Below are 124,913 nucleotides of genomic sequence, written 5' to 3' on the forward strand. Positions count from 1 at the left end.
TTTCCCAAAAGCTAAAACATACTAGGGATATTTAAAATAAAACCATGCCGATGATAATCCGCCTTCTGATTGTCTTTGTCTACATCATGTGACCCCTAAGGTGAATATGAGAGATTGGTGGTTGCATCAGTTGCAACAGGTCATTGAACAGCACCACAGGAAATTCTGCAACATGATCACTTGGGGGATTTTCTTTGTTTATTAACTTGATAAGATCAGTTTCCTGAGGAGTCACATGTCGCTTGCTCAGTTATTTTAGGGGTCAGGGGCTGAAATGTTTGGGAACCTCTGTTTTCATGTACAGTTACATTTATTGGGATTGTGTCAACCACAACAAACTGAACACGATGGAGTAGTGTGATTTTAATAGTAAAAGTTGGGTATTTATTTAGTAAAGCTTAATCTTGGTTTTAGAGAACCAAGTGTCAGTCCAATCAGTGTGTTGGTGGAGAACATGGCTCACAACACAGTGGAAAGATGAACTGTGTTTGTGCCAGTGTGTTGGAATTCATTCAGTGGGAATCCTGGTGTGTTTGGAAACGCCAATACACATGCACATGCAGGGACACACTTTATCTCCCATCTGATCCAGGTTTCCACTGAAGTACTATATCCAACACAGCACAGTGAGGAATAGTGCTTGTACATATGTAGCCTGGATTACAGACCTACTTTAAGATTGATATCAGACCATTACAGAACACTAGAAGAGTCTCAATTGAATCTCCCAAAGAAAATATTTCCACTGTGATGATTTAACGATGGAGACTGAAGAAAGTGTTTCGTGTGCAGCTCCTGGAGGTTCAACAGTCAACACCGTCCTGTCCTACTGAAAGCAATTCCTGTTCCAGCCCTCAAGATGGCAGTATTGTCATGTTGAAAACTGTTTCACAGCAAATGGACATTCACACTTGATCTATTCGATGTGAAAACATTGCTCTTTAAAGGTTTGGTGGGTTCTAACTGTGACATGGTCACTGTGGGCAGTGAGTACTTAGCACTGTAAACCTGAAGACAGTCCCTGTGTGTCACATGTCTGCCTGTAGAGAACAGAGTGAAAAAGGATTTGATCGATTTCAAAGTTGTTATTGTTCTTTGTGGACTCTTACTGAACTGAGTTGTCTTCCACCGTCGAAGCTGTTGCTGCAGGGTTAAAAACCAATACCCCCCTCACTTCCGTTTCATAGTCTTACAATTCTAACAATCGATCCTCACATAGCAACATCATATCTTAATCTTAAACCTGTATACTGATATTATACAGAAATCTATATCTGCAATCTATATTTGCTAAATAGGTTGCTTTACTTCTGAACCAATGTGTTGTGAAAGGTTCGACATCTGTTTTTCCAGGAGGTTTGAAGGAGGTTGTTGCTGAACCCTCGTCTTGTGGTTTAAACATACAAACCAGCAGCTGGTGGCAGCATTGTCTTAACGTCTGCAGGAGAAGCAGGGAGGTGCCCTGTTTAAAGCCTGTGGCCAATAAGAGCTACAATTCAATATGTTGCTTACAATAAATGCAGACTGTTATGTGCCTATGTGCATGTTCATTCATTTTCATTTCTCTTTCATTCATTTGGATTTTAATTGCATTTGCCCTGATATCATGGCTTCTTTTCCCCCTTCTGAACATTTGTGACGGTGCTACACACCGAAAATCAGCTCTTTTATGTACCCCTGCTTTTTTCGAACAACTGGTGCAATGAATGCGCCTTTGTTTGAGTTTATTAGGACCCTTCAAGTCACATTAACTCAAGCTTACATCATTTGGAAAATCCGAGTCACTCTTCAGTAGCAGCAGTAGCAGTTTTGAAGGGAAAATGTGCCTCATGCTTCCTCTGAGAGGTTTTCATCAGTGGTTCTTTCACTGGATATTACTCTCACAGTTTATGAATCTTAGAGGGGATTTCAACAGAATGCTTTACTGTATAAACACACTTTATCCAAGTTTAGGTTTCTCCAAACAGTGCATGCTGGAAGTACATATCCAAGCCCACATGGAGGCTTTAAAAGTGAGTGTAGTCTATAATAATCAGTTCTGCAGACACTACAATACAAAAGTGCACCAGGATCAGACGTATTGTTTAAACAACCTCTCCCTTTTTCGATAGCATGCACTTTAGATAGAGTACTGCTAAGCTGCAGTAAGCGCCGTGAGCCCCGCCCAGGTTGCTCCATCCTGGTCTTCAAGCTCTCAGAATTACAAGTAGGGTGTGGTCCCTCAAACCAGCCCTACATGTTGAACACCCACCTTTCAGGCACTGTGCATTGCCCGGTCAGAGCCACATGCATTCTTAATGAAACAGCACTGGTAAAACACAATAGTCATAGTCGATGACTGTATTTTTAATGCTGGGAACGGACTGATTGTGACTGGTCTGGATTGCACACGGTGAACAAACTCACAGCCGTGCAAATGCCTGAAAAATCACACCTGTCTCACGCCTGGCAGGCCCTGAAAGCCCCTCAAACGTACTTGGCCTCGTTCCGCTCTCTACCTCTCAACTGTTCCTACGCCTCGCTGCAGCTCAGCAGCCCGGCTTGAAAACTTTCACAGTGAGATCCGATGCCATACAGCGTCTGAGACCTTTAGCGAGGACATTCGGCATTCCTCTCAGCTTGTGTGTCAAACCTAACACTGGTTGAGAATAGAGTCCGCCAGCCGAGTGAAGAATGTCTCCCCCCTGGTGGACTTTCTGACCCTGAGATGGAAACATTCCTGCTGATACGGACGTCGAAATCCGGTTTAACTGCTGCGGACATGATTAATACTTAACTAAACATTTCTCTGATATGAGAACGCATTGTGATTTCGTAAAATACCACAGTGAGATACAGCAGGCCTACATTCAAGTCAGCTCTCTGATAAGACTTTTTGCTCTTGCCGAGAGTATTTCCCAAGATGTTGAATTACCTCTTTAATTAAACTGCTGTTTTCTGTGTAACTGAACCTGTGCCTGTTTGCATGAAGTCGCTAACAACATATTGTGGTTGTGACACAGCTAGGGATTCAGTTACGGAACGATAAAGTGTTGCACACACTGTGGGAAGGTTAGCGTTTCCTCCGCAGTTTGACAATATCAAGACAGACAGCATCAAAGTATCTAAACAATGATGGCCTTCATCTTTCTCCCAATGAACTTGGCATTAATTCAACTAAACTGAAGTCTTGTGACATCGAGTGAGTAACGTCTTCGCCTCTGCCATGATCTCACTCTGCGTTAGCCTTGGGCTAGCCTTGGATGGCAGACAGCCACGACGAGGAGAAAAAACAGAAATGACTGTCGGCAACTTGGCGTCTGATCGTGTTCCTTTGTTCAGCCACGCGCAGTCTGCCTTTTTCATGCTGTGGTTTCTTGTCCGTCTTTGTCTTATCCAGCTGTCATCATAAGCCCAAATTTGTAGTCGTAATTTTTTTTTAATGACAGCTGTTTACAAATTGAAGCTAATCCTCTCGCCGCTCCCATTTCCAGCTCTGCAGCCTGGGTGGTGGTTCAGTAATCGTTCATGAAACAGTTCAATAAAAGTAAGACAATGTCGTTGTGTTGCGTCTGAAACACCAGCTCCTAGTTTAGCTGCAGTTTGTACTGCACCGCTCGACATACTTGGCTCTAGAGCAAATAGATTGAGAGGATTAAAAGTGGAATGACTCCTCCACTGTAGCTTGGTTCAAGTCCAGAGACTGTCTTAACTCAGGCCATCATTACAGTTCAGATAGTGATGTAACTAACACTTCTGCTTTAGGTAAATTGTGTTTATTGTCTATGTTGGTTTATAAGATGAGGCATTCAAGGTCACTGATATCTGTTGGACCCCAGATGACCTGACCTTAACTTAGTAAAAGAAACTGAAAGGAGAAACTTTCAACTTAGCTGATAGTCTGTATTTAAAGATGGACGACGTGACTACTTCCCAAAAGTGAAGCCAAAGCGTCTTGATTGCCACCTGGCTGCTGTTTAGGTCATAAACCCTTCTTCCTCCATGTTAGTAAATGCGACATGGACCAAACATTGCCCACAGTCTAGTAAATTTTCTGAATGTTTCTGTCATTTTAGGTAGTTTTTATGATGCTGATGTATATCCAAGTGTATATTTCCTCTAAAAGATTGGTTTTAATTTGTTATTTGATGATATAAAAATGGGGTGAAATATCATGATACACAGCTGAGACAGACTTGTGATTGGTCGAGCTTGTCTGTCGGGGAGACCTCCCTATCGCAGCTCCATACCCCGATCAGTACTGCGCAGACTCACGTTCCAAATGAACAAGATGGCAGCCTTCATATCCCAGATATTTTGGCTTCATTTCTGCATAGTGGTAGGAAGTGGAGAGGTGTCGTCCATCTTAATACACAGTCTATTGCCTTGTCTGCACCACTGTGGATATTTTTTTAAAGGATATTTTCCTCCCACTATAAAAAAAAATCTCCTTGCACACAACCTTTGCTTTACAAAATAAATAAACAACATAAAAGGGACTAGATAGAGATTTGATTCAGTGGATTAATTTGATTCTTGTTGTTTGTTATCCACCAGTAAACTGAGAAAATGGAAAGAACATAGAGCAAGTTATTGTTTTCATTTTTGTTGTTGTTCCTGGCACATCTTCATTGCACAAAACGGTGCGCATGCTCAAAGTAAACTGTGATGTCATTGTTTCCCAAACCTACAAATTTGCATGCACAACACAAATACATATTTTGCATACAGCGATGAGAAGATTTTATCATCTACCCCTCCACGAGTCAGCAAACAAGCATGTTTCTCAAAATGTCAAACTATTTCTTGACTATTTACACTGTCTCTAGCCATGTATGCAGTTAATCACTGAACCCAAAACTATCAAAATTAAACAATGGGGTCTTTTCAAATTTCTTCTAACCTGTTTAGCATTAGGGCAACATCAGATACTCAGGTCTATATCCTTAAATGCATGAGATATGACCTATATCTCACATTCTGTCATTTAACCAAAGATTTGGACTTGTACTGTATCTTCTACAGATCACACCCAGAGAGAGACAGACAGCAGTGCATATAATAAACATGGGAAACAACTTAAAAGCAATGTACTGAATATATGACAAATATCTAAAATGTCAGAGATGAAGCATCTTCAGAGTTTATCAGGGTTGCCATTAGTTTGCTCTGTAGCAGTTTTTCCCTCAACAGGCCTAGTGGGTTTAACACTGATCTGGGTAAAATGGTCAGATCTTGATGCAACATGTCTTCACGACCTCTGCTTTGGATTTTCACATCTAATTACAAGCATAACTCTAAGGGCTTTGTCATCAACTGTCATTATAACAGTGTGCAAGAGAAATGGGTCCAAATATGGCTGAGTGAGGCTCCTCAGAGGGGGGCTGGATTTTGCAATCGGATCCTCTCTGTAATCTCTCCCTTCTCCAAAACCAACATTACACCATCGTTCAGGAATCGCAAATTCTTCATAGGATAATGAATTTCCGACGCTGACCTTTACCGAGCACAGCGGCTCAAGTGCTGCTCTCACTCCCTCTCTGCTTGTATCTCTCTAACACACACCACATGAACATAACAATTCCCTGCCTCTTTCACACAAAACACGTATGAAGTCATGGTGCAGCGGCCGAGGAGCCCCACCCTTCACAGCGCTTTATCATAGCAGCTCATTGGTCATAAACAGAGGCCAAAGTGCGGTCCCAAATGACACCTGTTTCCACAGTGACTCTCTTTGTTTGGTTAGTCAGTGTTTGCGTTCCCACTCAGTGTTTCTGTCGTGAGCCATGTGTGTGCTTGTTACTAGGTGACAGGCTTCATGTAAAAGCCTCCGGGGCAAAGATTAGTCAGTCGCCAGGGTGTGTCTTGTTTAAGAAACCTCTTTGGGTCATTCACTTTTATTTGCTCACATAACTTGCACTTTTCTGAAAGTTTTTCCTGCGCTGCTTTGAGTTATGAGAGCATCGAGATTAAAGCTCGCTCTTCTCTGGATACTAATGCTTTCCACACTGGGAGCTGGGAACCATTGTTCACCCTTTCCTGACAACATCTCCTGTTACATAACGTAGATTTCCGCAAACCCTCACATCCCACCTCCCAGAACGTAATGCAGTTGCCAGGACGACTGCACAAACAGTCCGGTGTTATGGAAAAAGATGTAGACTCTCTGCAAAGTCAGAAAACGACACGAATTTCATGTTCACCAGCAGATTTATTTTTTCAGTCACACACACACAAGCGCACACAGTACGTCATGTAGTTCTTCTTCTCAACTTCAGATGTTTCATGCTTAAACTTTGACACAGGCTTCTCTTTCATCATTTCTCAGTTTTTTTCCGGTACAGTTTCATTTTGTGTTTCAACTTTAATTAGTCAGTGAGTGTGTGTGTGTGTGTGTGTGTGTGTTTCGGAGAACAGCTTGTTCTGCCAGATGGACCTTCTAGCTGGAACTGCGCATAGTGGTGGTTGTGACTGTGGTCTTGGAGCCCCCTGTTAAAAAGAAAAGAAAAGATCATGATGTCTGTTGTTACACTATTTACACTTTGGTTATGTGATATCGTGTTAAACCGGACATCTCTTACCTGTTCCAATGGGTCTGTCATGAGGGAGACGGAAGGAAACAGTAAAGACAAAGAGTTAGATGAGAGGCCATGTGCATATCTTCTTAATAATTGGTATCAGCATGAGTCTGTACGTTTGTATCGCTCTGTCTACCTGGACTCTTCGGTTTCCAGCAGGCTCCTGTAGGTGGCGATCTCCTGCTCCAGCCTGGTCTTGATGTCCAGCAGCATCTTGTATTCCTGACCCTGCTGCTCGATGCTGCTGCGCACGTTGCCAAGCTCTGCCTCAAGCATGTTGATTGTGTTCTGGTAGCCGGAGAGCATGTTGCTGTAACGATTCTCTGTCTCTGCTAGCGTGTTCTCCAGCGCCCCTTTCTGTTGGAGAGGTAAAGGAAAAACTTAGTTCAGCTTTTGCACGTGAATTGCAACAGGCATATTTCACTGTTGTGAATCATTTGTGAAAGTTGTGACAATTTCAAGCTAAAGTATGTAACCACTAGCCCCACCCTGGATTATATATATCAGACAGACACAAAGGCATGTCTGCGTTCCTTTTTGGAGGAATAATTAGCGGAATTGTATGTAGAAGGTTTTTAATAATGTGTCTTCTCTTCACTACTGCTCCACTGTTGCACAAGAGCAGTGTGTTGCTCCTGCAGGTAGTATTAAAGGATTAATTCTAGCTGGGCACACACATGGGAGTGGGAGTACAACGTTTTGGGGCGATCCACTCCAGCATTCCTGCAGTTTACTTCAAGCTCTTTGATGCTTTTCAGAAATTGAGCAGATGTCTATAATATGTTTTCCCCAGCGGGAGCCCCTCCTTCCTCTCAAATACAGCTCCCATCATTCTTATCTCTCTCCCTCTCCCACCCTGCTTTCTATCTTTCAGTAAAGTCCCCCTCCTTCAACCTCCCTTCTGCTCCTGGCCCTCTAACACTGGCTGTTTCTCAGTTCCCCCTCAGCAAGAAAGGGATCAGGGAATTTTGCGCATATAAGGCAAGATCAGTGAGACGAGAACAGATGGTTTGGGTTTGAGAGGGGGGGTGGTTTCACCATGCTGAGCTGAGACTGCAGCTCGATCTCCAGGCCCTGCAGTGTGCGCCGCAGGTCATTGATCTCTGTCTTGGACGTCTGGATTGATTCTGTGCTCATGGCCACCTCCTTGGTCAGGGTTGAAGACTGAAAAGAGAAATAAAGTAACGTTTAGAAGTCTTGGTGATTGCTTTCACAGAGGATTATGTTTAATTACAGGTTAGACTGCGGAGGGAGTGAACCCAGTCATTTGCAACGTGTGGGAAATGGTGCCTTTGTTTATGGGAAAACCTTCTCACCTTCTCATTAAACCAAGACTCCTGGTCGCGACGGTGTTTGTCGGTGATGGCTTCGTACTGGGAACGGATCTCATCCATGGCTTTGTTGAGGTCCTGCTGGGGTGCGGCATCGACCTCCACGTTGATGGTTCCGCTAAGCTGAGAGCGCATTGCTGCCAGCTCCTAAACAGCCAATGGGAGCAGAGAGAAGTCAGGGTTAAGATCTTTTGGCAGAGTTTAAGAAATCTACAGGTGTGTTGAAGCAGATTCACGTTATGATAGCAAGCATTATTTATCATAGCAGGAGGAAGTGCGTCAGTCACCTCTGCGTGATTCTTCTTGAGATAGGCTAGCTCATCCTGCAGGCTCTCGATCTGCATCTCTAAGTCGGCCTTCGTCAGGGTGGTCTGGTCAAGCAGGCGGCGTAGGTTGCCGATGTCAGCCTCGACGGACTGGCGCATCATCAGCTCATGCTCGAATCTAATAAGTTTGAAAAGAAAAGAGAGGGGTGATGAGCAACAACTACAACTTCTTCTCCAAGATGAGGATAGGTCCACAGAAGTATCCAGACTCATGCTTACTTGGTCCTGAAGTCATCAGCAGCCAGTTTGGAGTTGTCAATCTGGAGCAGGAGGTTGGCGTTGCCGATGGTGGCACCAGCGATCTTATTGAAAAGCAGCAACAGGGGGGGAGGGTGTAAATTCAAATGTATCAATTACGTACTGTATAGTAGTTCATCGACTGGTTTTAATTTTGATATGTTTGCCAATAGGCTCCACCAGAAGCTGACTCTTTGTAGGGAGAAAGCTGCATCTGACTCATCACAGTAGCTGTGCAACATGTTTCACAGCACTTGACAACCTTTTTTGTTCATGTTTAGCTTTGAGAAATAATTTCATTCTAAATTGTCAGTCAAAAAACCTCATCACACACATCAAACACTCTAACATAGTTACAGAAAAATAAATGCACTTCATTGATCCCATACATCAGGGAAATTGTCAGGACATAGTTATGACGTGACGTGACGATTTGTTACTTTTTTACCCTCTTCAAATCTTCTCTTGATAATCATTAACTGCACTGCAAACATTTGACTTGTGGTGTTAAAGCTGTCGAGGTTGGTACACACTCTACCTTGTCCTTCAGGTCATTGATGATGGCCCAGTAGTTGCTGTAGTCCCTCTCTGCTGCAGGCCCCTTCTGCTCGTAGTATTCTCTGATCTGGATCTCCAGCTTGTTGTTGGCTGCCTCCAGAGAGCGGACCTTATCCAGGTAGGTGGCCAGACGGTCGTTCAGGTTCTGCATGGTGGCCTTCTCGTTCGGTTGCACGTTGCTGTCCAGGGCGTTGGACAGGTCAAAGTTGTAGCCACCTCCATACCCGGAGGAGAGGTTGCGCCCCTGGGAAGAAGAGATGCGAGAGGATCTTGTGTTGAATCCTGACACACTGTGAGCCTTGTGGGGAAGAGAACTTGATACATAGCTGCGGCTCTGTCTCATCGTGGCAGGGCCGGTGATGATGCTGTGGCTCTGATACATGATGGCTGACTGTCTGCTGGTCACGAGAGGATACGACGAGAGAGGACTGTTGTAAAGCTGTAGACTGCAGCAGGACTTAGGGTTTGATGGAGGGAGGGAGGCTCTTGATATAGTGCTGGACCGGGGCGGGTCAGTGTGGGAGGAGGGAGGCAGAGTGGGAAGGGGGGAGTTTTCCTTTACACTTCAACCACAGGCTGAGCAGAACCTCTGTTTGTTTTCCTTCAAGGACCAGGGTTCGGTTTCTTTCCATTCCTGTGAGGAAACTGTTACGCAACTAGTGTGCGTGTGTGTGTTTTTGTGTTCTGTTGATCTGTGGGGATCTCTCTGTGGGAGTGTGTATTTGTGTACTGTTTGTGTGCATCCGTCTGCATGTATAAATTTGACTGGTTTATAATTACCTGCAAGTCTGGTCTTGATCACACTAGTCACTGAGTATCCTTATGCAAACAAAAGGTGCAGTTATTGTTTTAGAGTCCCGCCATGAGTCAATAATGACATCAAGTAATATTCCTTCATCCTTATCAGAGACATTTTTAATCTGCAGTCAACCAGATCAAATCAGCAGGTAAGTTATAAAGTAATTAAGTGTCTGACAGCGGTAAGGGAAAATGTATAGCCTTGAACCACAAACCAGTTTTTGTTTTCCATATCTTCAGTCAAACCCATTTAGGGGAATTCTTCATCCCCCCCCATTGTTCAACATATCACATACAACATCCCCCCTCAGTCTTATATCCTGTGTGTGTGTGTGTGTGTGTGTGTGTGTGTGTGTGTGTGTGTGTGTGTGTGTGTGTGTGTGTGTGTGTGTGTGTGTGTGTGTGTGTGTGTGTGTGTGTGTGTGTGTGTGTGTGTGTGTGTGTGTGTGTGTGTGTGTGTGTGTCATCCTTATCTCAGAGTTGGACTCTGGCCAATCTCTGTGCTCTTGTAATGTAACATCTGGAGTCAGCGGAGGGGCGGTTGGGTGTGGGGTGTCACACGGGATCACCTCTCTGTCAAAGGGAGCAGTGCAATGAGTCATGCTTCATGTATACTCGTTGTTTGAGCAGGGTTTGGTCCCTCTGTATGGAATTGTATTCAATTATCAAACTAATCTTATCACAGACACGTGGACAAATTAGAGGAATTTTTCTAGAATCCACAAAACCATTGAAAACCAAAAGCCCATACATTTTTTTCAAACCTTTTCATGCAAACCAGAAACGCATTCTTCACTGTAAAGTACCTTTCATAACAATAATAATCAAAAATCATTCTGGATAGAAACATGTAACTTTTAGATCTTGAAGTGGAATTCTGGTATTTTTTTCAACCTGGGACCTATAAATGTGTGTGTGTGAAGGAATGGTACTATTAGAATCATTGGCTACAGTGTAATCTTATGGGGCACAGAGTCTAAAAGTGAGCTGATTTGACTACCAAAACCAGGAGCGCTTGAAATGGAGCCATCCAACCTTCCTATAAACAGACAAGCTAGCATGACTATGAACATCTATCCTGTGGACACCTTTAACTGTCTTCATCATGATATTCACCCTGCAGGTCGTAGTTTCATCTTTAGCGTAAAGACACATGAGTAGCATAAATCATCTTTTCTAACAAGTAAATATAGATTTTTCCTCAAATGTTGAACTATTCATTTGAGGTCAACAACTCAAAAAAGTATGTATAAACATACAAACCTCTCTGTTATTCTCGACTGTTTTAGCCATCCAAACACAATTTGCTCCAACAAAATTCATCTTTGAAAAGGGAAGTAACTTTTATTACAGCTCTATAAATAACCGTTGAAGCCTTTTGTGGTTTGAGAGTTGAAACAGATCAACAGATCAATTGTTAAATATAGTCTGAGCGGGCCTTTCACATTATGAAAACAGTGAAATCCTCTACACTTAGACCCTTACTGAGAACATGAAAAACTCCCACTCATCAGAGTGGAAATATACTCCGAACCCTAGAAGGTGCTATGAGGTCCCATGGGTACAGAAAAGGGAAAAAGTTTTGTGTGAGTTTTCTGTTTGTCGTCCGCAAGATAAATTTGTACTCTGCTCCTGGAATGACAAAATGCTATGTGGATGAAGCAATTACAGTTTGAGCTTTCTTGCATTGCAGCTGAATCAGTCAGTCTTGGCAAAGAGACAGACAGGGGGGGGCAAATACCTTGCTGGTTGGGTTGTCTGCTGAGGCATAGCTTTGTGTAAAGTAGGTCGGAGACAAGCGACTGCTTCACAACATGTCAAGGCAAAAAGCCAATGACTTCATAGCTTGAGACCATAGATGGGAGTTTTCACTAAAACCAAACCTGTGACGCATTCACATGGTCGACTGAAAACTCAAAATTCTCCTGAACATCGCTGCAGGAAACTCCTCTCAAAGTTTTCATCTGTGTTATCTGAAGTATCAGTACCACCTATTTCTTTTATATATGTTGTAGTTACTATGGCAAATGAGTATGACATGTAAGACTGTTTTTATAGCTTCCCAAGTGAGCCTCTGACCCAGATTGCATTTTAGTATCTGACTGAGCATGACTGAGAAAAAAGTATTTACTCAATACAAACAGGACCTGCAAGACATTCCTTATCTTAAAATACACAACACACATTGTGACTAAATCATTCATTCTACACTTAAATCCATTAAATCTTCGAAGGCTTTCATGTTAACTTTATCTCAAACTTAAAGTGGCCCCACTAGTCCTTTGTGAGAGATTGTTTTATGCATTATGAGTAGTAAACTGCATGACTCAGACGAAATACTACTCCACCCTTTCCCTCTTCAAATCAGACTGCTTATTGTGAAGTATAAATAAAGATAAGGTCCAAAACAGACTTCAACCTTTAGTAAAGGAGGATTTTTTTTCCTGGGTAAGAGATGCAGCAATCTGTGCAGATAACCTATTTGCAGGTAATGCTAACAGCTATTGCACTGCACATTTGTCTTTCACAGGGCAGCTTGTTAATTCTTGTGCAATAGGCATCATGTCGTGCTGAACTGTTGTATAGTGCACTGTGGTACAATTTCAAATTTCAAAGGGAAGAGAAATTAAAGTGGCAAAGGTAACTTTGAAGAAGGTCAAATAAATGCTTCAGGGTCATAAATCTGGCCCTAAATCACCTTTGATTAATGAATCACAATGAGCGGTAATAGGAAGATTGCCTCCTGCAACAACACTCGTTTCCTGCTTTTCAGATTCTATTCAGTGCAAAAACAAAGACTCAAGGCTCACGGAGGCATGAGAGGAAGTCCACTCTTCTGTTTCTAAACAATCACCTCTACGTTACCATAGACTCACAACACCATCAAAATAATCCACTGTTTTTTGGCAGCATAGCAACATCGAGGATGGTAGACATATGTGTCACTCCTGCTTAAATTCCATCTATTGTTGTAACTTCTGGATGATCTGGATTCCTGCACCTGACTGCAGATACTGCACATAACCTGGCCCGTGCACATCAGTCTCGTGGTGTGGTGGGAATGAGAGGAAGCCAACGTTCTCATGTCTTTCACAATAGGTCAGTTCCGTTTTTGAAAAGATAGCACATATGACATGTCATGTCATATACCGATGTCACACTGGTGCACCTTTGTTCTTTGTTGCAGCAGCTTAAAGTGTGTCACTGCTGCTGACACATGTGGAGCTCATGTACTCAACTTAAAGGCTACAGTTCAATCTCTTTTTCAATACTGTGTTTCTCACTGTACATATTCCTTAAAAGACATAGCTACGCAATGTTTTTATAACCTTAGTTAGTGTTGACCTTGTTTTTTTTACATGTACAAGTTTATATTATTATATTATGATATTTATTATATTGTATTTATATATTTATACAAATTTCCATTGCATATCAAGTCGTGAAATATTATCTTGGAACTAAGTTTATTATGAAATAAATGATACCATTATCAAATGTGTCCCATGATTTTTCATCTTGTAAGTGAAAGTGTTCTATTGTCTAATATTTGAGTTTATGGTTGTACTTAAAGTTAATGACATTTCAGTCTCAGCTTTAGCTCGCTACTATTTAACAAATGTAAGCAAAGTGATGAGCTCATGTTAGCATGATGAGGTTAGCATGTAGCTATATATAGTACCACTGTGCCTTTAATATATTGATAAAATCAAAAGATAAAAGTAAAGAAATTTCATTCTATGTAATATTTTAACAAATTTTTGCTTCATCTGTTTTAAGGGGAAAAAATGATTGTTGTATTTGTGCAGTCACCACATTCTGCAGAGACTGGGTCAACAGACTGACCTTTGTGACCTTGTGACAGTCAGTGCTGCGGCTACATGTATGCACATTACATACCAGCAGCCTAATATCATCAAATATAATAAGCAGGAAAAACATTTTTTATTTAAGACTATGCACAACAATAGGCTGGGTTATTGGTTAGATCGCTTCAACAAGGTAAGCTCAAGACCTTTTCATATTTTATGACACGAAATATCAGTAAATAGCCCACTCATGATTTTTTTTTAAGGTTTGACATGTTTTTAAAAAGTCGGTTGCTTCTACAGAAGACGTAAGTGCGCCAAATCCAGTTAAAAGCTTAAAAGTGGTAAAGTCGTCCAACAGCTATGTAGTTTGTTCATAGCCTAACATTAACTTTATACTTCACTGGTGATTCATGTCACATAAATCATAAAGGTTAAGAAACTGTAGGATAATGTAATTACAAGGTAAGGCAAGCAAAGTCAATTTGTATAGCACATTTCAACAAGGCTATTCGAATCACTTTACATAAAATGTAAAAGGCATCATGACAAAACAAAAAAGAAGCATTTGAAAATAAATTAAAAGGGTTAAATAGAGAATAAAAGATAAATAAATAAAATAAGAGATAAAAGAGACAGATAAAATAACAGTGCAGTGTAAGAAATGAGTAACTATTTGATTTAACAAAAGGCAGTGGCTTTAGCATTGATTTCAAAGAACTAAGAGTTGCAGCGGATCTGCAGTTCTCAGAACTCATTCCAAAAATGAGGAGAATAGAAACTGAACGCTGATTCTCCATGTTTAGTATTGGAGGGACATCATTTGCAGGTACGTTTAGGTATGTGCTAAAACACTAAAATCTTCTTAAACCATATAGCCTGTGCAACGTCTTGAAATAGTTAGCTAACGATAATCTTTGCAAGCTAAAGGTCTTTTAGCATTTGACTTTCTGGCACACAGACAAACCAGGCCAAATCCCACTGGCTCAGTCCTGTCCATAAAATATGACGTTTTTCTAATCATATCAGGGTTGAATAACAACAAGTGATACAATACATATGATAAACATTGTTACCTCTGCCAACAAGGTTATGCTCTTGTTTGTTTGTTAGTTGGTTGGTTGGTTTGTTTGTTTGTTTGTTTGTCAGCAGGATTACAGTAAACTACTGACAAAGGGATTTTCAGGAAACGTGGTGGAAGGATAGGCCATGGGACAGTGAAGAACCCATTTCAATTTCAGGACAAAATCAGGACTTACTAGACGATGATGAAAAAAATGGCCATATACTGATATCTACAACTGTGCAATTTGGTGCAGCTTGCTTGAATTTAAGGGGAATGTTGAGCTATGGCAGTGTGTGTTGTACTGAATGCTGTTCTAGTTTGATTAATGTCTGTGTTCTGTTTGGTTTTTGACTCAAATTCATTCTCAATGCCCAGCCAATTCCTAAGGTATGAGTATTTTGAAAACATATGGAACTCTGCATGTGCTGCTATCTTTCCCTTGTATCTCTAAATGAATGCAGGGTCAAACGCAGGATATCCAAATGGCCAGCGGCAGCCAAACAGAACCGGGCTCGTTCTGTGAATCAGCTCCCAACTTATATGATTTTAATGAACAGCTGTATCCACCCTGGTTAAAGGGTTTTCAGGTCTTACCTCCTCAATAACCACCTCCACAACAACACTTTGAGAACACCTCTTCAGAAAGCCTTGTGCTGCTCTGTATACAGACAGATACATGCAAAAGTGCATACGCAGCAGTGATAGCACCTCTGTGACGGGTGAGTAACAATGATTCACAGATGTTGAGCCTCCTCCAGAATGTACCACGCCCCTCCACAGGCTATATGAAATCCTGCTCAACTACCTGCAATAATATCCCAGCATGCAACAAGTCCGACAAATGACCTGGACTGAACCACTGACTGGGCATCTCCAGTAAGATATGCTGAGAGGTGGGATTACCCCTGTGACCTGTGTGTGTGTGTGTGTGTGTGTGTGTGTGTGTGTGTGTGTGTGTGTGTGTGTGTGTGTGTGTGTGTGTGTGTGTGTGTGTGTGTGTGTGTGTGTGTGTGTGTGTGTGTGTGTGTGTGTGTGTATTTGTACTAATTTTTGTTACTTAATCAGGACTTTTTCCAACATAAACACTGACCTTGTCAGAACCAGTGGACCTCAAATGCCTGGTCCTAATGAGGCAAAACATAATTTCTGAGCTCCTGGTTCAGGTTAGTTGAAGATTCAAGATGTGAATTGTGGGTTAGGGCTAGGCATTAATTGTTAATGGTTAGTGTCAAGATAAGATTTTGGTTAGACTGTCCACAAGTTAAACATTCACCTGTATGTTGTGGTGAATAATCAGCTGCACTTTTAAACTCTCCTAAATGTCTCTTGTGTCACTAGACCTACCTTCACTCATTCCACCAGCACAATCAATCAGGTCATATTAGAACATTGTTAGGTTTGTCTGGAAGTGCTTTATTCCTGGTGGTCTTCTGTGTTCTTCATTCATCTCTTCAGAATCACAGTGATATAAAACACGTGTGTGCTAAAAAAAAGGGTGGTGTCACATTTATGGAATTTCACATGACACAAATAAAATTAACATCTCTTTGGTAGACAAGTAACTGCTTTCAGTAGCTCTCTGCAGTTGTTCCCTTTAATTAGAAAGTTCATCTGAAGCAAACTAAAGTTGGACAAAGATATGGAGAAAACAAACTTTGTGCTCTAACCCTACTTACACTACGGGAAGAGATATTTTAATATACAGTCGACTGTGAATGATAAAAGTGTCATGTTGTCAAGAGGGAAAGTTATACGGTCTTCAGGGACTATTTGTCTCCAAATACAACCGATTATCCCACGGCCACACCCGTCCTGTTCTGAGCCGTGGAGGTGAGTTTTTCTGATGAAGTGCACCATCTAGTGATCATCCATCAACCTGCTCACCATGTAAACTGAGCGAGCTTCACTTCTGTGCCGGAGCTGCAAGTGAACCACCATGCCACACCCAAGAAAGCTGTGAAAGTTGTCGAGCTGCAGTAAAGTTGGAGAATTCAAAATGAGCGTTCTGATTTCTTTATAAATAGCGTTGGGTTAGGAGTGTGTGTGTGTGTGTGTGTGTGTGTGTGTGTGTGTGTGTGTGTGTGTGTGTGTGTGTGTGTGTGTGCGTGTGCGTGTGTGCTCTTGTACAGCTATCTTTGTAAGCCTACAACCTACGGAGGGAGGACATTTTGGGAAAGTGAGGACATTTTGAGAAAGTGAGGACATTTTAGGAAAGTGAGGACATTTTGGGAAAGTGAGGACATTTTGGCCGGTCCTCACTTTGTGACCCCCCCTTTAATAGACTGTTTAGGGGTCAAGACTTGGTTTTATGGTTAGAATTAGGTTTAGGTTAGGGTTAGGGTTAGGCATTTAGTGCTGATTTTATATGCTGAGAGGTGGGATTACCCCTGTGACCTGTGTGTGTGTGTGTGTGTGTGTGTGTGTGTGTGTGTGTGTGTGTGTGTGTGTGTGTGTGTGTGTGTGTGTGTGTGTGTGTGTGTGTGTGTGTGTGCCACGTTGGTTTTGGTGTTTGCCCATTCTACGTGGAAGCAGTTTCTGCATGACAAGTTAAACATTCACCTGTATATTGTGGTGAATAATCAGCTGCACTTTTAAACTCATCTGAAGCAGACCCTAACCCTAACTAAAGTTGGACAAAGATATGGACAAAACAAACTTTGTGCTCTAACCCTACTTACACTACGGGAAGAGATATTTTAATATACAGTCGACAAAAAAAGGCTGCGAATGATAAAAATGTCATGTTGCAAAGTTAATAAGAGGGAAAGTTATACGGTCTTCAGGGACTATTTGTCTCCAAATGCAACCGATTATCCCACGGCCACACCCGTCCTGTTCTGAGCCGTGGAGGTGAGTTTTTCTGATGAAGTGCACCATCTAGTGATCATTCATCAACCTGCTCACCATGTAAACTGAGCGAGCTTCACTTCTGTGCCGGAGCTGCAAGTGAACCACCATGCCACACCCAAGAAAGCTGTGAAAGTTGTCGAATTAAAAAAATGAGCTTTCTGATTTCTTTCTAAATCTATCGGGCTGCCACAGTTGATGACAAAAGAAAGCGAGGGGCAAAAGAGAAATATGAGATCCAAACAATGACATTATCTGTCTTATGAATACTGAAAAAATGTAATAGGATGATTTTGTTTGTCTGGGAGGTTTCAAAGTGTTTAAATAGAGCTGAGTATTGCAACACAAGGGTAGAAACACATTCTTACTCTTCAGTGAGACAAAGGGTATGTGGCTTTTGAGTGCACACAACTACACGGGTATGCACACATGCAGGCACACGGCAATGAATGTGACTTGGGAATTAAATGTGTCTGTGGATGACTGAAGGTATCGGCATTCACTGAGCAGAAAGAAAGAGACAAAGCAGTTCTTGTTCTTGGTAATAGATGATGCGTGTCCACTTTGATCTCTCTCTCTCTCTCTCTCTCTCTCTCTCTCTCTCTCTCTCTCTCTCTCTCTCTCTCTCTCTGTCTCTCTTTCCTCTGTTCTGTCCTGCACATTGAAGGAAAGTGGGCGTTGAGGTTTGAAGGGAGTGAGTCTGTGCTTGGTCTGGATTGGTCCGTGCTGTGACATTTTTTTACACAGCTTAGCTTACCTAATAAACCTCCAAACCCACTGACAAAATACCTTGCACAGATTGATTTATTAACATGAGTAATCGAAAATTACATCTCGGTCGGACTACATGATTTAAAAATGCTAATAAAAGAAGACTCTTGGAGGGGGTGGGATGGGCTAGAGTGGTGCTTCCTCGGACTACTCTCACTGCTCTGTTCTGGAGGAATGTCTATTTCCTGCAGATATTTATCCATCATAACTTAAATTCATAACTCCCACTGTTTGGAAAAATCTCCCAGAGGGTGTGATCTAATGTTGTGTGATCTTCTAATTGTTTCCCATTATTTGCCTTCAGTTTTCTAAAAGTTTCTATAGAAATATAGTTTATTATTATTATTGTTGTTCCTTAAAACTAAGGATGTTAGTTTTTCCTCATGCATCAACATATTTTCACCAAGTACAAAAACTCATACTACATGGTACGACTGGACAGCCCATGCTACTCATACAGTGCTGACAATTCAATGTCTTTTTATGGTTCATCAGTATCGTATAAAGTATTTTGTATTACACAAAAATGTTGCTAATTAACTTTTAATCAGTTAATTTTAAAAATGTAATTTTCATTCATTTAGATCAAAGTATAAAAGCTGATTTTGATATTTATATTGGGATTAAGGTACATGCACTTTATGAATGAGTGTGAATGGGTTATGTGCTTTATAAATACAGACCAAGTGCCATAAGTGTAATAGTTGTTTATCAATGCACAAACATGCAGAGAAATTATTGCAGTTCAGTGTAAAACACAAACAAAAAAACCATTGAAAGCAATGTAGTTGTAAAAACTTTCATACGTACAAATGTCTCTTCACACTGAGTAAAACACCCTCAGGCTCTTGTGCTCCAAAACTTTTATTGCACATTTGAGTTTCTGTGATTTAATCACATTCAATTCACCAAGTTGCCAAACTTAAAGGTCAACTAACCTCTGTGACCAATAAAACACACAAAATACAGTCATTTTCCCAAACTATCCAGATTACTGCGTAAAAAGTTTAACTACTCAAGCATGGTTACATAAAGGTGTGTTCCTACACTTTCCATCCCTCACCACATGCAAACACAGCAGCGTTGCTTGTCTTGGAGAAAGATTTTGCAGTAGCACCAAGGAAGCAGGCAGAGCAGCATTCTTGTCTCGAGCGTTTGAGAGAACAAAAGAGATTTTCTACTCTGAGATGGAAAAAAGGGTTGAAAGGATTAAGGTAAAAATCAATGAAGGAGTTTTACAAGCTGATCATGCTGATCAGGTTACTGCGTTACTGCCCACAAGACTTCGAGGCTTGAAACTCAACCAATGTTATCATAAAACCAGCTTCAGCCTTGGAAACGCTATATCTTCTAAAAGAGTTTAAATTTAGAAACTTAAAAGTTGAAGCAAAGGTGAATTCTAAGGAAGATAAATTTGCCTTAGTTCACGATTTATCTTGTCTGAAAATTATTCTTCAGGCTGATTTAACATCAGATGTCTGTAGTTTCCCCCACTTGCAAAGTCTCTCCTCGAAAAGTTTGGTCATTGTTGAAATATCTTCCTCGCTTCCTGGTGTCGTATCACTTGAACTATTGGCTACACTGCCGCCCAACGATTTCTGGTGGCACTGCTCCGTTTCATCTGTTCGTAGATGTGCACAAATTTGGATGAAATGAACACGGAATTCAGATCGAAGGCTCTGTCTGTTTCTGTCCACTTAGCTAATGTCTAAATGAGCCCTCACCAGGCACAACGGTTTTATGTGTGAGCATCTCACTTGTTTCAGGCTTATTTTTACCTCTTTGAAAAATAATTTAAAATACAATGTCCTGTTCTTTTGACAGATAAATTAGCTTAGGTTAGGGTTTGTTTGTTGGTAAGCAAGATAATGCAAAAACTACTGGACAGATTACCACAAAACAGGTCAGGGAAGAACCCATTACATTTTCATGCAAATCCGGATCAGGGGGCGGATTCAGGATTTTCTTTTTTCACTTACTTTAACAGTGTTTTATATGTTTTTATTGATTTCTTCGACAATGATTAATGGATCTTGATGGAAAAAAAACAGACAGATATTTAAGATTGTGTGAAATTTGAAATGTAGATCTAGTGAAATTAAATATGGTTTCATGAGGACTGTTGAGCCTTGGCAGAGGTATGGAATCTACTGTGTGGCATTCTACTTAGTTAAGTAATATGTTGCCCATTTTCTAGATTTTCTTTGGAGCCGAGTTACAGTGTATTTAGGTCTTAGTATTAGAAGATAATGACAGTACGACTTGTTCACAGCACACAGTTTAAAACATGTCATCACAGGAACCACATGTTGAACTAATCACATTAATCCCTGCTGTTGAACAAACTGTCATCTCTCTCACTGGGACACTTACACAGAGTGCATCCCTAACGTGTGTCTGCCCTTCTAATGTTTTACCTTCTATGACAAGTTAAATGTCAGCTATCTACCTGAAGCGGTGCGGCACCTTCTTGTCCCCCAACTCAAGTTGTTTTTAACCAGACAGTTCAATATTTAAGGAATCTCCGACTGCCACTCATGGACCTCAAGCAGACGTCCTCTCACATAAATCATTTCACAGCTTGTTGTCTGTCGCAGGAATCGGATTGTGTCTTGTGTCTCAAGTATGATTATTCCACATCATCCCATGTTTAAAAAAAAACCAACAGACTGACATTCTTCAGGTGCAATCAAACCATCAGTCATCAGACCTCGCCCTGCTTATCAGTGTGACTGCTGACTGAAGTGTGTGTGAGGTGATGAGAGGAAGGCAGCCCTGCTCTTGTTGTTCAAAGAGATTACTGAAAGAACGAAAAAACAGGGTTATCATTTTCTGCTGCCATGAGAAAGCTGTACAATAATTATAACCCAACCAAACTAGCTGGAAACATCTGAATATTAAAAGTTGGTAGAGATTTTTTAATCATTTCGCAATATGTCTTCATGCTACACTTTTGTTTCACCACTGGAACAAGTTTAGATTAGCAGGGTTTTATCAGATTGTTCTTATTCCACCAGTTTTTAGAGGAGAAATAATGTGAAGAAAACCACATTTCCAGTTACCTTTAACAAATGTTGCAGCCCTGGAGTCAGGTTACAGTTTGTTGTTTGTTTTGTGCTTTTGAGAAAAGGAAATAACAAATCAAAACTTGAATGTACTGCAAGAGAAAACATGTCGAAAGACTAAAATTACCTCATCAACCCGCTGCTCGTAAACGCCAGCCCACGTTCAAAACAGTTACAGCAGCTAAGTGTAATGCTGTACACACCAGCTCAGGCAGTTATGTGTTAATTACCTTCATTTCTTGGGAAGGACGTTATGTTTTGTTTGTAAGCAAAATTACGCAAACACTATGAGGTACTTACTGCAAGACTATATGCAGTACAGCTGAGGGAAAAACGTTAGGTTCAGATACGGGATTTAATCTTTCTGTTTATTTCACATAGTGAGATCTTTAAACATTTGCACCAGTTGCTCAGAGAATAATTCATGGATCTTTATGAAAACAATCAGGCATGTTTAGGGGACAGATTGTACGTAAAATTCTTGACTGTTGGGTCTTGGTGTGGGTATGCTCTCTACTGAGTGTCATTCTAGTTAACCAGTGCTTTCACATATATATATATATCATATTTCTTCTAAAACCTGCAGTTTGTGTTGATATGGGATGAGGGTCATGTGAACTAAAACATAATTGACAGGTTGTGATTGTGAAATAGGTCAGGTAACGTGCCTGAGAGTAGAATTACTAACAGAACTAATCTTTTAACATGACTTTAAATAACCATAGTCTGGTTCACAAAATGCATTTTTGTTAGTTGCAATTTTAGGAAGAAGTTATCTAAGATGGCTACGTGTCTGCAGCCCTGTTTGTGGTTCTGAAGGCTGCACAAATGGAGGTGCAGCACAGTGTTTTGGGCTGAATGCTAACGTGAGCGGATAACACATCTTTGGTCTTAAGCAAATCAAGGGATGATCAGAGTTATTACAATTCACCCTGAGGGAGACACAAATGTCTGTTCCACATGGCAATCCATCCAATGGCTGCTGAGTTAAGAAAAATAGTACAATTTAAACAAATCAAAATAAATTATTAGAAGAAATATCAAGCAAGCCTAAACTGAGATTAGTAGTAATCTGTCACCCCTAACCTGAGAAGAGCTGGTTTGGTGGACAGGTTTGTTCCATGCGTGACTTGGACGAGGATGATAATGAGATATTCTGTTACTTGAACTTTGTTTCAAACTTTTTTCTCTGTTTGATAGGACTAAAATAACCCAGGCTAACTTAGAAATGCCTTGCCTTCAACCTTTAGCCCCGAGTTACACCGAAGTGAAATTGTCACTGGTATGTGCCATTTTTCTCACTGCTGTGAGCAAATTAATGAATGTTATGCAAAATAGCTAAACAGGTTCTTCTGAAGGAAGGAATCGTTTTAAACCATTCAGTGTGTGATTGTGTCTCTAAACCTGCTTCAAAACAGCAGAACCAGGCAGGCTCCAATTACCAACTGCTTCAGGTTATAGACTCTAGGAAAGGTTGATTGTGTAGTATTCAAAGAATGCTCTTTATTGAGAAACCATACAATGTGGAATCACGAGTCCAACCTGAAAAGAGGCGGATGAACCCCTACCTACGTCACCACACCCGTGTTGATGGAGAGATTGTAAAGAGGAGTATGGGGTAACCTGTCAACCGCATTCTTGCCTTTCAACTATCCATCATGGCCCTTCCCACTCTTCTGTGTGTGACGCTATATAAACAAGGAGACCAAGGTGATGCTTTCAACAGCAGATCAACTCCAGATCCAAACCCTCCAAAATGGCTTTCAGATCGACATCCTACGGCCAGAAGACCATGAGCGTCTACGGTGGAGCCGGTGGACAGGGCACCCGCATCTCCTCATCCAGCATGAACTACGGGTCTCCCGCCAGAGGCTTCGACCTCACCGACGGCCTGGACCTCCACGTTAGTGCCAACGAGAAGGCCACCATGCAGAACCTAAACGACCGTCTTTCCTCCTACCTGGAGAAGGTGCGCACCCTGGAGAAGGAGAACAATCACCTGGACAAGCAGATCAAAGACTGGTACCAGAGCAGAACCATCGTCTCCCATGACCACACCAGATTCTTTGTCATCATCGAAGATTTGAAGGACAAGGTAAGAGAACGGGGACGTGGGTGTTGTCTTTTCTCTCTTCTCATCTTTAGAATGTTAACATTCACTGTTAGTGGGTGGGTAGGTGGTAAATCGTTTGGTATGTCTGTCATAGTTTTAAAGTAGGTCAGGTTATCATCAGTATGCAATGTGTGATAATCCCCCCCCCCGAGTAGGCTACACTAATCTATGACAACTTTTTAAGAACCCAAGATTTAAGGGATTTCCTCCAATAATAACAAAATTCAACCAACCATCTACACTCTCAAATACCAGTGCTGGTCTCAAAACTCCCATATCAGTCAGGTTGTTGTGTACAGTGAGATGATATGAAACGGAAGCTAGACTCTATCTTTCCTTACACGGTTCATTGTTTTTATCTTCTTCCTCAGATTCGTGTCGCCTCCAGGCTCAATGCCAAGACAATCCTGGACATCGACAATGCAAAACTGGCTGCTGATGATTTCAAAATGAAGTGAGTGTCCTCTATTTCTGTCAATACCCCCTGCCCCTCTCTCCACTGACACATAAGTGAAACCTGACATTGCGCATCAGAGTGGTAACTAATGTCTAACTGATGAATTCTAACTTTTACGAGCCACCGAACCTCTCTGACCTGTCTGTCCGTCCTCCCTGTGTGTCGCCCTCCTCAGGTATGAGAACGAGCTGGCCATGAGGATGGCTGTGGAGGCTGACATTGCTGGACTGAAGCGGGTGCTGGATGACATGAACATGGCCAGGATGGATCTGGAGAGTCAGTACGAGTCGCTGAAGGTCGAGCTCATCATGCTCAAGAGGAACCACGAAGAGGTGAGATGAGGGAACAGCCAGTAGTGGTGCGCTGATTTCAAACTGTTCAGGTTTTTCAAGCGTGGCTTTACACACAGTTTACATTTGTCATCACGTAATGTATCCCATGGGCCAACACCCACCCTGTGTAAGCACATGACTTGAAAGTATGTTACTACACTGGTGATTGATTAAATGGCAAACACCATCCAACTTTTCAGCTGCAGAGAGATAAATACACCAGCTATTCACTGTAATCCTGGTTTCAACTGGTCACAATTCACTCACATGACCTCTGCCTTACCTCTAATAACACTGATAAGACTGAGGAAACACCATGGTAGGTTAGGCTTAAATAAACACGTCTGCCGCCTTTAGTCTTTTCCCAAAGCTGCCCCTGCTTCTCTCTGCACACTTCCTTGTATTTTTCTCTCCACCCATTAGCTCATTGCTTCTGTTTTTCCAACAAACAGAACAGAAACACATAACACACACGCGCACACACACACACACACACACACACACACACACACACACACACACACACACACACACACACACACACACACACACACACACACACACACACACAAAGTGAAAAGAGATGAAAGCCAAAGTAAATGCACCCATACATTGCATCGACTACTGTTGTAATAGTAAAAGGTTTATTGCGTTCTTCCAGTGCCTCATCAAGTTGTTTCCCCTCTGACCTGTACAGGAGATGCTTCTGGTGAGGGGTCAAATCGGAGGCACTGTCAACGTGTCCGTAGACGCTTCTCCCTCTCCAGACCTGAACAAGGTTATGGCCGAAATCAGAGAGCACTACGAGGGCGCGATCAGCAAGAACCGCAAGGAGCTCGAGTCCTGGTACCAGAACAAGGTAAGGCGTCACAACGGTCGCCGCTCAATTCGTTTATGGGTCAAGTCACTTGATATTCTTCATTAACACGTGCCATGTTGTGTCCAGCTTACAGTGGTGGAGCAGGACGTGATTACAAACACAGAGTGCCTGACGACGTCCCGCACAGAGGTCAGGGACCTGAAGAGCACCCTCCAGAGGCTTCAGATCGAACTCCAGTCCAATTCGAGCATGGTATGTCCACATTGTAAACATGTGAAGATTGATTATTTGCTGGGGTTGACACTGATACTATATTTTCAAGACGACACAGTAGTTTTTAATGTATGGTTATAGAAACAGTAGGTTCAAAGATGTAGTTTGACATTTTGTGAAATATACTGTTTTGCTTTGTTGCCAAGAACTAAAGGAGAAAATTGATACCTCATTCATGTCTGTGCTTTAGATATGAAGCCTCTGCCAGTTAGCCAGCTAGCTTAGCTTAGCATAAAGACTACCATCGGTTCACAAGACAAGTGGGCATGGCTGAATACAAGTCTGTGTAACCCCCAATAACACCACAATACTTTTGCTGGTACCAGACTCTTTTAACTTTTACTTCCAAGCCAGGCTAGCTGAATCCAGTAATTAAGCTAAGCTAAGCTAATTTGCTGCAGGTTTTAGCTTTGTATTCAGCACTGCAAGAAAGCAAATAAGGAGACATGAGGAGTTGGCGTTAGCTAAACACTCAACAGTTCTTTAAGCAGATTTTTAGATGCACACTGTCATGTAATATTCCTGAATGTATAATCACCTGTTTCCCTCGAAACCCCAACAGAAATCCACTCTGGAGAACACCCTGGCAGAGACTCAGGCTCGCTACGCAGCACAGCTTGCCAGCCTCCAGGCCATGGTCACAAGCCTGGAGAATCAGCTGTCCCAGCTCCACGCAAACATCACCAGCAACAAGCAAGATTACGACATGCTGCTGGACCTCAAGACCCGGCTGGAGCTAGAGATCGCAGAGTACAGGAGGCTGCTGGATGGGGAGGATGAGAGGTGAGACCCGACGAAGAGAGAGAAACAGGGGATAGAGAAACGTTTGAAAATGAGACAAATGAGAGGGTGTTGGAGGAAAAATATGCACTCAAGTTGAAGACAATGGTGATGTAGATATGTTCCAGACTAATGTTTTCCACTTTCTTTTTTTCCATCATTACCAGCACCAGACAAGGTAAGCATTTTTCAACAACCTACTATCCTTATTTTATCATTAAATTGAACCTGATGTGTCTAAAATGTCTAAAGTTTGCTCATGATTGTTGTTTCATTTCTTTTTTTCAGTGGTCACAAAGGTCATCACGGTGGTGGAGACAGTTGTGGATGGAAGGGTGGTCGGCACTAGCAAGACTGTTGATGTAGAAGTGGATGAGATTAAGTGAAAAATTGGAAGCAATCACAAAAATCAATAAAGATACTGCAGTTGAATTGAAGTTTCTGGTGTCGTTGAATTCTATAATGAGCAGATCATTTTTGTCCCTCACTGATGAAGTATGAGTCTTTTTTGTTTGAATTATGTATAAAGTGTAAAAACAGTGGTGTCACTGTATCTTGGAGTTTACCTGTACGTGTTGCATGAATTTTTTTCAATTGACAATGCAAATAATACGTGTAATGTCAATAGCGGGCCATTCACATTGACACACCTAAAGATGATTCCAAATTCTGCAGCTCTGACAAACTTGTTACTTGTAGGCACAGGATTACAAGTTTCATCTAGCTGGTGGAGAATATTAAAAGTTTAGCACATATGACCCAGATGCCTTTCTCAAGAGTTAGTTTAAATCATAGACGGTAAAGATAGACGGCATGACTGCTCCTCAAAGTGAGGCCAAATGATGTTGATTGCCCCCTGGTGGCTGGCTGCAGTATAGGTTATAAACTACACCTCCTCCATGTTAGCAGATCGGACATAGACCAAATTAAGTGCATGTCAAATACATTTTTCCTGAAGACGGTTTCTGTCATTTGAGGTAGTTGCTGATGTATGTACAAGTGTTCATGTTTCTGATAAGTTTGGTTTCTAGTGTTTGATGCTTAAAAAAAGGTGTGATGTCATGATTGACAGTTGAGACTGACTCACTGGGATTGGTTGAGAGCGTGGATCGGCAGGACTTTGATGCTGCAGCTCCACTACTGTGAAGTGTCTGGCTCCAAATAATTAAACAACTAAATAAATCACAGGCACAAGACCGCGGCACCCGTATCAAGGATATACTGGCTTAGTTCTTGCTGAACTGGAGGATGTGGAGACTTGTCTTTATATGCAGTCGATGATGGAGATCAAAGCAGAGCTGAAGGGCAAGAAATAGAACATTTACATTGATTAGGAAGATATATGGTTCAAGTGGGATTATAATGTTGCACATTTTCTGCAGAATGCAAAGACATTGTTTGCCAATGTGTCAGCCATAACATTCTGCTGAGTGAAAACCTGCTGCCCCATGGAGCTGCAGTAGTAGGGGAGTGTAATTAGACCAAGGCACTGCATGTCAGCATTCTTGTCAAAATATCTTAGTGGCCAAAAGAAGTACTGCAACCAAAAAATACCCTGCACCTTCCTCCTCTGGACCAATGGGTGCCTCTATTATTATATTTTTGTATGATGAGTTTTTAAATTGAAAGGTGTTGACATGTGTCAACTGGATGTACAGTTTATGGAACAGGTTGGCAGATTCAGGGAAACATATTTTAATTCACACATGAAGTTCCATCATGGGGAATAAAAAAGGGATGAAAGTTTTCGGTCGGTTTACCTCAGCATGCATGAGGTGGAAGTAAACTCCCTTGACAAGGTGCCAGTCCGCCACATTCGTAACACCCTGTGAGTTGAATTCATATGCCCCCATTCAAACTTGCATGTAGACTGCCGGAGGAAGCAGATTCAGACCCAGCACTTCCTTGTTGTGAGGGGCGGACGTTCACTTATTGTTGCAGAAGTAAACTGGTATATTGCAGGTATACTTGAACTTTTGAATCCTTGCTTATTGGGTGGAAATCCCTAAACATGCTGCTTTTGAACACAGAGCTATATTTTGCTGATGTGCTGCTGAAACCTGTGCAGCCTGTGGGGGTAAAGCCCTGAACTCATCGGTATCACAAAAGAAATTGTTGAGGAGTAGGTAAGAACATTTTCCCTCTTAAATAGCCTCAGGATTCATATAAGAACCTTATCCCCAGTTTCTTTATCGCTTTATATCCGGTTCATAACGTGGTTGGAACACTTTGCTACTCCAGCTTCAAGCTGTCATTTTAAACACGTTTGTCTAAAATAATCTTATCTCAGATCTGCCAAATACTTAAATCATCTCTTATCAGGATGAAGATCAAATGTGCAATTTAAAATAAACCAAACCATTGCAACTGTTACCATAATGACATTTAGAATCATTTAGAATCATTTAGAATCATTTAGAATGAAGGAGACTCGGTCAGACAGATAGTAGTCAGCAAACAGAGAGCCTTTTATTACATTCACATGTGCATATGAAGGAAGGTTTTGGTTTCGATGTTGAGCTTGTGTTCTTCGGGTGTGACCCTCTGTGTTGTGCTTGCTTTGTGGGACAGATTATGTGGTGGTGACAGAGGAGGACACCACCTTGCCGTCCCGCGTTTCCTCTGTGACCACTATCATCTTTGATGAGGAGGTTCTTGATGAAACACTCATACTGTGAAAAGAAAGACAAATACAGTGGTGCCATTAAAACCATTGTAATGGTTAAAATTCCAGAGTTGAAGGGGAAAGACAGTATTTCAAAGCATTATTTTGACCCTGTCTCTTATTTCCTCACCTGCCCTCTCCGTCCATCAGCCTCTTGTATTCTGCGATCTCCATCTCCAGCCGTGTCTTGATGTCGAGCAGCATCTTGTACTCTTGGCTCTGGCGCTCCATGTCGGCACGCAGCTGCATCAGCTGTCCTTCCAGGCTCGTCACCTGCATCTGGAGGCTTTGGAGCTGCATGGAGTAACGACACTCTGTGTCCGCCAAGGTGCCTTCCAGTGCCGATTTCTGCGGGAGGAAAGAGAGGAGAAGAATGAAAGAAGGTGAAAAAATGTATAAACTGGAAAATGTTGGAAGTGGCACGAGGAGAGAAAGCATTGGTAAGGCAAGTGTAGAGATTTGCTCCTTTTTATTTACCATGCTCATTTGTGACTGCAGCTCGATCTCCAGGCCCTGCAGTGTGCGACGGAGCTCAGTGATTTCTGTCTTGGTCGTTTGGAGGACTTCTGTGCTGACTGCCACCTCCTGGGTCAACGTCTCTGACTGTGGTAGAAGTAAAAACATTAGTGTCATATAGTACTACATACCCTTGATCAAAATGAATCCACTGTGGTTTTGGCCCTGTCTTACCTTTGTCTGGAACCAGGCTTCCAGCTCTCTCTGGTTCTTGGCAGCTACAGATTCATACTGCTCACGGATCTCAGCCATTATGGCGGTCAGGTCCTGCTGAGGTGTTGCGTCCACCTCCACGTTGATCTGTCCACTCATCTGGGTGCGCATGGCTGCCAATTCCTGGTGAATAAACAGTTTGTTAAGAAGTAGATAGATCTTGTTTCTTTGTTCAAAGAATTGCAAAGCACATTCACTTAGATGCTCTGCGTCTGGGACCCACCTCCTCGTGGTTCTTCTTGAGGAAGATCAGCTCCTCCCTGAGGCCTTCGATCTGCATCTCCAGGTCTGATCTGGCCAGTGTCAGCTCATCCAACAGTCTCTTCAGACCGGCAATATCTGCCTCCACCGATTGACGCATGGCAAGCTCATTCTCATACCTGTGAGGCAGGGAGAGAGCAGACATTTGCAACTTAACATCAATGTATGCATTCTTAACAAATGCAGGGTCTGGTTGATTCACAGATTTTAGACACTTTTTGTCTCTGATCTTGTTGCTTACTTGGTTCTGAAGTCGTCTGCTGCCAGTTTTGCGTTGTCAATAGCCAGATAGATTCCTGCATTGACACAGGTGGCATTCTGGATCTGTGTAACAAAGAAATATTTCATGTTTCAGACTCCAACACATCACAGTAGCATTGCATGTAACATTAGATCAGTCTTTCACAATCACTGTAGACAAAGTCACGCACATGCAGTGTCCCTCCAGTGTATAAACCTACACGTATGGGAGCTGCTTCACATGGTAAATTACAGACACAAATGTCTGTTCCACATGGCAATCCATCCAATGGCTGCTGAGTTAAGAAAAATAGTACAATTTAAACAAATCAAAATAAATTATTAGAAGAAATATCAAGCAAGCCTAAACTGAGATTAGTAGTAATCTGTCACCCCTAACCTGAGAAGAGCTGGTTTGGTGGACAGGTTTGTTCCATGCGTGACTTGGACGAGGATGATAATGAGATATTCTGTTACTTGAACTTTGTTTCAAACTTTTTTCTCTGTTTGATAGGACTAAAATAACCCAGGCTAACTTAGAAATGCCTTGCCTTCAACCTTTAGCCCCGAGTTACACCGAAGTGAAATTGTCACTGGTATGTGCCATTTTTCTCACTGCTGTGAGCAAATTAATGAATGTTATGCAAAATAGCTAAACAGGTTCTTCTGAAGGAAGGAATCGTTTTAAACCATTCAGTGTGTGATTGTGTCTCTAAACCTGCTTCAAAACAGCAGAACCAGGCAGGCTCCAATTACCAACTGCTTCAGGTTATAGACTCTAGGAAAGGTTGATTGTGTAGTATTCAAAGAATGCTCTTTATTGAGAAACCATACAATGTGGAATCACGAGTCCAACCTGAAAAGAGGCGGATGAACCCCTACCTACGTCACCACACCCGTGTTGATGGAGAGATTGTAAAGAGGAGTATGGGGTAACCTGTCAACCGCATTCTTGCCTTTCAACTATCCATCATGGCCCTTCCCACTCTTCTGTGTGTGACGCTATATAAACAAGGAGACCAAGGTGATGCTTTCAACAGCAGATCAACTCCAGATCCAAACCCTCCAAAATGGCTTTCAGATCGACATCCTACGGCCAGAAGACCATGAGCGTCTACGGTGGAGCCGGTGGACAGGGCACCCGCATCTCCTCATCCAGCATGAACTACGGGTCTCCCGCCAGAGGCTTCGACCTCACCGACGGCCTGGACCTCCACGTTAGTGCCAACGAGAAGGCCACCATGCAGAACCTAAACGACCGTCTTTCCTCCTACCTGGAGAAGGTGCGCACCCTGGAGAAGGAGAACAATCACCTGGACAAGCAGATCAAAGACTGGTACCAGAGCAGAACCATCGTCTCCCATGACCACACCAGATTCTTTGTCATCATCGAAGATTTGAAGGACAAGGTAAGAGAACGGGGACGTGGGTGTTGTCTTTTCTCTCTTCTCATCTTTAGAATGTTAACATTCACTGTTAGTGGGTGGGTAGGTGGTAAATCGTTTGGTATGTCTGTCATAGTTTTAAAGTAGGTCAGGTTATCATCAGTATGCAATGTGTGATAATCCCCCCCCCCGAGTAGGCTACACTAATCTATGACAACTTTTTAAGAACCCAAGATTTAAGGGATTTCCTCCAATAATAACAAAATTCAACCAACCATCTACACTCTCAAATACCAGTGCTGGTCTCAAAACTCCCATATCAGTCAGGTTGTTGTGTACAGTGAGATGATATGAAACGGAAGCTAGACTCTATCTTTCCTTACACGGTTCATTGTTTTTATCTTCTTCCTCAGATTCGTGTCGCCTCCAGGCTCAATGCCAAGACAATCCTGGACATCGACAATGCAAAACTGGCTGCTGATGATTTCAAAATGAAGTGAGTGTCCTCTATTTCTGTCAATACCCCCTGCCCCTCTCTCCACTGACACATAAGTGAAACCTGACATTGCGCATCAGAGTGGTAACTAATGTCTAACTGATGAATTCTAACTTTTACGAGCCACCGAACCTCTCTGACCTGTCTGTCCGTCCTCCCTGTGTGTCGCCCTCCTCAGGTATGAGAACGAGCTGGCCATGAGGATGGCTGTGGAGGCTGACATTGCTGGACTGAAGCGGGTGCTGGATGACATGAACATGGCCAGGATGGATCTGGAGAGTCAGTACGAGTCGCTGAAGGTCGAGCTCATCATGCTCAAGAGGAACCACGAAGAGGTGAGATGAGGGAACAGCCAGTAGTGGTGCGCTGATTTCAAACTGTTCAGGTTTTTCAAGCGTGGCTTTACACACAGTTTACATTTGTCATCACGTAATGTATCCCATGGGCCAACACCCACCCTGTGTAAGCACATGACTTGAAAGTATGTTACTACACTGGTGATTGATTAAATGGCAAACACCATCCAACTTTTCAGCTGCAGAGAGATAAATACACCAGCTATTCACTGTAATCCTGGTTTCAACTGGTCACAATTCACTCACATGACCTCTGCCTTACCTCTAATAACACTGATAAGACTGAGGAAACACCATGGTAGGTTAGGCTTAAATAAACACGTCTGCCGCCTTTGGTCTTTTCCCAAAGCTGCCCCCGCTTCTCTCTGCACACTTCCTTGTATTCTTCTCTCCACCCATTAGCTCATTGCTTCTGTTTTTCCAACACACAGAACAGAAACACATAACACACACGCGCACACACACACACACACACACACACACACACACACACACACACACACACACACACACACACACACACACACACACACACACACACACACACACAAAGTGAAAAGAGATGAAAGCCAAAGTAAATGCACCCATACATTGCATCGACTACTGTTGTAACATAAAAGGTTTATTGCATTCTTCCAGTGCCTCATCAAGTTGTTTCCCCTCTGACCTGTACAGGAGATGCTTCTGGTGAGGGGTCAAATCGGAGGCACTGTCAACGTGTCCGTAGACGCTTCTCCCTCTCCAGACCTGAACAAGGTTATGGCCGAAATCAGAGAGCACTACGAGGGCGCGATCAGCAAGAACCGCAAGGAGCTCGAGTCCTGGTACCAGAACAAGGTAAGGCGTCACAACGGTTGCCGCTCAATTCGTTTATGGGTCAAGTCACTTGATATTCTTCATTAACACGTGCCATGTTGTGTCCAGCTTACAGTGGTGGAGCAGGACGTGATTACAAACACAGAGTGCCTGACGACGTCCCGCACAGAGGTCAGGGACCTGAAGAGCACCCTCCAGAGGCTTCAGATCGAACTCCAGTCCAATTCGAGCATGGTATGTCCACATTGTAAACATGTGAAGATTGATTATTTGCTGGGGTTGACACTTCAAGACGACACAGTAGTTTTTAATGTATGGTTATAGAAACAGTAGGTTCAAAGATGTAGTTTGACATTTTGTGAAATATACTGTTTTGCTTTGTTGCCAAGAACTAAAGGAGAAAATTGATACCTCATTCATGTCTGTGCTTTAGATATGAAGCCTCTGCCAGTTAGCCAGCTAGCTTAGCTTAGCATAAAGACTACCATCGGTTCACAAGACAAGTGGGCATGGCTGAATACAAGTCTGTGTAACCCCCAATAACACCACAATACTTTTGCTGGTACCAGACTCTTTTAACTTTTACTTCCAAGCCAGGCTAGCTGAATCCAGTAATTAAGCTAAGCTAAGCTAATTTGCTGCAGGTTTTAGCTTTGTATTCAGCACTGCAAGAAAGCAAATAAGGAGACATGAGGAGTTGGCGTTAGCTAAACACTCAACAGTTCTTTAAGCAGATTTTTAGATGCACACTGTCATGTAATATTCCTGAATGTATAATCACCTGTTTCCCTCGAAACCCCAACAGAAATCCACTCTGGAGAACACCCTGGCAGAGACTCAGGCTCGCTACGCAGCACAGCTTGCCAGCCTCCAGGCCATGGTCACAAGCCTGGAGAATCAGCTGTCCCAGCTCCACGCAAACATCACCAGCAACAAGCAAGATTACGACATGCTGCTGGACCTCAAGACCCGGCTGGAGCTAGAGATCGCAGAGTACAGGAGGCTGCTGGATGGGGAGGATGAGAGGTGAGACCCGACGAAGAGAGAGAAACAGGGGATAGAGAAACGTTTGAAAATGAGACAAATGAGAGGGTGTTGGAGGAAAAATATGCACTCAAGTTGAAGACAATGGTGATGTAGATATGTTCCAGACTAATGTTTTCCACTTTCTTTTTTTCCATCATTACCAGCACCAGACAAGGTAAGCATTTTTCAACAACCTACTATCCTTATTTTATCATTAAATTGAACCTGATGTGTCTAAAATGTCTAAAGTTTGCTCATGATTGTTGTTTCATTTCTTTTTTTCAGTGGTCACAAAGGTCATCACGGTGGTGGAGACAGTTGTGGATGGAAGGGTGGTCGGCACTAGCAAGACTGTTGATGTAGAAGTGGATGAGATTAAGTGAAAAATTGGAAGCAATCACAAAAATCAATAAAGATACTGCAGTTGAATTGAAGTTTCTGGTGTCGTTGAATTCTATAATGAGCAGATCATTTTTGTCCCTCACTGATGAAGTATGAGTCTTTTTTGTTTGAATTATGTATAAAGTGTAAAAACAGTGGTGTCACTGTATCTTGGAGTTTACCTGTACGTGTTGCATGAATTTTTTTCAATTGACAATGCAAATAATACGTGTAATGTCAATAGCGGGCCATTCACATTGACACACCTAAAGATGATTCCAAATTCTGCAGCTCTGACAAACTTGTTACTTGTAGGCACAGGATTACAAGTTTCATCTAGCTGGTGGAGAATATTAAAAAGTTTAGCACATATGACCCAGATGCCTTTCTCAAGAGTTAGTTTAAATCATAGACGGTAAAGATAGACGGCATGACTGCTCCTCAAAGTGAGGCCAAATGATGTTGATTGCCCCCTGGTGGCTGGCTGCAGTATAGGTTATAAACTACACCTCCTCCATGTTAGCAGATCGGACATAGACCAAATTAAGTGCATGTCAAATACATTTTTCCTGAAGACGGTTTCTGTCATTTGAGGTAGTTGCTGATGTATGTACAAGTGTTCATGTTTCTGATAAGTTTGGTTTCTAGTGTTTGATGCTTAAAAAAAGGTGTGATGTCATGATTGACAGTTGAGACTGACTCACTGGGATTGGTTGAGAGCGTGGATCGGCAGGACTTTGATGCTGCAGCTCCACTACTGTGAAGTGTCTGGCTCCAAATAATTAAACAACTAAATAAATCACAGGCACAAGACCGCGGCACCCGTATCAAGGATATACTGGCTTAGTTCTTGCTGAACTGGAGGATGTGGAGACTTGTCTTTATATGCAGTCGATGATGGAGATCAAAGCAGAGCTGAAGGGCAAGAAATAGAACATTTACATTGATTAGGAAGATATATGGTTCAAGTGGGATTATAATGTTGCACATTTTCTGCAGAATGCAAGAGATTGTTTGCCAATGTGTCAGCCATAACATTCTGCTGAGTGAAAACCTGCTGCCCCATGGAGCTGCAGTAGTAGGGGAGTGTAATTAGACCAAGGCACTGCATGTCAGCATTCTTGTCAAAATATCTTAGTGGCCAAAAGAAGTACTGCAACCAAAAAATACCCTGCACCTTCCTCCTCTGGACCAATGGGTGCCTCTATTATTATATTTTTGTATGATGAGTTTTTAAATTGAAAGGTGTTGACATGTGTCAACTGGATGTACAGTTTATGGAACAGGTTGGCAGATTCAGGGAAACATATTTTAATTCACACATGAAGTTCCATCATGGGGAATAAAAAAGGGATGAAAGTTTTTCGGTTTACCTCAGCATGCATGAGGTGGAAGTAAACTCCCTTGACAAGGTGCCAGTCCGCCACATTCGTAACACCCTGTGAGTTGAATTCATATGCCCCCATTCAAACTTGCATGTAGACTGCCGGAGGAAGCAGATTCAGACCCAGCACTTCCTTGTTGTGAGGGGCGGACGTTCACTTATTGTTGCAGAAGTAAACTGGTATACTGCAGGTATACTTGAACTTTTGAATCCTTGCTTATTGGGTGGAAATCCTAAACATGCTGCTTTTGAACACAGAGCTATATTTTACTGATGTGCTGCTGAAACCTGTGCAGCCTGTGGGGGTAAAGCCCTGAACTCATCGGTATCACAAAAGAAATTGTTGAGGAGTAGGTAAGAACATTTTCCCTCTTAAATAGCCTCAGGATTCATATAAGAACCTTATCCCCAGTTTCTTTATCGCTTTATATCCGGTTCATAACGTGGTTGGAACACTTTGCTACTCCAGCTTCAAGCTGTCATTTTAAACACGTTTGTCTAAAATAATCTTATCTCAGATCTGCCAAATACTTAAATCATCTCTTATCAGGATGAAGATCAAATGTGCAATTTAAAATAAACCAAACCATTGCAACTGTTACCATAATGACATTTAGAATCATTTAGAGAATCATTTAGAATCAAGGAGACTCGGTCAGACAGATAGTAGTCAGCAAACAGAGAGCCTTTTATTACATTCACATGTGCATATGAAGGAAGGTTTTGGTTTCGATGTTGAGCTTGTGTTCTTCGGGTGTGACCCTCTGTGTTGTGCTTGCTTTGTGGGACAGATTATGTGGTGGTGACAGAGGAGGACACCACCTTGCCGTCCTGCGTTTCCTCTGTGACCACTATCATCTTTGATGAGGAGGTTCTTGATGAAACACTCATACTGTGAAAAGAAAGACAAATACAGTGGTGCCATTAAAACCATTGTAATGGTTAAAATTCCAGAGTTGAAGGGGAAAGACAGTATTTCAAAGCATTATTTTGACCCTGTCTCTTATTTCCTCACCTGCCCTCTCCGTCCATCAGCCTCTTGTATTCTGCGATCTCCATCTCCAGCCGTGTCTTGATGTCGAGCAGCATCTTGTACTCTTGGCTCTGGCGCTCCATGTCGGCACGCAGCTGCATCAGCTGTCCTTCCAGGCTCGTCACCTGCATCTGGAGGCTTTGGAGCTGCATGGAGTAACGACACTCTGTGTCCGCCAAGGTGCCTTCCAGTGCCGATTTCTGCGGGAGGAAAGAGAGGAGAAGAATGAAAGAAGGTGAAAAAATGTATAAACTGGAAAAATGTTGGAAGTGGCACGAGGAGAGAAAGCATTGGTAAGGCAAGTGTAGAGATTTGCTCCCTTTTTATTTACCATGCTCATTTGTGACTGCAGCTCGATCTCCAGGCCCTGCAGTGTGCGACGGAGCTCAGTGATTTCTGTCTTGGTCGTTTGGAGGACTTCTGTGCTGACTGCCACCTCCTGGGTCAACGTCTCTGACTGTGGTAGAAGTAAAAACATTAGTGTCATATAGTACTACATACCCTTGATCAAAATGAATCCACTGTGGTTTTGGCCCTGTCTTACCTTTGTCTGGAACCAGGCTTCCAGCTCTCTCTGGTTCTTGGCAGCTACAGATTCATACTGCTCACGGATCTCAGCCATTATGGCGGTCAGGTCCTGCTGAGGTGTTGCGTCCACCTCCACGTTGATCTGTCCACTCATCTGGGTGCGCATGGCTGCCAATTCCTGGTGAATAAACAGTTTGTTAAGAAGTAGATAGATCTTGTTTCTTTGTTCAAAGAATTGCAAAGCACATTCACTTAGATGCTCTGCGTCTGGGACCCACCTCCTCGTGGTTCTTCTTGAGGAAGATCAGCTCCTCCCTGAGGCCTTCGATCTGCATCTCCAGGTCTGATCTGGCCAGTGTCAGCTCATCCAACAGTCTCTTCAGACCGGCAATATCTGCCTCCACCGATTGACGCATGGCAAGCTCATTCTCATACCTGTGAGGCAGCGAGAGAGCAGACATTTGCAACTTAACATCAATGTATGCATTCTTAACAAATGCAGGGTCTGGTTGATTCACAGATTTTAGACACTTTTTGTCTCTGATCTTGTTGCTTACTTGGTTCTGAAGTCGTCTGCTGCCAGTTTTGCGTTGTCAATAGCCAGATAGATTCCTGCATTGAGACAGGTGGCATTCTGGATCTGTGTAACAAAGAAATATTTCATGTTTCAGACTCCAACACATCACAGTAGCATTGCATGTAACATTAGATCAGTCTTTCACAATCACTGTAGACAAAGTCACGCACATGCAGTGTCCCTCCAGTGTATAAACCTACACGTATGGGAGCTGCTTCACATGGTAAATTACATTCAGGGTTCAGAGGTCATGTGACATACCTTTCCCTGCAGGTCAGCAATGGTGGCCTCAAAAGCAGAATAGTCACGGGCATTGGGGGCGGTTTTGCTCTCCAAGAACTGGCGGATCCTCAGCTCCAGCTCAGCGTTGGCCTTCTCAAGGCTGCGCACTTTGTCCAGGTAGCTGGCCAGACGGTCGTTCAGGTTCTGCATGGTGGCCTTCTCGTTGGTGGAGATGTTCAGCTCTGCGCTCTCACCTCCACCATATCCTCCTCCGAATCCTCCACCATATCCTCCACCAAATCCACTTCCAGATCCTCCTCCAAATCCACCTCCAGATCCTCCACCATATCCACCTCCAATGCTACTCCTCATACCACCACCTCCACCAGCTCCATAACAGCTTGTGGAGATTCTAGATCCAGTGCCACCTGCACCGGCATACACACTTGAGGCATATGACCTTTGCATCGAGCCTCCACCTCCACCTCCACTAAGACTTCCACCTCCGAAACGCCCGGACCTGCTGCTTGACATGCTTGTCATGCTGGTTCTGCCGGTCATTGTTGCAGATGATACTGTGAAGACTGCTCAGGAGGTCTGACTACCCAGGAGAGGAGACGGAGTAAGATGCAGAGCTCTACCTCTGCCCCCTTTTTATCCTGCACAGGGCTGCTGCTGCGCCTGATGTGGGTGGGGCCGTGCAGGGCTGAAGGGAGGAGCATGACCTAATAAAGGCTGCTCAGCCCGTCCCATCACACACACCCTTCAAGTTAATTTTGTGCAACGAGCAGAATAAAGTGGGATTAGCTTTAATCCTGTTTTCTTTTATTTCTCCAAACCACACTGTTTAAATTGAAAAGGGCTACGCCCGTTGCATGTTTTCCCTCAGGTGAGTTATTCAGTCAAATCCAGCAAGTTTGAAAATTGTGACAGATCATGTGTCTGCTGAGTTTGTGCCATAAATCTTTACCAAGACTGCCATACTGGCCAAACCTGTTACGATACCAAGCCAACAATCATTACAAACACTATAGGGTTCAATACAGACTTTTTTTCAACTTGATTCTCGGCCAGCTCAACTCTTCTCACACACCTTTGACTTTGTTCTCTGAACTAACTTACCCAAGGTACAATTAGTATTATTATTATTTTAAGTACTATTCACAGTTTCAGTTCATTTTCACATCTTTCCACAAACTTTCTCTTTTTGCTTCCCAGTAGCCTGCAGCATTCCCAACTAGAAGCAGGTTTTACAAATGCTCATGAGGCCATGTTGAGACCTGACATCAATCAAGACTGGTCACAGGAGTGCCGGAAAGCTGAAGGTGTGCCTGCATGTTTTCTTGGCAGCGCACTTCAGTATGTGCATCATGCCCCAACAAGAAGAAGCTCTTCCTTGTGTGCTTCTTTCCATGTCACCACATTCATGTCTTTTGTGGAGTCTGATTAGATTTATAAAAGAAACATGCAGGTGCTTGTTTTATTCTTAGAATAATGCATGTATTATTACTGACTGATTTTATTTGTGGTTGAATGTCTTCGGAAGATATATGGTTCAAGTGGGATTATAATGTTGCACATTTTCTGCAGAATGCAAAGACATTATTTGCCAATGTGTCAGCCATAACATTCTGCTGAGTGAAAACCTGCTGTCCCATGGAGCTGCAGTCGAAGGGGAGTGTAATTAGACCAAGGCACTGCTTGTCAGCATTCTTGTCAATATATCTTAGTGGCCAATAGAAGTACTGCAACCAAAAAATACCCTGCACCTTCCTCCTCTGGACCACTGTGTGCCTCTATTATTATATTTTTGTATGATGAGTTTTTAAATTAAAAGGTGTTGACATGTGTCAACTGGATGTACAGTTTATGGAACAGGTTGGCAGATTCAGGGAAAAATATTTTAATTCACACATGAAGTTCCATCATGGGGAATAAAAAAGGGATGAAAGTTTTTCGGTTTACTCGCAGAGGTGGAAACACACGCTCTAGTCATCAAAAACATTGATTAATGAAGCTTTAACCGATGTAATGAGGGACTGGGACAGATCCCAGCATGCATGAGGTGGAAGTAAACTCCCTTGACAAGGTGCCAGTCCGCCACATTCGTAACACCCTGTGAGTTGAATTCATATGCCCCCATTCAAACTTGCATGTAGACTGCCGGAGGAAGCAGATTCAGACCCAGCACTTCCTTGTTGTGAGGGGCGGACGTTCACTTATTGTTGCAGAAGTAAACTGGTATATTGCAGGTATACTTGAACTTTTGAATCCTTGCTTATTGGGTGGAAATCCCTAAACATGCTGCTTTTGAACACAGAGCTATATTTTACTGATGTGCTGCTGAAACCTGTGCAGCCTGTGGGGGTAAAGCCCTGAACTCATCGGTATCACAAAAGAAATTGTTGAGGAGTAGGTAAGAACATTTTCCCTCTTAAATAGCCTCAGGATTCATATAAGAACCTTATCCCCAGTTTCTTTATCGCTTTATATCCGGTTCATAACGTGGTTGGAACACTTTGCTACTCCAGCTTCAAGCTGTCATTTTAAACACGTTTGTCTAAAATAATCTTATCTCAGATCTGCCAAATACTTAAATCATCTCTTATCAGGATGAAGATCAAATGTGCAATTTAAAATAAACCAAACCATTGCAACTGTTACCATAATGACATCATTTAGAATCAAGGAGACTCGGTCAGACAGATAGTAGTCAGCAAACAGAGAGCCTTTTATTACATTCACATGTGCATATGAAGGAAGGTTTTGGTTTCGATGTTGAGCTTGTGTTCTTCGGGTGTGACCCTCTGTGTTGTGCTTGCTTTGTGGGACAGATTATGTGGTGGTGACAGAGGAGGACACCACCTTGCCGTCCTGCGTTTCCTCTGTGACCACTATCATCTTTGATGAGGAGGTTCTTGATGAAACACTCATACTGTGAAAAGAAAGACAAATACAGTGGTGCCATTAAAACCATTGTAATGGTTAAAATTCCAGAGTTGAAGGGGAAAGACAGTATTTCAAAGCATTATTTTGACCCTGTCTCTTATTTCCTCACCTGCCCTCTCCGTCCATCAGCCTCTTGTATTCTGCGATCTCCATCTCCAGCCGTGTCTTGATGTCGAGCAGCATCTTGTACTCTTGGCTCTGGCGCTCCATGTCGGCACGCAGCTGCATCAGCTGTCCTTCCAGGCTCGTCACCTGCATCTGGAGGCTTTGGAGCTGCATGGAGTAACGACACTCTGTGTCCGCCAAGGTGCCTTCCAGTGCCGATTTCTGCGGGAGGAAAGAGAGGAGAAGAATGAAAGAAGGTGAAAAAATGTATAAACTGGAAAAATGTTGGAAGTGGCACGAGGAGAGAAAGCATTGGTAAGGCAAGTGTAGAGATTTGCTCCCTTTTTATTTACCATGCTCATTTGTGACTGCAGCTCGATCTCCAGGCCCTGCAGTGTGCGACGGAGCTCAGTGATTTCTGTCTTGGTCGTTTGGAGGACTTCTGTGCTGACTGCCACCTCCTGGGTCAACGTCTCTGACTGTGGTAGAAGTAAAAACATTAGTGTCATATAGTACTACATACCCTTGATCAAAATGAATCCACTGTGGTTTTGGCCCTGTCTTACCTTTGTCTGGAACCAGGCTTCCAGCTCTCTCTGGTTCTTGGCAGCTACAGATTCATACTGCTCACGGATCTCAGCCATTATGGCGGTCAGGTCCTGCTGAGGTGTTGCGTCCACCTCCACGTTGATCTGTCCACTCATCTGGGTGCGCATGGCTGCCAATTCCTGGTGAATAAACAGTTTGTTAAGAAGTAGATAGATCTTGTTTCTTTGTTCAAAGAATTGCAAAGCACATTCACTTAGATGCTCTGCGTCTGGGACCCACCTCCTCGTGGTTCTTCTTGAGGAAGATCAGCTCCTCCCTGAGGCCTTCGATCTGCATCTCCAGGTCTGATCTGGCCAGTGTCAGCTCATCCAACAGTCTCTTCAGACCGGCAATATCTGCCTCCACCGATTGACGCATGGCAAGCTCATTCTCATACCTGTGAGGCAGCGAGAGAGCAGACATTTGCAACTTAACATCAATGTATGCATTCTTAACAAATGCAGGGTCTGGTTGATTCACAGATTTTAGACACTTTTTGTCTCTGATCTTGTTGCTTACTTGGTTCTGAAGTCGTCTGCTGCCAGTTTTGCGTTGTCAATAGCCAGATAGATTCCTGCATTGAGACAGGTGGCATTCTGGATCTGTGTAACAAAGAAATATTTCATGTTTCAGACTCCAACACATCACAGTAGCATTGCATGTAACATTAGATCAGTCTTTCACAATCACTGTAGACAAAGTCACGCACATGCAGTGTCCCTCCAGTGTATAAACTTACACACGTATGGGAGCTGCTTCACATGGTAAATTACATTCAGGGTTCAGAGGTCATGTGACATACCTTTCCCTGCAGGTCAGCAATGGTGGCCTCAAAAGCAGAATAGTCACGGGCATTGGGGGCGGTTTTGCTCTCCAAGAACTGGCGGATCCTCAGCTCCAGCTCAGCGTTGGCCTTCTCAAGGCTGCGCACTTTGTCCAGGTAGCTGGCCAGACGGTCGTTCAGGTTCTGCATGGTGGCCTTCTCGTTGGTGGAGATGTTCAGCTCTGCGCTCTCACCTCCACCATATCCTCCTCCGAATCCTCCACCATATCCTCCACCAAATCCACTTCCAGATCCTCCTCCAAATCCACCTCCAGATCCTCCACCATATCCACCTCCAATGCTACTCCTCATACCACCACCTCCACCAGCTCCATAACAGCTTGTGGAGATTCTAGATCCAGTGCCACCTGCACGGCATACACAGTGAGGCATATGACCTTTGCATCGAGCCTCCACCTCCACCTCCACTAAGACTTCCACCACCCGGCCCGGACCTGCTGCTTGACATGCTTGTCATGCTGGTTCTGCCGGTCATTGTTGCAGATGATACTGTGAAGACTGCTCAGGAGGTCTGACTACCCAGGAGAGGAGACGGAGTAAGATGCAGAGCTCTACCTCTGCCCCCTTTTTATCCTGCACAGGGCTGCTGCTGCGCCTGATGTGGGTGGGGCCGTGCAGGGCTGAAGGGAGGAGCATGACCTAATAAAGGCTGCTCAGCCCGTCCCATCACACACACCCTTCAAGTTAATTTTGTGCAACGAGCAGAATAAAGTGGGATTAGCTTTAATCCTGTTTTCTTTTATTTCTCCAAACCACACTGTTTAAATTGAAAAGGGCTACGCCCGTTGCATGTTTTCCCTCAGGTGAGTTATTCAGTCAAATCCAGCAAGTTTGAAAATTGTGACAGATCATGTGTCTGCTGAGTTTGTGCCATAAATCTTGAGCAAGACTGCCATACTGGCCAAACCTGTTACGATACCAAGCCAACAATCATTACAAACACTATAGGGTTCAATACAGACTTTTTTTCATCTTGATTCTCGGCCAGCTCAACTCTTCTCACACACCTTTGTCTTTGTTCTCTGAACTAACTTACCCAAGGTACAATTAGTATTATTATTATTTTAAGTTCTATTCACAGTTTCAGTTCGTTTTCACATCTTTCCACAAACTTTCTCTTTTTGCTTCCCAGTAGCCTGCAGCATTCCCAACTAGAAGCAGTTTTTACAGATGTTCATGAGGCCATGTTGAGACCTGACCTCACAGGAGTGCCTGAAAGCTGAAGGTGTGCCTGCATGTTTTCTTCGTTTTCTTGGCAGTGCACTTCGGTATGTGCATCATGCCCCAACAAGAAGAAGCTCTTCCTTGTGTGCTTCTTTCCATGTCACCACATTCATGTCTTTTGTTGAGTCTGATTAGATTTATAAAAGAAACATGCAGGTGATTAAATCTTTTGCTTCTTTTATTCTTAGAATAATACATGTATTAGTACTGACTGATTTTATTCGTGGTTGAACGTAACAAAGAGTTGTTTTACCTCTCACTAACAAATTACTTCAGCAGACTGTGCTCATGCACATCTCAAAGTAATAAAAAGCCGATGTTTCTTTTCACTGCTGCTTTTCATTTGACGGTTGCACACTCATCCCATGCATATGCTAAACAACCATAAATTATGTGCAAAGTACTTAGTTTGAAACCCCAGTAATATATGGGGGAAGATATTTGTGTCTCTCGGGGAGAAAGTATTTTAACACCGACACACCAACGCACAGGAGGTAAAGTACAGCTCTGCAAAGCTAATTGCACTTGGTTAAGAATTTCACTGCTCCACGCTTGTTCTTTTTAGATTTATGTTGTCTTCAAGTATAAAAAACAAGTTCGCGGAAAAGTAGGAAAAAAAGTTTATTTTTACAGATGAGCCACTTGCAGTCTCAGTTTCTTAATGGATAACCTATGCACAACCAAGTGCTGGTGTAAATGTTAGTGCACGACACAGGCTGTGCACGTCTTTACAAGGATGCGTTCAAACATTCCTGTGGTAGTATATCACTGGGGTGTGGCACTGGAGGTGAGGTTTAAACAAATTAGCACATTAATACAAAATGTTCTGTTTGATTAAGCTTATGTAAAGTTTACTATGTGTATTAACAGACTAGTTCTTTGTGATGTATGTGAACCTGTGAGTTTTTAGACACAGCAAAAGTTGGCCTTCTGCTCAGGGAGTTTGTATCCATGTGGCGTGTGGTAACCGTCACCATTAAACTGTCAGCTCGCCCTGATTTCTGCAGACTGATGAGGTTTTCTCATATTTATTGCAATGAAATAGAGCTCATAATAATGTTGGACAACTTTGCAAATGAATAATAATAAAATCGAAAAAAAATAGAAGCTATGACAAGAACATTTATCACAGGTATAGAACATTTCCAGAAATGAGGTAATGCTCAACTGAGCCAGTTTTCCTCAGGCTCAAGGCAACGGTTGTGATCACACAGATGTCACACGCAACCAGGTAGCTGTCTCACACTGAAGGAGATGGTGGAGAAAGTGATGCAGTGATCATAAATGGAAACTTGTTTTTCAGTTTATAAACAATTTTGTCCTCCCTTTTTCTGAAACAGAATGAATGTTGTTGTAAGAAAAACTCCAACAATCTAAAACTCAAACAAAGTCTCACTTTTTTTCCTTTCTTTTTTTTAATGTTACATTACAAATTACATATTACATTGAGCTAAATGTAATTGTTGTGCACATGACAAGAAAGTCTTGAATCTTGAATCTTGAATCTTGAATCTTGAAGCTTGAAGCTTGAATCTTGAATCTTGAAGCTTGAATCTTGAAGCTTGAATCTTGAAGCTTGATTCTTGAATAAGCCTGGTCTGTGAGAAACATGTTCTTGAAACAAAACATGCAATAATGTTCATAGGTTAACATGTGTGCAGGGAGCAGCTGTATGTCTGTCTGTCAAGTGGTACTCAGGCTTTCCCTCTATAGCGCCACCCTGGGTTGTGGTTTAGAGGGAAACATCTTAACAACCATTGACCACTTACACAGCTGCTGGTCTGTTTTCTCACATTGGCATCTGTTGGTTTAGTCAGTGTCCTGCTGTGAACTGAACTGGTACAGGAGTGAGGATTTTGACTCGTCGTTACAGCCTGCTAAAAGAAGACTTCTCAACTAGCTACCAACAAATTAAAAGATGAAAAAAACACACACAAAAATATCTGTGGATTAAAGATTACACAAAAAAATCATGATTGACTTCCGTGAAGCTTGGTACAGGTCAAGGAAGAACCCACAACATTTTGTACAGAACTGAATCAGGGGGTAAATCCAGGCATTTTTTTTCCACTTTCTTTAACACCTTTTTCCACATTTTGTGGATTTCTTGGACAATACCTCATGAATGTTGATGGGGAAAAAAAGCTATGTTTTAGGGACTGATATTTTTGTGTGTGCAATTTGGTGCAAATCAAAATCAATCAATCAATCAAATTTTATTTGTAAAGCTCATATTCACAAATCACAATTTGTCTCATAGGGCTTCACAAGGTGCGACATCCTCTGTTCTTAACCCTCAACAATAGTGAGGAAAAACTACCAAAACAACAGGAAGGACACATCAACAAAACAACAGTATTTACAACATCTATTAGAAGAAACAGTTTTTAACATAATGGAAAGGTGTGTCAATGTTTTGAGTATTTATACATAAGAAAATGTCAGAAAGAGATAGAGAGAGCAGCAATGACAATTGAAATGCAGGAGTTATTGCCAGTAATGTGAGTAGTTATATTGTATATCAAGCAGTCTTGTTGTAATCACCTGCCACCACGATCACGACCCGGGACCACTAATAAATATCTGGATTGAGTGAATTTAACTGTGGTTTCATTGAGGGACTGTTGGGCCTTGGCAGAGGTATTCACTGTCTGCCCTTCTAGTTTGCCAAGTATTTAGCCTTTAAATGTCACATACATTTATGACCTTTCAGAAGCTTTTCACCAAATATATTTATCATTATTGTACTAAAGATACATTATTTTATCTGCTCCTGCAACTAAATGACATGCAATCCTTTGAAAATCACAGAAAGGTGCACTGAGGCAGCTGTGATATGTGCAGCCAGCAGCTGAGAGACTGTGGTTGTGTTGATGAGATGTTGCAGAAAACTTGCATTTGCAAATCTGCAAATAAAAATTAACACAACTGCAAGTGTTGTTGTGCATTGTGTATTTATATAGAAATGTGCCCTTTTCTTTTAGGTTTTGTGAGGTTAAACACAAAATCAGTGATGTACTTGCAGGTTTCATCTCTGTTCGTGTGCCTCTTAACATTATCAACCACTATTTCACAGATACATCCAAATAAGTATAAGAAAATGTACATATTAAGTTTGAATACAACGTTCTGCAACAGAGTGACACAATGCACCCTCTTGTTTTGACAAAAGAGGACAGAGCTGTTCTGTCATGTAAGATGAATGAATAATGAGAAAGGTATGCTTGGCAGTAAAAGGCAAGGTGTGACTGCGGTTTCTGTTTGCAGAGCATGAATGAGGTATTCATGGTTGGAATCAAGATACTCCTGCGAACTGGAACACGCTCCATCTGCATTCATCTGGATTCAGCTTTTCAAACATTTTAAAATCAAATACAAAAATCAAATGATAACAGTTGTCATTGCAATATTATTTTCTCCAATAGCAAGAGAACACAAGAATACCACTCAGTAGAGCACATACCTCCACCAAGGCCCAACAATCCCCTTCAAATTTATTCAAGCTGCACCATATTTCACACACTCATCAGTTCCGGAAATATGCCAGATTCTTTTCATCAAGATCAATGAATTATTCCTGGGGAAAGTGGTGGAAATGTAAAAATTTTAAAAAATCCCTTTCTGGAAGCTTTGAGAAAGTGTAAATCTGTCCAGTATGGTTTGTGTAATGGTGCTATCTTACAGACAGACAAACTATTGCCTTACCTCCTGGGACATAATGTTCATGAATTGCACAAGCATGGTTTAGTATAATTGGTTTCAATTTTTAACCTCAGATTGTGGAATGTTTCATGTTCTAACAAATGTCTTCAACTTTCACTAAGGTGCAAAAATCGACCAAACTTCAGAGACATGATACTTCACATTTATCTTGACAATTATCCAAATTGACAGATGTGAACATTTTTACCATGAGAACGTATTTTCGCCATATCTGCTCAAACCTCACTACAGACTGATTCCTGCCCTGTGGTATCTGTTGAACTTGCAATAATTCTTTTTGACAGGTTTACTCCTCAGAATGCAAGAAGTCCATTAAAGTGTGAGTATGAAGTGCCTCACAGTCACAAGTAGCCTGCAGCTTTCAGCAGAAACTGGAACAATATGTTCAAAATGCAGTATGAGCTGAGAAATAGCAGAGCTTCTACCTGGGCGTGTGACTGTCTCATGTAAGAGCCAGCTTAAAACAATATCTCGCCCTAGATCTCTTGTAGGAGAGATAGTGTGCTCCGTGATTACTCATGAACGCATTAACAATGCTCCTCTGCCTTTGTGAACTTTCATTCTACCACAGGCCCAGGCTGGTTTCTGCTGTATCAGGAAGTGCCCTGCAGGGACTAGACACACCCTGAGAAGAGAGCAATAATTCCTGCCTCAACTAATCTAGTCATCTTGAGATGGTTTGAAAGGTCTGGAAAATTACTGCAGACGATTCTGAACTCAGAGCTGAGCGGCAGAGCTTCTCCTCTCTCATTAATGTGTGCGATATTATTAAATCAGCAGCTTTATTTTCTCTGCTGCGAGTTGTCTCGACTGGGCTTAATGTGCACACAATTAAACTCGTTACTGCCTGTGGTTTGGTCATAATGGAGCAAACTGCTCTCAGCTGAGGGGAAACCCACACCTCCTCACGTCGCGCACACACGGAGTAGCATGACCGCCTGTGTTTTCTCTCTCTGTGAGGTAGACCATCTTCATCCTTTGAGGGTCGCAGGGGGGGCTGGAGCAAATCCCAGCTGGCGTTTGGTGAGAGGCGTGGTGCACCCTGCTACAGCCAAAAGCACAAATGCCAGGGGCGGATCCAGGGGAGCACTGGCCCCTCTGCTGTCAGTAGTCTCAAAATAACTGCCACTCACTAACGATACTAACAATAAATAGAAGCATTTGCTGAGAATTTTATATTTTCTGTTTGAACAATTTTGTGGGGCTTTGCTCAAAGCTATAGAGCTAAGAGTAAACAAGGAATTACTTCTATGTGCATCTTACTGAATCAGGAATTCTGCATGGAAGTTGTGCATATAATTGGCCCCTCTGTGAAAGTTAATCATAATAATAATCATAATCATAATCATAATCATAATCATAATAATAATCATAATAATAATCATAATAATAATAATAATAGCTTGGATTTATATAGAGCCTTTCAAGAGTAACAAGGATGAAGAGAAAAGAAAAGAAAAGAAAAGAAAAGAAAAGAAAAGAAAAGAAAGCAATTTGCACAAAACAGGATAGAACTAAACAGCACTAATGACAGGGTGGAGGCCCCCTCAAAAGGTGTTTGAGTGGTTTTTTGAAGCTGTCCAGAGATGTAGTTACATCAAGTTGTGGCCCCTGAGAAAAATCCTTGATCCATTACTGACACATGCAGGAAAATGTCCCACTCTGTATGATAACTTTTACTTTCAGAATTGCCAGGAAATTTGACACAAGGGCAAATTTGATGTTAGAATTGTGGACTTAAAACTAAATCGTTTACACTGACAAAGAAAATAGTTGGACGAACTTTTAAAAATAATTCATTTGTAAACAGGCAAATTAGTTTCCTTAACTTATGCTAACCCAATTGTTAACATTCATTTGAAAAACCTTGAAAACTTTGTTTGTGTGTTACCAATTTAAGTACTTTTAAAGTTGGTAATACATTTTTTATGTTTCAGTGATATGAATAACATGCATGATTCGCCCACAATGGTGCACATGTATTTTTTTTTTCTTTTTAGTCATGCAGTGTGAAGTTAAATTTGTGAATCACGTCCTCTTTGCCTAAACATGAAAAAGCATGAATCACTCATATTTAATAGCACCGATGATAAACTGCAGGAACGTGTGGATACAGAGGAGCACAAAAACCACAAAAGATTGAAAGTCTTAGCTGTTCTAGTGACCAACACATTAACCTGTCAGACTGGTTAACTGTGGTGTGAGGATTACTGCAGATCAAGTCTCCACCTGACTCAGCTCCACCTACTGGAAGTGAAGAAGCTGTCTGTGACTCAGGAGTGACCGACCTTACTGAACCTAATCCTCAGATCCATGTTTTTGGAACAGTCAGATCATAATGAACTCTTTACATTTACAGCAGGACACATTCTGACACATAATGTCCTGTCTTTGTGATTTTATTTTCTATCTATCTATCTATCTATCTATCTATCTATCTATCTATCTATCTATCTATCTATCTATCTATCTATCTATCTAATCACATCCAGTGTAGCAGTGTGGTTTCTCTCCTTTTTACTGTTAAAATGGCTTTAATACATATAATTTTGTGCTATTTGCAGATCATAATTTATTTCCCCTTGATTGAAATAAAGAAAATTGTGTTTCTAAATTTCGCGTAGGCAACAACAATCTGTTGCTACTTAAAACAAGTTGTTTGGTCCAACAAAGGTGTGTAAGTTAGATCCTTCAGAGAGAAAGACAAAGGTGACACCTGGTGGTCATGAGTGAGTTACACTCAAAACACAATTTAGCATACCCCTACTACACAGTATTCCACATGGGAAAAAATACATGTGTCACCAACATTGAACCCATGAAAAAAAAAGTATCCTTGTCTTTCGGTTACCTAAATTGAACAATGCAAGAATTGTTGTTTCTAGTACATCTACCATCAAACTAAAACAATATTAAAATGAAAAATACACTCTTTTCTTTGATTTCTGTCTTTAATCATTGTTTTGGAGTCAGAATAATCAGAGTGAACATCTGCCAGGGAAAGATCATCACCTGCTGCAACCTCGCTGTAAAATACAATCACTGAATGTCTGTCACTTGGGTGTCGACGCTGGAGGACACCACCTTTCCATCAACAAGCTCCTCCACGATGGTCTTCACTCTCCTCTCGATGTGGGGCTTATGCTCTGTGGAGGTGGGGGACAAACACAAAGAGGCACATGACGACAACATGTTACCACGGCACAGAAAGTGTGTTGGGAAGCCGGTGTGGAGTCTTACCTTCCACCACTTCTTCCACCATCTTGCTGATGATCACAGTCCTATGGGGGAGAGGGAACGTTCAATTTAGAACATGTTTCATTGCTCCAACTTGTCGGCATACAACTTCCAGGCAAAACACACTTCATCTCTCACCTTTTCTCGTACTGCCCTCCCTCCAGCAGCCTCCTGTACTCGGCGATCTCCCGCTCCAGCCTCATCTTGATGTCCAGCAGCAGGTTGTACTCAGATTGCTGATGCTCGGTGGAGACTCTCAGACACTGCAGTTCCTCCTCCAGAACGTTAATGGTCACCTGCAGCTGGCTGAGCTGAATGCTGTATCGACTGTTCGCCTCCTCCAAACTCTGGTGCAGGCACTGAAACTGCAGGGAGACAATGAAAGACCGTCAGCTCCATCAGAAAAAAGAACTGAGGGGGAAATCTTGGTTTCATGTATCTAGTCAATATGAAAGGAATCTAAGTGTGATCAGATTACTCTCATCTACACTGTGTCATTTCGTCTGTGGCTGACCTCTGTGGAGATGCTTTGTCGATTTATCTCCAAACTCTGGTAGGTCCTCTTGAGCTCTGCCAGCTGTGTGTAATAAGTCTTCACTTCTGTGGTGGTTGTAATGAGGACCACCTCGAGACTAGACATCTTAGACACACACAAACACACGCACACACACAAGATAAATACTTTGAAAGTTCCCACCATACTTTCATGGACATTTTCAGGCCCTCCCATCTCACCTTTTCTTGGAACCACTTCTCAACTTCCTGCTTGTTCTTCAAGATCATAGTCTCGTAGTACTCCCTGATTTCCTGCATGGTCTTCATCAGATCCACCGATTCTGAACTGTCCACCTCCACGTTCACATTACCAGTCTGCTGGACCCTCAGCAGACGCATCTCCTGCAGCGTGGAGAAGAGCATGCATTTAACACTTCTCTGTCCTCCTGCCCTGAGAGTCATGTCTGCAACCACCAGCTGATGGCGCCCTTGCACTTGCAACCCCAACCCTCGAGAGATTACTCAGCAGGTAAATCCCTCTGAATCCACTGAAGGGTTCTTACCTCCTGGTGGTTGCTCTTGGTGTAGGCCAGCTCCTCTCTCAGACCCTCTACCTGCATCTCCAGGTCGCTGATGTTCAGAGTCACGTTGTCCCGGATCCCTCGGAAACGAAACAAGTCGGCCTCCACCATCGTGCGCAAGTGCAGCTCCATCTCGTACCTACAGAGAGATGTTGGGTGGATGTGCAGTTAGAGGTCTGTTCAAGTTTTACCCAACATAACAAATCTGTTTTGGCCCACATCCCACACATCGCACATCTGGCCCACATTCAGATTGGAATAATGGCACTTGGGTGGTCCTGTTTGCCAGATCTGGGCCAAAAGTAAGCCACATCAATATCACATGTGAACCAAATTAGTTTTGTGCTATTTCAGCCATAGATACCATTTACCATATGGCCCACTTTAGGTTCACATCCATATAACACTTTGCCTAAAGCACCGCATGTTTGCCAATATTTGTTTTGGGATATTTGGGCCATATTTGTTCATTTACACGATGGCCACTTTAGGCTCACATCCCTTTGCGCAGGGCCACAAGAAGGCCAGATGAGCCACTGCCACATCTTTGCCTGAAGTGGCCCACATCCGTATGCCATCGGGGAATGAAATCTCAATAAGTGCAAAAACATGTCTTGGTCATGTTTCATTAGGTGTTAATAGAACTCTCCATACATACAGCTTACATGTAGTAGACAAAGAAAACTTTCTTCAGATTTGTTTGACATATACTCAGATGAAATGGAGGGTGTATATGAGTTTAGAATCAGGTCCCAGAGGAATGTAAACCTACTTCATTTTAAAGTCTTCAGCAGCCAGCCGAGCGTTGTCAATCTGCAGGAGGACATTTTGATTCTCTAAGCGCCTCCTTGTGACCTAAAGGAGGGGAAATGAAGTGAAGTCAGTATTTACTCTGCACTTTCACAGAGTAGACACACGGTTGCTGTTCACGTGTCTAAAACATGAGTGTGAGGCGTGCATTCCTCCCAACGTGTCAGGATGTGCTTGTTGTGAGACGTGCCTGCGCCTGGAAGTCAGTGATGGAGGCAAAGTATCCGCTGAGTTCTCTGGACACGTAGGATCTCTTCTCACAGAACTCACTGATCTGCACCTCCAGCTTCCTGTTGGCCGCTTCCAGGGATTTAACCTGCAAACACAACCACAATGTGACTGTTTATGAAACTCCTAGGTCTGACTCATGGTGACACTTGGAGGCAAATTATTCTCTCCCTCAATCCACTGTTTCAAGAATACACCACACAGGTCAGATGCATTTCATTTCTTTTTTTTTCCTAGTCTGAGTAGGAAAAGTTTGAGGTAACACTGTTTTGTATGGCTCTTTCAATTGATCTCCGACTGCTACATTTTAAATGTTTTACCTGATATACAACATTTATATAAAATTTCATTTTCTTATTTTGTTTGAACATAAAGGTTTTAAATCACTTTTATGAAATGCACTTTGTGTTGCATTTTTATTCTTGAATCGTGGTATATTCATCATTTTACATACATATATGTCATTATCAGTGATCGGTCATTTAGCCTTTACTTTTCATAATCAACTAATAATATCTAACTTAGTAAAGTAAAAGAAAAGAGAAGTTAAGTCTCTCTGTATTGTATTATCATATGTAATCTTAGGCCTTTTTGCATTAATGCATCATTTGGTCCAGATGGAGCTTGTTGTAAGTGGAGCTACAGATTATTTTACAATGATTTATATTTGACATCATATGAAGGTTCTTGATATCAAAAACTGCAAAGGAACAAATAACTGTTAAACAAAGAGCACAGAGCAAAAAGTACATTCACTGTTAAAATACATTAAAGTGATTTAAATATCAAATACTCAGAAGTGTAAGTAAGGGTGTCTGCATTTGTGTGTGTGTGTGTGTGTGTGTGTGTGTGTGTGTGTGTGTGTGTGTGTGTGTGTGTGTGTGTGTGTGTGTGTGTGTGTGTAAGCATAGACCCTACAGAGTGAGGACATTTTGGGTGGACCTACATTTTTCCAAGGGCTGTTTGAGGGTTAAGACTTTTAACCCTTTTTAAGGGTTAAGGTTTTAGGGTTAGGGTTTAAAGTTAGGTTTAGGTTAGGCATTTAGTTAATGTCAATGAATGTCCTCACTAAGAAATAAGTACAAACATGTGTGTAGGGTTAGGGGGGTCAGGGTTAAGGGGTTAGGGTTATGTTATGTGTGTGTGTGTGTGTGTGTATGGGTGCATTCCCATGTAATTTAAAGTCAGTTTTTTACATATAAGAACCTGTGCAGCTATCATCCTTATCATCCTCATGGCTTACCTTCTCCAGGTAGGAGGCCAGCCGGTCGTTGAGGTTCTGCATGGTCCCCTTCTCATTGCCGATGACTGCAGACTCGTACCCAGACCCAGAGCCGAAGGAGAACGCAGACTGGGAGATGCGGGTCCCGTAACCCCCTGCTCCTCCATACATGCTGGGTGTGCTGCTCAGGATGGAGCCGCCGGTGGAGATGCGGGTCTGTCTGCCTCCGAGCACCTGCATCCCTCCGCTCAGGCTCAGGGCGCTGGAGCCAGAGATGCTGCGGGAGCCAGAGATGCTGCGGGAGCCAGAGATGCTGCGGGAGCCGGAGATGGTGCGGGAGCCAGAGATGCTGCGGGAGCTGTAGCTGCTGCTTTGGCCGATGATGGCTGAAGTCATGGTGAGAGGTGGATTGTGCAAGTGGAGGCTGGTGGAGAGCTAGAAGACTGGTGTAGTGGCTCAGTGCAGACTGCTGGGTTTTTATAGAACTGTGAAGGCGTCAGGTCGCCGGCCACAACTATGCAAGGTATGCAGATAATATGTTTTCAAAAGTAAATGCAGCTTAATAGGTGCGTGCACAAGCATTAGAGACGCTCTGTGGAAGACAGGTTGAATATCTAGTTGGACTGGATAGCTGATCATCAGATGGATATCCAGGCAGACATGAAGGTGATAGCTTATTTCCTCAAATGTCACTCATACTTAAAGCAGCTGCAGCAAGGTGAAATGCAAAAGACTTAACCATTTCATGCACTAACTGGGAGAACTCCTTTAAGGTGGCTATAGATAGAAGAAATAACAATTCATTCATTCAGTAAGTCAGTCCACCTTTATTTGAACTTGGGAATAAATTGACCCCATTTACAATATAGCAAAGTACAAAAATAAACAAAAGTCAAATTTTTGGGAATAAATTCAGTTCATAACATTTGATTTAAAGCAAATGAATCAATCAAATAAATGAATAAACTAAAACATGAAGATGTGCTGTGGATTGTTCCGTGTGTTCTTCCACGTTGTAGGGGCATGATGAGAAAAACTAGATCTGTCAAGCTCGGCCAAAACAGCTTGCACCTGCAGTGTGCCATTTTAGGAATTGAAGTTTATGTGTGTATTTCGCCAAATCACCACATATATTATCAATATGCACTTCATATTATAAGGTTGAGACAAAATGATGGAGAAACCCAACAGTACCCACAAAAAAGCAAAAAAGAAATGGCCCCTGTGGAGAGAAAAACCTTGACCAGAACCGGACTCAATCATCATCATCATCATCATCAGTTTATTTTCATTGTAAATTCCACTTGTCTCAGTTCAATCTACACAAAAAACACCAAATATCAGGACAATGTAATATATTAACTAAAGTGTGAAAATAAAGACATTTAAAAGTAAAGCACGTTTCTCACCACTGTCACACCCTTTTAATAGAATGTTTATCTAAGGTGTGGACTAAAACATCCTGATGTGATTGACACAATAATCTTTAGAAGACATCTCAGGGAAACACCCATCAAGGAAAGTGAAAGATAACACATTGCACGAAAACAATTTTGTGGCAGAGGTTCTTCCTTACATCCATGTTTAAGACTATGAATGTAAATACATGTCTTTCCTTCTGTTAAAAAAAACAACAGTCAAACAACAAAAATATTATTATTATTATTATTATTATTATTATTATTATTATTATTATTATTATTATATAGTGAAAACAAACCCCACTGCAGATGCAAAAGTTGCATCCTGTGATACACACATTTAGAAACTGCGTGTAACACAAGGGATGTTTTAGTTCTTTTTGTTTGACAGGTTTTCTTTAACAGAAGGAAAGACATGTATTTACATTCGAGGTCGACTTAACACAAATGCACTGTAAATCTGTTACAGATGAGAGACGACATGAGATGTGATGTAGAGAAAAGCTTGTGGCCAAATGCAGAGGACAGCGTGGACGACCATTGTTGTATATTTCTACGTCTGTTAGTTATTCCACACACGTGCTGGTTCTTTTTGTGTGACGTGCACTATAAGGTAGCACAAGCTATGCAATAAAGTGGCTTTTTTATGTAATTGAATTTAACACCAACCTGCTGTCAGTGTATTTCTATCAGTTTCTTCAGTGTCAGTGTTGGTGTAGTGTAGTGAGTGATTCAGTTTTCTTGTTGTGGATCACAAGTTGTGTAGGAAGTTTTGTGGGTGTGACATAAACTGCCGTGTTGAGCTGCATATCACTAAAGAAGAGTAGCATTTTTATTACATCTTTAACATTGATTTAATTGATTATTTTTGTTATTAATTGGTGTGTAAATAATAATTAATCTAATACAACCATGTTTAAACCACAAGACTTTTTTCCCTAATTATTTTACTGTAAACCCAAAAAGCTTGTTTTGCCTTTGTGCCAGCGTCAGCCAGTGGCTGGAAGAGAAATGTTATCGGGTCGTCCATCTCAGCCTTTATCAACATTATCTTAAGAACACCTTGAAGGAATTTCTTCAAGTATGGTACGCATACTTTATTTGGACTCAAGGATGAGCGATTAGATTTGGTAGTCAGAGGTCAGAGGTCAAAGGTCACGGTGATCTCATAGTCTGGAATAAGATATATATATGTGGACTAAAACTGCACACGATGCCAGAGGCAGACAACCACAGGGTGGTGATTCTAGTTCCTGTAAAATATGTCTGAGTGTTGTATTGTGGATTTAATAAAATATCCCCCAGAACACATTTTAAATCCGATTGGGACCAAAAACTGAAAGACACAGAGAAAAGATAGAAGTAAACAGCTAGAGCAGCAGAGATGATGGTTTTACTGACACAGGCACACAACCATTAGTGTACTCTCAGTAAACTCATCCTCGCACCAGTTGTACAAGTCCTGCAGCTTTTTATTAAAGCATTATTTTTGTTGGCACATAACTGAGAGTCCACAAGTGAACATCTGAAAACAAACAAAAGCAGGGATGGACATCTGCCACAGCCTGATAACGTGTGAGCATGGCGTCTGCGACATTTATCAGATTTCAGATGGTTGTGTGTTTCCTCGAGTGATGTCTGAATGGGAGCTGGCTCATTAGCATTTAAAGGAACAGGCACTCAAAACAGGTCACTCTGTGGAGGGCTGTTTTATACAGGGTAAAAAGGGTGCTGTTTTATATGATCCTTGTGGTATTTTGACCAAAGTATGTTACAGACATTTCATTAAGACCCCAAGGAACCATATCAACTTGTGGTAAAATGGGCATGCTATGTCCCCTTTAAAGCTCAAACACACGGTATGGGGGAACTTTCAGATTTGATTTGGCAACGTAAACGAATAACTGTCACCATTCATTGTCACCTTTCACCTGTTTCTATCCAAATTATGCTGCTGTTTCCTGAATGGAGAAAGGAAATACTTTGGGAAGAGACACAAACATGCACGACAAAACAAAAAATACTGTGCATACATCACAGTGACCTTGACCTTTGACCACAAAATTGTAATCAGGTCATCCTTAAATCAAACTGAAGGTTTGAACCAAATCTGAAGATATTCCCTCAAAGTGATCTTGAGATATGGTGTTCACAAGAATGGCAGGGGCGGACAACACCTCTGGCCACTGGCTGTCAGCGATGCAGGGGCATAAAAACTACAGCCTGAAGGAAGTGACTAAAGGAAATGGGAAAGAATGAATTGACTCTTGTTCCAATATGTGTGAATTGTTAGTAACAACAGATGCTTATTATATGGCGATATCTAATCACCAAAAGCCATTTGATGACACAAGAAAAGCCAGTTTCCCGCCTCACACACACTCACAGTGAGGAAGTCAGCTGCTGCATAGTTACGCCAGATACTAAGTATTGGTTGAAAAAGGCTCTAAAGTTGTATTGGATTTCTAGTGTAAATACATTGAGCTGTTTAATTGCTATTGCGGAGCAAAAAGGGCCTTTCCAGGTGAGTGAAAAGAACAATAATGGGTTCACAGATGTAGTGGTCCGTCGTTTCCTTTACGCACATCCTCCCAGTGCATCCGTCTCCCAATCAATCAGTGAACACTGTTATCACTCTGGGATTCTAAGGCCACATCACTCATACTCAAAGGTTTCGGTATAAAAGGTGAAGATCGGCTCAGAATCACCAGATCTGCACCAGAAGCTTCACATCTCTTGGACGTAGTTGTGAACATACTCATCTCATCTCCACAGGTACAGTGCTGTTCTCATTCTAAATGGTTTAAAAGATGATAAATTCTACTAAAAGTCTGCCTTTTTTTTTATGCACAGACATGTCAGGGAAAGTTATGCTGGTGTTGGCACTGCTGGTGGCTCTGCTCGTGTGCGGTGCGGCCTCCTCACCTGAGACGACCAGCACACTCCAGCAGCTCCTGGCCAAGAGGGAGAGGGCGAGGGACTCGGCCCACAGACGGGAGCCGGCGCCTCAGACTCGCTCTGCACGGATGGAGAGACGGGCACACCTATCTGAGGACGAACGGGAGATTATGACCAAACAAGTAATGAAAGCAATTTCAGGTATGCTGTGGGCTGTTGGGGTGTGAAAGCTATTTTCTGTGCGGTTGGGGTTTTCCTGTCAGTGAGATACATGAGATGGAGGAGGTGTAAACTGAATCGGTGTGTGTGGTTCACGTAGGACTGGTTTGTTCACAGAGGTGATGAACTCTGAGTGCATGCCGGATCGAGACTACCAGGGCTGGGTGGACTTCGGACGGCGGGACGCAGAGTGAGACGCCACGATGACGACCTCAGAGCTCCCCCTGCTTTGTGTTCACATTTTAGATTTCAACAGGAAATGTTTTACTGTCCCTGCAACTTTACAAATAAACTATTTGGCAGAATTCTTGCAGTGTTTATCTGTTGATTGAAGAGGAAACACGGAGACATGTGGAACTGTACTTGATGAAAATGCAAAGTTTTATTCACAGGTGGTTCAGTTTACACACACATGTGATGCTAACAACAGAGACTATACAGCAGAGAAACAGTGGTTTGGTTGATGAACACAAATTATAACCTGTGTTTGATTCATTCCCTTTTGCATCCACAAGTATCCTATGCCTTTTACCTGCAGGTCATTGAAGAACCATGCTGTTTACATTATTATTAATAACTTTATTCTACTGGTATTTCTGTTAGAGAATATTTCCCTGAACACCACGGAGAATTCACTTTGAACGCCCCGCAGGATTTTTGATTTCATTTACATCCCAGCAGTTTCAAAAGTTCCTGATGACATGAAATACAGCAGCTTTGTACAAGCAGGATTTTTCAGTCAATACAATCAGTCAATACACATATTGCTTTTAAAACTCTCATTGGCTGTTTTTCAATGCGGCATTGGCAGACCTGATTTGTTTGTTTTCATTTATTTTTTGCTGAGGTTTGGATCAAGATACACGTTAAGTCCGGAGTCAAGACTTTGATGCGGCACCGTCCACAGCCATGACGACATGTGCTGTGTGAAAGCAGGCGACGAACTGCGGGGGCAGAAGTTGACCCGACATTGATCGACATTCAGTTCAGTCAGCGTCATCGCCGCCGGCCCCCCCCCAGTGTGGAGCAGAAGTCATCGCAGTGCTTCTGGATCCATTTAATGCCATTTGACAATCTTATATACAACATGCTTTCTTCAGAGTAGCAGCTACTGAACAGGAAGACCAAAGTGTAATTTAGTGCATTTGAAAGATCTTCAGGACCAGAATTGGCTTGATTTGTGGTTTTAACTAATTACAACAAAAAAAAGACGTGCAATTGAATTATCTACTCTCTCGTTGTTATTTATACTTACAACTTGACTTTTTTCACTTCAGAAACAAACAAACAAAAAAAAGATGGTGAGGGTTTTTTTTAAACCGGTGGCAGGAAACTGTAAAATGACATTCACAAAACACAATATAAAAAGCAGTTTTTTAAAGAGGTTTCCTTTTTTTTTTGTGTAAAAAGAAAAGTGTCAGTCAGACGGACTGGTCAGGTGATCAGGTGATTGTCCTGAGATGAAGATGTTACACACACACACAGACACACACACACACACACACACATACAAGTTTATCTACTGTACATAACGTCATACAAAAGAACAGTGCTATACACAACGGACAACTCAAAGTATGGCTCCTGCGCATTCTGCATCTCTTGTTTTCGAGACACCAGAGCAGTGTCAGATGGCTCCACTCAAAGCCACTACGGTGAATGAAAGAGGAGTGAGTGGTGGATGGTCAGACGTTCAGTGGATGCCTCGCTGCTTCTCTCTCCTTGTTACTGCGGCCCATCATCCCCCAGGCTGCCACCCTGTGCAGCCCGAGGCTATGAAGCTTCCCCACGAGGTTCAAGCTGAAAAATTTCCTTCCTGCTTCCCTGGCCGATGACAAGCCTCCACCTTTGTCGTTTGCTGTGAACGGAGGTTTTGTATTGTAGCTGTTGTGCAGGAGGTGGTGGGGATAAGGAGCGGCTGAGATGCCGCGCTCTTGCAGCAGCTGCACGAGTCCCGGTGATGAGGTGGTTATGTTTGCAGTGGTGTCGGTGGTGGTGGTGCTGCTCCGGCCTCGTGGGCCAAAGTGCTGCTGGTGGGCAGGAGATGAAGTGCTCACGTGCTCAGAGTTCCGACAAGGTGGCAGGCCGAAAGAGTGAAGGCTGCACACAGAAATAAAACAATTAAAAACCAAACAAAGCTTAACACACAATAGATTAGAAATCCAGCCGTCTGTTGTTGTTCAAACATGAAAGTTCATACACAACACAAAACAGAATGATGTTTTCAGTTAGTTCAGTTGTTGTTAGTGTCCATCACTGCTGTGAAATGAATAAACATGATGTTAGTGTGGTTGCTAGGATAAAAACCTAGGAAAAGCAAGAATGTGTCGGAGTAGAAACAAAGTAAGAGCAGATGAGACAGCACAGCCGTTTTCAGACATGAACTCCAGAGAATGTCTGCACAATTGGGTCCAGACTTTCTCCCGGGTTCCCCTTTCACATATGAACAATGCAGCAGGAGATTCTCCGCTCCGTTGCGTTCACAAAAACACAAACATCTGAGCAGTGTTCGAGTGAGGGGTGGTGCAGCAGGCAGAGGCCGGATGTAACATTAATTCATCTGTGGATATCATGTCTTTTTGTTGACAGCACATCGACACCGGCGTCTGCCCCTGTCACCAAACGCTCTCTTGACATCCTCCTCTGTGTCCTCTATGTGTATGGCACCGCTTTTTCATCCTGAGATATTTGTATTCTTCTTGCTTTTTCCTTTTTGCATTTGTCGTTTGTTAGAAACATCATAAACACATTTGCGGTGAATGCTCCAGAGAATCTCCAGCTGCATTGAGCTCACATGAGTGAGCTCACGTGAGAGGCTCTGGACATTCTCTGAGTTTCTTCCGCCAGCAGCCTTGTAAAAACTCCAGAGAATGTCTGGAGCCTCTCACTCAGACATTTGCGTTCTTACATACAGCCTGTCCGGATGATGTAAGGAAATGATCCAGAGTTCAGTGCATGTCGAAAAGCAGCTTTAGACAACTCTGCGTCACAAAGTGTTAGTAAGTAGTAAGGGTGTATATTTCACAGAGGCACTGTACATGGTTGTTCATGAAATAGCCAGGAACATTAGGTCATTATTAGGTCATAGAAAATGTTTACATTGGAATTTCAGACGTTATACAAAGTCTTCCTTAGTGAAAATGTAGGCCAAACACCTTCTTCAAATGTGAACCAAGACACTATTTAGTCAGACAAACAGGGTACGGTGCGTCCGTGGTTAATATCCGAGACATTTACTGAGCATTCATTGTGAATCTGCCCCCAACTCTTACTTTTCCCCGAATGCTCTTTCTAGAGCTGGAGAAAGAGCCTCGACAGACGTTTTCTGCCACTGTGAGGGTAAAGAGCAGAAGACGGCAAAGAGATAAATAAAGCAGCAGGATGGAAAAGATGAAATCTGGAACACCTGTATCGAAACAAGGTTGTGGATTAATGACCATCACATCAGTACAAAATCAAATTCAAGCTCCAAAGTAGCTTTACTATCCAAGATGGAAATTCACCGGGTTAGAGCTGTGAAAAATAAAGACAACACAACATGGTAAAAAAAACACAAAAAAAGTCAGTGTGTACTCTTACCTAGTAGGGAAGGAGGGGATGAGGAGGGAGGGTTGGAGGACTTGGCAGGTGGTAATGGTATGTGTGGGAGAGGTCTGAGGGAGGTTGGGACCAGGTGGAGAGGCTGGGCGATCATGGAAGGAGAGAAGCATGTTAAACACCACACGAAAGATAAAGCAGACTATGATGAGAAACTATATGGGTTAGAATAAATAAGGAAGGAAACTACTTGAATGGCAGACAAACGCTGCTAGCTTGAAAAAACCAGTAGCAGAAACCATTCTAAAGGGTATTTGCTAAACTGAATATACATGACAGAGGTGGTGGAACTCTCTGAATGTAGCATGTGTGTAGTCAGTGTGTTTGCAAGTGTCTTACCCATGGCGTGCGCTCCAGAGAGCTGCGACAGGTCGGGTTCATCCTCCTCCAGGTCATTCAGGCTGTAGACGTGCTGTATGTCCACCTCGAGCTCCCTGAAGTCTTTGGTCAGGACGCCCGGACGTGGATGCAGGATGCCGCCCAGGTTTGGTTTGGCCAGCTGCTGCCACTGATGCAGAGTCACAGAGCCTGACGGACAGAGTCACAAGGAACACCGGTTGTAAAGAGAGCAGGTACATCACAATCAAAATAAGGTTTACTTGTTTCCCGAATGAGTAAAATCAAAGTGAATCTTGCTGTTACAAGTTGAGAGAGATGAGTGAGGCAAGATGGAAGTGTGTGAAATATTCTGCCTCAACAGTTCAATGTGTGGAAGAGTAACAGCATAGATGATGGATAGATGGTTTACCTTCCAGAGGTTTGACGATCTGCAGGCGGTCTGGCAGGTAAGACCTGGATCCTGCCGAGGAGCCACAGGAGTGCCGTGAGCTGCCGTTGGAGTAGTTGGTGCCTGTCGATGTTGCCGGGCTGGACCCCAGGCTGTTTGGTGTCAGAAAGCCACTGGAGACCTCGCCGTCCTCGCAGTTTGCTTCCAAGGCACGGAGTTTACGCTCACGCTCCACTTCAAAGAAAGGCCGCTCGGAGGAGTGGCTCTGTTGGCGGGCCGACAGGCTGCGCAAAGCAGCTTCCAGGTCCTGGCCCCCTGGGGTGCCCGGCTGACCCAGACGCTTTGGCCCAACAACACTACAAGGAGAACACATGACAATGTTTAACTGCTTCAACCTTATAGAAAATGTTCCTTTAGTGGTTATTATTATCAATATCAAGTTCATTTTGCAAACCCTGTCCTATTCAAACACAAAGAATGTCATTTTAAGTTATTGATAATATCCTACATGTAAAGACATGTGGAATTTTCCATTCGATATAACAGTGCAGTGACACACACACACACACACACACCTGTTGTCCTCTTTCTGAGCTTGAGTGGAGCTGGGCTTCTCCTCCAGGGTAAAGCTGGCATTATCAGAGCCATAGTAGCTCGTTCGGGGGGTGCTGGTATAACTGGAGCGAGCCGACCCCGGGCTGGAGCCTGGGAGTGCCGGAGACTGGCACAGAGACCGCAGCTTCCCGACCTTGTTCACCACCTTCACTGTTTCAAACACACGCCACGGGTGGTTCCTTTCAGGATAAGCAGAGTATAAGTGGTCATTGAATCACACTTGAACATTCATCACTGTCATAGACCATCAGTATCCCCATCACAATATCAGAAGATCGGCTCTAATGCAAGTGTTGTCTTACACAAGCTACAGGAAGAAAACGGTGTGATTTATGATCTATTTTTAAGGTCAATAAAAAAACCTTTCTGCACCCGAGGAAAAACGAACGAAGCATGGCATTCAGTTTTTTGTGTCCAAACCCAACCCAAACTCAGCCCTTGCCAATGTAACCAACCCTGCCCAAACCTGAACATCATTTCAAGTGTTTAGTCTCAACCCATGCCAGCACTTTTTATTGGAATACACAGGTTAAGTACAGCTGCTTCAAAATCGGACTTATGCATAGTACTTGAGTACATGGACTTAATTAACTGTCCATTACACGTAGTCTTTCTCAGTGTATTTTACTGTAGATACAGTTATACAGATATACAGCTAATAAATATAACTCCGGGAACATTGTCATGATCTCAAAGCAAATTGATGTGGATTAAGGATTAAATTAACTCAATTCAAGTGAAACACTTTGCTCTGTAAAATTAAAAGACAGTTCTGCTACGCACAAGAACAGCCACGGTTTCTTTCTCTTACTTAGTACAGAGCCACGTCTCAGTTTGGCAAAATGTGTCAAACTTGAGTCAAACTTTTGCCATGAAAACACAGAAGATGATCATATTTTCAAAAAGGTACAAATTCAATGCCTGATTAACATCAGTGTGAAGTTTCATGAAAATACTCCAAATGGTTTTTGAGTTCTGCTCTGCAAACTAAATTATTTTCACTGAAATATTAGAAAAGCTATACTGCTTTCTTCTCAATATTCCTGCAAGACATTGTCAAACAATGAACATACAGGGGATTTTACACTTTAAAACAGATTGAGTGGGGTTTCACTAGATTAAAAACAAAAAAAGAATGAATAAGATCAATATTGTTTAATAAATATAAATGAAATTCTGAAGGGCTGTGTTTTTGTTTAAGTCATCCAAAAGGTCAGAGGGTAAAACTAGAGGCACTTTTTTTATAACCCTTGATGATTTACTTATAGGAAAAATAACCTGGTGCTGAGCTTGTTCACATTTGCCTCCAACAGGTGAGAACACACTCACAAACTGACGGACTCACTTGTATTCTGACGGAGCCGGGGTGTCCAGGCCTTTGCGGAAGGTGCCCTCTATCTCAGCTGCCAGTGAGTCCATTGGCAGGACAGAGGCCAGTGCGGTGTAGCGCTGCACCGTGCTGTTGGGCACGCTCTTGTTCCGCAGGTTTTTAATGTCCTCTCGGGCCTCGTGGAGCATGTCTCCACACTCCGAGTACTTGTCCTGCAGGTCCTTGAGCTGCAGACAGGGGGAGACAACACAATTATATATTGTAGAACTCACAACATACACAACTATGCAGAGACTTGACAACCATTCAGCCATACAGACAGGAAGACAAAAGTATTTAACAGTGAGTGTCTTGCCTCTGATTTAAGTTTCATCTGACTCTCACGGGAGGAACTCAGCTGCTGGTTCAGCCCCTCGTTCTCATGGGTGAGCTGGAAGGACAGAGTGAATACAGTTAAAAGAGTTTTACTGTGATTTCACATGAATTCATTGGTTGGTGTTTAAAGAACATGGAAACAAATGACACTTATTACAGTCAATGCCAACTTTATTTATATAGCACATTTAAAACAACTTGGTTGACCAAAGTGCTTTACACAGTAAAAGGTGTGTGTGTGTGTGTGTGTGTGTGTGTGTGTGTGTGTGTGTGTGTGTGTGTGTGTGTGTGTGTGTGTGTGTGTGTGTGTGTGTGTGTGTGTGTCCCTCACCCCTTTGCAGCGGGCTTGCAGGTCCACAATCTGAGCGAGCAGTGAGCTGATCTCCTCCTGCTGTCTGAGAGTGTCCTCGACTTTCCGTGCCAGCTCCTCTGAGAGGTCAACCACCTGCTTGTTGACAGATGCTGAAACACACAAGTCCGATAAATGCCCCTGTACCTAAGTTACATCTACATTATTTCCAGCTGTTGAATCTCCACTGTAACACTTACAGAGCTCTTCCACGCACACCATCATCAGCTCCTGCTCTTGCTCCTCGTAGTTGGTCGTCTCTGTAGTGAGCTCATGAGCCTGCAAAATTTTTAAGCATGTATGAATTGTATTGTATTATACAATCATTCCAAAGTGAAACATCTATGTCAGTTACTTCCCCAAATATTGACTTAACAACTCTTTAACCTCACATTGATGACATATTATTTTCAGAAATATGTTAAATTTTAATTTGTAGATTTGAAATAAGAATGCATCCTGCATTTCTGGTATATTGAAGTAGTTTTAAGAATAATTAAATATTACAGAATGATTGGTCTGTGTATCAGTTACATTTTCAATATAAAAAATACAAATTAAAAAAATTTCCCTTGTGGGAACTGCGTCATGTTAAATACCTCTAATTTTAGTTTCCGGTTATCCTCTTCTAAAACTTTCAGTTTCTGTTGCAGGAAGTCGTAGTGGACAAAGTTGGTGAGAGAACTGCACGATTCATTCCTTTTAATCCTGCAACAAAACAAAAAGTATGTCTTCATTGAACAACCCATCTTTTCACTCTTTTTCAAAAATATCTATAGGAAACACGCATGACCTTAAATCAGAGTGTATATAATCACAAATACTCAGCTCCTATGTCAACCAATATTCAAGTTATTCATACTGTTTTACAAATACAGTCTAATGGCTGTCTACAAAGAACATGTTGTAGTTGTAAAACTGAAACAATACATGATTGAGCTGAAATCAGAAAATCTGTGATTAATGGTTCAAAAAGCTTTGACTGAGCAGATACAATGAAAAGAGGGACAACAGTGAATAGTGGTGATGATTAACTGCTGATGGGAAGGACTTTAGTAGAGAGCTTAGCAGGAAACTTTGAGAGGATCAGTGGAGATGTTCTAACATGTGTTTGCTTCCACACAGACTCAGTGTACTGAGCAGCAGGGTGAGGGCCCAGTCATAAATACAAGATCGGTCAAAGTTCACCACAGTTAAACTCCATGTGAAGCCACCCTGCGATTTGCTTTGCCACAGGACAGGCAGGTTTTATTTGCCTCCTTGATGCACTGATTGAAACGGGAGGCGAAGGTTCGCCGCTCAAACATTTGCATACTGTATGTGTGACCGGACCCTAAAGCAACATTTCAGTGTGATAGTGAAGACACGTTGCTCCCTTCAGAGTCAAAGTGTCTTCACTATCACCTGTTTTATGCTCGCACTGCACTGCAGTAAAAAGTACTTTTCTTTTCAATTTCACAAGAATACAATTTAAAAAAAAGAACAGAACTACAAGCAAAACGTTTGTCAAAGACCAAGGTTGAACTATGCAACTTATCAACAGGTAATTCCTGTGTATTTAAAAGGGAGGAGGCTGCTCTGAAAGGAAAATAAGTGTAATGAAAAGTCTTCAGTATTATGTATTGCAGAAAATGCAGGATACTGGATGTACAGTACAAAGACTTAGTCATAGACTTGGACTTTTAAGGACCTCAATATTAATGGCAGTCATTCCTCAACCTCAGTGTACATGGACGTGCGTGCTGCACTCACGGTGAGAGCGATTCCGCGTTCTCAGTCTCTTCAGTGCTCGCGTAGAATTGAAGGAGGTCGTCTCGCATCGAGAGCTCGTGTCGAAGTTGTGCAATCTAGAAAATAAGTCATGATCACTTGAGCTCAGCAGACTGTAACATAACTGACAACAGTAAGTGTGTGTGTCATGAGGCGGGTTTTTACCTCCTCCTTTGCAGTCTCAAGCTGTTCATCCAGCATTTCATTGCGTGTCGTTAGTTCTTGGTTTTGCTTCAGGAGAGACTGACCGATACGTGCTGCTAACTCCAGATCCCGCTCTTTCTGCAAAGTGATACAAAGTACAGCATTTATTTTATTTGTTAACATATATTTATTAACAACATGCATATATTTCTAAAACTTATTTTACACAATAAGAGTTTAAGGAAGGAAGTCACAGTTGAAAACAGTGAGGGTCAGAGAGGCAGCTAAGTTTAATCCTCTTTAATCCTTTTCATTGGCTGAGTGTCTCTCTCTTACCTCCTCCAGCAGGTGGGTGACTGCCTTAATGTCATGATATGTCTTGGTGACCTGGCCCACTCTGTCTGAGCACAGCACTGCGGGAGGGGGAGAGAGGGATTTGATGAATGCAGGAAGATACAGAGCTGGAGACGGCACAGAGTAGACACACTGCAACAACGGCCTCACAAACTGGTTTCTATGAGACGAGAGATGTGTTGGATACTAACTAGACAGTGGAGAAGCTTTTTGACTTTGACTGGTCGCTTCTTCGGTTCTTATTTTCAAATTAGCTACTGAAAAGTCAGCATTAGAAAAAATTGAATGACTGTACATAAGTCACATTAAAAGACCTTGTAACCTCTCACAATCAGGTAACAGCCCTTTTACATGCAACTTACCTGTATTAATAACACATCAAATATCCATATTGAAAATGCTATGGCCCTGAACCCATTTGTTGACGTTGTATTATTAAATTATTATTTAATAAATTATTCATTTTTTGAGAAGTTAGAGAATAGAGTTTTATGTGTTTTATATCCACTTATAGTTTTATTGTGTTAAGTGTTCTGATCAGTTTCAATTAATCAGTTAACTTGCCAATCAATTCACTCATCCAGTGCTGTAAAGTCCTGTGTTTTCCTATTAAGCCTTTTGTGTTTTCTGTTGAATTTCTGGATGAATTTCTCTGATGAACATAGATTATGGATTATAAACATTTAAAACTGGATTATTCTTCATAGATTACCTGGTCATGTAAACAAAGTGAAAGAAAGAGAGACTACGCTCTTTAACATGCACAAAATAATTAGGAAATATTAACCTGTAACAACAGCCGGGGTGAAAACTCTGAAAGTATTGTTTTTAATGAATGAGAGTGTGGAGTATACAGAGCACACTCCTGCTCTGAGTTTCAGACCACAACATCTCCCTGTTGTCAGCCAGATACTGATCCTCTTAGCTTGATCCCTTTTAGCCCAGATAAGACGCCAATAAAGGCCTTCTCTCCTGAATACCGATATAGCTCAACGAGAAGGAAGCTCTAAACTGACTGAGTGTTCACACCAGCAGGACATGTACAGCATGAAGGGGATAACAACGACTGCTTATTGACTTGCTACTTTTGTTTACATTTGTTTATGTACTCAGTTTAGACAGATCTGGTAATGACGTACACAGGCTCTTAATTAAAGCCATTAAAGCATTGAACATGAGCCAAACGGTGAAAAGTTATTATCCTTATTAGTTTCTAAATGTTAATAACCCACATTGTTTTGACTACACCAAGGACTCACATTAAATAGCTGCCTACACTAACAGATACATGCTTGAGGGAAAAAAACTTAATGACTTAAGATGAATACTGTCGTTTAACATCTGACTCATCTCTTTTTAATGATGAGTATTGCCTGGACTTGTGTGTAACTCTGAATGAAAAAGCTTACTTCAGCAGAAAGCTTAGCTGGACTCAGATTGGTAGTTGCCATACTGCAAAGTAATTAGATGGATGCACTTGAATTTGGCCTGGAAACAGTGATTGGATATCTGTATCAGTGACTAATCAGCCTAATGGAAACCTTGTGCTGAACTATTCCACTGTAAACTATAGCTGCCCATGAATTATATAAGGTCTACAGCTCTCTGAGGTGATTTACAGTATGGTAGTGGTATGGTCTCACTAAAGAGAAATGTAGAAACAAAAATGCTTCAAAAAGAAGAAAAAAAGGTAGTGAAAATAACTTAACCCATGTCAAAGTTCAAAGGTTTTAACCATAACATCAGTAGGGCGGTGAACAGAAATGTTAATGTCACTCCTGTTAAATGTGGATCTGGGTCACAATGGTGACATAACTGACAAATGATACATGAAACCCTTCCCTCAATTTGTGAGCTCAGTGGTGACGATGCAACAGGTCCACTGGTGGATCTCAGACATGGCACGGGGGAAAATCCAGGTGAGCGTTTATTGCCCAATCGCAGAAGTAATCTCCCATTTCTAGCTGACTCAGCCTTCAAAATGCAGGTCAGGAATACTGTCATGCTAATTCAAGTCTAATCATAAAATTGAATCTGTCTGAAGAAATGTCACACAGGAAAATGAACAATTTTAAACACCTATTTCACTGATAAAGTATATGTGATATAATCAAAAGCTGCACAACAGCTACTAAATGGACACTGAGCTGAAATAATTCGTCTCTTTCAAAGGTCAAGAATAAACACTGAAATTTGACACGATTATTTTGGTTTATTACACTGATAAAAACCTACATAAAAGCTTTAATAGAACTATTCCCATCATCCACCTTGATCAAAATAATCAGAGTCAACATGTCTATTTCTGATATTAAGACTCGCTGACTGGCTATATATATTTACTAATTTACATCATTCAATCATGCAAAGTAATCGTAAATCACAGTCTAAATTACACATTATTATAAAGGTTTATACAAGTCCTCCTGAGCACTAAATGGTTAATTAGTTTAAAATACCTGCATTAGGTATTAGTCTGCATTATATAAATCAACAAAGGTTAATTAGATAACTTTCTAAAATCCTATTGTCCTTAAAGTGGATTGCTACATGTGCTAAAAGAAAAATGTTGGCAGCAGGGCAGTGGAGAGGTTCCAGATACTGTCCTGTAACAGTGTATCCATCTTCTGCCACAGGACTATACTACAAAAGTACCTCTGCTGTGTACTATTTCCAAGGAGTTCTTGTTCTTAGTCAATGAAGTATAATTTCATCTTCATGATAAGGAGCTAAACTGTGTCACCAGCTGAACTACCTGATCCATTTCCTCTTGACCTCACTCTACAGTGCAGCACAGATCAAGGAAAGAGATGCATTATGCCACCGAGAGCTTTTGCAGTTGGTGCTGAGCTAAATCCAGGCGGCTAACCCGCAGAGGAAGAAGAGGTCAACACTGTTCCTTTGGATGAACCCTGCTGACTTAGCTTTACTTATGACGTTATGCTGTGGGGATCAGACAGGCATGGATCAGCGCCAAGAATAAGATTCACATTTATCCTCTATTGATCTCCATAGTTCTGCAGAGCTGGCAGGAGCTCAAATTTGTCTCGCAGAGCTTCTTACTGTAGATCTGTCAAGACATTTTTTAGAGTGGTAAAATAGTGGAGAGTGGAAGGAAATATATAAAGATGTGGTTACATTTTTCAGAGCCAGATTCATCACTGATTCGTGCTTGATTTGAATGTAATAAACAATAAATAAAGACGTAATAAACATAATATACAGTTAAAGCTCCAATCTGCTGAAGCATAGAGACTGTTGTTTAGAACGTCATTTCATTCTGGAGGGGTGCCCGTGTCGCAGTATTCGTGCAGGCACCAGCCACATGCCCATTCAGACAAAGAACACCCCGCACAGAGGAGTAATGGAGGAGAGTGACTGCTGACACTGCTGCTCTGTTCAGGACAAAAACCTTTTTAATCTGAGACATACAACCATGTTCTTCTTTATAAGCAGATGCATCAATAAACAGATTTTAGCGTGCCAAGTCAAACTGCTCTACACCATCCGCATGCGATACCCTCAGAAGACAGGATCGGAAGTAGGGCAGCAGCACAGTTAATTTACCTGCAGTCTGTGACCTTCTGAACCACAGACCACAAAGACAAGTTTTCATTTTCTACGATTTCAAAACAATGTGCCCTCTCAAATTATGCAAAATAGCACTCTAATAGAATAATGTCAGTGGCAAAGAAATTAAAACTGTTTTGAAATAGAAACTGTGGCATTAAAATAATGTTCCCTGAATTATGGGTCTGACCTCCACAGTTGAACAAGCCACAACCAGGATTCACAATGCTTTTATGTACACAGGCTAGATTCTGCTGCTGCAGACTGCGTCCCACACGCACACACAGGCTCAGTGACCTTCACCACACTAAGAGGAAGCATTCACGCTCAATCCATTTACAAAACTTAACACCTCTCTGGACACTTAAATGTTGAACTAAAGCATCTTCGTGACAAGAGCTGCAAATTCAGACATTCTGTTGGTATTCCTCATTTACAGGATGACCCTCAACAGCACCACTGCACCTGCCCCACATGCAGAGCACTGTTTAGAATTAAAGCACTTAGATAACAAACACCTGAGCTCCGCTGGAACATCACGCGCTGTCTTATCTCACCTTGTGTCACCTCCCTGCAAAGACCGTCTTTGTTGTTGTTATTATTGTTATTGTTGTTGCTGTTGAGGCATATCTTCTCCTGCACTGCTTCATCCACAAGGCTGGACGCGCTCTTGTCCTCTTCCTCCTCCTCAGAGGCAGAGGAGCTCCACACCTCCATTGTGACCGCAGAGAAACTACCCTCGGTGTCTCCGTCCATCAGTTAAATCCCTTGTTCTTCTGACTCTACTGTGTGTTGGCTGTGCTGTGTCTCAGCAGCTGTGTCCCAGCCATCGTCCTGCTGGCCGGTGTATATGTGAAAACAGAGTCCGCTGGTCTACGTGAGTGGGTGTGTACACCTGTGTTTGTGTGTGCAAGAGAATGTGAGCTGCTTGGTGTTAATAAATAATCCCTCAGACTGTACGAGCCATCTGTCGTCATGCCTGCCTCCGTTCACCTGGCCACGTTGGACTACCGGGTAAGAGAAGAGGGGAGGAAGAGGAGGGGGGGTGAAGGAGGAAGAAAATCTAAACTGTGAGCGACCAAAGCTGCTACTGATCACACTGGCTTTGTCCAAGCACAAGAATATATTATAAAATGGTTATAAATGAAAACAAATATTCAGGATGGGAAATCTGATGCATTTAAAAAAGGATGCTGACAAACACCACCCACCCCTCTGAAGTGAAGGAGATGGTAGGTTCCGCCTGTGCCAATGGCTGCTCTTATTCTATACATACGTCATACCAGACAGAGAGAGGGGTCTGCGTAATACTGCTGCAGACTGAGCCACTCCCCCCCCCACAGGGGTCTGATGGAGGCAACAGAATCAATAGGATTGAAGGCTAAGATTACTGTGAAGAAACCCAGAGGAAAAAATAGTCATTTATTTTTTTGCCATGAGAGAGTCTCATCAGGCATTTGAGACAATCTATTCAAACACATTTCTATATTAAATTAATGATTAATTTCAGTAAAGATTAAGCCCATTATGAATAAAACAAATTGCTATTAAGGCACATTGTTTGTAATTTGAATAATCTAATTAATTTACCTGATCCCTTTCTTAGGATTAGCCAGTTGCTTTCTATGGACCAATAGTTATTGATTTTTTTATTTTCTAACATCATTGTGGAAACCCCAGAAATTGTATTTAATCTTATAACAGCTTCATTTTCATTTCAATCCAGGTCAAATCACTTCCAGTGATTAAGCTGCAATGACCCACAGTTATTTACAGCCACCTTTATCACCGTCCTGTCTGACCCCACACAGCAGATTCTTGCAATCAAATATTAACCTCCTCATCCATTTTTCATATACAAACTGACTCTTTCAACATGAAATGATGCACGCAAGAGAGAGTGGATGCAACTTTGCACTTGTGCTATCCCATTTCTTTCTTTCATTCGGTCTTTGCAGTAAAATGAAACAAGCACCGTCTATGTGGAGATAAAACCTTCTTTTCCAGGGATGGTTCACCACCTAGACGTCAACAGGCCAACACTGCAACAACATAAGTAAAAGTTCTGCAGTTGACAATAGGAGGAATTAATGTCTCAAGAACTTTGCCCACAATAACCAGCAAAGACGAGTGCTACATGTTCGAGTCACCACCCAGCAATAAAAACACAACAATACAGTAAAGTGCTTTGATTCAACCTCCTCTAAATATCATATCCCTATGAGACATGTGATTACCTTATGTATTAAAGATCTATCAACATATGCATAAAGAGAAATTTGAAAAAGAAAAGGCACGCATGAAATAAAATCAGAATCAAACCCACTGTAACTCCTTTTGAGTACATATTGAACAACATGTGACCTGTACAAATCTGTGCAAACTGAGAGCTGATAACACTGGTGAAATATTTGTCTTAGGGAACAACACCCTGGAAGGTCATTTGTATCGTTAACTGCAGATTTGGCCCCACGGCGTCTGGTACAGAAAAACAGAACTGCACGATAATCACGTAGTGCTCATACTGTCTGACACAGGAAAAGTAATTATTTATTAAAGATCAGACATGTCCTCCTCCCTGTCTGCAAACAGCTCTCAACAACAAGAGCAAAACACGCTGCGGGACAAGGCTAATTATTTAACAAGACAAGTGAAATTCCTCTGCACGTCTGAACTGACACTAAGCATTTTCCCATGAGAGCTGCCCCTTGTTGTGGATCAGTTATGTGTCATTAATTATGTTTTAGGTGTGGATCAAAAATGAATAAGAGTGCTTCCTCAAAATAAGTTACTCAATTAAATGTGACAGCTACTTCACGCTTCATAACCATAATCACATTATTGGTAAGAAACCTGAGACACTCGATATGTTTCTTATTAACCAACCTTATTGAGCTGAATATGGAGTATGTGTTCAAACATCTTTCTACTGACACACCCAGCAGACGCAGAGCAACATTAACATTCTGCTGCTGTAGGAGTCATGTTGATAACAACATGTGGCTTGGCATCACCGGGGTATAGCCTATCTAACACTGTGAGGACACAGCCACAAACAAGCTCATGAAATCTTATCAACATGAACCAAGGTCTTCAGGAGTAAAGGTAATCTTGAAATAAAGAAACATTATACTTAATATACATGGAAAATTCATCAGGGGAAATACAGAAAATAAACTGAAGAGGTAGTTATGAGTAAGTTCAAACTTTTCAAATACTGTCTGCGGACAAATCACTGATTTACTGGCTTTACATCCTGAATGTCATACTGTTCTCTATTGACTCAGTGATCAACCCCTCAGTGTGTTTGAGGGAATTTACCGAAACTAACAAATGCTCCACCTTCAAAGGAAGCTCGTAGATGAGGTGAGGTTACCATAACCTCTCACAGGTCTAGAATATCTATAGATCTAATGATAAACCCTGTCGGTGTTGCTGCGGCAACAGATATGCCAACAGTGTCAATGTGATGTCAAAGTGGCCACTAGGATGAGCCATCTGTGGAGCTACAGTGGAAACTGTTAAGGAAGCCAAGAGACGCCAGGTTAATCGGCTTGCTGACATTTGACATCTGTGACTCACAAATGTGGCTGAGGAGAGGGGAGGACTCTCTAACTACAGAACACATACAGGAGAGAGAGCACAAACATTAAGGAAAAGACGGCTCGGAATTTAGTATTACAAAATTATTATTATTATTATTATCCATCTTGATCAAATTGAACTTGCCAAGCTGGCGTCACTCCATCTTAGTTTGACCAAATGCAACACATGCAGCAGGAAGACTATAACATACAATGTTTACAACTCATGTATCTTGCCCTAACTTTAAAGAGACCAATCATTGTGATATTTTGGGGTTGGTTGGGGTATTGTGGTTCTGTCATCCTGTTTGTCTCACAATTTCATCTCGGTTTCAGAACACAAAGAGAAAACACATGCAGTGAGAATTTCTACACCGGAATTGGTCATGGAGGTCATTATCAAAAACAGTCCCGTGACTATTAGCAAAAATCTCTTTCTTAAATACAATGCAAACAGTGTTTCACTAGTTAGAAATACTGTATTTGTATATGTAGGTATTTGTTGTGGTTTTGTAAGTTCAAAAACGCTTAGCAATTGTTTTGATCCATCTGTAAAGACAAAGATCTAATTTGTCTTCTTACCTTAATTTGAAATTTGTTCAATCATAAAAAGCTGCCATCTCACATTTTATTGGCCAAAGTAACGTATTAACTTTCAACAAACCTTTCAACTTAACTTATAAATTATCACTAAGGTGGTGAACTATTGGGATAATCCCTACATTATCATATTTACTTTCTTGTAAAGATATATAGCTTGTGTTGCTACCTCTAAAATTTATATTGATAAATATGACAAGGAGTTACAGTCTGTATATTTTTAGAGGATAACATAAAGTGGGATTCATCCATACTCAATATTTAAAATATAAAAAAACTGAGCTGCACATGAAGCTGCAGGGAAATGACTGTTTATTTACTCTGATGTAAGGTGTAATGATTAAATGCAAAAGTCAATAGTGACACATTTAACATTTCATAATAAGGTCAATCAATACAGCACCTAATGTGCAAATGAAACAATACTCACTGAAGTACTTGAGCGTCTCTCCGATCTGGTCGTGAGTGAGTCCCAGAACGACCTCTGGTGGCAGCAGGGGTGTGTGCAGCCAGTCGTCATTGTCGTACCCAAACACGCTGTCTGCTCGCAGAGTGTAATTGGGCTGAGCCTCTGATAACAGGCTCACTATCTCCAGCTCAGGTAGGTTGGAACAAAGGTCTGAGCGAGGGGGGGGTTCGTTGTTTGAGTGTGTGTGTGGGTTTGTGGATAAGGAAAGAAAAACACAGAAAGTCAGCAGCACTTAGAAAACCATTAGTAAACATGCTTGTCATCTACAGTGACACACTGCCCTCTGCTGATTAATGTAGGAACCAGCATCTAGTTTTCAATTGTAAATCAATCGAGCCACATGTCTAAGATTATTCAAGGTGGGACCTACCTGTTAAAGTTGACACATCATGACAGGGCCGTGGTCCCAGGTCCCTGAGGTTCTCTTGTGAAGTAAGCTCAAGAGGCTGGGGGTCCACATCCAGAGACACTGCCGCGTCCCCCCTCCCCTCATAGAGGGAGATGGCTGACTGGGAGTCCAGGGGGGCCTGTGGGGGCCAGGAGGGAGGAGAAGAAGAGGATGGAGAGGAGGCAGGGTGGGACAGCTTGACTGGGGCCGGAGGGTTCAGGATGAAGACAAACTGAAGGCTACAGCTGTGCCACTGTGGGACTGAGGCCCCCTGGTGGCTCAGGGAGATAAGAAAGGCTCTCAGGGCATCAGGCTCAAACTCGTTGGAGAGTATGACTAGAGAGAGAAAGAGGAAGAGACAGAAGGAAAAAGACAGGAAACAATAACATATTAAAGGATCTGTGAGCAGGAAAGTCTGTAATGCAGTGATAGTGTAGTAGTAATACAATGATCTTGCTGAATCTTACTGTCTTCAACTACTTTAATTTGATGTGAGGACAGATTTCTATATTTCAGATTTTCAGCAAATAAACACATAAAATTAGAAACTGACGCAATGCTTGACTTTTACTCTTTATGAATATAACGAAAGTTATATTACAATGTAATATATAAATAACTGGTCAGAAACAAACTATATAACAATTAATATTACAGCCTCACCTGATATGGAAATTGAACTGGTTCCTACAGTGATTTTTCTATCTAAAAAATATCTGTGCAGGCCTTGTATATCTGTGACAAAACTTAATGATAAAGTGTCATTTCATCATTTTATGAAACAGAAACTCCATACAGTCATGTTATGTGTGCGTGTGTGTGTGAGAGAATTAACACATTTAACACTGAACTTGTTACCTTTACCATGGTTCCTAATACATCTAATTTTGTAACAAAATAAGATTCATTTATTTTTCAAAAGATCCACACTCTCCCAATATCAAACCTTTTGTTTGACCAAAGACTCTTTGACTAGAAGACAAAGCAGGGCCTGGACCCCTGTCTGTGTTTCAAGGTCACAAAGATAAAGTTACAGCCCGAAGCTACACGCAGATCAGGTTCCTCAGCATAACTGTAACACTCCTATACAGAGCAAGAGCTGGTACATGCTCAGTGAACCACACACAGAACCGCTAACAGCTAAGGCCAACAAGAATTTGTGTTATATTAAGCAGTAGAAAGCAAATGTTACTAAATATTTGCACAGGTCTGTGACTAATTCAGCAGTGTTGGACATAATTGACAAAGTAGTATTATTATTATTATTAGTAGTAGTAGTAGTAGTAGTAGTAGTAAAGCCATACTCATAATCATACTCAATATCATAATAATAATTTATATAGAAAACACACACTCTCGGTTTTGTTACTGCATAATATTGTGTCTTGTCTTGCAAAGAGCATATAAGTTTTTTTAAAAGTGTGTTTTTTTAATTTTAGTTTCTATGAAAAATATGAACCGTGTTGTTAGTCATTAAATGTGGTAATATACAATAGTACACAACAAGCATTAAAACAAAACATGCATTTTCAGGCAGGACATTTTTCAGAGGAACATTCATGACAAAGATTTTAGCCTGCATTATTTTAATAATAACAACTAGTGTATCTGTTTTGTTTATAGATAATAAAGACAGTCTCCCACAGCTCAAATAAGCACGTATTATTGTTGGAATAATGCGTTTGTCATAAAGGCTTCATGCCTTACCTTGGCTGGTAAGAAAAGGACACTTGATACCTCCAACCAGTTATTGCAGTTATAAAACAAGCAGGCCAGAGGGCATAGAGTTAGTCCCAATTAAAGCAACAGCTACTAGACGGCCATGATAAGCCCAGACCACAAATGCACATGACACACACCGCTAAAGACTGCAGCTGTGTACACATCACAACACACCCACCTGATAACCCATGAAATAATGCCCCCACTACCACCACCAGAGGCCCCTTTCTGTTCCCTTCATCCTTCACAGCACAGTCCATCCAATCAGCTGAGTGTTTTGGTTTGCAGCCAGCACTTCACCATGCATCCTCCAGATGACTCCGCACTGCAGCCACACATGCACTCCAGCTTTTATATTCACCCCCTTCACACGGCCCATGAGTGGCAGTAAATCTACAGTATGCATGGGGTGAGTAAAGAGTAAATGTTCCCACTTGCCTACATCCCATAGACACTCTGCATAATCTATTAATTTATCATGCATACAAAACAAAAGCTATCCACTCATGGAAGAAAAAAAAAACAGGCATGTCCAAGCTTTTCACATTAACACCCTGTCATGTCTAATTTAGCAGTTAGTGAAACACACAGTTGGTTAGTTAGCCATGCAACCGAGCGAGACCCTGTCAGCCACTTAGGGGTGACACCAGGGGACACGGTTATTAGCCCTCTCCCCCTCCTTTGTATTCTTGTCTTTTTACTGTGCTGGGCAGGATGCCAGAGGGGAAAAAACCCAAACTGTCAGCTGAGTAATCAGCCACAGCATCATTCATACAGAACATAATGGGGCTGCACAGTGGATTAGTGCACATCCGCATTCAGACACAGCAACAGAAGAGACGGTCAAAAGAGATTTAAAATGCCATCAGGGATTTTTGAGAGTTTACTGTAACCAGAATCAACCTGACAGTAACAAAAATAATCACAGTGAGAAAAGCTGATGCTTCATGTTTGCTACTGGCTTGAAGTCACGTCTGAACTGAAACCGCAAAGCAGAAAAACCCTGCATGCCTCGGACCTTGGAGCCTGGACTGGATCTGAGCTGAACTCTACAGAGGTAAAGGGTGTTTGAAAAGCTCTACGTTGGTACTCCGTGCAAATAATGTGCTTCCAGGAGGGTGTGTACGTGAGCAGAGGCACACAGGAGTGAAAGTGAGATGGAGGGCGGGAGGGGAACGAGGGAGGGACAGAAGACCCCTGCTCTAAAGGGGTTGAAGGAGGGGAGCATTTGAAACCTGCGTACTAGTACTTAGGAATGAATGGGATCAAGGATACTGTTAACACTTTTTATTCAGTCTGTAAGTGACAGATTGAATGAGTGACCTACTGCAAGACAAAGGCAGTGAGAGTGTAGCTGCTCAGAAAACAATAAAACCTCTAAGTAGTTAATTCAAGCAGCAAAGTCCAAATTATCCTCTGAAGCAGAGTTAGTTATCTTGAACCTATAGAGATATCAGGAAATTACAGCCTCAGATATCAGAAAATTAAGACTCATGCTCAATACTATAAATCTAAATTTAAAAACTTGGAACTACAGTCCATTAACTCTGAGATCCATTTAGCAAATGCTTTTCAAAGTTAACAGACATATTTCTCATAGTGGAGCACTTCTATTAAACTGGCAAGTTAAATGTATGTTTGTATGTAGGCAAAAAGTAATTTTTTTCTTCAGTTATAGATCATTTTTAGCTCTTCTGCCACTAGTTGCTATATGTTAAGACTAGTGCAGTGTTTATTGGACTATGGTGATGCCGATTGCAGCTTCCTTTCTGAAACTGTAAAAGTGACCTGCAGTGATTGAGCAAGTAAAGGCCGACTCCAGGACTCAGTCCACAGAACCCTGGAGCAGCTGCACAAAGAGCTGTTCACCTGTTTATTCAAAGTTCAATGAAGCTAGACTCAGTGTTCAGAACCCCAGACTGGAGAATCAGTTCTTGTTGCCATTGTCATAAACATGCTGTTGTCGTGACCGATAACATCACTTGCATTGACGAGTCCCAGCCGCCACTGCTGCAGCGTGCTGGCTACGTTTGTTCAGAGTTTATTAACAGTGAACGTATTGCGTTTTCAAATCGCACCAAAGTCGACACTGCACTTCTTGGGCCGTTAAAAATACGCATACCAAGTGTGAAGCAGTTTTTTACTCGTAAAGCTTAGCACTTGATGTTCAACACAACTTAAGGTGCATTTTCCTTCCACAAAAGCATGAATGGAATATATTGTTTGCAAAGTCAGACATTTTGAGTAAAGTAATATGTATAATGTCAATTTTATAGAATATTCACTAGTCACTATATACTGTACCTTTTCTCCTTTTCTCTCTTCTTTCAGGACTCGTTTTAAACTTTGTCGTCCTCCACAAGTTTGACTGCACTCAAGTCATGGCAGAATAATAAGCTGCTCAGTTCATGCAGTTTGACATGAGCTAACAAGGTAAGAGATAAGTGAGTCAGTGCAAGATCATTTAATTGCAATAATGCTTTTTTTTTAAACATTAACATTTCACTCATCAAATAAATATTTGGTGTTCAGCATGTCCTTTGTTTTAATGAACAAGTCTAACTACCAGTATCTTTGGTATCATTAGTTACAGGGAATGAGGAGGAAAGTAAAACACTTATTGGGATCACCTCAGGCTATGTGAGCAGGCAGTAGGAGATTGTTTTCATATCATACTTAGAGGGGTGCATCTGATGTCCAAGGTTATTAATATAACAGGAAAGTTAACAATGTTGAATAGAAACTGCTCTGATTCTACTTTGAATATGAGGCCTACTTAACTCTAGCATTACACCTCAGATGCCTTCAAGGTACGAGAGAATAAAGGACACAAGATCTGGGTGATTGCCTCATTCAACGATTTAATGTCATTTGAGCTTTAGAGGCTTGAATTTGATCCAGAATGCATGGCACATACATCTGCAGCAAAATTTACAGTAAAGAGGTAAATATTACGCACATTACTTACTTTTACTGTGTGACATAACAGTGGATTAAGTCTTTCAATGACAATCTGTACAACAATTCTTTACATGACAATGGTAATAGCTGTATGTGTTTGGAATGCAGTTAAATGCAGACAGAAGTGGAAAACATCTGCTGTCAGAAAATATTGAAGCTAACATTTTTATTCTGTTGTCACCAAACAACTGTTTAGTAAACCTGCACAGTTTATTCTTATGCTGGAGTACATTAAAGCTAAGGTTGGTAATCCTGGAAAAGCTAGCAAAAGCAGGCTACACTTTGAAAATAAGAAACCGATACATCCAACCCCGTCTCATCGGCCCTCTCATCAAAGCTACATCCCAAATCCCATGAACATGTACTGACAGACAACTGAAGCCGACTTGTCCGTGACTCGCTCGCTAACTTCTGACTCGTCTCTGCATCAGCGGTGTACGCCTCTTCAGCTGTAGACTCCTGTCACGTGCAGAGAGAGCCCAGGCAGGGTGCTCGCAGGCAGGCAGGTATAGTGACAGACAGGTACGCCAGCCAATCTTTTTATTCCAACTCACTGAAATGATTGTTCGTGTTTATTACAGTCCTGCAAGGGCCACATACAGCTGCTTTTGTTCCTCATCATTTTATTCACTGACGGCTATCGGGACGTGAGGAGGATTTAAACAAATAGTATGAAAATAGTTTTAGAAACAACTTACCAATCCTACCTTTAAATTCATGCATAATACAACTCAAATAGACTGTTTTGGGGAAACAAGCAACATGCATTTACCTCATTATTTGAAATAATTTGCCACGTTCAATAGTTCTGTGTAAAACACCAAGTTCAGAAGACCAGGCTGGAAATAGATATTTGAACCTAACCAGCTGAGAGGACGACATGACCCAACAGTGCATCATTGTGTTGTAGTACAGAGATAAGCAGACGTGCATCAGGTCACGATCTCAGCAGACCAAGTCACACACACACAGCATCATAAGACATTTATGGACCAATATAACTGCAATAGGATGTTTGAGAGGTAATGCGTGTCGTTCTGTAATACCAACTAATGCAGTACTCTACTGCTCAGTGCTCAGGTTACAGTTCTTTATTCAACTGATAGATTTTTTTACTCCATTTAAAAAAATAAACGCGGCTTGTAAAATTTTAAGAAAGAAAACATAAAGAGGTTAAGTTATAAATCACCAACTTTGAATGACTACCTCTTGTATTAAAAGCTACAGCCTCAACATCAACTAACCAGCTCCATGCTGCTGTCACACTCTTCTCGATGATGCAAACGACAGTTGTTCTGAACTACCTGACTCCCCCGTAATGGTGAATTAGGAGAAAGGTTTGGTTAAAAATTAACAACCTGACCAGGTTCCTATAACAGGTCAATTATATGAGTCATATTGTTATCATAAAAGAGACCTGAGATATAAAGGTGAGATCTGGGAGTTTCAATCTCATTCAACAGCAGTCAGGAAAGCCTGGCGTCTTCTTGCCAACATAGTCTTTCTTAAAATTGTATCTGTGCGGATAGGTTTTATAATTTTAATTATAAAATGTTTCATATCAGGCAGAGGTCTGCACAATGCAAACACAAAACCCAAACCATGACAAAAGGCAGGATGTGATGCCAGATACTAAACAAATATTGAAGTTTGCCACATTAAAGAGCTCTGGAAAGGTGCTGGAAAGGGACTGAAAGATACTGAAGCTTACATGAACACTTAGAAAATGGCAGGAAGGAATACGACTGCAAGGATTAATAATAAAATGAATAATGATTACAAACTGATGAATCTGTCTGTCATGTTTTTAAATTTATCAATTAGTCCTCTATAAGATAACAGAAAAAGTGAAAAATAAAATGATAAGAATAAAAAAGAATCTTAAAATTGCTTGTTTTGTCTGACCAATGGTACAAAATCCGACAAGAATATTGTTGACATGAATATGAAAAGCGATAAAGCCACTCACATTTGTATGTGTCAATCAAATAATCAGTTGTCCAATTTGAGATTAACCGTATACATGGGTATGGTGTTCACGTGAGTCGGAGGAGAACTAATAGGACAGACATAGAGGAACAGGAGTTAAAGGAGTGAGACCTTAATCAGAGCAAGAATGTCACCCTGACAACTGGGAGATCTAAATCTGGACAGCAACTCCGCATGAAAAGAAAGTGGTCACATAAAGTCAAATAACTATCACTCACTCTCTGAAGGAACAATCTGCTCTGTTCTCTCAAAACGCAGTCACATAAATTAGCTTAAAGAGCTTATAAAGGAACACATAAAACTTCCCAAAGGAATCACCTTGCAGATCTATGAGGGAATAACGTGTCGTAGTCAAGAGTTAAATATTATGCAAGTGTGCAACACAGAGTCAGTTTGCTAAGTTACTGACTACCATGACCTCTAAAACAGACTGTGAGATCAAGCGTCAAGGTTAAAATAAATGATTCTGCACAGTCCCATCAGTAATATCAAATTGCTCTTGTGTCCCCAGTTAGACCTAAAGCAGGACTTTTGGGGTTTTAAAGAATATTCACTCCATTCATACTACAGTAAACCAACAGACTCACAAGCAGGCAGTGGACTTAAGGCTACCTAGTGTTTATTTTGACTCTGACCTAATCTTTGAGTAGCAACCAAGTTGTCTGTTAAATCAGATGTTGTTCCCGAGTTTGAGAACTTAACCACAACATAGCTTCTAAATGTGTTACTAAAATCTGGAAGAAATAAACTAGAAGAACTCAAATATAAACCACATATAGCATTAACTGCCTGAAGTGCACACAAGATCAGATGCATTTATTTACTGTGTCTTGGAGACACACAGACTAACAGATTTATGCATGCACATAAGGGCTATTCTCAACTTAATGAAACGGGGAAATCATTGTTTAGCATGTGCATATTTAGTGGCAGATCTATTTCTCGCTCTCATCCGTTATGTAAATGTTTATTTTAATTCAAAAGACTTCTATAGAAAAAACTCTTGAGTCAGCTGCGTTGACGATTACAGCATGAACTACCAAGCATGTCAGTGTTTTATATCATAGTACTGTTGTACAACTTTTCTAATGAATTTGGTGCTAGGCACTCTGTTGTGTAGTGTCGTGTTCAGGAACAGCTCAATGTCAAAACAGCAGCAGAGAAAATAAAACAGGAAGTCTCCCACACATTGTCCCACCTGACAGTTCAGAGACAAACTTAAGACCTCAGAGAGTCCGAACCAAGAAATCTCCTCAGGACATCTAATCAGCAGGGCTGGTTCAAAAGTACAAAGAGCCTAAAGCAAATTAAAAAAATGATTGATTCAACTCATACAAACATAATCAGGGGACTTCAGGGATAATATATTGTTGTAAATCATGCATTCATTCTCTATGTTTCTGTCCACAATTAGGCAGAAAAATTAACCGGTAAAAGCTTCTGTTCTGGACCAAGCTAATCAACACAGATAGAGTTCAGCAGCAGACACACAGAGATCATGCTAAAATGCTAATAACACTGGACAAGCCCAGCAGCTATAAAACTGATTCAAAAGCTGAAAGAGACTTACTTACTGTGACGCTGCAGCAGTTAGCATGTGATGATCTGTGCAGGAGAGGGAACTGTCTTGTTCAGTGTACACCCATTAAATCAAATGATCTCTGCCGCTAGTGCTGCTTTACCGGCCGGCTTCTGTCCTGTCCCGTCCCGAGTGTGTCCTGAGAGAGAGAGAGAGAGAGAGAGAGAGAGAGAGAGAGAGAGAGAGAGAGAGAGAGAGAGAGAGAGAGAGAGAGAGAGAGAGAGAGAGAGAGCAACAGTGAGGCGGGGTGGAGGTGGAGCGGAAGGAGGAATGAGAGAGGAGGAGGAGGGACATGCGAAGAAAAGGCGTGGTGGTCTATGGTGCCTGAGTCACAATGGACAGATAAGTGACCTAAAAGTGAGAAAAGACAGTGGTCTATATAGGGCTGGATGATGTGGTTTAAATTATATAAAGATACAAAATGCTCACATCAGTTGATATAAATAATTACCATGATTAATGTCACATTGTTATTTCTGTTGAGTTGAAAGACTGGTTTTTGCTCCCGAGTGAAGATTGTGGTTGTAAACTCTACTTTATGAGCAGAGAATGACAAAAACCTGACAACCAGCAAAACCGTTTACACATCTGAGGTAGAGTGTCTGTATAAAACAAACTAGGGCCCTAAGTAGAGCACATACCTCCACCAAGGACCAACGGTATCATTTAATTCAACCAAGCTGCACCAAATTGCTCACATTCATAGATACCAGCCCCCTAACTGTGCCTGATTTTTTTCCATCAAGATCCATCAATTATTCCCTGGAAAATCTGTGACGATGTTGAAAACTATGGGTCTTTTTCTAACTAATAGTTTGAGCACAAGCAGAGCAAATCTAAGCACTAGCGGGGACTATTTGAGTGCAAGGATCTGAACGAGAAATCAGTAAGTCCTGCTCTCACACTGAAAGACGACACTTGGAAAAAAATAACATTAAACAACAATCTATCTCTCAATGTTTAAGAAAGTGAGAAAAAAAATCCTCTATGGATGTGTTGTATGCTTAAAGATTCCTCAGTGTCTACCCTGTCCCAACTAATGACAATGCTGAGGACAAAAAAACACAGTATTGCTTCAGTCAAAACAACATGACAGAAACAATAAAGAGAAACATATAAACACAATGAACAAGCACAAATGCTGATAATACTTCCAAAGCATGTGTTTATATTGCAGCGTAGCCATCGTGCTATAAGACCATTTGATCATTTAACACCTTGAACAACGACTGACTGATCTGCATGTTTACGCTGTGATTTTACGTCTTTTGCATGTTCACCAAAAAAGGGAATTGTGGTTTCTTAAGGATCTACCACTTGTTCTAAAATAGAAACTGTTTGGTTATTAACATGAAACCTGATACAGCCATGACTTCACAGCAAACAGCTAAAATATTCAGTTACATCACACAAGATGTTTTCCAAAAAGTGAGGAACTTCACATTCCTCCGCTTTGCTGAACTCTCTGAGCTGAATCTGTGCTTTGACAACCCCCTACACTCTGTAAACTCATTAAAAGAACAGAGAATTATTTATCAGCATAACCTTTAACTGTTTGGAGCAACTGAGTCAGCTATTAAATCTTTTCATACAGCGCCTGGTTTTGTTTTTCAGTCTCTGAGAAGAAACTGATGTACCTTTTCATAATTTTTCTACCCAGGCAAAAATTACTATTGAAGACCAAACTGAAGAAACAATGTAGTAGGATTACATAAACATGAAAACAAACTTTGTGAACTGAAACTAGATTTTACTTTGCTGTGGATAAAATAAATTGTCTGAGCAGGGCTGGGCGATATGACCTTTAATCAATATCAAGTGTATTTCAAACTTTTACCTCGATTACAGTTAATGAATGATTAATTTATGTTTTTCTGTATTTATGTTCTATTTATTTGTTTATGTTATTCGCTGATGAGCTGTTTGGGTGTACCTTCCTCTCGCCAGCTGGGATTGGCTCCAGCCCCCTTTGACCCATACAGGATACGCAGTACAGACAATGGATAGATGGATTGTTTGTGCTCAACCAGAATTAGATGGTCTTAAACATTGCGTCATTTAAAAACATGTTAAGCGAGGAGGGAAAGAACAAGTGAAAGAAAGTATATTTTTTATATTATCTACAGGGATATTAAAGTTAGAGTTTTTCAACTCATAACTTCAATTTACTAAATACACACTTATTTTCAGATTGCATTTGGGTTAGAGGTGTGCCTCTGCATGTCAATCTCGACCAACTATGTAGAACACACAGTGAATAATGTGCAGTTGTTTACACACAAAGGTCCCATTCATTACCCTGCAGCTTACAGTAACCCGTGTGCATTCAGAGAGGGTGCACCTTCTGTCAGTCTGTGCTGTCTGACTCTACAGTGTATATGAAGGTGTATATATACACCGGCTATTGTTACAGCAGGATGAAGAACAATGAGCAGGTGACTCTCAATAATAGAGGAGTCGCCAGTGTTTGTGACAGGAGGAGGGTCTGAAGATGTAATGAGATGTTCGTTCTGCTGTAAACTGAGATTCAAAACTCATATGGAGAAGCCCTGACAGCTGGAGAGGCAGCGTTCAGTTTTAATGCTGCACAAGTGGAACAAGCTCCCAAAGAACTGCAGGTCTGCTGCAACTCTTAGTTCTTTTAAATCAATGCTGAACCACTTTCCTATTTACCTAAGCGTTTTTATTAAATCAAATAATTACTCATTTCTATTTCTTCACTATTTTATTTCTTTTTTCTCCTAGTTCTGATCGTACTCTCTATTTTAATCATTTTATAACGTTTTATTTGATCTTGTTTTTACTCGTTTATCATCTGTATATCTTCTCTATTGCTGTGTGATCCACAAATTGCTTTTAAATCGTTTGCTCTTTAACTATTTCCTATTGTTGGCCTTCAACTTTCCATTTTTTTTTATCATAAAGCACTTTCTAAGTGTGTTTTGAAGGGTATTCTATAAAGTATATTTTTGTTTTTATTATACTATCTTTTCAATTTCTTTTTAAATGCTCATTTCTTTGTATCGCCTGAAGTTGATTTTACAATGTGCCATGATGCCTTGTAAAGCACTTTGGATTGTCTTGTACTAATAAACTTGCCGTGCATAAGTTTCACAATAAGACAGCAGCTATTACTTTATTATCAAAGAAATAAAACAGTTAGCTAGACCGGGAAGAGCCCACATAAACTTGCTAGCTACTAAGGCAGCTAAAACAACACGTTGTAAACAATCAGCAGCAGCTCCGTGCACGTATGAGCACGGAGCTGTGGGTGAAATGTGGTTGACTTGTGTTGTATTAGTCAGAAAGTCCGTGCTTGTAAGATGTTAAATAAACAACAAGAATCGTGTCATCAGCACTTCCGACCTCAGAGGGAAATCCCACCCTGCTGCTGCTGCTGCTGCTGGAGCGCTGTGGAAATTCACCACGTTTGTTCTGTTAAAAAAAACAAACATGTCGACCGCAGAACTGTGTGTGAATCAAAACGAGAGGAGAAAGGAGGAGACGAGGTTAAACTCACATGTTTTGTTTCACCTGAGTGTGTCCGTGGTCGCTTTAGGGTCTCTCAGTAAACTCAGCTGTCACCGCGGCTGCTCCGCTCCGTGTTCCATTTGCTCATCTTGACCGCGCGGGGCATCATGGGACACGTAGTTCTGCGGCGAAACATTAGTGGTTTATTTAAAACTTATTAACGATAGCTCTTTTTTTTTTGCTTTCTGCTGACTAAATTGACTAATTGACTATTTATTTGCTATTTTACTTTCTTTTTTTTTAACAGGGCAGTGCCCATTATAAACATGCCTGTTAGCTTGACCTGTGTTAAAGGTTCAGTGTTTAGAATTTAGTGACACCTAAGGATAAGGTTTTATGTTGCAGCTGAAGACCCCTCATCTCACCCTCCTCCTTCAAACATGAAAGAGAACCTGTGGTAGACTTCAGTTGTCATAAAAACTCAAAACATGTTTAGTTTGTCCAGTTTGGACTACAGTAAAAAAATTAAATGGCAGCCTCCACAGAGAGGACCCGCTCCCGATGTCAATATAAAGTATTTAAATATAAAGGGCCCATTCTAGGGTAATGAAAACCACAATTCGTACAATTTAGATGAAACACACTAGTAAAAACATCGCTAGGATTATTTCATATTCAACTTCTGCCAATAGATCTCTTTAACTTAAATCTTACACACTGAACCTTTTGTGCTCAGGAGCTACTTCAGATGTATTCCTTGTAATTATGAAGTCCTCCTCAAGAAGTCCTACAATACACGGTTACTTTATTTATTGTTTGTGTGCTGGACATTGTGTGCAGAGCTATTTATTAACAGTCTATGGTGTAGAGTGAAGTTAGAAATCGTTGCGTTCATCCTACCTGGTTTATCTCCAATGAAGATTTCACTGTCAATATTTTGCACACTGCACTTCCCTGGGCCTATAAGATGCCAAGTGTAAAGCCAATACCATGAGCAGTTTGTAAGATATGCGTTCCACATACAGACAGACAGACAGACATTTATGTAAATCAGATTTACAGTCAGTTACATTGAGATATCCTGCCTCTAACTTGCCCAACATGTCATTATTCTGTATGTATATGAGGGTAATGGACGCTCCTGAAGAAATTGAGCGAGGCTCAATACCAGCAACTGGTCACATGCAGATGCAATAGATCTCACAGAAGTTGATTTAGTTACATACAGTATCTCAACCAGGCCTGTTTCTTTAAGAAAAGACTCCTACAAGCCTGATCTGTCTGATTGTTATGGTTGTCTTTGTGAGAACATCTGTAGTTATTTTAGCTATCTACCTACTTTATCTGGACCTTCTAAAACTAGCATGGACTCCCACATGTGACTCGAGCAAATGCTGGGCTATTTTAACCAGAGAGCCAAGTACCAAACCTGTTTGAGAATGTGCAAACACGCACGCACGCACGCACGCACAGACACGCGCACACACGCACACACGCACACACACAAACAAATACACACAAAACACACATGTTTGCTCAGCTATCCTTATTAGGACTTTGAATTGTCTTCCATGCATTGTGGACAACCTAACTGAAACATTTCCCATCCTTAACCATGACCAATTCATGCCTAACCATAACCTTAACTTAACCACAAGTCACACATTAACCCTGACCTTAACCAGGGCCTCAGAAATTAAGGTTCGCCTCATTAGGACCAGGTTTTGGACCCCAAGAGGACTACTGGTCCTGACAAGGTCAGTATTCATGCAAGAAGGAAGGACCTAAAAAAGTAACAAACACAAACACACACACACACACACACGATCTGACTGAAACACATGCCTCTGGTCTTGTTGAGTACAAACTGATTGTGAGTCTCTGTCTCCCTCTAGTGGTGAAAGTCTGAATGGACTGAAGGTTTTTACTGTAATCATTTGGTCCAAAGGGTCTCTTTAAACTTTAGTGGAAATATTAATACAATCCCAAAACTTAAAGCCTTAGATATGAAAGTATAATTCAGAATCCAAATGGCAGATTCTTCTAACCATAGCTTTATGTTCTATTGGATTGAATGTGTCTCTGTACAATGTTGCTTGTCAAACAGGTCAAAAAATATTTGTCAAGTTAAATCTTTTAATAGGTTTAATAGTGATTTTTGGGCAGAACCAGCATAATTGAAATTTAAAAAGAGCTTTAATTCTTCTACTTTATGTTCCTGGCTCACTTTTACACTAACCTAAGTCTTCTGTCTATAAATACTACAGTCACAATAATATTTTAATACACTAAGTACAGAGTATCTCTCTCCTGGTACAGGTGGTTCACTGCAGCTCTACTGTCCACTGATAACAAATATTCTTCAGTGGACAGCCAACACTGCCATCTCTGTGTGTCTTCCATTTCTAGTTGATGATTAATAATTTACAACAGCCTCCATCAATCCACTGAGCTAGTGGTCTGCTCCAGGCCACTTCCTCTCACAAGGACAATGGGGCTATTTCCTGCGGGGTGCAAGGCAAAGCATTACAGAGAGCAAAACAGGCGAGTATTGTGAAGCAGGGACATCATACTATCAGTGTTTCCTGCCCTTGGAATGAAAGACACACTTGACCACAGTGAGATTCAGGCTTGTTTGCAGGGATACTGGAGCCAAGTCAGCCAGACACCAGTGCAGACATTCGTTTGACTCCTGCCTACAGGATATCCAGAGACTCTCTCCGGACAGTTGTCTGACTTTGTGAAAATATGGTGTGTTTTAATAGAGACAGAGGGGAAACCTCTAACTTATTCTCATTGAGACAGAACAGCTTTGACACACACACACACAAACACACAAAAGGACAGCAGCAAGTCCACATTATGAAAAAGTGAATATTGAATCAGTGCTGAAACCGAGAAGACAGGTAATTTTGGCAGGGTCCCAGTGAGCAACAGTCCCACATGAATCCCACTTTGTTCATTCCGGGCTAATTTTCAAAAATAAAGACGCCGCTGTGCTGAAAAACAATGGCACCATTTATGTTACTGCAGCGCCTGTGTCCACTATTTCTGGAAACTGTGAGGAAGCCAAAACAAGTCAATGACAGGAGTCAAAGATAAAGGGGAGAGTCACAGGTTTGAGAGCAAAAGGTAGATTCAGATGGTCAGGTTTGTGGATAGGAAAGCACTGTCCCAAAATATACATTAGGACCCTCAAGTCACATATGAAAGCCCATGAAGGTCAATAAGGCCTGAAGCTATTTTTAAATGAAGGGCTGTCAGTCCCCACAGATATAATGGCCGACTGTACATAACCAGCAGCAGCTTTACTGGCCTCATCCCCCTCCATCGCTGTCTCTTTTAACAGGCGCAGACGATGACTGTCACAATGGCCACATTAGAAAGAGCCGTGACATTATGCCTCAGGGCAGGACATAGAATGTGACCTGACCTATCTGAGCCTGTCACACAGGCAGCCAAACACACTTAGTTGTTGTTTTAGACGTACATGCTCCACCAGTGTCAGTTGCTGTGTCATAATCAAGTTTTTAATTTTGAGTGCAGGAGGGGACATGATATATTCACAGTGATGCGCTGGAGCCTGTCCTCAATAATAATAGTAATATATATATTTTTTTTTTTTCAAATCGACCTAGCCTCAGTTATGGGATCTCTCTGAACTTTGCTTGTGCATTAAGCCCCATTAGCACATGTTTTGGAAATAACTATATAAAGAAATAGTTCTTCCCACACACACACACACACACACACACACACACACACACACACACACACACACACACACACACACACACACACACACAGAGAGAGAGAGAGAGACACACAGACACACACAATTCTTAGGTTTGCCACCAAATGCTTTTAACTCAGGCAACCCACATGCAAATATTTTGTTGCCTATACAGTTTGATTAATCCGTTTTTCATGTTCTGTAAAAGTGAACTGAATATATTAGTGTTGGTGTGAGAAAACAAGCATTTTGAATTAACCTCGGCTCAATATTCTTTTTTGTATTTCCTGATATTTTATGGATCAAACAATCCATTGAGAAAGTGATTTGCAGACTGTAAGTGTAAGTAACCATTCTTTCCAGGTCTTGTCAGTAGGGCCCATGTTTAACTCTCCTTATTTAGGCAAGGTGGAAATGAGATCATTACAGCACACATGACCCAGACCCACATAATCAAAACACTGATACGTCTTTGTCAGTGAATTGTGAGACACAGCCTCAGTCAGAGAGCGAACCGTTGGCTGCAGTGACTCATGGTTTCGTGTTGTAAATCAAGGTGTGGCCTCACAGGTGCTCCAGAGTGACTGTGAGAACAAGGAGCCTTCGTAGTGTCATAACACAAAGTGAATAGAAAACACTTTCAATTATTATAACATACCCACTTTGCAATTTATGTTTTCTTTTCTTGTTCAGCGTTAGTTTATTATATATAAATCTCTGGAAAGAGCTTTGTACTTTGCTCTTCTCCTGCCGGGCTGGACTGTGTTGTGTTGTGTTTGTTGTTGCGTGTTGAACATACTGTGTAGGGCCTAAGTGTTTATTTCAAAGGGCTTTAAAGGGATAGTTCACCCAAAAAATGAAAAGTGTTCGCCATTTACTTCAGTTGCATTGGATTTGGCTGCAACGCTGTTTACCCCTGAAACTCCAAAAGCGTTTTGCGGACTCAAACACTTCACCCGCCCCTCCATCGGCACAGTGGTGAGTAGACAATGAGTGGATTTTCATTTTTGGGGTGAACTATCCCTTTACATACACAGTTGCTGCCAACCTTTGAAGTTGTGCTTTGAGGATTCTCTTTCAAACTCACCACAACATAAACAAAAACAACCTTTTGTGACTCATTACTTACTGACTCCGGCTGGGAGGTTCCCCAGCAGCACAGTGGTGTGTGTGGAGCGCGGAGCAGGGGCAGGGTGGGGTCGGGCTGATGAAGGCGGAGTCTGGGGCTGAGGTGACGCTTCTTTCCCTCAGTTCAGTCCGGAGCGAATCGAGCAGCAGCAGCAGCAGCAGCAGCACCGAGCGGAGCTGGAGGGAAGAGGACACACACACGCGCACACACACGCACAGAGGAGACTGATCCGTCCTGAGGAAACACAGCACTGACCTGGGATTTAATACCACCTCTCCGTGTGGTTCGACAGGTAAGATTCACTGGATGTGCGTTTTCCTTTCTCCCAGCGTCTTTAAACGCCTCTACGGAGTCTTTGTCACTGTTGATGTTCCTCCTCGTTTTCCTGTGGTCGTTTCTATCCCGCTTCACAGAAAGTGTGAATCCTCACCTGGTTCATTCTGAAAGTGTCCAACTCACCTGGCTGTGAGTCGAACCCTCACTAATCTTCCGTCTGTGGTTGAACCGTGTGTGTGGAGTTCATTTCCGCATGCCTCTCCAACTGGCCCCCGCCGCACCGCCGCGCCGCCGCTGCCGCTCCGCGCCGCTCAAAAGTTTGTTTAATGACCGTAAACTCCCATGTTTTTACCCTTCAAACTATCGGACAGATGTTTAGCAGATGTTTGGCCCCCGGTATCGATCACTCGACGTCACTTGTCAATAGAGGGGCCTGTAAGTTTCTGTGCGCGTGCATGTTGGTGCGTCCGCGTGCGAGAGAAGCTCAGGTCCCTTTTTTTTTTATCAGTATCGTAAAGAGAGTTTTCCTTTGTTCCAGCTAAAGTATAAATATAACAAGTGATATTAAAGATCACTCGAAGTAAAGTTGAAACAATTATTCCAAACAATAGATTGACAGGACATTAATTGGCTTTTTTCTTCTTCGGGAAACTCGATTTATTGTCATTGTTAAGTTAAAATGCCAGAAAATTACGCTTAAATGTAAAAATGTGCTGTTTTTCCTTATTCATCCATAATTTAGTATATATTTATAAATATCAGATTTACAGAGCGATTTATAAAAAGGTTTTTAAAAACCATACTATACTAGAATGGCAGTAGAATGCATACCTCCACCAAGGCCCAACAGTCTCATGAACTCAATCAAGGAGCGTGGAATTATACGCACCTATAGATATCAGTTTCCTACAATTGTTTAATCAAGATCAGCAAATATTTTCTGAGAAATCAGTGAATAAAACAAAAACACCCTATCTCGTAATTTCCTGGATCCGCCCCCTGACACAAACCCATACCACATCCTTCCACCAAGTTACATGGTAATCCGTCCTGTAGGTTTTGCTCTAGTGTTGCCTGTAAACAAACCGACAGACAGACAGGGGTGAGAACATAACCTCAGAACAGAACTCGGTGTTGCAGCCCTAAATAAGTGAGCTTATTGTGTATGGGGGGGAATGAGGGCTAGTTTTCCTGCACATCTGTAATGCATGACAGTGAATATGAATCATAGCCCTTCAAATGTTGCTGGGGGTTACTTTAGCTCCCATCCCCTCCCACTCTGCTGTTCCTGCCAGCATTGATGTCTCCAGGTGTTGCCAAATCTTCCATGATGTCATTACCTTTGCAGATGCTCTGGATTTGACAGAACAGTCGAGCCTGCTTTTGTAAACGCAGGGGGACAATTATCTTTTCATCTGATTTCATGAGTAAATCCACTCCAGTCAGCATCCAGGTGCAATGACTTTTATTTAGTTTTTTTTTCTGCAATAAGTAATTTGCTGTGTCCTCTACCGTCAACTTTAACATCCGAAGTCAAAGTCAAATTGGACATGGGGCACATCAGAATTGGAAGTTGAACCGAGCTTCTGCTTCCCTAAACACTGAGTCACTAAACCTAGTGTTTCATTGTTTGAATTAGTAGCAAGTCGCACCCTGACAAAGCACCGACAACATCTCCAAACAAGCCTGTGGTGGTTTCGGAGACCAACACGTCCAGCTGAGCTCGGTGAATGTGTGTCAGGTTGAATACGACAGGGCGCCAATACTTTCTGCCAGACAGGCCTCACTGAGCTCACCCCGTGCCATCAAGTAGTCCATCGGCCGACAGCGCCCTGGCTGGAAAGCTGTTCCCATCTGGCCTCAGGGAAGAGGGTGAATGGGTGGTGGGATGGCGGTGAGAGAGGGGGGGGGGTGACTTACTGTAGATTTCGCAGCTACAGCTGTGGTTGCGCGCTGATAACCCCCCTGCTTAATTCCCTGATACTGTCCTACATTAGCAGAGCAAGAGGCCAGGAGATCCTTCAGTTTATAAATAGGACTACACTTTCAAAAGGGGATTACTGTATGGAATACACCCTAACCTCTTTGTGTGTCTGGAAGTTTTTTCGGTTTCTGTGGATTCACTGTCTTACCTCGCCTCGGACCGGCGTCCAGTGGTGCATGACTGAGTACTTTCCAGGGGCTCGGTTACAGCCACTTGGTGTGCACGTCGTCCGACCTGCTATGTGTTTGTGTATCACCCTTCTATTGTGTTTTACTGTTCCCATGGAGAGGGAGACGCAGAGAGATAATGTTTCCTGTCAGCGACGATAGGGGTCATTGTGGTTTAAGTCAAAGGGAAGGTAGTGTGACGGCATCAAAATCTCGTTGGGGTTAACTTCCAGAGGCTTAGAAGGAAATTTTCATCAGACAACACCGTCCTTAAGCCAAAGCAGATTTATTCAACCCTGCAGCCTCTAAGACACCCGGTGTTTGATTCCTTATGATTATCTCTGACCAGCAAGAAATCAGTTAATTTACTTTTGTAACCTTTGTAAACTGATGTCTTAAGCTTTAATGTATAAAAGTAAACAGAGCAAGTGCAACCAAGCATTAGATTGAGTCTCATTGTTTAAATAATTGGCAGCATTGTCGGAAAATACGCAGTCATGCAAAAGATTTCTGCAGTCACAGACAAAACATAAAATCAGGAGCCTCCAGCAGAGCGCTGTGGCAAAATGCTGAGCAAGTGAAGCTGGCACTGCCCAGCTGAACACTACCCATGGCAGTCACTGGAATTAATTATTTACCTTCAACAGTTCACGTGGCTGGATCAAATGAGGGCAAGAAAACGTCCCTTACTTAAGATGTCGAAGGCCTAACGGATGTTTCCTCCCATCACTCGCACTTTTAAAGGCTGTTTGAAACTCTGCCAGCTTGGTCATTTCAAGTCAGGTCACATCAGTCTAACAGCACACTGGAAGGAGCTGAATCCGTTTGTTTTCTCCATGAATACATTACCATGGATAATTTTTTCATTACCGTCGACGTATCCAAGCAGGGATGGAGTGAACTAGATTCCAGCACTGACTCAAAAGAGAATGTTTTCACAGTTGGATGATTTGGCTGAGCAGTACTTCTCAGCATAGTGACTCTGATGAGTCCTGTGGTGTCTGTTTTTTCTTCTTCTTCTCCTCCTCCTCCCTGTCCCTTAATTACACTTCAATCTCTCTATGAGAGATTGAGGAAAGTGGGGACCGCAAGGGTGTGGCTGAAAAATGAGAGTAAATCACCAGGGAAGCTCGACGCAACTTGACGTCAGCCTTTCACAGGAAAGTTAATTTTGCCTGTCGTCACTGTTGAGTGAATAATTTCACAACTCGGTTTTTGTTTGTTTTTCTATGGTTTCTTTGGTTTTGGGGGATGTCATGCTGAGTTGTGCAACACTGGGGCCTGTGAATACTTATCAAAACAGCGGATAATCTGAAAAATGCATGGGCGTTTAAACAATCAAGGCTTATTCTTCCTCTTTCAGCATATTTGTTCCTTAAACTTGGACATTTTAGAGGCGTTTCACCTCAAAATAGCTATATATATATATATATACATACATACATCTAAAACAATTGATATGGCTGTTGGCAATACAAGTCACTTAATTTTTAATAAAGCTAGCTTTTCACTCATTTATTTTTGTGATTTCCATGTAGAAGAACAAACGGTGAACTTGTCAGCTGAACTCGCTTTATTCTTCAGGGTCCCTGTAGACGTTTGCGCTGCTCTCCAAAGCACCCTCCTCCCCGCTCCCTCGTGCCTCTAATCTCCCTGAAAAATTAATCATCTGTCACATCGCCTCAGCGCTCAGCCGCACACCGATGCGTATTGGTGGCGGTTCAAAGTTTTTATAAAAAACTCCTGGTCAGGCCTTAAACAGGGCTTTGGATGCAGTGTTGGCCACCAAACTTGGCCCGTGAACAGGCAGAGCCATCTTGATGTGCCTCAGCGTCTTTGGTGGCATCCAGTGGGGACACTTGAGACCCGGTTTCCTTTTCACTATGACAGTAGTCAATGAGACAATGCGGTCAGTCTTTTCCTCTTTACCCCAAACAAAGTAACACAGAAGCTCTCTGTGCCGTATCCGAGACTTGGTTCATCCTCTTCCATCATACCATGGAGCATGAAGGGGGGCACATCCTTCTTACTGTAGGACCAAAGACAAAAACACAGTCCTATAAGCATTCTTTACATCGCAAACGCCAAGAATAAAACGTTTCTAATTTTGGATTCAATAGTTTTTCAAAAAAAGACAAAAGTGGAATCTCCACATCCTCTATGATTCACTTCGGATGACAGTATGTGATATGTGAAGGACAGTTTTGTGAACTTTGTTGTTGTGTATTTTATTGGGATATGCCACACTCTTGTTTTTACTCATTCACTTCTTTATCAGCTTTGTGTAACTTGATCCTGCTCAGTGCTCAGTCACCTCCTCCGAGACAGCTCACATTTCCTTTGATTCACAGCGAGGTCCCACAGAGAGTAAACAGCTTCGTACCAGATTACATTCACAGTACTGCATCCACTGGCCTAATTCAACTCGTATAACAAGTAGCAGCAGTGAATCAAGCGGCCATTATCCATTCTGCTGTTTATTTTATTCATTGGCTGTGGTTGAGTCTGTTATTGGGAATTTTGCTTGATGAGACGAGGAAGGGGGGGCATGCTGTGCTGCATCTGCCACATTAAGACAAACTCAGTTTGTGTGTTGCACAAGTGCACTCCAGCAGTATCTCATTGTCTGTTTCTCTGTGGGCTCTTGGCTTAGCCACGTTGCCATGGTCTGGATTTTATCAACTGCCTGTTACAGTCAATTGACAAATGCTCTCCATTTCTCCCTCGCAACGAGTGAGTGGTTTTATAAAATGTAGAGGTCAAGCTTGTTCCTCATTTTAGTGCATGACGCGATAGAGACAACAAGAGTCTGTCACCATAGTTTCGTAGTCACCATACTTTTGCGTACACAGTTCGTAGGGAGAGTTGTGAAAGTACAGCTTTGCCTAATAAACCTCCCCTCGCTGACCAGACAGCCCCCCAGTGTTTGGTGAGTCAGATAATGTTGACCACCACATCCTGTCACCCATCACAATAAATCCATTAGCTGTGCACCACTTCACATCCTCCCTTATTGATTTTATAACATACCAGCTATCCAGTTAGCCCCCGCTGCCTCCATTGCATCGCCATAACAGCTATTGTTGGACAAGTGGGGGGGGGAAGGGACGTGTGGTTTGTGGACCAGAAAGGTTAGTGAGGGTGTTGAGCTGTATCCCAGTGGGGCGGCTGCACCCCATCTATGCAGAGTGAAGATACAGAGAGCACAATGCAACTGTAGAGGCTCAGCTGGCTGCACTGGTCATTTACGGTGTCGGGAGGATTGGCCTGTGTGAGTGCACGGTGTTGTGTTAAAGCCATGTGGGTGTTTATAGTAAGAGGAGGGTGGGTTGCATGTCAGGGGACATATATGTGACTGTGTGTAGGGCTGGGATATGCTGTATGGTAAATAGTCTGTGTCTGGGCAGATGGTGCAGGAAGCTTTTTACAGATGTGTGGAGACATAATCTGCTTTATTTGCATGTCAAACCTAAACATGACATTAGCAAGCCTGTTAGAAATCACAAGCCCCCAGATGGGGTCACATTTCTACGACAAATCCCCAGTGTTCTGATAACTATGGGAGCGTATAATTAACATAAACAAATAAAACCGCCCTGCTGGCAAAAATGTTTTAGCTCAACATTGTGTGAAATATGCTCATATTTTCTTGCTGAGAGTTACATTAGAGAGAAAATTGTTACCACACTCATGTGACTGTAGATAGGAAGCTACAGCCAGGAGATAGTTTGTTTAACATCAATCTAGGAGCCCATCGGCTAGCGTCTGATGACGGATAAGCCTCTGGGGGCCACTGCCAATATTTTGGGGCTTCCAGTGTAGACAGTGGATGTCTGGGCCCATTCTCTGTTAGCCAGCACTGGTTACAGCTATATGTTTATGAATGCAGATAGATTAAAAAATCGATAGTAAATGCATTTCAGTCAATGTTGCTCTCCACACTGTTTACCTGTTGGCGATCTGCATCTCAAACGTGATTGGTCTAAAAAGCAACCGAAACCAGGAAGTCTCTGGATTCAAAATCATGTCCTTCACCTACAGATTCATATTCAGATGCAGGTAAACTGTGGTTAGCCTAAGGGTTTGAGTGACACATTCTAATTTCCGAACAATGTGACTGTTCAGTTTTTGTAAGGATGACACATATAAATTCTCTATTAATGAGCGTTCGATGTGCTGGTAAGTGCATTTTGTTTATTTTGGAGAGAGCCACACGCGCTGTTTCCATTCCTGCTAAGATAAGATAATGGCAGCTGGCTGTTGCTTAATAGTTACCATACAGACATGAGAGTGACATCCATTTTGTCATTTAGCTCTTGGAAAGAATTCCAGAAAGCATATTTCTCTATAATTTCCAACTATTTCTTTAATTTCGATACCACTTTTGCAAACTTAATCGTCTCAAGCAGGAGTTTAAAAGTCAAGCAGAACAAACGACACAAAGCTGGGGCCGTGTTATTTACACCCCTCCCTGCCAAACAGGCATGCAGCTAAACAACAAATCACTGCAAACACTGCGACGTATATTAGGAGCCGCTCTGGAATACGAGTTCATCTCCAGCCCCCTGGGCCTCTTCCCTGACCTGATTCATTCCTGCTGTGATACAAAGAAGAGCTTAGGCCCACAAAGTCAAAATCTGGCTCGCTGGAATGTTTTTCGTAGCTAGACTTGGTTTGCAGCAGCAGCTAAACTTATTAATTATTTGGAGGATATCCTCAGGAGAATCAAATGTCAGATGTACTGTTGAGCCCCTCTGGCCATAAGGTGTTTTCAGCCTCACCCGCTTTGCTCACCAACACGTTCTGCCGCCACGCCCTTGTTGAGAGCTTGTCACTGCTGGGGAGACACTCCCTGTCTGACATGCCTGTGGGGGCAGGATAGTCAATCTGTTCTCATGACTGACATCCAACTCATCCATTGTCACAATAGCAATTAACTGCTGGTATCTGTTGGTTTTATTAATTTATGAATGAGTCAGAGAGTTACTTTTAGTGTAGCGTTGAAAGTGTAAAATATTACACTTTCTTTTCAGCTCAAGATTGACGGTCAAACACAGGACACATTGAATATACTATGTTAGTGTGGAATGTCACACTGGTGTTTCAGCATCAGGCGCTGAACAGTATCCATCCCTGCTTTTCTGTTTCAACCCGCTAACTGGCTGCTTTCACTGATACGCATTCCTGGTTTTACTGAGCAGGGTTTTTATTTTCTTTTTTTGGAAGAAGCCCACTAAAGTCATCCACAGAGACCGTTGCTAAACAAGATAGTGGGAGGTGGCGGGTGTGAGACGTGTGTTTTCCTGAGGTAAAAGGGGTGGCTTCTATGTTACTGCTGCAAATGTGTGTGTGGGTGGATGGAGGAGGGTGGTGGTAATGACGGTGATGGAGCAAAGTACAGCAGGAGTGAAAGGAGGCATCACTCATTAACTGTAAGGGACCAAAGTCCAGTGAGAAGTGCACAATACAAATAGCAGTACTGAGGAGGGATCAGCAGACTGGGACATTAACCTCAATACTGACTTTTACTTTCACCATACTTCACAAAAACAGATGATTTCTATGCTGTTGGGTTTTTTTTTACTTTTCTGTTTAATTATTTTAAGCCAAAACTTTTGATATTTCTTCTTTGCTTGGACTAAGATCACAAGCACTGTGGGTGAGGCGGGGGGGAAATGGGAAATTATGGGAGAACCCAAGAGGGAAGGACATTTAGCAGTAAACAAGTGAGAATGGCTTCAGACATCAGATGGGTCAGCAGATAACCCCCCCACAGTACAGTGCCTTAGTGGAGTTTCGGTTACCTAGGCGATATGCGGGGCGTGTCGCAGGATTGCAACAGTTGGCTGAACCCGCTGCCTCGCCCAGGAAAACAAAGACTAGCCAAACAGTGTCCCTGATTTACAGAGAGCAGGAAGGTTCTGTGTGGACCCTGTGAATACTGTCTGTTAAAACAAAACGTTCATTCTCCGCATCCACAAGTGGATCAAAAGTATTTTTCAGTCCCGTTTGAAAACACGGAAGTTAAGCTGTGGTGAGCCTGACGCTTGATTTCTCACTGCTATTTGTCTGCCAGTCACTCACCTTCTTGCTGGACAAACCTTACTGCTTGTGTTGAAAACAGGCCACACCTTTTAGTCAGAAGGGAGGGGTTACGCATTGTTCTATTGCGTGCTTGTGAGCATAGTTTCTGTCTGAGGCCTGATGAGTCAGTGTATTATCTGTAAGGTAACATGTAGCTGCAAGCACAGACAGTCCTCTGTGGCCTGGTCCTGCAGGATCTCATGCCAGACTGACTGCAGCTGAAACTCAACTGTGATAGTTAGAGCTAGATGAAGACAAAAGACATGTTGGGACTGAACATCAGGTTCAGGTGAACATATCTTTTGCACATTTGCATATAAGAAGTAAACGGCACTTGGAAGACCAGAGAAAACGTGGCGACAGAGCTGATGATAGACTAATAAGGAACATGTGGTGCACACACTCACACTCACTATTGTCAGTTTCTTCTTCATACAAATTATATGGAAATCAAAGCTCCCTGACGGAGCTACATGATGTGTGCGCGCACATTCTGGTGCCTGGGGGAGAAAAGGTGGGCTGGGCCCACTGAGGGACTGAAACACAACACGAAACAACCTTATGCAAAGCCAGAGGACAAAAAGATGAGGGAGGGGATATTTTACTGTTGCATCACAAACAGCCCCAGTGAAAGGCACAGAGACAAAGCAGTTCATCTTTACACAGATTCCTGGTCCTTGCCTCCAAACAAATTGTTCAACTCCAATTACAGCACTACTCATTTTGTAAGGCTGTGCCTGTGTGAATTCATTCTATGTGGTTTAAACGTAATTTACGTTTTAACAGCTCGTTTTGTGCCAACATAGATGCTTGACATGCTGGATTTGAGCCTCAACTCGTTTTAGAGAAGATGAGCATAGCTTATTCTAGAGAATCAAACTGTGAGGTATAACCAGCTGTCACACAACAGAGCTTCACGGCTTGAACTACTTTCCCTTTCTTTCGGTTGAATCGTTGACTTTGCTGTGTGGAGTGTCGTGGTTCTTCCAGTGCATCTGCAGAAAATGGAAAACGCCCTCTAACGTGTGCGCACACACACACACACACACACACACACAAACACACAAACACACAAACAAAAGCACAAGGCACCCCAGCAACGTGCTCGGCAAAGACTCCTGTCAGTAACATTCAAACATCTGAAAACACTTGTAGCACATTGAATGCATTGTACCATTAGTCACATGTCATATACAGCAGCAGGCATCTATTACAAATGCAGAGCTTTTTTTGTGATGAAGAGGATTTCTGTGGTTGATGATGTGGAAGATAGAAAATGATTTAATGTGGAGATGGAAAACATCCATGAAACGTCTGACAGTTATTTGGTTGTGTGGAGCTGCAGCCAAGGATCATCTGTTTTTTATGTTTGGTCTCTATTTTAATACAAATATGTGCACAGAGGATACAACATAGTTTATTTCATAATTATCATACTTAATATTTTACATGTTATCTTACATTGTCCTGACAGGAAGTAACAGCCTTTTTCTTAATCTTTTGCACAGTCAGTGTCTGGAATTCACATGTTCAAACCAGATTATTTGACTTGATTATTCTACAGTGATCACTTGGATTTGAAATGATAGAAACATATATTTAAGTTTCAGGCATTTCACACACACACACACACACACACTCACAGTAGGTTCCTCACTGGGGTCGAAAACCTGACGAGCAAGTTCCTCAGTGCCATGCGTCAGCAGCAGGCTGCTCCCACGGCTGTATGGGCGGAGGCCTGGGGTGAAAGGTCACCTGGGCTGAGTAGCATTCCTGCCTTACAGCTGTCTCTCCGCTCACTTTGCCTTCTCTCCCCTGTGAGTCGCTGCTGCTGCTCTGTGTTGTCATTTTAAGGTCAGGGTGCAGAGGCTGGGGGTTGAAGGGGGTGTAAGTCTGAGCTGATGAGCTGTCATACTACGTAAAAAACAAGTGACAGTTGTGCAAGAGAGTGAAAACCTCACTGGAACCCAATATGTATTAATTCATGAGAAAATGTAGATATGTAGTGAAGCCAACCATTGTCCAATTCTGACTTAAGCTTTTTTTCTTTTTTTTGCAGGTTTTTTTTTTGTTGTGGTGAGAACAGGAGGCAAGGATAACCATGGAAAGTAAGTGTATCACTCATGTCGTATATCATGTTGCTCCCTTTTCCCTCTTCCTCCTTTTTGTTGGTAATTTTATTTGAACAATATAGACATTTTATGTTGATTTTTTTATTTTTATTAATTCTTGGTCCACTTTTGTTGAGATCACCTTCTTCTCCAGCTTTAAGAGGAGAGTCGGTTAAATATTTTCTTCATGACCCTTCCGACTTCCAGCTATTGTATTGATGTGTTTATACTGAGGTCACTTCCTTGTCCTCCTTTATTTGGCTTTGAAGAAAAACAGTCGTCCTTCGTTAGAAAATGGGGGAGAAAATTGGAATATGGATTAATAATGTTGAATTACCCCCAAAATATATTCAAAGCTACCACCGTATCTGGATCACACCTGTTAAAGAAATGACTGTTGAATAATGATTTAGTCCAATATTTCTGACGTCCCACAATTCCTGTCTTTGTGCTTGGTAGTGGGTGATCTTGATGGCATGGTGAAGGTGGCAAAGTGGCAGGACACAATGTATGGCATAGACTCGGGCATCCAGTCCGGAGCCAACACAGTCAAAGACGACGACGATTACACCACCACCAAGCACTACACCATGACCACCACTGTCACCAGTGATCAGCCTGGTAAGTCTTAAAACAAGGGTCAATATGCAGACATATAAATGCATATATTACACCTTTTGTCAAAATTACACATGGTCTGTTTTATAATGGTCATCTCACTTCTCCTTAACTGTAGAAACCCAGTACAGTCTAACCAGAGCTCAGCGGGTGCGGGCTGCAATGTTCCCAGAGACGTTGGAAGAAGGCATGACCATCTTGTCGACTCAGACGGACCCTGCCCAGATGACAAACGTCCAGCGGCTGGCAGAGCCCTCCCAGATGCTCAAGACCGCCATCATCCATCTGATCAACTACCAAGATGACGCCGAGCTGGCCACACGCGCTGTGCCCGAGCTCACCAAACTGCTCAACGATGAAGACCAGGTGATGAAGGGAGAATGTCTGAACTCGTGCTCCTGCAGAGGTTTTTCGACAGGACTATTTCTTCACCTGGCATAGTGACGACAAGAGTTTAGGAAATGACCGCACCCGGTTTATACTAAGCTAAGCTAACAGACTGTTTGCTGTAGCTTCATGTTCATCAATCCTCTCTTTTCACTCTGCAAGAAAGCTAATGAAAGTAAACAAGAAAGCAAGAATGTAAACCATTAATTAATTATTTCTGAATGAATCATCACATCTATCATAGATTAAAGGAATACTTCCACATTTGAAAGTGGAAGTATTCCTTCAATCAACAACAGATGATAAGTCAATTAATTGTTCACATATTTTTTTTTAATTACTTTGGAGTAAAATATTTTGGAGTTTTTTTTTAATTGATTTACACTGAAAATATTATCACGCTATCATTTAAAAAAGGCGGTAACTTAAATTTCCACCAGTAAAAAAATAACTCCTCTTTTCCCCACATCTTTCACCAGGTGGTGGTCGGCAAGGCCGCGCAGATTGTCAACCAGCTTACACGCAAAGAGGCATCTCGCCGCGCGCTGATGCAGTCCCCTCAGATGGTGGCGGCAGTGGTGCGGGCCATGCAAAACACAAGTGACATGGAGACCGCACGGGCCACCGCCAGCATCCTCCACAACCTGTCCCACCAGAGAGAGGGCCTGCTCTCCATCTTCAAGTCTGGAGGCATCCCTGCTCTTGTTCGCATGCTCAGGTGAGCAAATTATATTCTAGATTTCACCTAACCACACTTTGACATTACAGTCATATTTTTTTTATATAAATGTTGAATAATGTGCCCTTTGTTTTAGTTGGGGTATGAAAGGGGGCAATGTCGGTTCCATTTTTAGGCCCATTTTGCTGAAACTAATCCTTGTTTAAACATGTTACACACAGACCCTGAAGTCATGTTGAATCACTTTCCAGCGCAGCTTCAGTGCTGTTCAGTTGAGGAAGAAAACAAGCACTTCTCACTCACCAGTTTGTACTGACATCTAGTTGATGCAGCAGGCACATTCTTGGGCTACATCCATACCACTACATTTTCGTTTGAATACACATGAACTCTGCTACGGATACGTCTGTCGTCCACACTACTATGGAGTTTAATATCCTTTGTTTGTTTGAAAACTCCAAGGCTGCATTTTTGGTCTGGACGGGCAGAAACGGAGACGTTTGGAAACAATTACGTAGACTCTCACAACCGCTTGCTGATTGGGTCTTTTCAGTCGAGATCACATGACCGCCTTCCTGAAGAAAACAACCAGCAGTAGCCTCGGCTTCCAGTGTAGAACGCAGCATGGAGACTCGTGTAGAAAAGAAGAAACTCATGCTAAAGCTAGTTAGTTAGTATCTAACAGTGAGCTTATCCAATGGGGAGAGTGTTCATATGTGTGGCTACATGGTGTGCCATTGGTTTTGTGATACACTCTCATCCCACCTGTTTCTCTCCACCAGTTCTCCCATGGAGTCTGTGCTCTTCTACGCCATCACCACGCTCCACAACCTGCTGCTGCACCAGGAGGGAGCTAAGATGGCCGTGCGTCTGGCTGATGGCCTGCAGAGGATGGTTCCCCTGCTGAAGAAGAGCAACCCCAAGTTCCTGGCCATCACCACCGACTGTCTGCAGCTTCTGTCCTACGGCAACCAGGAGAGCAAGGTGTGTGTGGAGTTTGTGAATGTGAAATAGTAGCTGGTACAACAGCTCTTACGTGAGACGTTGAAGTTGTTCTGCTTGTGTGTACACGTTTTGTTGTGGGTGCGGCATGTGAACAGAGTTGTTCAGGTGCTGGAACAGAGAGGGTGTGGTTGTAGTTATTTGTTAAGAGTAGTAAAATGAGAGGATTAACTATCTGTAGTGATAATCTGCCTGGACAAGTCACGGCTTTGCTAAAAGTGGTGCGTTGTGAAACGTAAGGGGTTATTTCACAAAGGGTACCTGGAGATTAAAAAGTAAAAGTTGTTCTCCCGTAATCTGCTCCTTGCATACTCACACAGTTCCTGTGTTTCACAGCTGATCATCCTGGCCAACGGTGGTCCTGAGGGTCTAGTTCACATCATGAGAAACTACAGCTATGAGAAGCTGCTGTGGACCACAAGCCGTGTGCTCAAAGTGCTTTCTGTGTGCCCCAGCAACAAACCCGCCATTGTGGAGGCTGGTATGTGATATGTGTTTTCTCTGTCAGCACACACCTGTGAGTACAAAGCAGTCATACAGGTGTGGCAACTTTTTCTTCCCTGTAAAGTGGCTGTTGGCCTCTTGTCAACCACAGCACAGCATGACAGCACGCTTTATGAGATGTTGCTGAGTTATTCTCTGACCCTGCAGGTGGGATGCAGGCTCTGGGAAACCACCTCACAGGTTCCAGCCAGCGTCTGATGCAAAACTGCCTGTGGACACTCAGGAACCTGTCGGACGCTGCTACCAAGCAGGTACACATTTACTGATCATATTAACTTGTCTTCCTCTTTTTTTTTTTTCAGAATTGTTTTGTTTCCCTTATTTAAAAACACAGAACTGTCTGTAACCACTGTGTTACTGTTTTCAGGAGGGTATGGACAGCCTGCTGCAGGAGCTGGTGGGCCTGCTCAGCTCAGATGACATCAACATGCTAACGTGTGCCACCGGCATCCTGTCTAACCTCACATGCAACAACGCCCACAATAAAACCCTGGTCACCCAGACCAATGGGGTCGAGGCACTGATCCACGCCATACTGCGCGCTGGTGAGAAGGAGGATGTGACCGAACCTGCCGTGTGCGCCCTGCGCCACCTGACTTCACGGCACCAGAATGCCGAGATGGCACAGAATGCTGTGAGGAATCACTACGGCATCCCCGCCATCGTCAAGCTGCTCAACCAGCCCTACTACTGGCCCGTCATCAAGGTAGAGTGAGGGAGGGTGAGAGGGCGAAGGGACTAGACTGGAGAAATGTGCTGCTAAAGAGATGATGTGTGGTGGTTTCAGGAAGATGTGGGAAAGGGTGGTAGACTGCAAAGCAGGGCATTTGAGGAAAATTTAAGTGAATGACGTTGAGGAGTCATTGGTTTGTTCCGAAGATGAGAATGGGGGGGAATGGGGAGAAGTGGACAGATGGTCAAAGAGGATGGCAGATAGGGAAGAAAGCCAGAGCCCCAGTCTGCCCAAAAGAGCATGAAGTGCTCATGACAGCAGGAACAGTATGTTTTACAGAACCAGACTTTAGATGGGAAACATGACATTACAAAAATTGTTACATTTATCGACTTCAAGTCTTAAAGTTGTTTGTTAGCTTAGTTTTATTTGTGCACCTGTAACAGTGAACAGTATCGTGATCGTATCTTTGCATCTGCTCCCTATCCAAAGGCTGCGGTCGGCCTGATCCGTAACCTGGCCCTCTGCCCAGAGAACCAGGCCCCTCTGAGGGACGCGGGATCCATCCCCTGCCTCGTCAACCTGCTGCTCAAAGCTCACCAGGACGCGCAGAAACATGGCTCATCTGCCCAGCAGACATACCAGGTACATGACAGGCTAATGTCAAAGGATGCTTATCATCACTGTGTGCCTTTTAAGAGATACTGCACTTAAATGTGTTTTTTTGAGCCGTAAAATAACTGATTGGTTTGTTTTTTGATGAAATACATTAATTCTGGTTTTAAAATCACATGTATTACAAAATAAAATAACAATCTACATTTAAAGGTTGAACATTGCTCATAATGCCACCTAGTGTTTCAAACCGTCTTAGACCTGCCAGGGCCGATAGATTCAACCATTTGGTGGCATCTCTATGTCATGACATTTTAATATATTTGAAAAGGTTAACACCCGCAAATCAGAGGTAGGCAGCCCCCACATCACCAACGACTGCTCGTGGGTGGGATTCTGGAAAGCTGCGCTAATTTTTAAAATCTATGCTGAAACTAAACCCGCAAACCAACATGTGGTCCACCAATCAGAGACGTCCCCCATCCTCAGCCAAGGCCTTGGGATGAAATTATAGTTTTAGGGTTAGTGGAAATTAGTAGTTTTATTCATATTTCTATTGTGTTCATATTTGTTCTCAGGATGGAGTGAGGATGGAGGAGATTGTTGAGGGCTGCACAGGAGCACTGCACATCCTGGCCAGAGATCCCATCAACAGAGCAGAGATCGCCAACATGCAGACTATTCCGCTCTTTGTGCAGGTAAGACGCCGTCAGTGTCTCGATAGTTAACTTGATTATTTTGGTTTCGTTTTTTAATTAATACTAATTTTCTTCCTCCTCAGCTGCTCTACTCTCCAGTGGACAACGTGAAGCGTGTGGCGGCTGGCATCCTGTGCGAGCTGGCCCTGGACAAACCATCAGCAGAGGTCATCGACAGCGAGGGAGCGTCGGCTCCACTGATGGAGCTGCTGCACTCCAATAACGAGGGCATTGGTAGGACCTCCAGATAATGTGCTGTGATTAGCTTACTGTAATGTAGCATGGAGTCATATTTAAAGTGCTGTTCTCTCTCTAAGTGCAGTTTGCCGGTACTTGCACTGGACATGACTGTGTCCACTTAGTCCTAGTCCCTTTAATTTTACTTCAGAAACATTTCAGAATGAGATAATGATGTCAACATTAAAAGTAAACAACACAAACATTTAATTAGGGTCAGTGTCAAACTCTCAGTTTGACTGAAATGTTAAAATACTTACCACAAACGTATTATTTAACATGACGCATTCAGCAGTTTGTTTTACATTTACAACTAATTGAAAGATGCTTATTTAAATATTGACCTGTTTCTTATCTCATTGTTGTTTTTTATCTTACTGTCAATTTCTTGCCAAGTTTTGGACAAGAAGATAAATACAACTCTTGAGTGTGCAGTAAATATGAAACCACCCAAAGTTATCTTAGCTTAGCTAGCATAAACATTTAGGTTTTGAAGGGATTAAACCATTTTTGTACACCGCTGAATGTGTCCTGCTCTGTTTCCCCTCAGCTACATATGCTGCAGCTGTGCTCTTCAGAATCTCCGAGGACAAGAACCTTGACTACAAGAAGCGAGTGTCTGTGGAACTCACACACTCTCTGTTCAGACACGACGCCCAGGCCTGGGAGATGGTGAGTGTCTGGCGCCCTCCGCTGATACGAGAGCTCAACCTTAAAAGTTGATTTTGAGACATTTGTTTATTGCCTTTAATTTCTTTTTCAATTATTATATAACAAAAGCAAGACTAAGGATTGTATAGGACTGGACATGAAGTAAAGTAAATTTAAGAAACGGACTCTTTGTAATAAAATATATTAAAAATGATGCTCTGAGGACTATTAATAAGCTTTCTATATACAAGTTGTCGGTTTTATGTGACCTCTGCTCTCTTTTGACCTCTGCAGGCCCACAACAGTGTCCCCATGGAAGCAAACTATACAGATGGTGAGTAATTATGGCTGAAATGTGCACAAGCAGCACTAGGTCACTGCACCACATGGTGTTAACATGCTGTCATGTATTAGCAGGTTGACTCCAGGCTGCTGCTCATTTACCACCATCGTTTGGTCGTCAGACTAGTTAAAATTACTCAGTAACTCAAATTACACAGGCCTACATTACATAGATTTCAGTTCTCCTTGTAACTTTCATTTCCTCCTCAAATCAATCATTACTTTGGCCTCTACCGTCTGTTCAGTTTCACAATTCGTTGCTTTCTTTTTCTCTTGTCACATTTCACCAGATGATCCAAATAGATGTATCACACGTTACTACGTAGCCTAATTCTTTTCTCACTTACCTCAGACTTTTCTTTCATCTTAGAAAAGTTCTTATTCTTTATTCGGTCTTTTTTCTCTCAGCACATCCCAACCTATCCCTCATTGCCAAGTCTGTCTAACAGCTTTTCTCTCCATCAAGCTCCACCCTGGTGTTTCCATATCTGTGTTTGCATCGTTCAGATCTTTCTCTTAATTCCTGTTCTTTCCGTCTCTTGGCTTTTCTCCTTTTATGGCGTTGGTATTTTCTGTCTCCTACTCTGTGCAGCAGGACTCAGAGAAAAGGGATCAGCTTCTCCTCTATGATCAAAATGTTTCAGAGATCTGCCTAAAATGTGTAGAAATGTTGATGTTTTCCAGTCGCATGTTCAGTTTTCTAACAAGCAGTGACAACAGCAGTAAATAAACCCTCAGACTATGCTACGCAGGAAGCTAAATGACATAATCAGTTGGTCCTGTATATAACTTGTGAAAAAACTAATTTTGCTATCTCTTGCAGAGCTGGATGGTGGTTTCCAGGGTTACGGGGGATATCCAGCTGACATGGAAGGCATGGGGGGAAATATGATGCCTGATGAATACGCAAGCACCTTCGAGAGACAGCAGTACCCTTATTAAAGGTCAGCACATGCTTGGATTGTTCCTCGGCCTATCAGGACACTTTGGTCATAACTTTCTTGGTCTTTGTCATTAATGTTACTGAGCACAATGCAAAACCAGAATCAAAAACAATCCGTAGTTGGTATTTATTATGAGTTTGGTGTGGTGTGATCACATTTGATTGACAGTGACCTGGAAACAAACAAACAGTCCTTTTATTTTTTCCCATTGATTCAAATGCTTTATTCAACAACTAGAATGGGATGGTCAGAGTTCATACCTCCGCCAGGGCCCAACAGTCTCCTTAAATCCAATCAAGCCGCACCACACTGCACTAACTCATCGATATCAGTTTCCTAAATATGCCAGATTTTTTATTTATTCCCTGGATCCTCTTCCTGATCACATACCACCTGAACACATACCACACCTTTCCACCGAGTTTCATGGTAATCTGTCTCATGTAATCTTGCTCGCAAACAAACAGACAGGGGTGAAAACATTGGCGGAGGTAATTAGGTGATGTCACATGATGAGGAGGACAAAGGTCTGCTGATAACATAGTAAAATTGAACAATATAACTAACCCTAACCCTTTTTCTTTCTCTCATCTTCTTATAGACGCAGAAGAAAGAGAGAAGTGACAGAGGAGGTGACATTGGACATAATGGGACAAAGAAGAAGAGAATATAGAGATTCCAGTAGAGATGCTTCCCTCTGCTCTCAGCCTGATGTAATATATGCAATTATCACCGAGTATGGACTCATAATCTTAACAGGGCTCTACTTTGTTTTATAGCCTAATTTTTCTGATTATAATTCTGACGATGGCAAAGCTTGTAGGTTTCTGTTAGAGAACCTTCTGAGAGTGTGTGTGTGTGTGTGTGTGTGTGTGTGTGTGTGTGCAAGTGAGTATGTGTGTGAGAGAGCGTGTGTTTGTGCTTTTGGGTGGGTATTCTATGCCAAAGAGATTTTATTTTGTGACGATAATCATGTAGCTTCCTTTTTTTTTTTCTTTTCTTTTTTTTATAAGAAAAAGAAACAAAAAAAACAGAATAATAGTTGAAAACACTGCCAGAGGTGGCTCAACGTGCTCGGTGCACCTGCTCACCGCTCTTTCTTTCTTTTCTTTTCTTAATGCCTTTGTAACGGACGCTGCTGTCTATGCTGTGGTTTTGACGCTATATTCTGTCAACTTTCTCTGCCGCTGTGACCCAGGAGTCGCAGAAGAGTTGGTTAACACAGAGTCGTTCTTCTTCTCGGGCACTAATTCAGTAGGAGTGAACAAACAGGGGGGGGTGTGGATGTCGTGGATAGATGCGTGAGAGAGCAGTGTAGGGCTGCACCCACTGTGACGTCATCAGCTGAAATGTGGATTATTAAGTCAACAAGATGGTTGTCCGTGTTTTTTATGAATTGTTTCTCATCTTTTATAAGTTATTTACTGGGAAAGGTTCACATTACCAGAATATTAACATACGTTTGATTAGAAACTGAACTTAAAGAGGTGATCTTTTGTGACTATAATGATTAGCAGGACAACAGTGTGGGTAACGTGTTTTTAAAGACTTGTCTAACAGATGAGATAGTGTAGTTGGGGACGGCCCTACAGCTAGAGAAAAAACTACTGACAGGGAAATTTGTCTTTCTACTTAATAAGAGTTTTTACTGAAATTTTGTTTAATAAAAATAAAGGATATATTAAGCATATTATTGTGTCCATGTTTATTAAATGTTCTATCTGTTTCTAGCCTTTGCAGATACACTGCTCCACCGGTGCAACACTCAGGCCTTGGTATTTGTACCTAGTTTGGTCTGTTTCTATCTGTGCAAAACATAATATTTATGAAGCTAAGCTAAATTCAGTTCCTATACTATGCAGCCCCACTTTCTTTCAACCTTGATGCATGGCAAGGAATTTAGCTCCTGATGGAGCTATCTCAGTATAACTGACATAGAACTGGTGCAGACCTGTAGCTCCTCCGCCCACCTCTACTACTACTACTACTACTACTACTACTACTACTACTACAGGCCTTTTATTCCCTGTTTGTCAAAAGGGAAAGAAAAACAGCTTTGCACCTCTGTAAAATTTCAAAAGTTAACATTCAACTCCTCCATCCATTCTCCATTTTTTTATTTTTTTGACTGGATTCTGTTTTTTTTATTTTCCAGACATGTTTCTTGCCAGCTTATCCCACATTCATAACTGGTAACTTCAGATTTGTACGTTATTGACTCCAGCTCTGTCTTTTTCTGTCTTTTTCTCTCCAGTTTTCAGATCAGTGTCTTGCAGCTTATTTTACATCAGTCTCTCACTCACTAAACATTAAATCATTTTTTTTGTCTTTTTCATTTGTTGTTTTTCTGCTCTGCATAAAAGACAAACTCTAGTGTGTTCATTTTTCCTATAGTAGCCCAATCTCACTTCAAAGCATTATTAAGCTGGCTGTTCGCTTTGCCTTCAAACTATTTAAAGGTTCTTATGTGTCGCTGTCTCTTTCATCTGACATGTTTCAGACAGCAAAATGCAAATAGGGAGACAAATACATTAAGTGTGGATCACTGAAAATTGATAAACCAGCTAAAATGGCACTCAGCAGAACGCATATCTCAACCAAGGCCCAACAGTCTCTTTAGATTTAATCAAGTTGCACCGAGATCCATTAATTGTCCCCTGGAAAATAAGTGAAATGTTTAAAAAAAATGCCCTAACCCGTTAAAGAAAGTGGAGGGAAAAAAAATCATAGACCTGCACCAAAATTGAATGGGTTCTTCTCTGACTCATACCACATCCTTCCACCGAATTTCGTAGTCATCCTTCCAGTAGTCTTTGTGTAATCCTGCTAACTAACAGACAAACTGAGATAAATAGACTTTGGTTTGCATTCCACACAAACAAAACCCTCGGGGAGAGTTCATAGCTGGCAGAATAATAAAATCTGTATAAAACACTGAGGATGACCTCAGTCCCTGACGTCTGGAGACATTATGGACGACTGTGGCTTCAGTGTGTTGTAGTATTCTGGTCAATAATATATTGATTGTTTGCGTTTGCATAGGGACAGTGTGGTTTTATTCAACTTCACCATGTCCATATAGAAAATCTATTCACACTTTAACTAAACATCTCATTGGCCAGTGAAAACCGACACATCATGCAGTCACAACATACAGTCATAATAAACGTGAGGCGTGAACCCGACACAAAGGAGAAGATTTGATAACATGTTACTTAAAGATTATTGCTAGAATTCAATATTATAGTATAACTCTGAGTATAGAAAGTGTGTGTGAGACTTTACAACATTATGGGCTTTATTCCATTTGTTCCTTGTGTCTGCTCATTCAGTCGCTCATGTGTTTCATACATGCAACAGAGGAATAATCATCATCGCGGTGAAGAAGTCCCAGGATGTTCAAACTGCCGTCGCCTTATGTGAAAATCTGCTGTTTTCTTCATGCATCTGTCCATTGATGCGTTTTGATGTTGAGCTTCTATCAATATCTTGAAATACCAGAATCCACCTTTCATTCCCTTCACTCATTCCAAAAAAAGAAATTACGCATGAGTCAAGTCATTTTGGAGCGAGACTTCACCTCCTTCCCTCAACCTAATCCGTTCACCGATATAATAAAAGAAAAGCTGGTTTGAGGTTTATATATATATATATATACAGTATATATATCCTCAGGTCTCCACTCTCAGAGACACCACCCACTCCGTCCACAGGGCTGAAGAACTGAACTACTGAGGAGCTCCAAGCAGGAGAGAAATCCACGTCCAATCAGCTTTAGATCACGTTATCAAACATGTGCATGGACTGCATGATGTTTTCATCCTGGACAAGAGGAACAAAAATTCGAATTATTTCAATAACTGTGGGTGAAAGTGTAGTTTACATTAGTCACATCCTTAAATGTGTGTGTGATGTATTATTGATATTATTCAAAATTCAATCGACCTTTTGACACGTCTCCAGGAACTCGTCAATGGTGACCACCCCGTCTTTGTTCCTGTCCATTTTCTGGAGAAAAGCAAAACATGATCACTGGAGACTGTATGTGAAGATGGACGACAGAGAACCCCAAGTGTCGATCGCCACCTGGTGGCTGGCTGCAGTATAGGTCATAAACCCTGCCTCCTCCATGTTAGTGGATGGGACATGGACCAAAGTAAAAAGTCTCAAAACAAATATATTTCTCTCAAAGATGGTTTCAGTTTTTTTTTTTCATCATACTGATGTTTGTTCAAGTTCATTTTAATTTGATGCTATAAAAAGAAAGTGACACATCATGATTGACAGCTGAGACCTTGCTACCGTGGCTCCATCCCCTGATTGCTACAGTGCAGATTCTGGTTCCAATATACTTCCTTTCTGGATAGTGGGAGGAAATGGAGATGGGTCGTCCATTTTTATATACTAATATACTATATATACTTCTCTACTAAGTGACACTCTGTGAGTTTTACCTGGAAGAAGATGTCCACATGATCCTTGGGGGCGCAGTCCCTCATGTTGGGGTACGTATAGTTCCCCATCATGTCATAGATGGAGTTCATGATGTCTGTCATCTCCTGCACAAAACAGGGAGAAGAAGGGAAAAGTAAAAACATGAGCTGACAACATGAGACTGTTCACACTAACAAGGGATGGAAGCGGCACCTCTCTGGTGATGCAGCCGTCCTTGTTGAGATCGTACAGATTAAAAGCCCAGTTGAGTTTGTCAATGGTGGAGCCTCTCAAGATGATGGACAGACTGATAACAAAGTCCTGCGGCAGAGACAAGAACAGAAAGAGTTGACAGAGAGCAGGGGAGAATACCAACATCAGCAAAACAACAAAGTAAAAGTGCTTCGGTATAATAGGGAAAATGAGTTCCTGACTGGGAAAAGTCTGCAAAAAGTTTGGTACAGAAGTTGCCGACGTCATCAATTATTAACCAAGAAACATAATTTGAAAATTAGCTCTAAAATAGAAGCTTTTAATGTGAACTTTTTTAATTTCAATTTTTAACTATTTATATGCCTGTTTCACCTGATCCTGTTTCTTTGCACTTCGTTAAAATGCTAATATTGAAAAGAGGTGTCAAGAGGTTGTTGTTTGTTTTTTTCATATTCTGACTTCAAATAACATGAACACACCAAAGTTGACTTCACGTCACAGGAAGTGGGAGCTTCCGAGGAGCACATGAATGCACACTCATAGTGCACAGGAAAGTGAAAGAGAGAAGAAGAAGACTGTTTATCCACTGGTGGAGACCACATTAGGTTTTAGGACAGTTTCTGATGAGAGAGTGTTTCTCACCTCAAAGTTAACCGCTCCATTGTTGTGGGTGTCGAAAGCTTCAAACAGGAAATGCGCGTACATACTGGAATCTGAAAGGAGGACAAGACAAAGTGAAAAACAAAATATCTCTGTGTTTCTTTGTGGTCTTCACACTTATGTACAATACAGTTGAAGTTGTGTCCTTATTGCCTCAACTGATGAGAAACATAAAACATAATTTTTATATATCATATTTTATATACCGTTTTTATATCATACTTCATAAATTTCCAAATGAATATTTGTGACTTTGCTCATAAATTGTAACAAGGAAACAACAAAAACTGAAGCCACATACGCACATACACACCTAAATTCGAAATTTAAACGTTGGCCCTGCTTGGGGCTGTGAAAGGTTCGTTTTCACTTCACTTTTCTCGATTCAAAAATCTTTCTGTCACTAAAAATACATATTTCCAATCTCGTCTCTGGTAGAAACAACAGTAGGTGACCTTTCCATTGAGTAGAGCTCAAAGTTAAAAGTATGGACTGAAAGTGGGTTATTATCTGATGCAGCGTTTGACTGGACTAAAACCCTGTGGTCATGACAAGTGATGGTAAACTGCACCTCTGGGTTTAATCACACTGAAGGTGAAGTATACAGGATCTCACTTCATGTTGAGATTCCTCAGGTTTGACATATTCATAATATAATTAATGTTTGGAGAAATTGTTGAAGTAGATGGATGTAAGGATGTGAGTCTGACTGACCTCCCTGAGGGAAGAAATGGGAGTAGATGCTTTTAAAGGTCTCTTCGTTCACCACACCGCTCGGACACTCCTGTAAGAAAAAACACACACATACATGATGAAAATAGACATGAATCTACGGTATTAAGATATTGTATATTCATATACATGCTTATCCAAGGAAGATCAATAATGCAAAGGAGGCTCGGACTGACGCTCTTGAATCCTCGGTAAAGGACCTGCAGCTCCTTCTTGTTGAAGCTGGTCTGCTGTACAAGACGGTCGAGCCCCTCCGGTCTGTAACGCACTGTTGACAGTTCTCCATCATCAGCTATACTTCCTGCACGGAGGGAGGGATGAATGAAAGAGTTACTCGCTCAGATGCACAAGTATCCTTGAAGACTTGTGTCCTGAGGGAAAAATGTGACAGTGCAGAAAATATAATGAGGAAAAGAAAAAAAAGTGACAAGATATGAAGTTAGTGTGTAAAAGGATGAGGTGCTGTTGTGACTAAATGATTGAATTCATATCAGGGGAATGTGTGTGATATCCGTTTGCGTGTGTGATATCCGTGTGTGTGCGTGTGTGTGTGTGTGTGTGTGTGTGTGCGTGTGTGTCCGGACACTTGCTTGGATTGTCTGAAGCGTTGGACCCAGAGCGACAGCAGGGGAGCAGTTTGAGGAGCCGCTGCTTTATGGTCTTTTTATTGGATTTGTATGGAGGATTACCTGTAAACAACCAATCACAGCAGAGATTAGAGGCAGATAGAGCGGCCCACATAGTGGAGACCATGTTAAATGGATGAAACATGAGCCAAACTCCACTCAAATACTTGGAATCACATGTCCAAGCAACTTGGTTCGAGCAAATTAGATTGCTGACCTGGCTTTGAACCAGCGTGACCCGACAGACGAAAACAGTTTGAAGAGCATCAGCATGTGAGGCCCAGAGAAATGACATGTGACTGAAGCTGAGTCTGAGACAGAGAGGCCAGACACTGTTTTAAATGTTTTATTTAACTAGGTTAACTAGGGAAGGCATGTTTTTTTAAATCCTCAATTTAACCAGTAGGTAATTTGTAATAAAACCTCTCTTCTACAAGGTGGGCCTGCACACTAATTTAGTTGGTTGTAAAATTACATTATTTTAACTGAATCAGTTTAGATCAACAGCAGCTTCTTTACTCTACTAAATTAAATCCAATCCATCCAATATTTGTTGAAATAATTGTGTCTGGTTCAAAGTAGAGGACCGTCTGACCAACACCAGACCAACTTCTATAACATACAGTTTCCTATAAGTGACAAAACCAATGTTTAAATCATTTTATTTCTTTCACACTGGTAGTTTCATATATATTTTTATTATCTTGTTCCAGCTCTGCATTGAAGCTATCTGATCTTTACACCGGGTAGAATAATCAAACCAGACTCCATGTTTTTATGGATGTGCCACTGACTTAAGTGGAATGGAAATCAAGTGTATCAACACACACACACACACACACACACACACACACACACACACACACACACACACACACACACACACACACACACCACACACACACACACACACACACACACACACACACACACACAGAGAAGTGAGTAGTTGTGGTAGAGGAAATGCTGAAAGTGTTTCCGAAAGGTCAAGTGAGTCTAGTTGTGACATCTATAAATGCCAGTGGACCATGGTTGTCTGTCTGTCTGTCTCTGTCTGTTTCTCTGTCTGTCTGTCTGTCTGTCTGTCTCTCTCTCTCTCTGTCTGTATCTCTGTCTGTCTGTCTGTCTCTCTCTCTCTGTCCGTCTCTCTGTCTCTGTCTGTATCTCTGTCTGTCTGTCTGTCTCTGTCTGTCCAATGTAAATCAAGCTACATCTGTAATTTCAGATACCATAAAACTAACCATAGCTGACACAGAGCTTCACTTCAAGTTATAATTCAGTTCACCAACTAAATATCACCAACATCATTCTACATTACTTCCCACAGGAACCTGAAAGAAATTTAATAAGTAAAATATTTGTGCAGGTTTGTCTCTGTTTCTTCAGTTTTCCGTCCTCGTCATGTTGCATCTGATGAGCCTCTCTCTCTTCCTCTGGAATCAGTTTGTCGACTCATGTTCTGTGAGTTGTGATGCTCTTCTTTTCCTCTTTTGTCCTTCCTCACAGTTTGAATCCAATCTTGTGTCCATTAGACATTTGCCAGCTAATGACTTGTTCCAGAGCGGCATGTCTTGCCATCTTATGATGGATTACACTCTCTCTTTCCATTTTCATCAAGCTGATGATCCAATAAAACACAAATAAGTTTTCCTTCCCCTTCACCGCTCCTCCTCTCCTCCAGCAGGAGCAGCAGAGCGCAGACACACAAAGTAAAACACAAAGCTTGCCTTCATCCTCTCGCTCGTCTGTTCTCAGACTTCGGCTGCTCCTTAATTCTCTTTGTGCTGTTTCCTGGAGTCTGATGCTTCAGGTTCCTAAAGGCATCTCCATTATGTAGTCTCTCTGAACCAAAGCCTGGCACAGAGACTTTAGATAGACACAAAACAGCCAGAGAACAAAGTCATGTAGATGTGAGTATTGTCTTCATCTCTTGCCTCTAAAGTTTCACCTCCTCGCCTCGTCTCAGATTGATTCCGACTCTCCTCCAGTCATGTCACAGCCTTCAGTTCAGTCAACTCCTCTCGCATCTACAACAACTACAATAACTTCTGTATATAATCGTAACTTCATCCAACAAAGTACATTTACTCAATTATTGTACTTAAGAACATTTTTCATGTATCGTTACTTAAGTAGATGTATTTTCAGGTAATTTTCACTTTTAGTCCACTAAATATATCAACAAATATCAGTACTTCAGAGCGGCCAGGTACACATTAGTTTCATATAAATGGATTTGTAAGAAACTGAAACTCAGCCATAATAATGTAGTAGACTGTGGCACTAGGAGCTAGCCTACACTCAGCAAGTACTTTTAATATTTGAAGTATATTTAAAGGCAAGCACTTACTTACTTTTACTCCAGTAGAAAAGTGAATGTGGTACTTTTACTTGAGTGAGCTACATTTTGTCATGTTTAAGAAATAAAGAAATATAATATAATATTTCCTGGACACAAATCACAAATTGAAAAGATATTCAAACAAGATATTGCAATGGATACAGAATTCAAGTCGCTCATGAATAGTAACACTTTTAAATATCGATTAAGTAAAGGCTTAAACTTGGTATAATCACAGTTAAAGGAACCGACACTGATGTGAATGAATCAAAACTATATAATTTGCCAAACTAACACTTGGGTTAGGGTTGCACATATAAAACTACCTTTTGTTCATTTATTTGTACCTTTACCTATCAGTTAAATGTTTGAGTACTTCCTCAGCCACTGACAACAGGGAGGGCGTCTCCAGATGTGCATGTGTCCCTCCAGCCACTAGAGGGCAGTGTTGAACCACAGAATTCAATTCTGAATCCAATTCAGAGAAAACATAAACGAGGTATCTCAGTATCTCACTGTGAGAAATAGTGAATTTCCCCCGATGTGTGGATGAATAAAGTTCTATCTAATCTAATCTAATCTAACAATAAACATGCATCTCAGGTAGATTTGAATATTTATTCAAAACGTAATCTTTGGAATCACATAACCATAACAATAACTTATTATAGTCTAATTATTTTAGAATAAAGCAGCTGCTTCTCCTCTCTTGGCTGGTCCTCACAAATTCAAAGGGCTGTTTGAGGTTTAAGACGAGTGAGTCAATGAGTGTCCGCAAATCTATAGAGAGACGTTCATGTGTGCGTCTTTGTTCTAGTAGTTTATAGTGTATTCCTCACTGACATAACTGGCCGTGGATATTGAGGACACGTCAATCAAACTATCATGGAAAAGCAAACAAAGCTTCACAGAACCTCACACACACACACACACACACACACACACACACACACACACACACAGGCAACACACGGCACCTCAGCCGGCTGAGACTCAAAATGTAAAACTAAGTAAGAAGATAAAAGAGACAGAAAACAAAGAAAGCTTCCCTGCTGTTTTCTTTCTTTTCCAGCGGACATGTTTCGACGTGACAGAGCACAGGGTGTTGATCACAGACAGTGACGAGCCTGAGGGCAGCAGTGTGACGTGACCTGTTCACACAGAAAACAGGGTGAGGTGTTGTTCTTAGAGACGACGCCGATTATAAACGATGAGCTCAGCTGATGCATTATTCCATGAAGTGATGTGATTCACATGGGACATGAATGTGTTTCCTCCATATGTTCATAATGTCAGAGTAAAATACAACCAGCTTGTTTAATTCAACTCTATGGAGGCACTTTCTGCTTCTGGGATAACTTAGTGATAATAAGAAAAAAGTAATAAAGAAATATAACCTTCAAACTGTTCCACAGCACAAAGTGAACAGTGCCAATCTGACTCAACAGTTAATGTCCCAGCAGCTCATCCTCAGTTCAGCTCAGGGTCAATCAGGGTGACTTTGATTCAAATCAATGAGTACAAATGCAGCCCTCCAAGGCCGATCGATACACTCTCTCACTCCCCTGCTGTTATAAACACTTTTAGAGACTCTTTTAGCAAACGACTCCAGCTCAAAGTATCTCAACTGTGGGAGAGTCACTGAGACAAGTTCATAAGAAAACTTGAAGGGCACTCAGGAGGGTGCATTCCTCCGCCAGGGCCTGACAGTCCCCTTATGAAACCACATTTAAATTCACTAAATCCAGATGTTAATTTGAATCTGGAACAAATTGCACACATTCATAAATATCAGACACCTCAATGTGACTTATGTTTTCATCAAGATCCATGAATTATTCTCAGAGAAATTAGCAGTTTTTGTGTAATCCTGCTAACAAACCAACAAACATTCACTCCTTAGCAAAGGGAAAAGAACAAAACATGACTGAAGGGCATTGAAACAGTTCTGAGGGTCACAAGTTTCACAAAGGATTTTAATTATTAAGGATTTTGCAAAGGCCCATAATCAGATTTAGTCTTTTGAAGCCTAAAACATCGCCTTTAAGTTTTTTCCTAACTTGTGAAGTAAAGTCTAATCAATGGGCTTTAGAAATAAAAGTTTAAGAGCTTGAAAACATCGACTTAGAAGATAAAACAAATCACAGTGGAGGGATTAAAGCCTTTGAAAGTGGAAGCTGCATGTATATGCTTTATGCATAATGACTGTTTCTTGGTTTTCTCATTTGGCCTTGTGAAGACAAATCAAAACCTTCTTCCCAAAACTCTGAAAAAGTTTTTAAAAAAGTTTACATTGAAATTGAAATTGGCGATGTTCATTATATTTTGACCCTGCCCTCGCTCTGTGTGTGTTTGTGTGTGTGTGTGTGTGTGTGTGTGTGTGTGTGGGAGGTCATGGCAGCTTAAGGAAGGTCATACGGTGCAAAATGAATGTTTGTAAGTTAATATTACTCATGGAGCTGCTTCTGTGCTGACTATAATCCTTCAGAAGGACACGGCTCAGATTATATACAGACATTTTACACACACACACTCACACACACACACAATTGAAGTCACACACTCTTTTTCTTCCTGCTGACAACAGAGATGGTCCTCACACAGAGACGGACGTCACCTCATAAGTTACGCAGCGTCTTCCTTGATATTTTTGTCACACAACATCTATCTCAATATGACAGCAGTCAACAGACTAAAGCTGTTTCCATTTGGCACCTACAACTTGAAAACTATTAGGCTTTTATTTTGAAATAAGCTAAACATATTGTGTTATTATTCCTGTTAAAAGGACAAGCTGAATAATAAATTATGATCAGAGGTGGAAAGAAGATTCACGTGTATACTGTTAAGTAAATTAATCTGACAGCTGTAGTTATGTTGTAGATTTAAATTATTGATACAAAATGTAATCGTGTATTTTTATAGATTAAAGAACCAGCACTATGTCAATAATTTATCTTTACCTGCTGTAACATTAAAACAACACTATGTGGGCTCCATTTTGCAGAACAACAGCGACCTCTGCTGCCTCAAGAGGCAAGTTTCCTCACTTAACATTGGACTTAAATGGTGTTTTTTTTATGTTTTCTAAGTCTTTGAACGGATTTACAGTGTGACATTAATCTACTCCTGAACTCACTGGGCCTGAATGTGGCAGTTAAAGCCACTGACTATCAGTTAGACACGACTCAGCGGCACCGCACTACATAAAGACATTGTACCAATAAATTAATTATGAAGCTTTTATTTTGAGATAAAATAGTTGCATAATGCTTAAACATTAACGTATCTATAGTTATAATTCAACAATATAACACAAATGATGCTGAAATGTAAAATTCTGCAAAATAAATACTTTTATTTTGGTACATTTCCATACTAATACTTCCGGTAAATGTTGCAGTATTTTACAGAATGTAGCACTTTTTCTTGAACAGAGTATATGAGCTCGTAGCTGCTGTTACTTTTATGTAAGGAAAAAGATGTGAGAATTTCTCCCAACACTGCACCTACATGCAAAAACCCTTTCAGTTATAAATGCAGGAGCAGTGGACATGATCCTGAAATGATGATTATACTGTACAAGAGGATATCATCACAGCACAGAGGAAGACTGTGTCATTACCAGATTAAACTCTAAGCCCCAAATAGGTAAAAACAAAAACATGAACCTTGAAGGAAGCGTTCCAGGAAATTTACCTAATTGCTTCCTTGTTGAGAGTTTAGATAAGAAGACTGTTACCACTGTGTGTATGTGAATGTGAATGTGTATATGTATGTGTATGTGTATGTGTATGTGTATGTGTATGTGTATGTGTATGTGTATACAGTATGTGTATGTGTATGTGTATGTGTATGTGTATGTGTATGTGTATGTATGTGTATGTGTATGTGTATGTGTATGTGTATGTGTATGTTGTGTATGTGTATGTGTATGTGTATGTGTATGTATATGTGTATGTGTATGTTATGTATGTGTGTATGTGTATGTGTATAGTATGTGTATGTGTATGTGTATGTATGTGTATGTGTATGTGTATGTGTGTGTGTGTATGTGTATGTGTATGTGTGTGTGTGTATGTGTATGTGTATGTGTATATGCTTGTGTATGTGCATGTGTATGTATTCATGCAAATAGCTGAGCATAAAGACTGTAAACATGGAAACAGTTTGACTGCCTCTGTACAAAAGTAACAAAATCCTCCTGCTCCTGTTTCCAGTCTTAATGCTAAGCTAAGCTAACCGGCTGCTCTTAGTGGCTGATATGAGAATGGTGTCAATCTTCTCAACCAAAAGAAAATACGTGTCACACTATTCCTATGATTCTCTAATATTACAGTGAGTCTACATGGCTGTAGAAAGTAATGACTGGACAACCAGTATGCATAATGTATGAACACAGGAGAAAAAACAACAAGGTGACTTCAGCAGCTTCACAGCAGAGCAGCTGATAGACCATTTAAAACCCCTTCTGACAGACCTCCTCACAAACATAGCTATTGGTTCATCCATATACGTTTGACTGTTCAGTCTGTATATGACACACACAGTTGAACAGCACAGTTCTATGCCTCAGGTTGTTGGACACTAAAAAGGTTTGTTTTTGTGAACGCCTCCTAAAGCCTCAGTGTTCATGCACCTGTTCACTGTTTGTTTAACCTGCTGCTGAATGGCCACCACACGCTATTGTGCCGGC

At 41.7% G+C, this 124,913-nt stretch overlaps 9 protein-coding genes, 1 long non-coding RNA gene and 2 pseudogenes across 13 annotated transcripts in view; 4 read left to right on the forward strand and 8 right to left on the reverse strand.

The window, feature by feature from the left end:
* Nucleotides 1-6,170: 6,170 nt before the first annotated feature.
* Nucleotides 6,171-9,484, reverse strand: krt94 (keratin 94). Its single transcript, XM_035179747.1, has 8 exons — nt 8,990-9,484; nt 8,434-8,516; nt 8,176-8,332; nt 7,874-8,035; nt 7,596-7,721; nt 6,694-6,914; nt 6,561-6,574; nt 6,171-6,468 (listed from the first exon to the last, which is right to left on the reverse strand). Exons 1-8 carry the CDS (start codon nt 9,389-9,391, stop codon nt 6,419-6,421), a joined length of 1,215 nt encoding a protein of 404 aa, XP_035035638.1. The 5' UTR covers nt 9,392-9,484; the 3' UTR covers nt 6,171-6,418.
* Nucleotides 9,485-23,102: 13,618 nt separating this feature from the next.
* On the forward strand, nt 23,103-26,572 carry krt98 (keratin 98). The gene is made up of 8 exons (XM_035179759.2): nt 23,103-23,460; nt 23,850-23,932; nt 24,111-24,267; nt 24,965-25,126; nt 25,214-25,339; nt 25,923-26,143; nt 26,308-26,318; nt 26,429-26,572. The coding sequence occupies exons 1-8, from the start codon at nt 23,122-23,124 to the stop codon at nt 26,524-26,526; spliced, it is 1,197 nt and encodes a 398-aa protein (XP_035035650.2). The 5' UTR covers nt 23,103-23,121; the 3' UTR covers nt 26,527-26,572.
* A 2,012-nt stretch (nt 26,573-28,584) lies between these two features.
* LOC118122910 lies at nt 28,585-30,072 on the reverse strand (annotated as a pseudogene).
* Nucleotides 30,073-31,086: 1,014 nt separating this feature from the next.
* On the forward strand, nt 31,087-34,543 carry LOC118122867 (keratin, type I cytoskeletal 13-like). The gene is made up of 8 exons (XM_035179771.2): nt 31,087-31,444; nt 31,834-31,916; nt 32,095-32,251; nt 32,948-33,109; nt 33,197-33,322; nt 33,894-34,114; nt 34,279-34,289; nt 34,400-34,543. The coding sequence occupies exons 1-8, from the start codon at nt 31,106-31,108 to the stop codon at nt 34,495-34,497; spliced, it is 1,197 nt and encodes a 398-aa protein (XP_035035662.2). The 5' UTR covers nt 31,087-31,105; the 3' UTR covers nt 34,498-34,543.
* Nucleotides 34,544-36,543: 2,000 nt separating this feature from the next.
* LOC118122836 (keratin, type I cytoskeletal 13-like) lies at nt 36,544-38,874 on the reverse strand. The gene is made up of 7 exons (XM_035179722.2): nt 38,279-38,874; nt 37,998-38,080; nt 37,719-37,875; nt 37,457-37,618; nt 37,244-37,369; nt 36,895-37,112; nt 36,544-36,771 (listed from the first exon to the last, which is right to left on the reverse strand). The coding sequence occupies exons 1-7, from the start codon at nt 38,798-38,800 to the stop codon at nt 36,672-36,674; spliced, it is 1,368 nt and encodes a 455-aa protein (XP_035035613.2). The 5' UTR covers nt 38,801-38,874; the 3' UTR covers nt 36,544-36,671.
* Nucleotides 38,875-40,946: 2,072 nt separating this feature from the next.
* LOC118122998 lies at nt 40,947-43,215 on the reverse strand (annotated as a pseudogene).
* A 7,389-nt stretch (nt 43,216-50,604) lies between these two features.
* On the reverse strand, nt 50,605-54,709 carry LOC118122991 (keratin, type I cytoskeletal 20-like). The gene is made up of 9 exons (XM_035180007.1): nt 54,267-54,709; nt 52,986-53,111; nt 52,758-52,840; nt 51,968-52,124; nt 51,645-51,806; nt 51,424-51,549; nt 51,048-51,274; nt 50,913-50,953; nt 50,605-50,818 (listed from the first exon to the last, which is right to left on the reverse strand). Exons 1-9 carry the CDS (start codon nt 54,639-54,641, stop codon nt 50,712-50,714), a joined length of 1,404 nt encoding a protein of 467 aa, XP_035035898.1. The 5' UTR covers nt 54,642-54,709; the 3' UTR covers nt 50,605-50,711.
* A 3,167-nt stretch (nt 54,710-57,876) lies between these two features.
* On the forward strand, nt 57,877-59,054 carry LOC118100822 (gastrin/cholecystokinin-like peptide). Its single transcript, XM_035146253.1, has 2 exons — nt 57,877-58,765; nt 58,901-59,054. The coding sequence occupies exons 1-2, from the start codon at nt 58,477-58,479 to the stop codon at nt 58,975-58,977; spliced, it is 366 nt and encodes a 121-aa protein (XP_035002144.1). The 5' UTR covers nt 57,877-58,476; the 3' UTR covers nt 58,978-59,054.
* Nucleotides 59,055-59,146: 92 nt separating this feature from the next.
* Nucleotides 59,147-72,782, reverse strand: hap1 (huntingtin associated protein 1). Of its 2 annotated transcripts, XM_035146215.2 has the most exons (15): nt 72,172-72,782; nt 68,027-68,103; nt 67,712-67,828; nt 67,529-67,623; nt 66,376-66,484; nt 65,977-66,055; nt 65,759-65,889; nt 65,408-65,482; nt 65,068-65,279; nt 63,683-63,901; nt 63,129-63,463; nt 62,720-62,908; nt 62,363-62,465; nt 62,056-62,114; nt 60,746-60,883 (listed from the first exon to the last, which is right to left on the reverse strand). In XM_035146215.2, exons 1-14 carry the CDS (start codon nt 72,368-72,370, stop codon nt 62,075-62,077), a joined length of 1,980 nt encoding a protein of 659 aa, XP_035002106.1. In that variant the 5' UTR covers nt 72,371-72,782; the 3' UTR covers nt 60,746-60,883; nt 62,056-62,074. The 2 variants fall into 2 exon arrangements, with proteins under 2 accessions (XP_035002099.1, XP_035002106.1); XM_035146208.2 differs by lacking the exon at nt 62,056-62,114 and having other exon boundaries at nt 59,147-60,883; nt 72,172-72,778.
* A 4,070-nt stretch (nt 72,783-76,852) lies between these two features.
* Nucleotides 76,853-89,359, reverse strand: LOC118100835. 3 transcript variants are annotated; one of them, XR_004694479.2, is made up of 5 exons: nt 89,278-89,359; nt 88,427-88,559; nt 88,273-88,341; nt 84,902-85,045; nt 76,853-76,991 (listed from the first exon to the last, which is right to left on the reverse strand). It is a non-coding gene; the product is annotated as an uncharacterized LOC118100835 (long non-coding RNA). The 3 variants fall into 3 exon arrangements; XR_004694480.2 differs by lacking the exon at nt 89,278-89,359 and having other exon boundaries at nt 76,856-76,991; nt 84,898-85,045; nt 88,427-88,659; XR_007034861.1 differs by lacking the exons at nt 88,273-88,341; nt 89,278-89,359 and having other exon boundaries at nt 88,427-88,573.
* Nucleotides 89,360-93,352: 3,993 nt separating this feature from the next.
* On the forward strand, nt 93,353-112,901 carry jupa (junction plakoglobin a). Its single transcript, XM_047342947.1, has 16 exons — nt 93,353-93,533; nt 103,811-103,858; nt 104,321-104,482; nt 104,598-104,845; nt 105,346-105,584; nt 106,328-106,529; nt 106,884-107,028; nt 107,199-107,302; nt 107,419-107,757; nt 108,217-108,369; nt 108,918-109,037; nt 109,121-109,271; nt 109,825-109,946; nt 110,220-110,259; nt 111,091-111,211; nt 111,813-112,901. The coding sequence occupies exons 2-15, from the start codon at nt 103,852-103,854 to the stop codon at nt 111,207-111,209; spliced, it is 2,151 nt and encodes a 716-aa protein (XP_047198903.1). The 5' UTR covers nt 93,353-93,533; nt 103,811-103,851; the 3' UTR covers nt 111,210-111,211; nt 111,813-112,901.
* A 1,594-nt stretch (nt 112,902-114,495) lies between these two features.
* Nucleotides 114,496-124,913, reverse strand: part of LOC118100813 (Kv channel-interacting protein 2) — a 12,022-nt gene continuing 1,604 nt past the window's right edge. The window contains exons 2-9 of the mRNA XM_035146241.2: nt 117,841-117,939; nt 117,427-117,551; nt 117,233-117,302; nt 116,501-116,571; nt 115,859-115,966; nt 115,666-115,770; nt 115,157-115,219; nt 114,496-115,033 (exon numbers count right to left, since the gene is read on the reverse strand). Of these exons, the coding sequence (XP_035002132.1) occupies nt 114,986-115,033; nt 115,157-115,219; nt 115,666-115,770; nt 115,859-115,966; nt 116,501-116,571; nt 117,233-117,302; nt 117,427-117,551; nt 117,841-117,939 (689 nt within the window). The 3' untranslated portion in view covers nt 114,496-114,985. The remainder of the gene's footprint in view (nt 115,034-115,156; nt 115,220-115,665; nt 115,771-115,858; nt 115,967-116,500; nt 116,572-117,232; nt 117,303-117,426; nt 117,552-117,840; nt 117,940-124,913) is intronic.

This window comes from Hippoglossus stenolepis, chromosome 2 (genome assembly GCF_022539355.2).
Source record: "Hippoglossus stenolepis isolate QCI-W04-F060 chromosome 2, HSTE1.2, whole genome shotgun sequence".
NCBI lineage: Eukaryota > Metazoa > Chordata > Actinopteri > Pleuronectiformes > Pleuronectidae > Hippoglossus > Hippoglossus stenolepis.

What these genes read in the sequence shown, in the direction of transcription:
- krt94 (XM_035179747.1), bottom strand. Translation starts at nt 9,391, where the DNA reads ATGTATCAGAGCCACAGCATCATCACCGGCCCTGCCACGATGAGACAG. An exon ending in AGTCTTGGTTTAATGAGAAG is followed by an intron (nt 7,722 to 7,873) that starts GTGAGAAGGTTT and finishes TTCTCTTTTCAG; the next exon opens with TCTTCAACCCTGACCAAGGA. An exon ending in TGCAGTCTCAGCTCAGCATG is followed by an intron (nt 6,915 to 7,595) that starts GTGAAACCACCC and finishes CCTCTCCAACAG; the next exon opens with AAAGGGGCGCTGGAGAACAC.
- LOC118122836 (XM_035179722.2), bottom strand. Translation starts at nt 38,800, where the DNA reads ATGACCGGCAGAACCAGCATGACAAGCATGTCAAGCAGCAGGTCCGGG. An exon ending in GCAGACGACTTCAGAACCAA is followed by an intron (nt 37,876 to 37,997) that starts GTAAGCAACAAG and finishes GCTGCCTCACAG; the next exon opens with GTATGAGAATGAGCTTGCCA. An exon ending in TCAAGAAGAACCACGAGGAG is followed by an intron (nt 37,619 to 37,718) that starts GTGGGTCCCAGA and finishes TTTATTCACCAG; the next exon opens with GAATTGGCAGCCATGCGCAC.
- jupa (XM_047342947.1), top strand. An exon ending in TGCTCAACGATGAAGACCAG is followed by an intron (nt 104,846 to 105,345) that starts GTGATGAAGGGA and finishes ATCTTTCACCAG; the next exon opens with GTGGTGGTCGGCAAGGCCGC. An exon ending in GGAAGCAAACTATACAGATG is followed by an intron (nt 110,260 to 111,090) that starts GTGAGTAATTAT and finishes TATCTCTTGCAG; the next exon opens with AGCTGGATGGTGGTTTCCAG.
- LOC118100822 (XM_035146253.1), top strand. Translation starts at nt 58,477, where the DNA reads ATGATAAATTCTACTAAAAGTCTGCCTTTTTTTTTATGCACAGACATG. An exon ending in AGTAATGAAAGCAATTTCAG is followed by an intron (nt 58,766 to 58,900) that starts GTATGCTGTGGG and finishes GTTTGTTCACAG; the next exon opens with AGGTGATGAACTCTGAGTGC.
- krt98 (XM_035179759.2), top strand. Translation starts at nt 23,122, where the DNA reads ATGGCTTTCAGATCGACATCCTACGGCCAGAAGACCATGAGCGTCTAC. An exon ending in TCGAAGATTTGAAGGACAAG is followed by an intron (nt 23,461 to 23,849) that starts GTAAGAGAACGG and finishes CTTCTTCCTCAG; the next exon opens with ATTCGTGTCGCCTCCAGGCT. An exon ending in TCCAGTCCAATTCGAGCATG is followed by an intron (nt 25,340 to 25,922) that starts GTATGTCCACAT and finishes AAACCCCAACAG; the next exon opens with AAATCCACTCTGGAGAACAC.
- LOC118122867 (XM_035179771.2), top strand. Translation starts at nt 31,106, where the DNA reads ATGGCTTTCAGATCGACATCCTACGGCCAGAAGACCATGAGCGTCTAC. An exon ending in TCGAAGATTTGAAGGACAAG is followed by an intron (nt 31,445 to 31,833) that starts GTAAGAGAACGG and finishes CTTCTTCCTCAG; the next exon opens with ATTCGTGTCGCCTCCAGGCT. An exon ending in GCTGATGATTTCAAAATGAA is followed by an intron (nt 31,917 to 32,094) that starts GTGAGTGTCCTC and finishes CGCCCTCCTCAG; the next exon opens with GTATGAGAACGAGCTGGCCA.
- LOC118122991 (XM_035180007.1), bottom strand. Translation starts at nt 54,641, where the DNA reads ATGACTTCAGCCATCATCGGCCAAAGCAGCAGCTACAGCTCCCGCAGC. An exon ending in TCACTGACTTCCAGGCGCAG is followed by an intron (nt 52,841 to 52,985) that starts GCACGTCTCACA and finishes CCCCTCCTTTAG; the next exon opens with GTCACAAGGAGGCGCTTAGA. An exon ending in GCTGAAGACTTTAAAATGAA is followed by an intron (nt 52,125 to 52,757) that starts GTAGGTTTACAT and finishes ATCTCTCTGTAG; the next exon opens with GTACGAGATGGAGCTGCACT.
- hap1 (XM_035146208.2), bottom strand. Translation starts at nt 72,370, where the DNA reads ATGGACGGAGACACCGAGGGTAGTTTCTCTGCGGTCACAATGGAGGTG. An exon ending in TCACCCACCTGCTGGAGGAG is followed by an intron (nt 67,829 to 68,026) that starts GTAAGAGAGAGA and finishes ATCACTTTGCAG; the next exon opens with AAAGAGCGGGATCTGGAGTT. An exon ending in GCTCAGAAAGAGGACAACAG is followed by an intron (nt 63,464 to 63,682) that starts GTGTGTGTGTGT and finishes TTCTCCTTGTAG; the next exon opens with TGTTGTTGGGCCAAAGCGTC.